General features: G+C 41.5%; 9 protein-coding genes and 2 non-coding genes across 16 annotated transcripts; 9 read left to right on the forward strand and 2 right to left on the reverse strand.

Moving 5' to 3' along the window:
* The first annotated feature begins 2,232 nt into the window (after positions 1-2,232).
* On the forward strand, positions 2,233-9,228 carry strap (serine/threonine kinase receptor associated protein). Its single transcript, XM_028422750.1, has 9 exons — positions 2,233-2,667; positions 3,027-3,162; positions 4,263-4,344; positions 6,589-6,661; positions 6,810-6,909; positions 7,050-7,187; positions 7,283-7,419; positions 7,919-8,068; positions 8,540-9,228. Exons 1-9 carry the CDS (start codon positions 2,556-2,558, stop codon positions 8,599-8,601), a joined length of 990 nt encoding a protein of 329 aa, XP_028278551.1. The 5' UTR covers positions 2,233-2,555; the 3' UTR covers positions 8,602-9,228.
* Positions 9,229-9,943: 715 nt separating this feature from the next.
* tmpoa (thymopoietin a) lies at positions 9,944-34,827 on the forward strand. 3 transcript variants are annotated; one of them, XM_028422672.1, is made up of 9 exons: positions 9,944-10,546; positions 22,300-22,417; positions 23,513-23,659; positions 24,016-24,221; positions 28,057-28,146; positions 28,605-28,664; positions 32,209-32,385; positions 32,966-33,066; positions 33,765-34,827. In XM_028422672.1, exons 1-9 carry the CDS (start codon positions 10,304-10,306, stop codon positions 34,159-34,161), a joined length of 1,539 nt encoding a protein of 512 aa, XP_028278473.1. In that variant the 5' UTR covers positions 9,944-10,303; the 3' UTR covers positions 34,162-34,827. The 3 variants fall into 3 exon arrangements, with proteins under 3 accessions (XP_028278473.1, XP_028278482.1, XP_028278492.1); XM_028422681.1 differs by lacking the exon at positions 28,605-28,664 and adding an exon at positions 32,063-32,122; XM_028422691.1 differs by lacking the exons at positions 28,057-28,146; positions 28,605-28,664; positions 32,209-32,385 and having other exon boundaries at positions 9,952-10,546.
* A 1,038-nt stretch (positions 34,828-35,865) lies between these two features.
* Positions 35,866-41,664, forward strand: slc25a3a (solute carrier family 25 member 3a). 3 transcript variants are annotated; one of them, XM_028422723.1, is made up of 8 exons: positions 35,866-35,988; positions 36,484-36,655; positions 38,613-38,737; positions 39,172-39,351; positions 39,843-40,024; positions 40,417-40,589; positions 40,680-40,790; positions 41,216-41,664. In XM_028422723.1, exons 2-8 carry the CDS (start codon positions 36,514-36,516, stop codon positions 41,374-41,376), a joined length of 1,074 nt encoding a protein of 357 aa, XP_028278524.1. In that variant the 5' UTR covers positions 35,866-35,988; positions 36,484-36,513; the 3' UTR covers positions 41,377-41,664. The 3 variants fall into 3 exon arrangements, with proteins under 3 accessions (XP_028278524.1, XP_028278507.1, XP_028278516.1); XM_028422706.1 differs by lacking the exon at positions 38,613-38,737 and adding an exon at positions 37,575-37,699 and having other exon boundaries at positions 35,867-35,988; XM_028422715.1 differs by lacking the exon at positions 38,613-38,737 and adding an exon at positions 37,575-37,699 and having other exon boundaries at positions 35,886-35,988; positions 36,489-36,655.
* LOC114432755 (small nucleolar RNA SNORA53) lies at positions 40,070-40,269 on the forward strand. Its single transcript, XR_003670319.1, has one exon. It is a non-coding gene; the product is annotated as a small nucleolar RNA SNORA53 (small nucleolar RNA).
* LOC114432754 (small nucleolar RNA SNORA53) lies at positions 40,843-41,043 on the forward strand. The gene has a single exon (XR_003670318.1). It is a non-coding gene; the product is annotated as a small nucleolar RNA SNORA53 (small nucleolar RNA).
* A 10,153-nt stretch (positions 41,665-51,817) lies between the features above and the next one.
* ldhba (lactate dehydrogenase Ba) lies at positions 51,818-60,266 on the forward strand. Its single transcript, XM_028422735.1, has 8 exons — positions 51,818-51,975; positions 56,902-57,038; positions 57,394-57,511; positions 57,596-57,769; positions 57,861-58,034; positions 58,111-58,228; positions 59,032-59,155; positions 59,504-60,266. The coding sequence occupies exons 2-8, from the start codon at positions 56,910-56,912 to the stop codon at positions 59,669-59,671; spliced, it is 1,005 nt and encodes a 334-aa protein (XP_028278536.1). The 5' UTR covers positions 51,818-51,975; positions 56,902-56,909; the 3' UTR covers positions 59,672-60,266.
* Positions 60,267-60,804: 538 nt separating this feature from the next.
* On the forward strand, positions 60,805-64,591 carry hdhd2 (haloacid dehalogenase-like hydrolase domain containing 2). The gene is made up of 9 exons (XM_028422762.1): positions 60,805-60,866; positions 61,280-61,389; positions 61,939-62,041; positions 62,145-62,250; positions 62,381-62,465; positions 63,363-63,528; positions 63,624-63,674; positions 63,758-63,821; positions 64,241-64,591. Exons 2-9 carry the CDS (start codon positions 61,289-61,291, stop codon positions 64,342-64,344), a joined length of 780 nt encoding a protein of 259 aa, XP_028278563.1. The 5' UTR covers positions 60,805-60,866; positions 61,280-61,288; the 3' UTR covers positions 64,345-64,591.
* Positions 64,592-68,352: 3,761 nt separating this feature from the next.
* gys2 (glycogen synthase 2) lies at positions 68,353-85,713 on the forward strand. Its single transcript, XM_028422660.1, has 16 exons — positions 68,353-68,628; positions 72,515-72,696; positions 76,403-76,594; positions 76,696-76,881; positions 77,560-77,704; positions 78,573-78,690; positions 78,912-79,032; positions 79,113-79,219; positions 79,613-79,672; positions 79,800-79,878; positions 82,431-82,544; positions 82,620-82,746; positions 83,144-83,239; positions 83,338-83,501; positions 83,595-83,675; positions 85,212-85,713. The coding sequence occupies exons 1-16, from the start codon at positions 68,505-68,507 to the stop codon at positions 85,425-85,427; spliced, it is 2,112 nt and encodes a 703-aa protein (XP_028278461.1). The 5' UTR covers positions 68,353-68,504; the 3' UTR covers positions 85,428-85,713.
* A 1,498-nt stretch (positions 85,714-87,211) lies between these two features.
* spx (spexin hormone) lies at positions 87,212-89,275 on the reverse strand. The gene is made up of 6 exons (XM_028400734.1): positions 89,270-89,275; positions 88,825-88,908; positions 88,646-88,703; positions 88,473-88,535; positions 87,511-87,597; positions 87,212-87,273 (listed from the first exon to the last, which is right to left on the reverse strand). Exons 1-6 carry the CDS (start codon positions 89,273-89,275, stop codon positions 87,212-87,214), a joined length of 360 nt encoding a protein of 119 aa, XP_028256535.1.
* A 2,931-nt stretch (positions 89,276-92,206) lies between these two features.
* golt1ba (golgi transport 1Ba) lies at positions 92,207-97,252 on the reverse strand. The gene is made up of 5 exons (XM_028422775.1): positions 97,088-97,252; positions 96,466-96,557; positions 96,106-96,284; positions 95,212-95,293; positions 92,207-94,014 (listed from the first exon to the last, which is right to left on the reverse strand). The coding sequence occupies exons 1-5, from the start codon at positions 97,110-97,112 to the stop codon at positions 93,976-93,978; spliced, it is 417 nt and encodes a 138-aa protein (XP_028278576.1). The 5' UTR covers positions 97,113-97,252; the 3' UTR covers positions 92,207-93,975.
* Positions 97,253-97,707: 455 nt separating this feature from the next.
* recql (RecQ helicase-like) lies at positions 97,708-112,825 on the forward strand. Of its 2 annotated transcripts, XM_028422645.1 has the most exons (16): positions 97,708-97,821; positions 98,197-98,260; positions 98,817-99,053; positions 99,146-99,325; positions 99,412-99,518; positions 99,654-99,852; positions 99,960-100,126; positions 100,882-100,963; positions 101,058-101,206; positions 107,434-107,551; positions 107,628-107,766; positions 107,840-107,931; positions 108,011-108,227; positions 108,429-108,555; positions 110,990-111,138; positions 111,571-111,707. In XM_028422645.1, the coding sequence occupies exons 2-15, from the start codon at positions 98,233-98,235 to the stop codon at positions 111,092-111,094; spliced, it is 1,947 nt and encodes a 648-aa protein (XP_028278446.1). In that variant the 5' UTR covers positions 97,708-97,821; positions 98,197-98,232; the 3' UTR covers positions 111,095-111,138; positions 111,571-111,707. The 2 variants fall into 2 exon arrangements, with proteins under 2 accessions (XP_028278446.1, XP_028278436.1); XM_028422635.1 differs by lacking the exon at positions 110,990-111,138 and having other exon boundaries at positions 111,571-112,825.
* The last annotated feature ends 29,529 nt before the right edge of the window (positions 112,826-142,354 follow it).

Here is a 142,354-nt window from a genome sequence, read left to right on the forward strand (position 1 = left end):
CCCGAGGGGAAATTCTTGTTTTGTTACAGACAATAGAAATTAAAGATAAATTGAAGTATAATTAAAATATATAATAAATATCTAAATACCTTGATAGCATTTAAATCCCTGAGTTGTATCTAAAGAAGAACATATTTACTATTATATATTATATATATGAACCTTTAAGAGCATGACATGAATGTACCAGTATGAATGTACAGTGCCTGAGTGACTGTTACAGTTCAGAGTTCAGTAGTTTATTGAGACAGGCAGGAACTTCCTGTGTCTCTCAGTGGTGCATCGTGGGAGTCGGAGTCTGTTGCTGAACGAGCTCCTGTAGCTGGTCAGCACAGTGTGGAGCGGGTGAGAGGAGTCCAGTATGGTCTTTATTTTGGACAACATCCTCCTCTGACACACCTCTGTCAGAGAGTCCAGTTCCTCTCCCACAACATGGCTGGCCTTCCTGATGATTCTGTTGAGTTTGTTTATGTCCCTCACCCTCAGACTGCTGCCCCAGCAGACAACAGCATACATGATGGCACTGCCCACCACAGACTCATAGAACATCCTCCAGCTGTGCTGGACTGATGTGAGGTCAGACTCTGCATGAAGATAGTGTCACGCTGCCAGCTGTGTTTCTATAATGTACCCTAATCATGATGCCGGTTCACTGGCTCAGTTATAACTAATTAGCTACTGTCTGCTAACACAAGTCCATCCATTAATATCTGATTAACATTAATCTAAAGCAGGAATACTTACACAGTAAAAATGGCGAATGCCTGTTTGTATTATTAGTTTTTAATTAACTACACATTGTCAATTTTAATTTTAAAGGTAGGGTAGGAGATTTCATTCTGATGCACTTTTTGTTAAATTAGTGTAACTTCTCTTCAGGTAATGCGTGTCTGGCCGCGTCCATGTGATTGGGAGGCGTGGCTTCGGGGTGAGCTCCGAGAGAAAGGGGCGTGTGTTTACTTTTGAAATCTGGCTGACTCACTGAGTTTTCAAAGTCTCCTACCCTACCTTTAAAATTATTTCTTTTATTATTTTAACCTGTTCAGATATCCTTTGCAATAGAAAATCAATAATATATATTCTGTGCGTTTCACTTTTAAGTACATTTAAGTAAGTACTTAAGACTTTTATTTAAGTAGGATTTTGAAGTAGCACTTATATTTTTACTACGTATATATTTTGCTGGGTATTTGTACTTTTACTTAAGTACCAAGCTTCAGTACTTCCTCTAAGCAATTCTAAGCAATTATATATAGCTCTTAATGTATTAAGTCTAATACATTTTCATATGCTATATAGGAAATTAAAGGTTCATATTTGACGCATTTTGTTGTAACGTCTATGAAAAATATTTAGTTAACAAGGTTAGTTCATAATCTAAACAACAATGTAGTTTTTTTTAGAAACAGACAATATATAAAGCTGAGGAATTGTGCAAAAATGCGTTTTCATCCATCTAATAACTGGCATTAGCATTTAATGTCCGGCAGGGGGCGGAAATGTACCGGAAATACGGAAATGCTGCAATGTCATACAGTGTTTGTGAAAGCCTTCAAAAAAACCACACTCTAATGCATCACACTTTCACAATTAGAACATAATTCAATATGTTAAAAATCAATAATATAGAATATAATACATTACTGTGTAACACGTCTATGTTGCCTGTGGGAAAAGACTACTTGAGAGCAGCAGAAATGAAAATGAAATATAGTCTTAATGAAATAAAGAAAAACAAATCATTCTAATTTTTAAAATGAAAAATAGAACTATAAATACTTTTATTAAAATGTTTACATATACCTACTTTAAGTCTTATAAAAGAGCGTCATATTGTAAGTCACGGGCTTATTGTGTTATTCCAGTATGTTTAGTAATCAATAATATATTATGAAATAATTATCCCAATAATGTTACCCCTTAGGAAAACATAGAACAACTGTTCCGGCTTAGCAGTCACATAGCTGTCTCCTACCTATTGCTAAAAATGATAACATTCATGAGGGAATTACAAATGACCAAACATTATATATCTTTCAGAAGAATTGTGAAGATATAAAGAATAAAAATTACACTTAATTACTAAGATGGGGTTATTTCACAATTTCTAATCGTATATCAGGCCACATTAATTTATAATTTATCGCATTTAATGAGCCCGTTGGAGAGATAACTATTTTATTATGAAAACACCACACCGGAAGTACTGTGAAATCGCGGTGGCAAACGTAACACACCGGCTATATCATCATTACGGTGGTAACGCCGCGTTGCACGTTGCTAGTTAGTTGCAATGTTGTAGCTATTAGCACGGTAGCCATTCCTTTGCTGGGTGGGAGACTTGCTATTTAGTTTGACAAAGCTATAGTTAATTCGTACTCATTCATAGGCTGGCCAGCAGTGAACCGACGAAAATCTACAAAATATAAGTTATAGCTTGTTGTCTCGTCTCATCCTAGCCCGCTAGCCAAACCAGCTTGCTAGCTAGTTAGCCGCTACAGCGTTCTACTGTCTCCTCCCTCAGTGCGAACCGTCTCCTGCCCGGCTGGAGGACCATGGCGATGAGACAGACTCCTCTAACTTGCTCCGGTCATACCCGGCCTGTGGTGGACCTGGCCTTTAGTGGAATCACTCCTTATGGCTACTTCCTCATCAGCGCCTGCAAGGGTGAGGGCAGTGGGAAAATGGCTAGGAAAAAAGCGTTGAAGGAAATTTAGCAAAGAGCTCAACGTTTAAAGTTAAGGCGTAATCATGGTTGATAGCAGCGAGTTTGCTTCGTTAGACCTTAATAATCTCAGTTCCCAATTGTCTCTATTGTTCCACAAAATTAAACTGTTGTTTCTAAGGTCAATGATTTAACTTAGACACGTAAAAAAATCAGTGAAATGTGGCTTCTTGAAAGCTGACGTTACAATACCAGAGCAGACTGTGACTCTCGTTTGTTCAGTAGGTACTTGTTGATTTCTGTTGTTTCTTGTTACTCAGCGCTCTATAACATCCCTCTTCTGTTTTTCTTCCTTTGTCAGATGGTAAGCCCATGTTGCGCCAGGGAGATACAGGGGACTGGATAGGTACGTTTCTGGGTCACAAAGGCGCTGTCTGGGGAGCCACTTTGAACACAGATGCCACCAAGGCAGCCACTGCTGCTGCTGACTTCACAGCGTAAGTGGGGGGTGCGGGGGTCCTGTACCCTGTAAGAGGGTAAACACACTCCTGCCTGTATGTACCCAGGCATCCCTTAAAGGTAGGGTAGGAGATTTCATTCTGATGCACTTTTTGTCAAGTTAGTGTAACTTCTCTTTACAATCTGATAGCAACCAATTAGTTCGGCAGTTTCACGAAGAATATTAATCATCTGTGGAAGCTATAAAACGCTAAAAACATCAGCCAATCCTACGACACGCCCCTTTCTCCGAGAGAAGAGTGTGTTTAATTTCAAAATCTGGCTGACTCTCACTGAGTTTTCAAAATCTCCTACCCTACCTTTAAGCTGGATCTATACTCACAGAGAACAGAGAACTCGCTCCTCGCTGCCGAAGTTATGCCCACAAAATGATGTCATTTTTCTCTCGGACCGCCCGTTGTGCAGCGCTCTCGGACACATGTCCCGGGCAGAACTTGCCCGGGACATGTGGAATTGGTCGGAATTTATTGTGGGGTTGATGAATGTGGAGAAGGTGCTTCTTCAGGTGCAAAACACACAGACGGAAGGAGGAAGTACAACGACGATGGACAGTTTAGATGAGCAGCTGGCAAACAACTCCTGGAAGTATTGATCATGTTGTTACAGTGGCTTGATGCGCACATTAAACACTGGGAGACGGATGTGTATTATTGCAGTCATCCACACGTTCACAGAATTAAACTCACACAGACCAGAGGTCTGCTACTGTCAGCTACACTGATCTTCTATCTATTGTCATGCTGTACGCCCTCTTCCCTGAACATTATCAGCTCGTTAGGCCAGGTAACCACGACTGTGCGCACAATTTGAAATACAATTGCATTGTCAATTTTTTGTGTGTGACGTGTGCTGCGTGGGAGGGCCGTATACACACACACTTATGTATGTGCATACGGCACTTAGTATGGTACCTCCGTGCCTGAACAAACTTTTTTTTTTTTTTATAAAAACTCTTACCGCGCGTGGCGCGTGGAGCGAGTTCTCTGTTCTCGTGGAGTATGTAACAAGCTTTAATACACCTCTCTGGCTAATTGTTCGTGGGTAACATCAGCTCACATGTGATGTCTGTGTTTTCTAGGAAGGTGTGGGATGCTGTCAGCGGTGATGAGATCCTTTCACTGGCACACAAACACATCGTAAAGACTGTCACCTTTACTCAGGTCAGTGCACTGCCTCTTTAGATGGCATATAGTTTGTACTGTGCTGTCTTTGCTCAGATTAATACACTTGCATTCTGAATCTGCTTCTCTTACAGCTTTAAGAGCCATTAAAGCTAGTCAAATAATGATTTTTAAGTCACTTTCATGGAACTTGGTCATGGTGGGCCAGTTGCACCTTTAACCTAACCCTAACCCTTGCTGTTCTATGTGGCCTTAATAATGACGAGTAATAGCCTTATTGCAGACGCTTTGTTGGATAGAGGCAACTGATTGATGCACATTTTATATATCCTGTAGTGTACAAATTCTGTCTGGCTTTACAAAAAAAGAGTAGAATGTCCCACCATTATGGTTCTGATAGTTCCATTTGGTGGTGGACATAAATCTCTGTCTGGATGTATGAAACACAACAGAATTAGATGAATTTTGTCATTTCCTTGTTGGTTACATATTCTAACAAATAATGGTGTGTAGTCTAGGCCAGTGGTTCCCAACCTTTTTTCCTTGACACCCCCCTTACCTGTGTCCAAGACAAGCCAAATGAATCTGCTCCTAATGTAGAGCTAATAAAAGCTCTTTGTTTATCACATCTCTGAGGCCCATTGATGATCATGATGATGACACAGAAACCGATGCCAAGCTTTGTGCAAGTAAGGGGCACAATAAATGCAGTGGTGCACATACACTGCTAAAAAAATAAAGGGAACACTTGAGCAACACAGTGTAACTCCAAGTCAATCAGGAGTGGAAATGGTTCTCAGTGGAAATGAGAGGGAGTTATCAAGACAACCCCTATAAAGGAGAGGTTCTGCAGGTGCTGACCACAGACTTTTGAATCCTGTCAGTGGTCTCACCTCTAGAGGTAGCATAAGGCGGTGTCTACAACCCACACAAGTTGCTCAGTGCAGCTCATCCAGGATGGTGCACAGTGTCCAGAGCATGGAGGAGATACCAGGAGACAGGCCAGTACACCAGGAAATGTAGAGGGGTAGGAGGGCAACAAGCCAGCAGCAGGACTGCTAGCCCCTTCTTTGTGCAAGGAGGAACAGGAGGAGCACTGCCAGAGCCCTGCAACATAATTCTGCTCAATCTGTAAGAAACAGACTCCATGAGGGTGGTATGAGGGCCCGACATCCACAAGTGGGGCTTGTGCTTACAGCCCAAGACCGTGCAGGGTGATTGGCATTTGACAGTGAACACCAAGATTGGCAGATTCACCATTGGCACCCTGTGCTCTTCACGCATGAGAGCAGGTTCACACTGAGCACATGTGACAGACGTGACAGCCTGGAGACACCGTGGAGAACGTTCTGTTGCCTGCAACATCCTCCAGCATGACCGGTTTGTGGGTGGGTTAGTAATGGGGGGAGGCATATCTTTGGAGGCCGCACAGCTCTCCATGTGCTAGCCAGAGGTACCCTGACTGCCATTAGGTACCAGGATGAGATCCTCAGACCCATATGCTGGTGCAGTGGACCCTGGGTTCCTTCTGATGCATGACAATGCTAGGCCTCATGTGGCTGAAGTGTGTCAGCAGTTCCTGCATGATGAAGGCATTGATGCTATGGACTGGCCTGCCTGTTCCCTAGACCTGAATCCAGTCGAGCACATCTGTGACATCATGTCTCGTTCCATCCACTAACGCCACGTTGCACCACAGACTGTCCAGGTGTTGACCGATGCTTTAATCGAGGTCTGGGAGGAGATCCCTCAGGAGAGCATCTGCCACCTCAACAGGAGCATGGCCAGGCGTTGGGTCATGCAGGCACGTGGAGGCCACACACAGTACTGAGCCTCATTCTGACTTGTCTTGAGGGATTTCCACTTAAGTTGGATCAGCCTGTAATGTGATTTTCCACTTTCATTTTGAGTATGGTTCAAAATCCAGACCTCCATGGGTTAATAATTTTGATTTACACTGATCATTTTGTCCTCAACGCATTCCACTATGTAATGAATATTTTCAACTGGAATATTTCATTCAATGAGGTCTAGGAGGTGTTATTTTAGTGTTCCCTTTATTTTTTTGAGCAGTGTATATCAATCCCAGGCATCTCCACTCCTGCTAATAGCTGGATACCAGTCTGCTGGAGTGTGGTGTAAAGCTCAGTGTCTTGCCTATATTAAATTACTCTTTGATCAACTGTATTCACTATATGACTCTAAGTATCAATACATACCCCAAATCAAGTCAAATGCTTGCTCTCCTGAGCCCTCTGCTAAATATTTGCTATTGTTCACTAGGATAGCAACTGTCTGTTGACTGGAGGAAACGATAAGCTGCTGCGCATATACGATCTTAGCAACCCTGACGCAGGTGAGCAGTTTTTATCCAACAAATGTTACATACACTTTGATGTTTGATAATTTAGGGGGTTAAAACATGCTTTTAAATTTCTTCACCAGTCCCTGTACATTCTGCACCCTCCTCATTTACCTTCTGCTGTCACTGTGTCATCTTGTAGCTCCACAGGAGATTGCAGGTCACACCTCGGCCATTAAGAAAGCCTTGTGGTGTAACACCGACAAGCAGATTCTATCTGCCTCAGAGGACAAAACTATAAGGTCAGTGTGGTGGCTTCCTGTGTTTACTGTCGGCTGATATTCACTGTTTGTTCTAAATATTAATCCCAACCTGATGGTGATTGCTTCAAATGCTGATCAGTCAGTAGATTTGCATTGTCACAGCGTGTGTCTGTGTCCAGGCTCTGGGACAGGACCACTATGGAGGAGGTGAAGACACTGACCTTTGACACAACAGTGAGCAGTATGGAATATGTGGCTGATGGAGAGATTCTTGTGATCACATATGGAAAGACAATTGCTTTCTACAACGCTTTGAGGTAATCTGCTGCCGCTGCAGTGCCTTCTTTTATTGCAGTATGCAAAATAGCTACGTTTTTGGTCACAAACCTAATAAATTGTTTCTGTTATCAAGCTTGGAATTAATCAAGACGGTGGAGGCCCCAGCTCCTATCAACTCGGCCTCACTCCATCCAGAGAAGGACTTCTTTGTTGCTGGTGGGGAAGACTTCAAGCTCTACAAATTTGACTACAGCACTAAGGAGGAGCTGGGTGGGTAGCACGAAGCGTTTTCTCTGTGTTTCCCTCAAGAATGTGTATGGCATTCACCTCCAGTTTTCAGCCTTTGGTTTTTTTAGTATAACATCCAGGGTCACATTAAATCTATGTATTAAATGGCTCCAGCTTGTTGTTGGATGTTGGAACCTCCAAATACAAGCCAAGAGTTGGGTGGGCAGTTACAGAAGCAGGAAGTCTGTGTTATGATACAGTCACAGCCATAATTTTGCCTAATTTTAGGTCCTAACATAATTGAAAAAGTGAGTTCTAAAAAAAAAAAGTCACCCCTCATACAGTTGTCACTGAAAGAGAACTTATCAAAAGAGACCAGAGTCATTTTGGCTACGAGGCTGTAAACATGTTTATTTCTGCTGTCAAATTGTAGTAATGGAAACAAGTAAGCAGGAAGCTCATGTTCTGATTCGGCACCACCTGTGACTTAATTCGTGTAAGTTCTGTAAAAATGTGTTCCTCCTCCTTCTCCTGTCTGCAGAGTCCTACAAGGGTCACTTTGGCCCAGTACACTGTGTTCGCTTCAGTCCAGATGGGGAGCTTTATGCCAGTGGCTCTGAGGACGGCACGCTCCGGCTGTGGCAGACAGCAGTGGGGAAAACCTACGGCTTGTGGAAGTGTGTCCTTCCTGGTAATGCTTCTCTTTGAGTACTTGATTTGACGTAGTAAGTGCTGGTTATATGAACAGTCATTCATATAGACCTTGTATATTAATAAGAAATTTAGCATAAAATAGTGCAAGCTGAGTTGTAGTGTGGATTTTTTTTCTAATCATAGACAGTTGTGACATCATTGTCTAATAACAATTTGGCTTTATATTTTTAAAATGATCGTTGGCTCTAACTGTGTACTGAACAAAACACTGTTTCCATAGAGGTGCCCACAGTGTGGCAAACAGTGAAACAATAACACAGAATGTGCCTGAACTGATGAGTCACCCACACGCATGAATCATACATCAATAATAGCCTACATTTTGGTATTATCCATGATTATGCAAATGAAACTGCCTGGCAAAATGGCACACAATTAAAGAATTGAGGTTTTAAAATGTTACACACTCTGCATGCTCTAATACTTTCCTCTTGTTTTGTGTCCTCAGAGGACCTAGGGGCAGAGAACCCTGAGCAGCTTTACACCACGCCCCCCGAAATCAAAGCCTGAGGAAAAAATGCCATGGTTTGTATACCAGATGAGAGGAGGATGAAGGAAAGGAGACGAGTGGAGGCGTGTTCCCATGTGTTCCACCAGGCCACAGCAAGGAGCAGAGTCCAGAGCATCTCCATCCATCAGGAACTGATGTGGATAAATATGACTGCCTTGTCTGTCATAGACCAATGAACACAGCAATTTGTATTCAAAAAAGGCTGCAGAGTCAAGCAGTAGAGCCGTGAGTGTGGCTCATCGCTGCCTGCTTTCTCTCTGATCTGCCCAGCTCTGTCTAATTAAACATGTTTTATCACTATACCCCAAACCACATGATGCTACAGTCAGTTTTGGTTTCAGTGTTCAAGTATTTCATCAGTTGGACCAAGGCATTTGTTTTCAGTTCATAGTTGGACATAGCTGCACAGTTTGTGCTCAAGTTAAGGCGCTTTATTTTTCGTGGGGAAAAAAACATTGCTTTGAGTATTTGCTGGTGTCGTATTAAAGTTAAGTGTCCAAATAAAAGAAAATATTGTTTTGTGACAAAAAGTGAAAAGGAAAGAAATGTCACAGTGTTTTCCATTTGGTTTCCATCTTTATTCATTCATTTGTGTCAAATTGAATAAAATAAACATTACACTTTTACTTGTTGGTAATGCGCAACGATTTTGAGTTTGAATTAAATTTTTTTATCAGTTAGATGACAGTGGTTCCAGTTTCTGCCAATGAGAAATACATTACACAGTGTGTCATAACAAAGCTTTTGTGAATTCTGAAAAATAAAAGGTCAGAATTGTTTTTTGACAGAGCGATATGTTTGTGCTATAATATGAAGAAGTCTTATATATGTTTTTATATTGTTAATTATGTTAGTATAAGGTTCCTAACCTATATTATCATATCTATTAATCTCATACTCAGGTTATCACATATTTGATTATTTCAAGACTTGTGGCTTTTTAGTCCATTAATTATTACTTTTTAGCATAATTGACTTTTTATACACTTTAAAATTACAACTTTCTCTTATAACTTCCTTTTTTTCTTGATTACAGCTTTTAAATCTCAAAATAACTACTTTTTTTTAGAGGAGCAAAATGGTTCTTACCTCCTAATTACAACCATTTTTCCCCCGAACTACTTATTTTATAACATATTTATTGATTTTAAAGGTGGAATAAGCAACAAAAAATGATTTAGGAGGGATATATGTGGACTAAAACTGATACAAGAGCATGTAACACAACAGCGTAATGCATGCAGCGTGCAATTCACTTTCAATAGTCGCATGTTAAGTTCACCAATAAGAAGGCGCGCTGTCGTAGCCTTCGTCCAATTAGAGCGCGTCTTTCCAGACAGCCACTTCCGGCCCACGTCCTCCCACATGAGCGGCATCATTCTGGTAAGGATTCTTCCCAAAACAACCGCTCATCGCGAACTACCGTCATCTCTGCATTCCTTTCAGCGGAGGAGGAACAACGAGAACAGCTATAGCTATATTTTGTTTTTTTCGACGCACACTTTTTTTTACTTCCATAGTTATTAGTTGTTTTGCGAGTTAAATCCAGTAAGAGGCGCTGGTTAGCCATTCTACTCGGAATCAAATCTCCCCCCACCTTTCTCTCTTTTCCAATTTTCCCCCCTCTGTGTTAGCTAGCCAGTTAGCTAGCTAGCTAAAACCCGGCCGACGCTAACTCTGTCCCTCCATCTGCACGCCGACATGCAGGCATACTTGGACGACCCGTCTGTGCTCACCAAGGACAAGCTTAAGAGTGAGCTGCTTGCCCACAACGTGGAGCTACCAAGCGGCAACCCGACCAAAGACGTGTTCGTGCAGCTTTATTTGAAGAACCTGACATCCCAGAACAAGAAGTATGTCCCGGCCACAACTCTGGACGCCTTCTCCAGCGACGAGGAGCTTCCGCCGCCCGTGGTCTCCAGCAGAAGTCGCTCCTCCGGCACAGTGAGTTTGGTTTTACTATTATGAATTTAACATTCGTACCAATTTTATTTGGGACACTCTTCAAAGGCAGCGAGGGCGCAATCTGGTCCAAGTTTAGTAACTTCACGTTAGGGTAGGGCCATACTTTTGTTGCTGAAATATAGAAATACACGTTATAATGAATACAGCTGTTCCTTTATCACAGTCTCTTTTGTGTAAAACAAATGAAAGCATGTCCACAATGATATTTCTTTTCCTACTTTGCAACGAATCTTACCTAATCAATAGATAAGCCATCCATTTCGGTATAAAATACACTTCTGATGTGGCACACAGTTTGTTCCAGCGGTCTCCACCCAAACATTCCTTTCTGTACACCAGCCAAAGATGGACACATGTGCCTTGTTTTCTAGATTTGAATCGCGTGTACTTTATTTTGATTTTGTTTCTCCTTTTATTAACACCCTTTCTGTTTCATGTTCGGATAGTTAAAGGATATTTAAGCCCCATGAATGAATCTGTGGCCACATTCCAGATTCACAAGCTTTCACTTCCTCTCTGAAAATTTCCCGCTTTGCAACATCTCTAAACGTGTGTTGGAGGAGTGTCTTTCCATTTGTTTGTGCTGGTATCAAGTTGATAATCTGTTGTTGGATCTGATGTGCCATCTGGGTGGGGTCTCTCTCCCATCCTGCTAATCATTTGACATGATAATTTAATCAGATTGTGTTCTCAGAGGGTGAATGGAGTCGCTGCTTTGTGTTGTTTTGTTATTAATGTCATTGTAAAATGAATGAATGTATTTTCTGTTGGAGTTTGAATTTCAGCTTTGAAGCTTTGAGTTCGATGCAGGATTCTCAGCATTCCTCTGTTGTTTTAATAATAATATTCCCCCTGCAGCCACAGACTGCATGTGTTCCTCGGAACTCTCAAAGAGTTTCCTCTGAAGCAGGCTGACGTTGAATGCACGTAGAGCCCGACAGATATGTTATCTGCTAATATTTGCTTATTACAGATATACTGGTATTGATTTATATGTTGGCCGAAGCTTTGAGGACTTAAGTTATGGTGTTTGCAAACAGCTAGTACCTGATTAAGCTGCATTGATTACAATACTTTGATTTGTAGCAGATGTAGCAGCATCCGCATACAGATGTGGATGCTGTCATTTTGGATTTTTCATTGATCCGACTTTTTTGGTCTTAATAACAATACCTAGGATATGAAGGGTTGTATATTAATAAATCAATAAATATGTGTGCACCAGCAGCAGCTTGGAATAGCATTCAAAATAACAGGAATCAAACTTCACATCTAAAACAATCAATTCCAGAGCAGCTATTTTTGTCGCTCTCACCCTGTCAGTGAAAGTTAACTGCTTCATCGTATCACCTTTGTTATGTACACCCATAGGAACTCTTGTCATTTTCAGCTCTGTGTTGTTTCACTGTTTGTTGTGAGTCAAGTCATGTTAGCAAGCTGGGCTTGCTGCTGATGCATGTCATGGCACGTGTTGAAAACATAGAATTGAGTTTACTAGATCAGCCACACAGATCGGCCTTATCGTCCAAAAACCACTGCAAATATTGGATCACTGCTTCCCATATCTTTATAGGATTGTGGTAGTTTGTAAATTGTGTTGCAGTAAAGGTTGCCATGTTGGAATACTTTAATCTGAGATATTAAGAAACCTTTATTAGTCCCACAATGGGGAAATTGCATAAGGCAGTAGTAGTAGTAAGTAGTAAGTAGTAGTAAGAGCGCCATACACCAGTGAGTACACTGGAGGCTATGCAGGTAAAGTGCCTTGCCCAAGGATAAATATGGCTATTTTCTTACAGACACAGCCAAAAAAATTCAGTTATTTCAATTAATTTCAATTAGTACACAGCTAAAGTGATTTGTCCATAAATCGATTTGTTACTTGACAGGAAAAAAGAGCTTTCAGTGAAATAATCACCTGAGCTTTTAAGGAGATCATAAATATAGCAGAGTATGTGGTGTCACAGAGTAGTGAAAGGGGTTTTCTGCTGTTTTCTGTCTGATGCGTTGTAGTAAAACTGAGATTTGGAATGTGGCTCAGAGAGAAAACACCACAACAGAACACACTGTGCTCTGGGTGCTTTTTTTAAACTTCCCTCCAGGCTTGTGAGAGGATTCTTTAAACATTCCTGCTCTGCTTCAATAGTAATTTATGGATTGTTAAGATTTTCATTAAAAACGTATGTTAATTAGATGCTTCATCTGGCCTGTTAACGCTACAGGTAAGCTGTCTTTTAAGAGTAAATAATAAATCAGCAGTGAAACAACGCATGTAGTGCAGAATGTGTGTGTTTTCAATGTGGATCTGGATGTGTGCTTGGAACATGTGTGCAGCCAGATGTGTACGTGATGTCTAACGAGTATGAGCTGAACAAAAGTGACAGGTGGAGTCAAAAAATGACATGTCAGGTGTGTGGGAGGTGACGGAGTGGTGTGGAATAACAACAGACTGTCCAGGTGAGATGTTGTGCTGGTAAGCAATCTTTTATGAGATTTAAAATGATGAATAACCCTTGGGAGGCATCGCAGACCAGACGGGTCTCACCAGTTAAAGTTAGAGGGATGTTTGAATCTCTCAGGCGGAAAGAATGAGATACGACAGAGATAATGTAAAGGTGTAGTGAGAGGAATGCAAGGGGGAGGAATCGGTTTGTGTGTAAGCAGAAGCTCCACCCATGTTTTGGTGTGGGTTTACACTATTGTAGCATTGTGTGTGTCTCCTCAGTACGAGCTCACATGTGGAAAAGTGACTGCTGGATTTAGCAGGGAACATGTTATGCAATCTCAATGATGGGAAACAGATTTGTAGTTGAATAAAGAGTTGTGCTGTTTCTAATGGTTGTTTTGATTATTTGACGGTTATGTGAGTCAGACTACTGTGGGAAATGCCAGTTTGTTTTCACATTGGACACATAAGACATTATTACAAGAGACATTCACTGTTAAATAATTTGGCACCAAAACTTTTATCTTTCATTTTCTGTTCTAGATGCTAAATCATACCCCTCTAACAAATGAACTGGGGAAACTTCATGTCCACAGTGGATTGCTAGATATGATATTCCAAATATATGTTCAGTATAATGACAATCAATGGCTGGCTCCAGAGATGGATTATTGCACCCAGACCCAGGGCCCAAGTGCTCAAGGGGCCATACACTACAATGTTATCCAAATTGAAATATTACCTGCTGTCTTTCCTATTTTATCCATTCTGATATGCTAATGGGGCCCTGTAGCCAACTAACACAGGTTATGTAATACCACATACCTTTATAGGGCCCATCGCATGTGGTATGTTAGTGCCACATATTTTTTAGGGGCCCTCAATCTTGTAACACGTAACGTGCCACATCATAGGTCTAGGCTTGTGCAAAATCGTATCGTGTGCAATTAATCGTCAGAAAAACTGTCATCGATTAATATTTGCCACTTATCGGTTACGGCGATTAGTGCCTCAATAGATGACGCATTTTTGTGTGCAGCGTTACAACTTACTCTCACCATGACCCACGCACAATAACAATAGGTGGAAGGCAGTGGTGTTCAGTTAAAAGATGCGGAGCAGCACGATCCTAACAGAGGTTCAACGTCTGTCACCATAAGCCGGAGCACGAAGAAAGCGCAACAAGGACACAATGCCGGCTACAGCTGTATATAGTGCCGCGACATGCATTAGGTGAAGCGTGGAGCGTTGGTTATTGCCATAGTAACTGGATTTTTGCTTGTATCAAAAGAATGAACTCCAATCTTTATTTATGGACTCCACAGCAAGATAGGAAACATTACAACAGCGAAGTCTCCTCCAGCAGATATTGGAAAGAATTCCACTCAGCCAAGAATCCGCGATACGTTTAGTCATTGTGCTGCTTACGACCAAACTAAGCGCTGGAAGAACGTAATGCAGGTTGATTTGCACACACATACATTTAAATGTGAAATTGTCCAGTTAGTTTGTTTGTTTGTTTTTCTGCTGCTGTTCTACAGTCTGAGTGAAAACATGCACTAGTGTGGGACATATTCCAGTCACAGGTTCATTTGCACAGATACATTTTTAACTTGAAATAATTACTGATGTGACTTTTCTGAACTTATTTGTCCTGTTTAATGTTAATGTTGATATGCACTGCTCTGTGACCTGAAGATAAGAACAAGTGAAGGACAAAGCTACGGTACTTTAAATGTTTGCTTCATTATTATTTTGAAGCAGTTTGTGCATCTGTTATCAATAACTATTTCACACATGGCTGGTTGGTGCCTAATCACTACTCACCAGCTTATCCTGTTAGAATGAAGTAGTTAACTTGACTGATGATTTGTCGGTATCATTTTAGAACACTGTGCCAATTTAGAGTCAAAAACATGTAAGTGCAATTGTCATCAATTAATCGTCAAATTAATCGTTATCGGCTAAATGCCACAATTAATCGTGATTAATTTTTTTGCCAATATCACCCAACCCTACATAGGTCTTAATAGGACCTAAATCATATACTACGGTTGTCTTTGGGGACCTTTTTCCTTTCGGGGCCCAGGGCCTAATCTGTCCCTGAGCTACCCTGTTTGATAGTATGTTACTTTTACTGATAAAAAGGGAAAACTGGTGGGTCATTGTTCATTTCACCCCGAAGCCACGCCTCCCACTCACATGACGCGCATTACCTGAAGACGAGCTGCGGTCTGTGACTTTGGCCATCATGCACGTACCTCTCTGGTGCACGCAGAGCAGGAAGAGAGTGACAACTAGGGATGTCCCGATCAGGTTTTTTTGCCTTTGAGTCCGAGTCATTTGATTTTGAGTATCTGCTGATACCGAGTCCCGATCCGATACTTTCAAGATTCTCCATAAGATCAATAAACTTTAATTTCTAAAGAACATTTAACACTGGAAAGGCCCCCAATCATCAACATTATTATTATTATTATTATTATTATTGTTATTATTAATGATATTAATATTCATGTTGATATTATTATTATGAGTAGTGGTAGGCCTATTACCATGGCTTATCTGAGCATAGTCAATGGAGTTAAGTCAAACCAACTAGCACGTCATGAGCAACCGAGAGCCAAACAACACGCACTCTCTGGGAGTGGGCTCACCTGTACGCACATGTGCTTGTGTGCACACGCGTTTGCGTTTGCATGTGTGTATGCGCATCAGGCCGCTGCAGACAGCTGCAGTGAATTTTACAAACGCCACCATGTAGACAGAAACACATAGAAACTGACAGCAGAGATGGCACCAGAGGACTGGGCAAGAGGACTAATGGGTGGCGCTGCAGTGAGTGCCGCCAGTGAGAAGGCAGAGAAGGTTCTATACATGAGCATGTTTAGTGTCGTGGTGAATTGTGGCAAAGTGTTGAAACGGTGTTGAGCAGCTTCAGAGCTCTCTGTGTTGCTGTAATGTCCAAGCCCTGCAGCGCTGTGACGCACCGTGGCGACGCAGACAGCGAGCTGACCGTGGTCTGCTCAGAACGTCCCGTAAACGTTACACAATGAGTTAAAAAAATAAGAGCTACCTGTTGATTTGACACATTTTAAGACAGAAGCCGCGGGCCATATAAAGTCCGACGGCTTTTATACGCTACGACGCACCGGAGTGACGCCTTTTGTCATCCAGTCTCTTTGGCAGCGAGAGGGAGAGAGAGAGAAAGAGAGGAAAACAAACCAGCATGCAAATGTAATTTAACGCAGGCCAAAAAACTTATCAAGCCCATTTAATTTATCGCGCAATTAATTGATTTATTGTTTATCGCGACAGATGATTGGCTGATGTTTTTAGCGTTTTATAGCTTCCACAGATGATTCATATTCTTCGTTTTAATGCAAAACTGCCGAACTAATTGGTTGCTAGCGGATTGTAAAGAGAAGTTACACTAATTTAACAAAGTGCATCAGAATGAAATCTCCTACCCTACCCTTTAAAGCAGCTCAAACTACCTAATGATGCCTAAATATTGGGCAATACAGCGCAGTATCTGTGATGAGCCAATATTAGCTCCCAATATCAGCAGACTAAAATATTGATCAGGATGTAGCTTTTACATATACTGTCCATCATTAGTGTTAGATATTTAAGACTTACATCTCAGACCAGCATGGTCAGAGGATAACCACTGTTATCAGCACATGCATCGTTGATGTACAAAGCAGTAGTGGAAAAGAGCTGCGGTGCGCATTCCTACCAATATTTCCATGGACATGGATCCATGTCAGCATTTAAATAAAGAAAAAAATCAACATTGTAGTAATTTATTTAATCAATTTTAGACATAATGCGATTAAAGTAAAATACATGTAATTTGTTAATGTCCCTTGAATTTCTTATCTTCTTCTTATCGGGCAGTCTGCGGGCATCTTAACGTCACTTTCAAAGCAGTTCACTCAGAGAAAGAGCTCATTGCTGATGTGTCTGCTCTTTAAAGAGTGTGTGTTTTCTCTGCTTGGATTGATTGTTTCAGCATATTTAGCAGGGGTCCAGTTTTAAAGTCAAAAGAAAATGTCCCTGACCACTCCTCCTCCGTTTTCCATGTGTTTGCTCTGTACAGGGTTTCCCTTAGAAAGGCAGGGGTGCCAAGTCAACCTGATCCTAGTACAGCTCATACCGTGACCAGTTTATGTAGCAAATAGCCTTAGCAGTTATCATTTTTGGTGGCTGAAATAACTCATATGCACTTGTACGGTTTCTATCGAAAATGTAAGTGCATCTCATGGTGTTGCAAATTGTGCACAATAATTTTTTGATCAGGCTTGAAAGGCAGAGTGCAAACAGACGCTGTTATCTGAACGCCCTTTGAGGAAATGCTTCCACCATGTTTGAGTAGTAAAAAGTCACAGGTTTTACAAAAGACACAGGCAATGTGTAATTAGTTTGTTCTTAGCCTTCGGGTGTTTCAGTATCTATGTTGTTTATCTTGCGATACCTATTGATTACATGTCAGGCTGCACAGTGATTACAGGCTGCAGGTAAGAAGGACAGGTGGGGAAGCTGCTCAGAAATTCATTCCACACATTTTTCACATAGTTGACTGAAGTCAAAGACAGCCTTAAAGGCTCAAATATTTCATCTTCATGCCTGAAGTTTTTCCCATTCTTAGTGTACTCTGTGTGGTTGAAACTTAGAAGATTTGGCTGTGAGTTATGCACACTGTGTGTGTCAGATGAAAATAGTTGTGGTCAATTGTAGCGAGTAAACTCTGGCTAACCATACATGCCCCATTGTTACTCAGCCAGGTATGCTGCCACAGGTCTTGGCACATCTCACCCACTACTACTTCATCCAGGCTTTAGTAAGGAGCAATAAAGGAAAGTTTGACAGTGTTTGTAGTGAGTTTACTCACAGAGCCATGAGCTCAGAGTTCAGTTATGGCTTTTAATACCAGGGTGTGGTTTGTAGGGGGAGGAGCACTTTTTTTCCTCCCTTCCTCTTCTCCCGCTCACTAGCCCAGGCTGCTGTGATTATGAAACAGCCTGGCTCACATCCAGGCCAAACCCCGCTCGGGGCCCACAGAGAGCCAGACAGACAAAATACTGTCTCTCTGTGTGTGGAAGCCTTCTGATCTATAGCAGCAGCTCAGCATTTGAAAATTATTGTTGTATTCTTAACATATGGGTGTTGCAGATAGTCATTTGATAGTTATAGTTGCTTTGTGTTATGTTCAAATGATGATACTTGATGAAGGTCTACTTTAACCACCTTGGCTGAAGTGGTCTGCTGGCATATAGCTGCAGTGTGTTATGTGGGTGTCAGCATTTCTTTGCACACATTCCACAAATGTACACCAAAGTTAAAGCCTGTTAAGAATGTTATGGTCTGCCCTAAATGTTGATAGTTTGCTATCACTGAGAAATTATTTTCAAGTCACAAAGATTGATTTACTCCCCCCCCCCCCACACTGATACTGTAATTGAGACACTGCTGAGGCTGATTTTAGGATATAGACATGACATTTTTATAGCATCTAACAAAACAGTTTTTTCACTTTAATTACGTCAATGTGTAAAAAGCCTGCTGACCAGCCAAATTGTCATGTGACAAAGCTTCATGGTTATGCTTAAGAGTGCAAAAGGTTTGAGAAAATGGCTTATTTCTGTGATTTATTAAAGTTTATTTTTTAGCTAAGATTTCAGTGCATTCAAGTCCACTAAGAAACTTTAAAGTCTATTTGTGATAATTTTGGTGTGTGTGTATTTTTTTAACGTTTTTCAAAGGTTCAGAAGGTTATGGTCCTGTTTAAAATAAATAGTAAATATCATCTGATGGTAGTGGCTCTTATTAGGCAAATACAGCCTCTGATAAACGACAACACAAAAAATTGCTACTTCAATCGCTTCTGTTGTTGAGCTTTTAATACTGTGAATGAGCTGAATTTATGTCATGTTGCTACTATCCTAGTGCTAGTATAGTTTATTTTGCGCCTTTTTATAATCAAATAAAGTCAGATTTATCAAAAGAAGACATGTTTCTTTTTTAAAATCTGTTGGGCACCTGCTGCACCATATGAACTGCACGTGTGTTGTATGATTCGATACATTATAAAGAATGGGGCCCTGCAGTCAGGATTATATCCATAGCTCGACCCCATGAAAAGTCGAAACATGAGTTATATGGGGGAAAACTGTGTCCTGCGAATGACCTGGGGAAAAAAAATAAGGCGGCGGCATGTGTAACTGCTGCTCTCACAACATAGCATTTTGTACACGCTTGCTTTGTTTACTCCCAGTCTTTTTGGCGAGGAGCCAAGGAGAAGACACAGGGCCTTATTTCAGAGTGCTGGCTTCAAACACACTGTAATTTCCTGTAGGCTGGATTGTGAGGGGCAGCTACAGTCCTGCACGTTGTTTACTATCACGAAACGCCTGTAGCATCTGTTCTGACTCTTGTCCCTCGTCCCTTTGTTTTTCCTCCTGGGACCACTATTAAAAACATGTACACATTTTATTTACCTTGAAGAATATGTTTTAATATAAATCTTTCTTTCAATGTTAATTCAACAGTGTAAACTAGCTGCAAGTTGTGTTGATTAAAAGCATGTACAGTATACTTATAAACCCGATAAACGGGTTTCTATAACTGTCTCCTGCCTACTGGTTTACAGGAAAATGTTTGGAGATGAGCAGCAGAGCAGGGTGGGACACTGTTGCTTTGGACATCATTGTGTAAGCTGAGCTGCAATAGTATTGACTTTTTCTCTGTTTTGTCTGTCAGTGAGTGTTACAATGGTGATATTTTTGAAGTGTCCTCATCTTTGGATTATGGTCTGATTTTTAGAGAAATAGTAAGAAATAGTACAAATTGTGTCATTAGATGTTCATAGATTTTTGTTGCTTTACTTTAAAATTCCAGTTGCTGCTAACCTGCTAGCCTGTCCCTCTGGTGTGTCCCTACATGCAGGCTGCTGTCTGGTCACAAATATACTTCTACACAGAGCCTCTGCCATAGCCAATTGAAACGAGTTACAGCAAGCCTTTATACTTGTGCATTGGTGTGTTTGCTTCCCTCTGCAAATCTACCGCCAAAGTGCTAATCAGCAGCAGGTTTTTTATGCCACCGTCTGTGAGTTTTCTTTGTATTTCTTGTGCTGCAGACAGTGGTGACTGAAACTGAGCAAATTAGCTCACCTCTTCTTGCTAGGGCTGGGTGATATTACTTCGAATCAATATCACGATTAATTTAAAGCTTTTTCCTCGATTAACGATGATACTGATAATGAACGATTACTACTTTTTGGGGGGGTGGGGGTGGGGGTGGGGGGGGTGGGGGGGGGGGTTAAATATGCTCAACGTCAGCTTCGCTCATGGCTTCGCTTTGAGTTAACACAGATTAGATAAGAGACCCAGTCAGGTGACTTAAACTTGTTACATATTCCACTAGAACAGAGAAATCTATTGGTGCTTCTGAGGTGGCAAGAACAAAAACAAAATTTGTTTTGGCCAGAACTTTTCATAATTCACGAGAAACGTGATTATTTCAAATTTCGAAAAAATAGCAGTGTCTGCATTTTTCATTACAAACTTAAATATTTACTAAATAAAATTAAAAAAACATTCAGATTTAGCATACCTGTGAATCTCTAAACTAATATTTAGTTGTATAACCCTTGTTTATAACCCTTTCTGTGCTGCATGGAGTCGACCAACCTCTGGCACCTGCAAACAGATATTCCAGTCCAGGATGATTTGACAACTTTCCATAATTTTCTTGGTTTTTCCTCAGAAACAGCATGATGATGTCACCCCACAAGTTTTCTATTGGATTAAGGTCCGCGATTAGGCTGGCCACTCTATAACCTTAATTTTGTTGGTCTGGAACGAAGAGGCTGCTCGCTTACTGTTGTGTTTAGGTTCATTGTCTTGTTAAAACACCCATTTCAAGGACATTTCCTCTTTAGCATAAGGCAGCATGACCTCTTCAAGTATTTTGATATAAGCAAATTGATCCATGATCCCTGGTATGTGATAAATAGGCCCGGTACCATAGTAAGAGAAACATCCCTATATCATGATGCTTGCACCACCATGCTTCACGGTCTTCAAAGTGTACTGTGGCTTGAATTCAGTGTTTGGGGGTCACCTGACAAATTCTCTGCAGCCCTTGGAACCAAAAAGAACAATCTTACTTTTATCAGTCCACAAAATGTTTCTCCATTCCTCTTTAGGCCAGTCGATATGTTCTTTGGAAAATTGCATCCTCTTCAGCACATGTCTTTTCTTTATCAGTTGGACTTTGCAGGGGATTCTTTCAGAGAGAAGACGCCTGTGTGAGGATAATCTTAATTGTCACAGTACTCACAGGTAACTTTAGATAATCTCTGATCTCCCAGGAGCTGATCATTAGTGTTCAGTTTTCTTCCACTTCTCTCATGTTGGCTTTCGATTTTAAAGCATTGGAAATCATTTTAGCTGATCAACCTAGCATTTTCTGCACTTCTTTATGTTTTCCCCTCTCCAAACAACATTTTAATTAAAGCACGCAGTTCTTCTGAACAATGTCTGGCACGACCCATCTTTCTCAGGTTGTAAGAGGGAATTGCATGTACTACATGTGCTGGCTTCATCCTCAAATAAGGGCCACCTGAATGGCACCTGTTTCTTCACATAATGAATGACCTCACTGATTGAACTCCACACTGCTATTATTTAGAGCAGGCCCCTTTCACCTAAGTATTAAATTACACAGACTCGAAAGCATTCATATCATAAATGTTGAGTCTGTTGGTTTCTCTGACTCTACTACAACTGCTGGTAAATTGTTTGCTATGTAATAATATGATTTATACAAAGAAAACAGATTTAATCTGGTTAGTTACATTGGACTGCTATTATTTTGAACACAACTGTAAGCCAGGTTTAAGCCTTCATATGTATATATACACTCTGTTTCTGCAGTCAAGGATAACACAGCCTCTGCATTCAGGGGTAACATTGCCAGTTGTGCGCGTAAAGGGTAACTCTGTCACTTGTACACACAAAACAAACATGGCTGTTTGTGTACATAACAGTAACATGATCGTTAGTGCACATAAGGGTGATGTAGCTAGTTGATCTGCACATAGGTTAGATAGATTATAGAATTATAGATAGAATTATTTCAGCAGGAAAACCCATACTGGAAACTATGCTCCTTTGGTGTCATTACTCACTGATTAAATTGCCTCTGGACAAAAATAAATCCATGGCTGTCCCTGATCTGACCCACTTATTCACTCTGCTGCTCTGCTGTTCCACAGAAAGCTACAAGAAAAACAGACAAGGTCCGGCCAGCCGAGCTAGATGTGACTGCGCTGAGTGACGAGGGACTCAGGGACGAGCTGATCAAGCATGGAGTGGACGTGGGGCCGATTGTGGGTTAGTGGTTTCTGCAGCAGGGCCAAAAGCCATCTCTCCTTTACATGCAGATACATGACTGCACTCACACACACAAACAGAAATGTTTTGTGTTTGTGCAACTCACTGCACACAGGTGAAGGAATTCACAGGAGTCTTTCAATAGAAAAGTTCCAGTAGAGATTCAACCTTTCGAGAGCTCTCACTGAAAACCATATGGAAGACATGATGCAATTAGGCTGAATTACTAATAACAATCTGAATCAAGATTCTCATTGGTTGCAGGAAGGGTTAAATTCTATTGGAATCTTAGGTCCCCAGTGGTGGATATAAACCTTCTTAATCCAGGCTCACTGCTTCAGACATTTGTGTATGTATGCACAAGAAACAGGTGGATATTATAGAAAATATGAAGGTGTCATCGCTACTGCAAATACTAGATATGTTGCAGCTTATTTATTCATTTTTTACCAATATTTAACCTATTTAATTAACCTATTTTTAAGTGGTAAAATATACTAGTAATGATGTGATCTGGCACTATTCTTATGTACATACTTATACATACTTATGTTAGTTATAATAAAAAGGGGAACAAGTATGTGTACAATGGCAATGTACACATTGTACACCTTACAGTCTGCTTCAAAGTTCAGGCTTTCCTTTGTTGCCGGTTGAAGCTTAAACCCCGAACTTAAACTACTGCAAGTTAGATTTGCAGCCTAAGTGACCATGGTAATGCAACCAAGTTATATATCTCCTCAGGTCAATGACAAAATAACAGCAGATAACACTGTTCAGCCCGCTAATGTTCAGCTGCACCACCATGCACCTGTCTGGCAGCTTTCTTCCCCTTGACCATGTAGCATATTATACAGTTGACTGTGCAGAACAGATGTGTGTCTGAACAGATGCAGTGCACACACACACACGCAGCTGATGCTCACGTGCCACTTAGGTTCAGTTTACCAGTCCATCTCAAGAGTGACTAGACAGAATGCTCCTGTCCTCAGTTTGGCACAATATAAAAAAGAGGCTGTTGTAGATTTTTAATAAATAGGCTATAGACATAATGTGTCATCAACTGTAGACTGACCCCTCTGCTGCTCCTCTCAGCGACCACCCGCAAGCTGTACGAGAAGAAGTTACAGAAGCTGCTGGATGACGGCCCTGTGCAGCAGCCCCAGGTGGTTCTCACAGAAATACAACCAATCAACCACAACGGCAACTCTGAATCGGACCTGTACAGCGACAAGGAGGACGGTAAGGACAGCGCACAACAGTATAACATTCACACAGAGCAGGTTAGAGTGCTTGAGTGTGATATAATTTATATCCTCAATGGTATGTGCAGTGTCATTCAGGCAGCGTATCAGTCTGATTGCATGCTGTGGCCTGCAAAAATACTATGGATTTTACACTGACATCCAATTTCCAATGTATTTGGCAGAAACTGTATTTTTCCACTAGATTTATATTGTATTAAAATGAAATACATTCATGGCTGCCTGCACACCTTAAAAAAAGAATTGCACTGATACAAAATAAAAAAGTATTTGTTCTCCATCACTAAAAATGTGTAAAAACCCACCTGTATAATCAGTTTTGTGTTTTGCCAGAGGTGACAGCAGTCCCAGATCCAGTGCCTGTAGCTGAGCCAGAACCTATGATTGAGCCAGAGCCAGAGCCGGAGTCAGTGCCAGTGCCAGTGCCAGTGACGGTGCTAGAGCCAGAGCCAGAACCAGCTCCAGTGGTGGAAAGACCTGTGAGGAGCAGAGGGAAGACTCCTGTCACCACCCGTGCCCGCAGCAGCCAGCACCGCATGGTAAGGCATCTGTTTACTCACTCTCTACTCTACCACCTGCAGAGTGGACGCTCCTGTCAGCAGCAAACACACAGAGACAAAGTCATTTCCATTTCCAAACCGTTTTTAGCATATTTTCAGTAAATGCAAGTGTCCCATCTACACAAAATCACTGAAAACCACTGCCAGGTCTGTGAGTGGCGCTCTAACTCTACCACAAAAACACAACAAAAACAGAAAAGAAAACATGGGGCATGCACACACAATGCATGCGTAAACGGAATAACATGGAACTATAAACTTCATTTGTCGGAATGAGCGCATGCAGGTTATGGGAGAGGTGGAGCTGTGGCGTCATCGTTTCAGAATAGTTGCGTATTGGGCGTACACACGGAAAGATGGAAATGGCGATTTGAAACGTATCTACTCTGGGACCCCGTTTTCAAAAGTTAGAGTTTTCGCGCTCCTGAATGCCCAAAAAGATAAAAAACTTTTTGCAGATACACCCGTGTTCTTCTCCGTGTGGTTGGGGTGTGTGGAGTATTACCTACTCCATATACATTGAAATTAGTACCTATAGCAATTTTTTTTCTAAATAATTAACTTTTTCAGATTTTTTGTTGTCATTTTGTTTTTTAAGAATCTTTACACAAGTTTATGTTTGTGAATTTTTCATTTTTACGCGTAGAAACAAATTTAATATATTTTAGGCTTAGATTTGGTTGGAATTGTAGACTGATGCATTTAAGGACCATTAAAAAGTTTTGCACTTTGCTTTCCTCAAAAAGAATGCATGAATCTGAGCTGCACATTGGAAGTAGATGTGTGTTGGCAGTGAAGCAGGTAGATGTTCAGCAGCTGAACTTGATTAAACGGTTTCCTCTGACACTGGCAGAGGAAGTGTGTGTTTTTTTTTTGTTTTTTTTATTGGAGTGCAACCACGCCTAACTTGCCTCAGTGTGTCAGCGCTGCATGTCGGGCTCAAAGCACATGATGTGGATTAACTGCTGCCATGCACATGCTAGAAACTTCTCCACACACTGACTTCTCTGTTCAGGCTTCCGGCTATGCAGATTTACATTTCTGATTACATGTACAGTTGTAATCGTAAACCACTGAGAATGTTACATTCTCTATTTTAACCCACTTTCAGTTGTTCTTGTAGGCAAATGGCTGCAGTGTGAACTCCCACATGTGGCAGCTCTCCATTCAGCGCTGTGTTGTTGGTGCTCTCCCTGTCCCTGGTCGCTAACAGCTCCTCCTGTTGCTCAGACGGTGAACGTGCACCTGTTGAGCTGAGGACAAGAGGAATGAGAGGCATGTGGAAATTAGTGGTCTGACTCCAATAATCTGATATGAGCTGTGAAGGAGGGGGAGGTGTGTGTGTGTTTGTCTGTGTGCTTAGGTGGTTTTCCTCTTTTCTCCTGATTTGAGGTTTCCAGCAGAAATAGAGCCAATAATCAGTGTTTTGTAATAACAGTGATGCGCTCATTCTTACTGATGTAATCACATTAAGTTCAGGTAATGAAGAAACATGTGGCCTTCAGCATGCATTTTCTTTTCCCTCAGCTTGTGTATCTGGACTTGTTTTTCTTTCTTATTGTTCTTTGCAAAGTCATCAGCGACATTTTTTTAAATTTTGTCTGTTTATTCATCTGTTAGTGTGTCGATCTTTGGTATTCTTAGTATTACAGTATACAGCAGTCCTTTTCTTTGTGATGCCTGTGCATGTCTGCAATGGAGAAAAGGTTTAGCATAGGTCATTAGTCCATTGTTAAAGCACAGTGTGAAACAATGTTGTATCAAACTAGCAATATTTTTGGTCATTCTTGTGATCTGAGGAAGAACTGTTGATGAGCTTTAAACTCCTAGTCAAGATAACCTAAGCTTTTGTGTTTCTCCAAAACGGTCTAAACCCTGAGCTATATATACATACACACACACACACACACACACATTTTAGCTTAAAGGTAGGGTAGGAGATTTTGAAAACGCAGTGAGAGTCAGCCAGATTTCGAAAGTAAACACACGCCCCTATCTCTCGGAGCTCACCCTGAAGCCACGCCTCCCAATCACATGGACGCGCCTTACCTGAAGACGAGCCACGGTCTGTGACTTCGGCCATCATGCGCTTACCTCTCTGGTGCGCGCAGAGCAGGAAGAGAGTGACAACCAGCCTATACTCCGCGCAGGGTCCACCCGAAGGATTGGCTGATGTTTTTAGCGTTTTATAGCTTCCACAGATGATTAATATTCTTCGTTTTAATGCGAAACTGCCGAACTAATCGGCTATCGGATTGTAGAGAGAAGTTACACTAATTTAACAAAAAGTGCATGAGAATGAAATCTCCTACCCTACCTTGATGGTTAATGTGTGCATTAAAAAAAGATGACAGAAGATAATGTTGACATAAATGGTAGTAAATGGGCTATAATCCAGACCTTGATGTTCTGATTGTGTTTCGATGTATGCATACCGTGTGTGTGTGTGTGTAGAGTGACCAGTTGATGGATGATGAAGGTGGTGAAGAGCCCGTCCTTATAATAAAGCGCACCTCCAGGCGGTTATCTCTTAGAGCGGTGAATACTGTCCTTCGATCTGGGATCAACACTGTCACTGATTTAATACCCCACCTGGTGTACAATTCACACCCAAACCACCGTCTGTTCTCCACCTTTACATCTGTTTCACATCTGGTTTAAAAGCAGTGGGTGCACAGTTGTAGCTCCTGGGATATCTTTCCACAGTTTGTCCTCCCGTATTCCTTACATTATGGCTCCTCTGCCCAGCAGATGGTGCCTGAGGAACTTAGGACTGTAGATCCCATCCGCTTGGAGTCTGATGGGACGCTTCACCTAAGACATAATAGTCAGGTTTGGGCTGGGCATGATGGCTTCTCGTCCAGACCTGCTCAGGTAGCTGTGGCAGGATGTTTGATCACCCTCTGTTGGTTTCAAATTCTGCTTATCTGTTGAAAAGATGAGACATTCTTATCAGCTCATCTCAACCTGCACCTAAGGGGTGGGAGTGTGTGTGGAAAACCTGTCACTAATGGGTTGCGTTTCACTTGTCAAGATGAATCACAGGCACACTTATCTGGTCCTAGTGGGGTCTTTGGCACTTTACCACTTCATTGATTCTCAGAATTGTTTTCATTTTGTGATGTGGTCCCCCTGATCAGAGTTCATCAGGGGAAGATTATATGGGACATACGCCAAGGTCTAGTCCTGTGGTCAAGATGGGAGGCCAAAAAACAACAAAAAAGAACTGCAGAGATCCTGGGAACTCCTTCTTCAAGGTGCACTTTTTTGGCTGGATTTCCAAGAAAAACCGGATTAGCTGTGGCCTCACATTCACCAAAAATGTATCCCTGGATACCATCCAATGAAAGTTTCCAACTTGCTGCCCATCTTTAAGGATCTTTAAGAATTTTTGCAAATGTATTTAAAATGAAAAACTTTCAAAATGTACATTGACACAAGTAATCAGACAAAACCACTTGAAATTCCACTTCGGCGTTTCCCATTTCTCTTGATCATTTCTCAGATGTTTATACACATTTATTAGAGTCCACCTGTGGTGGTGGACAACATGAGCTCTGCAGGCAGTTCCTTTAACCTCATAGCTTGGTCTTTGCTCTGATATGCATTGTCACCGGTGAGGCCATTTAAAGAGAGGTGTGTGGCTTTTCCAGTCATGTCCAAATAATCTAATTTGCCACAGGTGGACTTCAATCAAGGTGTAGAAACATCTCACAGATCACACAGCACATACTTTGACTTTAAAATACTAGCAGCTGAATTTGAGCTGGAAATCCATGCAGTACAATTTTTTTTTTAAATTGTCGACCTGTAGGTCCAAGACAAAGAGTTGGACCTGCGTCTTCCCAAACCCAGCAAGTGTTCATCTCACAACCCAGTTGTGCTCAGCCCTGCTCTGGTAGAGGTCAGCCTTTTTCCTCCTCTTTAACACTTCTACACACAATTATACTCAGCGTGTCCACCAGATAATTCACACTCACATGCAGTGCAGGCAATGTATTTGATGGTTGTGACTATGCAAAGTCGAAGATGTGTATATCTGTACATCTTTGTGAGGGTACTTATTTGCATGTATTCTGGAGTCCTCTTACCCTATTTAAGCCCTAGTATGTAGCCAGCCTACGTCCTCACAAAGACAGACAAACACATGCACAACGGTGATTAGAGGGAGACTTAGTTGTTTTGTGTTGTTAAATGCTCCATTTCTGTTTGTTTTTGTTGCTCACAACTCCATCATACCACAGTTTACAATCTGTTATGTTGTAGCCTGTTCCTACAGATACATGTGAAATAAAATGTGGCTGGTGTAGACATAGTGTTAGGAGTCCTGATTGACTTGGTGTGTTTGTGTTGGCATCTCAGGAACCCGAGTCAAGTATTAAAGCTGCAACAGGACTAAAACGGAGTGTCACAGCAGCTAGTGTGTGTAATCACCCATTTAATTTTATATTTTTATTTTTGTTTTTTGGTAATGTCTGTCAAATAATCCAATCTGTGTTCTGTACAAGTCTGTACAGTTGTAATCGTAAACCACTGAGAATGTTACATTCTCTATTTTAACCCACTTTCAGTTGTTCTTGTAGGCAAATGGCTGCAGTGTGAACTCCCACATGTGGCAGCTCTCCATTCAGCGCTGTGTTGTTGGTGCTCTCCCTGTCCCTGGTCGCTAACAGCTCCTCCTGTTGCTCAGACGGTGAACGTGCACCTGTTGAGCTGAGGACAAGAGGAATGAGAGGCATGTGGAAATTAGTGGTCTGACTCCAATAATCTGATATGAGCTGTGAAGGAGGGGGAGGTGTGTGTGTGTTTGTCTGTGTGCTTAGGTGGTTTTCCTCTTTTCTCCTGATTTGAGGTTTCCAGCAGAAATAGAGCCAATAATCAGTGTTTTGTAATAACAGTGATGCGCTCATTCTTACTGATGTAATCACATTAAGTTCAGGTAATGAAGAAACATGTGGCCTTCAGCATGCATTTTCTTTTCCCTCAGCTTGTGTATCTGGACTTGTTTTTCTTTCTTATTGTTCTTTGCAAAGTCATCAGCGACATTTTTTTAAATTTTGTCTGTTTATTCATCTGTTAGTGTGTCGATCTTTGGTATTCTTAGTATTACAGTATACAGCAGTCCTTTTCTTTGTGATGCCTGTGCATGTCTGCAATGGAGAAAAGGTTTAGCATAGGTCATTAGTCCATTGTTAAAGCACAGTGTGAAACAATGTTGTATCAAACTAGCAATATTTTTGGTCATTCTTGTGATCTGAGGAAGAACTGTTGATGAGCTTTAAACTCCTAGTCAAGATAACCTAAGCTTTTGTGTTTCTCCAAAACGGTCTAAACCCTGAACTATATATACATACACACACACACACACACACATTTTAGCTTAAAGGTAGGGTAGGAGATTTTGAAAACGCAGTGAGAGTCAGCCAGATTTCGAAAGTAAACACACGCCCCTATCTCTCGGAGCTCACCCTGAAGCCACGCCTCCCAATCACATGGACGCGCCTTACCTGAAGACGAGCCACGGTCTGTGACTTCGGCCATCATGCGCTTACCTCTCTGGTGCGCGCAGAGCAGGAAGAGAGTGACAACCAGCCTATACTCCGCGCAGGGTCCACCCGAAGGATTGGCTGATGTTTTTAGCGTTTTATAGCTTCCACAGATGATTAATATTCTTCGTTTTAATGCGAAACTGCCGAACTAATCGGCTATCGGATTGTAGAGAGAAGTTACACTAATTTAACAAAAAGTGCATGAGAATGAAATCTCCTACCCTACCTTGATGGTTAATGTGTGCATTAAAAAAAGATGACAGAAGATAATGTTGACATAAATGGTAGTAAATGGGCTATAATCCAGACCTTGATGTTCTGATTGTGTTTCGATGTATGCATACCGTGTGTGTGTGTGTGTAGAGTGACCAGTTGATGGATGATGAAGGTGGTGAAGAGCCCGTCCTTATAATAAAGCGCACCTCCAGGCGGTTATCTCTTAGAACGGTGAATACTGTCCTTCGATCTGGGATCAACACTGTCACTGATTTAATACCCCACCTGGTGTACAATTCACACCCAAACCACCGTCTGTTCTCCACCTTTACATCTGTTTCACATCTGGTTTAAAAGCAGTGGGTGCACAGTTGTAGCTCCTGGGATATCTTTCCACAGTTTGTCCTCCCGTATTCCTTACATTATGGCTCCTCTGCCCAGCAGATGGTGCCTGAGGAACTTAGGACTGTAGATCCCATCCGCTTGGAGTCTGATGGGACGCTTCACCTAAGACATAATAGTCAGGTTTGGGCTGGGCATGATGGCTTCTCGTCCAGACCTGCTCAGGTAGCTGTGGCAGGATGTTTGATCACCCTCTGTTGGTTTCAAATTCTGCTTATCTGTTGAAAAGATGAGACATTCTTATCAGCTCATCTCAACCTGCACCTAAGGGGTGGGAGTGTGTGTGGAAAACCTGTCACTAATGGGTTGCGTTTCACTTGTCAAGATGAATCACAGGCACACTTATCTGGTCCTAGTGGGGTCTTTGGCACTTTACCACTTCATTGATTCTCAGAATTGTTTTCATTTTGTGATGTGGTCCCCCTGATCAGAGTTCATCAGGGGAAGATTATATGGGACATACGCCAAGGTCTAGTCCTGTGGTCAAGATGGGAGGCCAAAAAACAACAAAAAAGAACTGCAGAGATCCTGGGAACTCCTTCTTCAAGGTGCACTTTTTTGGCTGGATTTCCAAGAAAAACCGGATTAGCTGTGGCCTCACATTCACCAAAAATGTATCCCTGGATACCATCCAATGAAAGTTTCCAACTTGCTGCCCATCTTTAAGGATCTTTAAGAATTTTTGCAAATGTATTTAAAATGAAAAACTTTCAAAATGTACATTGACACAAGTAATCAGACAAAACCACTTGAAATTCCACTTCGGCGTTTCCCATTTCTCTTGATCATTTCTCAGATGTTTATACACATTTATTAGAGTCCACCTGTGGTGGTGGACAACATGAGCTCTGCAGGCAGTTCCTTTAACCTCATAGCTTGGTCTTTGCTCTGATATGCATTGTCACCGGTGAGGCCATTTAAAGAGAGGTGTGTGGCTTTTCCAGTCATGTCCAAATAATCTAATTTGCCACAGGTGGACTTCAATCAAGGTGTAGAAACATCTCACAGATCACACAGCACATACTTTGACTTTAAAATACTAGCAGCTGAATTTGAGCTGGAAATCCATGCAGTACAATTTTTTTTTTAAATTGTCGACCTGTAGGTCCAAGACAAAGAGTTGGACCTGCGTCTTCCCAAACCCAGCAAGTGTTCATCTCACAACCCAGTTGTGCTCAGCCCTGCTCTGGTAGAGGTCAGCCTTTTTCCTCCTCTTTAACACTTCTACACACAATTATACTCAGCGTGTCCACCAGATAATTCACACTCACATGCAGTGCAGGCAATGTATTTGATGGTTGTGACTATGCAAAGTCGAAGATGTGTATATCTGTACATCTTTGTGAGGGTACTTATTTGCATGTATTCTGGAGTCCTCTTACCCTATTTAAGCCCTAGTATGTAGCCAGCCTACGTCCTCACAAAGACAGACAAACACATGCACAACGGTGATTAGAGGGAGACTTAGTTGTTTTGTGTTGTTAAATGCTCCATTTCTGTTTGTTTTTGTTGCTCACAACTCCATCATACCACAGTTTACAATCTGTTATGTTGTAGCCTGTTCCTACAGATACATGTGAAATAAAATGTGGCTGGTGTAGACATAGTGTTAGGAGTCCTGATTGACTTGGTGTGTTTGTGTTGGCATCTCAGGAACCCGAGTCAAGTATTAAAGCTGCAACAGGACTAAAACGGAGTGTCACAGCAGCTAGTGTGTGTAATCACCCATTTAATTTTATATTTTTATTTTTGTTTTTTGGTAATGTCTGTCAAATAATCCAATCTGTGTTCTGTACAAGTCTAAGGTTGTCCATGAACAACAAAGTCCACATCAGGCTGCCAAGCCATCAAGGCCTTCCTCACCTCTTTTCCGCCAAGTGGACCCAATCACCTTTAGCCCCATGTGTGACATCTCACCCGTTAAGAGTCATGAGGCCCACTGGTCTGTGACACTTAGCAGCGGCTCTGCAGCGGGGGTACAACTCAACTCAGTGTCTCCTCTCATATTTTCTGTTTCACATCTAAAATCTGCACACATTCTATATGCTCTAAATCTACACTACATATTCTTGGACTGAGAAACTGGCCAGTTGTGTGTGTGCAGCTGTTGAGAGTTTCTGCATTGACAGCTGTGTGGCAGCTGGTAAAATATCCTCGACACAGACACTCACACATACACTGTTTGTGGGCAGGAGGAGTGCGTCCCCACAGAGCTCCCAATGCGTAGATGGAGGCAACAGAAAATCACCAGCCTGCTGTCAACTTGCAACCCAGTGAAGACACCTAGCAGTGTATCTACTCTCTCACACAAGGATATATTATTCAGACAAGTTAGAATGACTGCTGCAGGCCACAGAGGGGTCTCTGTGTTACACAAAGTGGTACTGTGGTGGTTGTTTGTAGTGGTCACATGTCACAGGTGTCAGATATCAAGCAGACAGCCCTCTGCTGGTTCAAAGCTGCAGCTGCAGTTTATTGCACTAAAGTGGTGGGAATTTTTATTGTTCCACTGGAAGTCTGGCCAAATCAACAGTGTGATTTTTCATGTGTCTTAAGGTGGAAAAACTTGCAGCAAGTGTGCAACCCCCCAAAGTGGAGGAGAAGGATGTCCTGAAGGAGCTGTTTCCCAATGACATCAACACTCCAACAGGAATCACGTGAGTAACCAGGAGAAACCATAGAAGCTGATCAATAACAGCAATAGCCTATAGCTTTTATCTGTCCATCTATAAGGAAGATGACTGATGCCTTAACAACATGTGTCAGCATCATTAAGGTAGCCTTGTCATCCAGGAGTCCTTTATGGCTGGTCTCAGTGTTCCAAATATAATTCATTTGAACAATTTAGTAGTAAAGTATAGCAACATAGGTGATGATAAATTCTGAGCAGCAGCCTTCTGAGGCCAAAATTAAAGGCTACTTGATTACTAAACATGTTTGCAAAGTTTTTCATTAGCTTATACAAAGCCAACAGAGCTATAAATGCAGTGTGGCTGTAATCATTAGCAACTTTCCGAGCAGATAACAGCATTTTATATCCCACCTCTCATGTGATTGGTATTTTTCCTATTATGGGCCATGTTAGGTAGCAGAATAATATGACAAGGCAGTCAATTATCATGATCAGTAATTCAAATTTCTTGTTTCTCAAAGAGTGTGGTTTTTATGCACAGCAAGTCAGGGGGAGGTTAGCCAGCTAGGTAAAACGCTGCTCTGGCACTCATCCAAAGTTATACTGTTGGTTGACATTGCAAATGCTAAGCCAGGCAATTTACCAACAATAGTGGTGCATAGTAGGTGCAGAATTTTTAACGTGAATTCAAAGCCAGAATTCTAAATTTTTTTTTTTTTGTAGAGCTACATGTCGACGACCCATCAGAGGAGCAGCTGGGCGCCCAGTGATTTCCAGTGACCTGTGGAATGATGAAAACAGCCTCTTCTCTCCAAAAAGCACCAAGACCAGCAGCTACTCCTACACAGAGAGCCACATTGTCAACAGAGTCAACTGCCTGCCCCCATCCACCTCCCTCACCGGCTCTACCTCCTCCTCTTCCACCTCCAGGCTCCTCTCCGCAGCTCCCCCTGCAGGCCAAACCAAAGCAACGCGCCGCAGCGTGTCTCTCTGGGTAAAGCTTTTCCTGCTGGCCGTTGTGGCTGTTTTCCTTTTCTTGGTTTACCAGGCCATGGAGACCAACTCCTCCAGCCCGTTTGACACCCCAGCCACAGAAGAGGGCGTGGGCAGCACAGCATAGAGAGCAGAAGGAGGAGTAAAGAAAGAAGTGTTGCCTCTTCTACTTTTTCACTTTTTTTAAGTTTAAATCTGAATTGTAGCCATTTTTCTTCATACCTCTGACATCATCGCCCAAGTTGTCCCCCCCCCCTTCATTTCTGAATTTTTGTGAACCCCTGAAGAGAAGTGACATAGCTATTTTAGTGACTCAAGGATCTCCACGACAGGTGTCTGTTGTTTTGGTCCATCCTTGACCTTGGACCTCGGGTTACGGCAAATCCAGCCTCTAATCTACTTTTAAAAAAATAGTACGAGGACTCACTTTTTAGTGCCATGTCTTTTTTCTTTTTTGAAAAAAAAAAAAAGTCATACTGCGTGGTGCGTGTGTGTTTGTATTGAACGTGTGGCTGAGAAGTTTTCACACTTTGCCTTAGTGTCTGTCTCTGTTGGTCATTAACACTTTTGAAGATGGAGCCTGAACTTGTAGTTTTGTTTTATACTTTGACCATCTTTGTTAATCAGACAGGGAGGCTGGTTATTGTAATCCAGTTGCTTCTAAATCTTCCTAAACCCTATACCAATATTTTCTTAATGTCCTCTTGTAATAAAATTGAATGTCCCACTGTATTCTACGTTATTATGTATTCAAAAATATTGAATATCCATTCAATAAACTATTATGTTGTGACTGTGCGCAAAACAAGCATTTTATTCATTAGCCATTAGCAGATGCAAGCAGAATGTTATGAACTTTGCTCCAGTCACCTGAGTTCAATGCCACAGAACATTTGTTGGCCATACATCTGCTCGTGTGCTTCTGTTATCGAGGATCATTTTCAGATTCAACTTCAACTCAAATTTAAATGTTTGTATACTGTCTGCTGCATTATATTCATAATTTACAATGGACAAAGACAGCAGGTTGCAAGTTATTGATAAAAATAAACAAGGGAACACAAGCTCAAAGGGATTGAAGGTTACGATAGTAATAACTACAAGAGTACCGTAATAAATTTTACAGCCTGCTTCTACGTTTTCAGGTCACTTATAAATTCACACTCAGCCATGTTGCTAATACACAAATGTCTGTTTTCAGTAATAACAGAAACACTAGGTGACTGACAAAGAAGGACACATACTTATGTTTGTGGAAAAGTGGTTTGGGCTGCATTTGCAAATTTCCTGTTATTTTGTTTAATTATTAACATTAAGATGAATTATTATGCTGTCCAATGAAAACCATTATTCAGATCAAAATGTTATGAAATTTAACTGAAAATTATGTTACCACTATGCTTTTACTTTGAAAGAGCCACTGACTTTAGAGGGCCATGTAAAACAATCCCACACAGTTTTGTAATTCAGATCATAATGATCTGAATTACAAAACTGTATATATATCCTCTGACCTTAGTGACGTCAGAGGAGGTGTCTCTCTGGAGGGTCTTCACTGTCAACCGCATCACTAAGGACAAAAATAGAAGCATTAGCCAGAAGGTAATCCGCTTAGTGTTTGACAGTAATAGTCACACACACACCTAGTCTGTTTCCGCGAACATGCACACATTTATCAATTAAAATACCTGCCATACTTCTATTATTTTGAAAATTCCCTCAGATGTCTTTCCAAGCACCGCCCCTATTTAGTCAATGAACAATTTTGTGGTTGGACCACAGCTATTGATTGACATCTGCGCGGCGAGTCCTTACGGGACAGATAAGCAGAAAAACCCGCCCAGGATTCTTAATGACGTAACGAAAGGACGAATCGATTTACCGCGAGGTCATTCGGCCTCTCCAAGCAGCCGGTTGCAGCTAAGTGGAGGCGCCATCTTAAAATATCGGGATAGTGAGTATAATTATTCATTTTAAAATACCATAGTAACATATTTTTTCGCGTCATGTTTGTGAAGGATATGTTTCTATAACACTCCGACTTCTCCTGCAGTTTTTAGTTCGTGCACTGTCTTTGTGTAATACTAACAAGTAGCTTCCACCTTGGGGCGGTCACGTTAGCTTAGCGGGTAAATTAGCCTAGTATGTCAACGCCAGCTCCCAAAGAAAGAATTTAAATGTGAATGTGTAGACAGGCCAACTTGGCATTTGCGGAAAGGTTGTAACAACAGTGTACCAACATGTATGGCTATTGCGATGTGTTTGGTGTAGCGTAGTATTATGTGTCCAGTTAGCAAGAGAAGCTAAATATTTCCTGTCCACGGTCATTCAAACGTCAAACCAGCACGTGACATGGCAAACCTCAGTTCATGTGTCCGTGAGTCGGTGGGGGGGATTGTGTTACCAGTTAGCTCAAGCTAACGCTCGGCTAACGTATAGCTCATTGCAGCGCAGCTCCACCGGCAGGAAGGATACCACCATGTACCCGACTTCTTTGACGCAGCTGGCCCGGGCCAACCCGTTCAGCGCCCCCCTGTTCACCCTCCAGAAAGTGGAAGAACCTCAACAGAGTCTCCATGGACAGAGGACACGCAGACTGGCAGCAGCTGCCGTCGCAGACGGTAAACCTGGCGGAGAGTCCGCAGTGTGGCTAGGAGGCTAGCGCTAGCCGGCCATATTCGATCTATTCTTGCTGCCTTAACAAATAAGCATATGTATTAGTCCTTTAGCACGACGCCCCGGTTGTGCACTTTGCTATTACGTGTTTTAAACCGTTGTAAAGAACAAGAGATGTAAAATGTTGGAGCATTTAGCAGCTAGGCCTTTGCTGCATACAGGCTGCCTGTGGAGGACAAGGAAGGACAAAGTAGTGTTATGCCTATGCATTGCAGGAAACTCATTTTGCAGGTTATATTGGCGTTTGTATACAGTTTAAGAGTGTTGAAACTGCTTTAGTGAAGAATTAAGTCATGTAATTGTAAACTGGTTCTCAGGTGCCTGTGACCCCTGTGAGCTGATCTGGGTTTGCAAGAACAAAACGTCCTAGGAAGATATATTTATGACAAGTAGTAAAAATTGTTACCTAATGACTTGGACATATTACAGTAGCATTGCCTTAAAGGTTTAGATGTTTAGAAATCTTAAAATTTAGTAATATTTTAAAAGCCTGATAAGTTTCAGTTGAACTTATTCACCTCCATTTGTGCACCACCCACCATTTGAGAAACCCTAGCACATGCAGCATAGGCCCGTCATACAAGAGTTTAATTCTTACATGGATACTTTTAACCATGTAGTTGTAGTCTGTTTGTATTATGTTAAGTTCTGAGGGCTATTAAAGTGGTTTTCAGACTGTAGGCTGAAGAATGCAATTGTTTGACTTAACAGGCAACACAAGGTACTGCTTGTCAGATTTTTAGCTGAGGTAAAGAACTTTGACTTTGACCTTTTTTTTTTGTGAAATTCCTCAGACTCTTGGCCAGTTAGATTGTTTACTCCATTCTCGGCTCTGTTCTTAAAGTCTCACCTGTGTTTCTTCAGAGGGAAACAGTTGTGAGTTCGGCTCTCAGAAGTATTTCGTCCTATGTGGCTTTGGTGGGATTCTGAGCTGTGGCACAACACACACAGCTGTTGTTCCCCTTGATCTGGTCAAATGCAGAATGCAGGTCTGTCTCCGTGGCTCGGTGCCATTTCTTAACATCACGTCTCACCCACCCGTAACTGTTTTTGCCCCCCTTATTTTTTAACACCAATTTGCATGGGAGGCATGGCAACTGCCAAGTTATTGTGAAATTATTTGTTAAATTCCCATGATCTTTACTGTGGAGTGATCATATTATCAATGCATGATTCTCCATAAGTGTTCCTGTGTGTTTAATGATTTCCACCCTCACCGTCAACCCCGACTCAGTCCACAGTAAAGGACTCAAGTAGCTGAAGGTTAGCAGGGCCAGACCTGAAGAGAATGTCACGAATATTTTACACCAACAGGTGGTGTCGGGTCTGAAAGTGTAGATGATGTGGGAAGCGACACATTAATGCTGACATGATTGTTTATTACAATTATATTATCTGGTAAAATACCTGATTACTGTTTCATTTCAGTTTTTTCATCGGATTATAATCAGATTTGTAGGACCACACTGCTGTCTTGCAGTTTAGCCAATTTACAGCCAAATCTTGCCATGCACTGTTACTTTGTCCTTCAGTACAGCCAGTGTTATCTAAAATCTGAACCACAGGCTGGAAAACCTGCAGGAGAAGTTGAGCAAGAAATTATTTCATGACCTAAATTGCAAAGCTTTACTGTGGTCCTTGAAGCATTATCCTGAAATCATATGTGTAATTTTATTAACCTTTTGGTGATTCTAATGAATGGTGGCATGTTTGCAGCAGAGTCATGTATGATGGAAGAGGCCAGGCACTGATCTGTCTAGATGTGAAATGGAACCTGTCCTAATGAAAGATCTCTTCCTACAGCAGTGTAACTCTTCCATTATGTGCCTCTGATTTGGTGTTGATCATTCTGTGTTGCATGTGACCCTGCATGTTGCATGTGTGTTGTCCCTTCTACCACAGACAATGTCAGCTGTGAGTTTGGATCCTCAAAATACTATGCCCTGTGTGGTTTTGGGGGTATCCTCAGCTGCGGCCTCACACACACAGCAGTGGTGCCCCTCGACCTTGTCAAGTGCCGTCTGCAGGTTTGTATGGAAACTGAACCCCACTAGCCAGCAGTTCCTTCAAGCTCGCAAACCCCCTCAAGTTACCAGAAAGAGTTGGGTTTCCAAAGATTTTAACTCTATTCACTGTCTAAAAGCATTAAAAGATCACCTGGAGAGGCTTAAACATCAGCAGTGAAGTTTTTATTTTTTGGAAAGTTAACGTTACAATTGGCTGCAAAAAATGTAGATTTATTTTGAGTGTAAAGATCTTGTACCGGAATTTGAAGGCTAAACTGAAGTTAAGGTTGTTGGCATTTAATTTTTAATATATAAAAAAAACTCCATATTGTGGCAGGCTAAAATATGTCACCCAAAAGGACAACTTTACACACCCACCTTCATCTCAAATGTCACAGCCCAGAGCCTCCCATTATTTAGTAACGTGTATGGTGACTAGTTTTTCTCCTCCTCAGGTGAACCCAGATAAATACAAGAGCATTGGCAATGGTTTCTCAGTGACAGTAAGGGAAGATGGTGTCAGAGGTCTAGCCAAGGGCTGGGCCCCAACCTTCATTGGCTACTCCATGCAGGGACTGTGCAAGTTTGGCTTCTATGAAGTGTTCAAGATCTTCTACAGTGATCTCCTGGGTGAGGTGAGTCCAGTGTGGTCATCAACGCTTGAGAGATGAGCACATGCAGACAGACGTGTCTGTCGATACCCCAAAAAGCCATGTACCCTTGTGGTCTTAGAATTTTGGTTTTGATAGGTGCCTTAAGTCCTGGATTCTGGATTTGCTCACCTTCTATAGTCATACGTAAACTTTTACCTGAGAATTTTTTTTGTATAAACGCTACCTGTTATTACTAGGAAAGTTTTGACTGAAAGTCATCTTACCAGAGAACACCTCACTCCAAGAAGAGCATGATGCACACTGTTTAGAGTTAAGGAGGACTTAAGGAACACATGTGGCTAATAGCACATTGAGCGACAAGACAAATGCAGAGCACAAAGCTTTAAATATTAGCTGCTTAACCTCAGGACTCAAATGGTTTTTGAGATGGACATGGATGAGATTTAGTTTGTCTAGCTACAGTAAATAACCATGAGCTAATCTGACCATCTTGCTGTAATTTTGTGCAACAGGAGAATTCCTACCTCTGGAGGACATCCCTGTACCTGGCTGCCTCAGCCAGTGCAGAGTTCTTTGCTGACATCGCTCTGGCTCCCATGGAGGCTGTCAAAGTTCGTATCCAAACCCAGCCAGGCTATGCCAACACCCTCAGACAGTGTGTCCCCAAGATGTTTGCAGAGGAGGGTCTTTGGGCGTAAGTGTTCTTACTACTATCATTACAAAGCAACCTTTTTCTGGCAACACGTTCCTTAGATCCACCTCTGGAGGGCACTGTTCTTTGAACAGTGTTCCTCAGCAGCTTTTTGGCTGTACAGTTGGAGGTGCTTGAGTCATTGGCGTGTGAGAACAGTCTACCTGACCCCCAGCCCACATGCTGCACTGGCAACCCTGTTATCACACAGGGAGCTCCTAGTGCTGTAAGCCTGGGGGGCGGACACATTTCACATTGACACTGTACAAAGCTGTATGTTGTTAGAATGAGCATGTTGTTGTTGTAAAGTAAAAGGGGAGCCATCTAGATCCCTGTGGTTAACTTGATATGCTTCAGTGCTTTTGAGCTAAGTCTTGTTTTCCCTTACACGTCAGTTTCTATAAGGGTGTGGTTCCCCTGTGGATGAGGCAGATCCCCTACACCATGATGAAGTTTGCCTGCTTTGAGCGCACTGTAGAGCTCCTCTACAAGTATGTTGTTCCCAAGCCCCGCAGTGAGTGCAGCAAATCTGAGCAGCTGGTCGTCACCTTTGTGGCTGGGTATATTGGTGAGTGACGGAACACCACTGTACTTTGTGAATATCAACTGTTAAGATTGTGAATGGTTTCTGATGTGAGATTTATCTGCTCCGTTGCAGCCGGTGTGTTCTGTGCCATCGTGTCCCACCCTGCTGATTCTGTGGTGTCTGTGCTGAACAAGGAGAAGGGCAGCACTGCTGTCCAGGTCCTCAAGAGGCTGGGACCCAAAGGTTTGTGTCAAATATTTTCAACTAGAGAATATTATGTAAGGAGGCTTTGACCAACACGTTCCTTAGATCCACCTCTGGAGGGCACTGTTCTTTGAGCAGTGTTCCTCAGCAGCTTTTTTGGCTGTACAGTTGGAGGTGCTTGAGTCATTGGCGTGTGAGAGCAGTCTACCTGACCCCCAGCCCACATGCTGCACTGGCAACCCTGTCATCACACAGGGAGCTTCTAGTGTGGTTAGCCTGGGGGGCGGACATATTTATTTTACATAATAACTTCTACTAGAATTGGTAAAAAATGATTCACTTGAATATATCAAGAAAATAATGATGGTATGTATACTTTGCTTCAATAACTTCTACATTTCAATGGCTTGCTCTTGAAACAACAGCTGTAAACCCCCTCTGAATGTCTGACTCTGTGTCCTCAGGTGTCTGGAAGGGTCTGGTTGCCCGTATTATCATGATCGGTACTCTGACTGCCCTGCAGTGGTTCATCTACGACTCGGTCAAGGTGTACTTCCGCCTGCCCCGTCCCCCTCCCCCTGAGATGCCAGAATCCCTGAAGAAGAAGCTCGGCCTCACTGAGTAAGAGCCCTCATTCCCCCCCTTGAGCTGCAGGCCGTCACACCTGAGCCTCCCCATCTTCCACGGCGCACACAGCAGTTTTCTATATTTATGTCCTCAGCTCCTGCTGCTCCACAGGGCATAGGGCTGCTACTTCTCATGTATATTTAAAAAAGAAAGATCACGGAGTTGTCGCTTTTGGCTCACCAAGTGTGACAATATTCCTACGTAGAAAAACACCTGTCTGGTTTTATCAATTCCTGTCATTAGAAAATGTGGAAATTCTAATAAATGATTCCCTGGAAAACACTAAGTTTTGTTGTTTTTGTGCAGGAGGTGACAACTTTTATCTGCTGTGTTTATCAAATGAACAAGGTTAAGGACATGGTCTTCTGCTTACTATTGCCTAGGTGGTAAGTGTATACTGAAGCATAAGACAAAATTAAAAATATGAACAGTACATTGAATTCCCTAATCCAGAGATGTTTATATTTGTTGGTACGTTCTGTTACTGAAAAACGATTGTAACACTAACTAGAAAAAGCATTTCCTGAAGAAAATGCAAGTTTGATTGCAGATGCTGAAGCATTGCTTTGAAAGCTTATTTGAACGATTGCTTTGAACTCTTTGAGAATATGAAATCTGCATGTAACAGCTGAATTAATCTGAATATTAGCTGAATCACTCATAAAACAGCTGAATTAATCTGAATATTAGCTGAAGCAGTCATAAAAGTAGCTGAATTAATCTGAACAGGAGCTGAATAATTGCTTGAATATCAGGTGAATTGTCTGATCTTGAAAATAGCTTAGGGAGACTAAATGATTTTGATGTAGATATGTAGCAAACGGCTCCATAGCAATGAATATGGCACATATCATGCGTAATGATGGATAAAGACTACAAATATGGCTGCTTTGTATGCCAGTTCTGTGTGTCAGCCTGTCACCATGGTAACAGCCCTGCCTGCCTAATTAAGCCCTATTTAAGACACCTGTGTGGTTCTCCTTTTACTCCTCTCAGGCAGATCCCATGTATTTTAATGGGGGTTGCACCCTCCGAACAACGTCTCTTTTTGTCCAAACCGAAGACTTTAGACAAAAAATAAGAATACCGTCAGAATCACAAGAAGTTGCTCTACAACTGGTACGATTTTTATGTCTGGGATGTCGAAGATGTGGAGATGGCGGCGAGTTAGAAAATATGGCAGCTCTGCTTCTCTGTTTTTGGTTTTACATTATGTCTTAATGGAAGAATGACCGGCACTCCCCCCAAACAGCTGGCTGTCAGGGCAAAACTGTTTGGTGTTGAGTTTTAAGAGTGACACCATCAGAACCCAGACCATTTTTCCTTCGAACTGGTGGCCAAATTATCCCTGTCAGATAAAAGGTGCAGACGTGACAGCAGGATAGAAACGCAGAAACTGGTTTAATTTTTTCCCCTCCCGCACTCTGAGCGATGACATCACCCACTCTGCCTTTGAAGTCTCCACGCAATACACACTAATGTTAAACTCAGAGGAGACCTCAAAACCACTTGGTATAAAACTGTTAACCATTTGAAAACTAGAAACAGCAGAACTCTGAAAAGTAATAGCTGAAAAGAGCAGAAGAAGCTGAACATTTTGATATATGAACGGTTTCTGTAGCTGAAAGTACGCAGGCGCTGAAAACTTTTAAAAGTTGAAGACGCTGAAGAACTCTCTCATAGACTTCAATGTTAAATAAATTTTATAAAACACTTAATATGTTAAAAACTATAAATAGCTGAACTCTGAAAAGTAATAGCTGAAAAGACCTGAAAAAGCTGAACATTTTGATCTTTGAATGGTTTCTGTAGCTGAAAGTATGCCAACGCTGAAACCTTTTAAATGTTGAAAAATCTCTCATAGACTTTAATGTTAAATTAATTTTAGAAAACGCCCATCATGTTCTCAATAAACTGAACATTTTGACATTTGAACGGTTTCAATAGCACAAAGTATGTCCAAGATACGCTGAGCCACTAGAGGGAGGTGTTACCTAAGTGTTTACAGAGGAAGACGGGCAACATCACTGTTCACACAAGTCCACTTGAGTCCACATGTCCTTAAGAAAAAGTACTAATTATATAATTTGAGTTAGAGGTTAAGGATCTGTAAATAGTGTCCCTGCTGCAAGATAACTATCGGTATACTGTATGCACACTCGCACATTGTGAGATTTATCATTCATTGCATTCCATAAACACTGTTTAGTTGGCAGGTGTGTGTGACATGACAGGCAGTAGTTTCTATTTCTGTACAAACCTGTAAATAGCCACTTGCCATCATAACCCCACCTTGATTATTATTGGACACATTAGTGTGTTGCAGAAATATGCACCAATTTCAAGAGCACTTGTCCACCGTCCTTGTGGTTGGTGGTTCGATCCCCCACCCTCCCTGCGTGCCCAATGTGTTCTTGTGCAAGGCACACCTTTGAGTAGGTAGGAACAAAGCACCATATAAATATACAACTTTATTCTACTAAAATTAAAGTCCACATGGTTAATATTAAATACACTATTATTTTAAATAAACTGTGTCCATCTGCTGTTTTTGTTATGATACTGGTACAGGTGGTTCTCTGGTAGATTTTGATAAAGGGGAGGTAAAATCATGATGACACTGGAGGAGGCAGCTCACCTAATGGGTATGAGCCTGGCCTGGGTCTCATACACACACAATCTGCAGATGTACTGCTGCTGTCATTAGAATCCATTTGCTGCTCATAAAATAGGCAGTCCCCACACTGTGCTGTCTTCTGCTGGGAAAACAAAGGTTGCATCTAAGTGCATGCGTTGCCTGCCTAACAGAGCAAGGTTCCTAGGGGTCATGGGAAATGGAGTCCATTTATGTGTTCCGGGCTTCTTCTTTTTTTTCTAAAACCGTTGAATAAAACATCAGAAATAAAAAGGTTCACACATATCCTGTTTTAGGGTTTGATCACAGCAAGCAATTTTCACACTGAGACCAACGCATCACGCCTGACTTCCACGCAGATGGAACAGTATGCGAGGACTACTTTAGGGGCTCAAACACGTCTGATACAGACAGTGGGGCTTTAGCCTTTATTATCAGATCCTGTACAAACTGTATTCATTACACTGGTGCCAGGTTCATATTATACACCAACAACCCCTGTGAACTTCAGGCTATCGTGACTATTTTTTTTGCTTTTAGGCTGAATGATTTCTACTAAAATAATCATCTGTGTTTGCGGGGAGATGATGACAGTTGCTGCTTCCAGTTAAAAAACATTTAGAGTATTTTTTGTTTTTGGAAATCTGCAAAAGACATTGGATTGGAAAGATTAGAACGTGATTGGATTTTCTTTTTCTTTTTTTCTTTTTTTTTTCCTCATACTGTTTTGTACATTATATGTGAAATGAAATATTTGTGACAAAATGGAAAAGAAACAAACACCATCATCTAAGAACAATCAAACACCTAGAATCAATCAAAAACATTTAGACGTTTGAGCTGAGAGTCATCACTAATAGACAGTAGAGCATCATAGTCATATTAGTCTGGTCAGTTAGGTAGATGAGGGGGTTGCTGTAATCATTTTCAGCTGCTTTGGCCTTAATGGAATGAAAAACTGGGTGCCATAGAGGGACAGCAATGCTATAGTCTCCCAGCACAGGCTTAAGAGTATAGAGGAGATTCCAGGAAGACAGACAGGTCCTCAACCCATGGTTGAGATGGGATGGATGAGCACTACCAGAGTCCTATAAAATGACCTCCAGCAGGCTACCGGCGTGAATATCACTGACCAAACAATCAGAAACAGACTTCATAGGGGTGGCTTGAGGGCCTGACGTCCTCTAGTGGGCACTGTGAAGCTTTAATTGGTATTTGCAATAGAACCCCAGAATTGATATCCATCAGGAATCTAATCTATAAGACCATTCCTGTTCTGGTGGTCTCATTGTTGCCCCTCTAGTGCACCTGTTGTTAATTTCAACACCACAGCAGCTAAAATTGATTACAACAACCCCCTCTGCTACTAAATGACCAGATCAATACTACTTGATGCTATAGTGCCTTTTATTGATGACTCTCACCTCAATCATCTATATGTTTGTGATTGATTTTAAATATAATGTACAAAACAGTATGAGAAAAACAAAGAAGCAAAGAGGTACCTAGCATGTGTATGTCTGAATATTACTGAAGCCGTGGAGAGTTTGTGCTCTGCCTGTTGCTGCCTCTCAGTGAGGCCACAGAGAGACAGATCTGGGGTAGAGGAGGCGGCGCTGGCGCATGTGCAAATTCATTCATGCATCCAGCCATTGTCCTTGCAGCCCTGTGTGAAGGCTTGGAGGTCACCGTGAAACAGCAATCTGTGTTCCTGGTCACATGGAGGGAGGAGGCAGGGCCTCGCTGGCTCTGCTTGCTGTGTGGAATTTGCAGTGGGAGGAATCTACGGCAGGCATGGGGGAAAAAGCCAGAGTTCACACTGAAGCAAGGTTACTATGAGTTTCAAACACATCTGTTGCTGTATACATGTGTGAAGCTGTATATACAGTTAGGGGGGAAATGATTTGAACCCCTGCTAATGTTGTAGGTTTGTCATTAACACAAAAATGATCAGTCTATAATTTAAATGGTAGGTTTATCTGAACAGTGAGACAGAACAATAACAAACAAATCCAGAAAAATGAATTAAGTTATACATTAATTCTCATTTTCATGAATGAAATAAGTATTTGATCTCTTCTCAAAATGTGCTTTAGTACTTGGTGGTAAAGCCTTTGTTTCAGTCACAGAGGTCAGATGTTTCTTGTAGTTGGCCACAAGGTTTGCACACATCTCAGGGGGATTTTGTCCCACTCCTCTTTGCAGATCCTCTCCAAGTCATTAATGTTTAGTGGCTGATGTTTGGCAACTGGAACCTTCTGCTCCCTCCACTGATTTTCTATGGGATTATGGTCTGGAGACTGACTAGGCCACTCCAAGACCTTAATATGCTTCTTCTTGATCAATCCTTTGTTGCCTTGGCCATGTGTTTTGGATTATTGTCATGCTGGAATACCCACCCACCACCCATTGTCGATGCCCTGGCTGAGGGAAGGAGGTTCTCACCCAAGATTTGATATATTTGGTATATGGCCTCATCCATTCTCCCTTTGATGTGGTGCAGTTGTCCCTTTGGCAGAAAAACACACTAAAACCATGATGACCTCCATGTTAGATGGTGGGGACGGTGTTCTTGGAGTCATAGGCAGCATTCCTCCTCCTCCAAACATGGTGTGTTGAGTTGATGCCAAAGAGCTGGATTTTGGTCTCAACACTTTCAGCCAGTCCTCCTCTGAATCATTCAGATGTTCAGTGGCAAACCTCAAACAGGCCTGTACTTTCTTGAGCAGGGGGATCTCGTGGGCACTGCAGGATTTCAGTCCTTCATGGCGTACTGTGTTATCAACTGTTATATTGGTGACTGTGGAACCAGCTGCCTTGAGAGTGTAATGGTAATTTCAGTTTCTTCCTATCTCTTTGTGTTTAATTTCCTGACACCCCACCTCATGTTTCTCACCATGGTAACAGATCCTTTTGTCTTTTGTCATTCAACTATGATGACCCAGACCTCTCACACAGCTGTGTGGGGTCTTCCAGCACATCTTCTCCCTCAGTCTGAGCCTGATGACCGTCCCTGCCCTGTGGAAGACAACATGCCTTGTTCCTGTGCCCAAGACCAAACATCCAAGCACACACAGCAACTACAGACCAGTTGCTCTGACTTCACATGTGATGAAGTCTCTGGAGAGGCTGGTCCTGAAACACCTGCGTGCTGTTGTTGAACCATCGCTGGACCCCCTGCAGTTTGCTTACCAGCCCCGTATTGGAGTGGAGGACGCCATCATCTACCTGCTGCACAGAGCACACACCTACTTGCAGGAGGCAGGCAACACTGTTAGAATCATGTTTTTTGATTTTTCCAGTGCGTTTAACACCGTGCAGCCTGCCCTTTTGAAGAGGAAGCTCCTGGACATGCAGGTAAAGACCCCACTGGTCACCTGGATCACTAACTATCTCACAGGTCGACCACAATTTGTGAGGCTGAGGAAGACCGTCTCGGACACAATAGTGAGCAGGACGGGGGCACCCCAGGGCACAGTACTGTCTCCATTCCTGTTCACACTCTATACATCGGACTTCAGACACTGCTCACAGTCCTGCCATCTGTAGAAGTTCTCGGATGACTCTGGCTGTACCAGCAAAGGTCGGGAGGCGGAGTACATGAGTGTGGTGGACAGCTTCGTGGAGTGGTGCGGACAGAACCACCTGCAGCTGAATGTCACAAAGACAAAAGCTGGTGGTGGACTTCAGGAAGTACCAGACACTCCCAGACCCAGTCAGCATCAAAGGTACCAACGTGGACAGTGTGGACAGCTACAAATACCTGGGTGTCCACATTGACCACAAACTGGACTGGTCCACAAACGCAGAGGCAATATACAAGAAGGGACAGTCGCCTGTTATCTCCATTTTTGTATCCATGTATCATATATTGTGCTCATACTGCGTACTGTACTCTTATTTGGATTATAGTGACACTTATACTCTTATACTCTGTACTTAACTGCATTTAATGTAACTTGATACCTCTGGCACAAGAATTTCCTTCGGGATTAATAAAGTTTTATCTCATCTTATCTTATCTTATCAAAACATGCAAGACACTCCAGGTGTGAATTAACATTCCACATTCCAGGAAATCAATGCCAAATATGGTCAGCAGACAAAAGCATCTCACAATGACTGCAAGGTGTCTAGGGACCTGTGTCTGCAGAACATTGTCATTATGTTAACACACACCTGAGTGCTCCAGATCAGCAAAATGTCTGTTTTTATAGAGGTCTGTACACATGCTGATGATCAATTCATCAAGGACTGATGATCAGCAGCACCTGCTGCAGCTCACACAAATAAACCCTATGGAAGCAGTAACAGGGGGAAGTTAATATGAGAGGAAGGGAAGTTAATATTAAACACATTTTGAAGATTAGATTGCTACAAAGCAGATCTGTATCCATGTGTTATTACAGTTTGAACTTTTGTTTTGTTTTTACCCTGGGGCCCATAACAGAATAATCCACCAGGGCACATCTGCTTGTCCTTTTACCCAAGTAAGGATTATCAGTTACTGATTAAGATGGCTCAAACCTCCAAACAAAGTGACTTGGAGTGCCACAATCACCGCTCAGCCAGCTTTACACCCTAACCTGCAGTTACATAAGATCACTGTGGTTATCTAACAGTGGAATTGTTCCGTATGACCCAGGTGACCCCACCACCACCACCCCCCACCCCAGCCTGCCACCTTTTATTTCTGGCTGACTCAAGCACAATGGGTGCTTTTGTCCACGTGCTGCTTCAAAATTAGCTGGAGCTGCCCCTCTCCTGATTGGCCAATGGTTGTCAGAAAAATATAAACACTGGCACACACACATACGGCCCATTTTATTTCCATGTTTAAGGTAATAACTTGACACGAAGCCGCTCTTATTGATGTGTAATCTTAACCTATATGGGATGTTGTTATTTCCAGCGATCACATGGTGTACACTCAGACACAGGCTAGTGACCTTGATGTTGCAGCAAAGGAGGTCACAGGAGAAACGGAACAAATGCTGTTCAATGCAGTACAGTATCCATAAACAAAAAAAAAACAATACACAGGGGGCCAAGACACTGCTAGAGAGCTGTGCCTCAATTTGTGTTTTTGCATATACCTACTATTTTTAGTATATATATATGTCCATTCACACTGACAAGTGACATAGCACTATGCAGCATGTCTAATATATATTGTATCATATGCAATATATGATATACTGTATCATATACAGAGCTCAAATCAAGTAGAGATAGAACTGATGTTTCTGTACTCTACTGAATTTGGAAGCACAGTGACCCGTTTACAGTTTCAAATATATATAAATATTGAATTATATTTTTTTTTAAATTAAAAAGTCAAGTATTTATTCCTGGATGATGCACTTAAAATGGTTGAATGGTTGAAACAATGGTTACTTCCTCTCACCATCTTAAAAATAGAATTATTATATAAATAATGCAGTTAGCTTACTGCTAAGAGGTAGCTAAATTCAACCTAGAGGTAAACAATACCCCAACCACCTTTTAAAGGTCAGTGAATTTATGTGATATCTCACATGTTTAATCATACATACATTATGATGAGACGTGGTCTCTGGGATTGTCTCTGTGACATGTTTGTTGAAGCAGATGATAGAAAACATGACTCTGAGCAGGTGGCCCCTCATCATAGTCTAATGAGGGATACTGTATAGTGTATAAAAAAATGAACACAGGGTTGAATAGAGAGAACTTGTCCTTTCATATTCCATCTTCCACCTGTTATTTCTTCTATTATTTTCCCTCTGGTGTCCAAGCCAGCCCGACTCAAGGACAGAGCAGCCTGCTTCACCTCTACGACAAACACTGGGGCTGTTTGGACAGAACGCTGTGAAGAAGTATGTGAGGATTTCAGGAGGATTTTTAGGGATAGAGAAAGAGAGAGCAGCTGCCCTGAGGGTGGGTGTGGTGTTATGTAACAGTCTCTCAGCCAGTGGCCAATCTGATCTCTTTCTCTCCTCTGTTCACACACACACAATTGGCTCAGAGTGGGCCCCTGTAAGAGATCAGCATCCTGCCGCACCATTGGTCGAAGAGCAAGGCAGGACCGCAGCATTCTATTGGCTACCAGCATGTGTCACCACGGCACTACCACCACCATCATTATGCATGCCATGTGTCGTGCAGCATCAGCATACAGGGGATAGCATGTTTGCATGCAAGCATGCTATCCAATTTCTACTGTTGTGGCAAGGAATACATAGTTCACTGGATGAATTTGTTAATAAATAAAGATGAAAGTTGTAAATTCTTAGAATTGAGGCAAAAGGGAGGAAGGAAGATACTCAGTTGTGCTCACACACTTCCTGTTTTTACCCTCAGACTGTTGAACCTATAAAACACTGGAGGTGTCTGACAGAGATTCTGTCCTGCCGTAACTCTGCTGGCCTACTTGATTAGGATGAGAAAACAACCTTCAACTTTTATGGGACAACTAAGTTGAAAGATTATAAAGCTGCTCAATGAGCAGATGTGTATCACCACGGCTGTTGTTCTGTATGCATCCTGAATGTAGGTCACATTATCTTTACACAAAATAGCACATTCTTACAGACTGTGCCCTCTGTTGAGTTACATATCTGTTAAAATTAATGTTTAATTTGCAGGTGAAAGTCCATCCATGTGTGGGTCCACCCAGATAAGGTGTTAACAGACTGTCAAGCAGTAGTGAAGAAAACCACCTCAGATGCTGAACCAGGTAGTCTGATAAAGATAAGATAATCCTTTATTAGTCCCCCACAGGAGAAATTCACAGGAGAATATATTTATTGCACACAGAGCACCCTTAAATATGTGCTCTATATATGTACAATATATATTTAACTATTTGCAGTTTCATACCCTCTACAAAACCCTCTATTTTTCCTTCGCTTCTCTGTACATCAAAGCCTGCAGATCAACCAAATATTTGCTGAATTTTTCTCACGTGACTGCTGGTCAGAAGTGAATCTAGTATGGCTTCCTAATTGCACAGGAGTGCAGAATTTTGTGTTTTTTACAGTTGTGTTAGAGCAAACACTTTATTTTGGGCTAAATTGAATTCAATTAATGAGGTTTGCATACATTTTTCTTATAGTTCCTTCCCCCATCACACTTGGTGCATTCAAAGACCATCTGAAATGTGAATGTGATGATTTTTCTTATTCCTACAGGTCTATGACGATAAATGTGGTGCTTTGTAGATGAAAACAGAAATAATTTATAGATTTTAGAGGTTGGTGAAGGTTAACAGGAGCAGCATGTAGCTAATTAAAAATAATTAAAACTGTTTTTAAAAGTAGTCAGATGAGCAACTGTAATAGAAGCCTTGTGGGTCAAATTAGAAAATCTCATGAGATCTCAACACTGGATTCACTCTCTGTAATTACATCCTGCCAGAATTATACTCATATATAATAAAAGATTTTTTTTTATAAGGATGCATTTTTTGCGTTTCATTGAAGGGAATTCAGTATAGAAGAACTTATTTACTGAGGGAATCAGCCTATTGTAGACCACATCCTTCATTGCCTGTGTTTAGCATGTGATCTCAGTTAACTGCCATTATTGCCAAATTATAAAATGAGATTATAAGAATGATAACAAAATAATGTACCCGTTGATACATGACACATTGTACTTGATAGAAGTAATAACGTAATAAAGCTATAAATGTAGGACGATGTAATATAAAATAACAAGTGCAAAGTGCATATTTCTACTTAATTTCGACCCCCCCCCCCCCCCCCCCCCCCACACACACACACACACACGTGTACTCAGCCTGCTCACATCCCCTCCTTCTTTCCCCCTCCCTCCTCCTCCTCCTCCTCTTCCTCGCTGCAGCCCGTTCAGACTCATCGGAGCCGTCTCTCCATCTCCCCTCCAACGCCGTTGGACGCCGCACCGTCTCATCCAGCGGGACCAGATAACGGATATCAGCCTTTATTTCCTCTTCAATCTGTAAGTGCTCTTTCTTCTTTATCTTCTTCTTCTTGGTTTTTTTCTTCCTCCGTGTCCTTTTCTGCACAGTGATGCGTGCTCAGCGCCACCGCAGCAATGGATGCCATTTTCACTAAATAGGAAGTTACACTGAATTATCAACATTAGGCGTTGTTTGTAACAGTTTAGACACCTCTAAACGCTTTAAATGTGTAAACAAGAAGTATTTTTTTTATGTCGTATGAAAAATGTATTATTTCCGCAAAGCATAGCTACAGTAGCGAAGTAAGCTAGGTTTGTGATGCAACACGATTTACGTCGCCTTATCTTCGACATTTAGTTATTAGTTATTTTATGTCGTAAACTTCACTTTGTGTTGTATTTTTTAAAGCAAAATTCTGTGAGGGAGATAGACAGGAAATGTCGTTTTTATTATGAACTTGCGCTGGAACTTAGTAGCATGTTAGGGCTAATAGCGCTGTGTTATATACAAATATTCGCCCTTTAGTGTTAAAAGAGACAGAGAGACACGGAGAAAGAGAGCAAACGTGAGCAAAGCGTGTCCTCTGTGACTCTCAGCATCACCAAAATGAAGGACGACCGCAGGACTGAGGCCCCGGCTGTTACGTAACACCACCTCCGCTTAATGTACAGTTATAGAGGAGCAAAGGGACTATCATCACCTTACTGAAATCATGTATAAACAGCCTGTGTAGAAACGAGGTTATTCCTGTTAGCAACAGGCATGACGCTGTTTATTTAAGCTGGGGACCAGCCGTGTGTTGCTCAGCAGTCCTATTGTTTCCTGGATATGTAGCTGTGTCCCTTATGGACCTCCCACTAACCGTCTGTCCCCTCCCTTCATCTGACCTTGATGTGAGTGATATGTAAACTTTCTGGCAGCTTGTGCTGGCAGACTGAAATATTACAGGACAATTGGAGTGCTTTGTACTTTAGGAATACTGACAGTCAAGGTCAGTGGTGTCCACACTGAGGACAGGGTTCTCTTTTTGGCATAGAATAGAATAGAATAGATTAGAATGCCTTTTATTGTCACTATACACAAGTACAATGAGATTAAAGCCGTCAACCCGTTTCAGTGCAAACAAGCAATGTATAAAAAGAGATGTATGAGAGATATTAAAAAATAGATATTAAAAGATATTAAGAAAAATATTTACAATATAAACACAGAAGCTGTTTTTGAATCTAAATCTAATCTATGGGTGTCTAACTCTGCAGTTGATGAAATGATGAAATGATTTTTTTTGTGATCAGTAGTACATGACATTCTCTAGAGAACTTGTTTCCTGACATATAAAAGTTTGTGACGACCTGGTCTTACTATATAAGTGTTGATTTGAATAAGATGTGGCCTGTTATTGAAGTTGGTGTGCAGCAGCACTGTGCAACTTGGGCCTGATCTGCAACTAAAGGCCCCTTTGACCTTAATTAGGAAAGTATGACTTCCTGTTGGAATTGAAACTTGTTGACTGAAAGCCACGTGCATGATGTGATCTGTATTGATGTGAGCATCATAATAGTTATGATAGCTATCTTAATGAAATGGAGTGGCATGTCTCCTTTAAGAAACTGGGCAGAGTGTGTGTGTGTGTATGTGTCTGTGTGCGTACTAGGAAGGGGTGAGCGTGCATGAGTGTGTGTGAGACTCTGTGTATATGAGACGAGAGAGAGGTTGTGTGCCTGTTAGAGAGTTGTTTGTTCGCAGCAAGAATTAATTGTACGGTATGGAGTAAAGCCCTGCAAGGACATATTGAACCAACAGATGCCACGATGCGGCCTTATTTTACTGCCTATGCATGCGTGGATGTGGATGACATATTTTGTTTTGAGGGTAGTAGTGAAGGTAGGGGGCATTTGTTGTCAAGGTGGCCGCCCTAACTATAAAGTGCTGTGGGAAACCCTGGGGTGTGCCCAATTAATCGACTCACAAATTAATCGCCATGCTACATGTGATTTGACGATTCAGCATCGTTTCGTAAATGTTCAAAAAACGTTTTGATAGCGGAAAGAAATAAACGTACTACATGCCGCCTGGACAACACATTAGGAAGCGGACCTCAGACCAAAAGATGGCGGCTGCTAATGTGTTTTTTTTAAATAGATATGTGTAGCTTTGTGCAAAAGGGAGAATAACTTATGTTACACATACCCTGGTGGCCATTTGACTGTACTTATGATTATTATTAAGTTAAACTAATGACTGTTCTGTTGTTCTACACCACTCCCTCCATCTACATAAGTAAAGAGACTGAGAATCCATCTCTATATTCATGTTGGGAATTTAAGTTATTTTCCATATAAAGACAAATGGTTGCCACATAACCAACACTTGCCGCCACAGATTTTTTCCCCCCATTCGATTTTAAAATAAAACCGTTGTTTTACAGTCATGCAAGCATGCTCACACACTGACTGCTGATTCGCCCACTCCACCTCTCCACGCACAATCCTGTGGCGTTGCCAGGCCAGCCGAGAGACATAGTCTCTCAACTGAGTTCTGGGTCTCCCCCGGGCTCTCCTCCCACCTCCAGGGTGGTGTTCCGATTAGAATAGACAAATTTAAAAAATAATAGTTGGGGAAAGTAATTGCTATTCTTCTGTTCATGTTAGAGGAGACATCCTCAAGAATGTATAAACTTAGAGGATCTGGATTAAGTCGAGTGGTCTGTCTGGTTTGTAGACATGGCCCAAAAGCTTGCGTGTTGTTTAAAGATCTTGTATAATGGTAAAAGCTCTCCTTCCTTCGATTATTCATGCTACTATATAAACACAAACACACAGTGACACAAGGAATCAGGAGAGAGTGAGACATCGCTGTTATTAAAGATCTTTGCAGCACCACGAGGCTAGATGATGAAACATTTTTGAACTTCCAAAAAAACACTTTCAAACCCTTTTTAAGGGTGAGCGCTTTTTTGCCGGCTGCCATGTTGTTTAACCCTCATGTGTTGTTCGGGACATTTTTGTCCTCTGAGAGAAATTTTTCTGTTTATTTTGGCCATAACTTTGTCAATATGTGGACAAATTGAATCATTTTTCCTCAATAAGCTTAATTTTACATACATTTTGTTAATATGATTTTAAAATTTTTCATAGGTCAACGGTACACTGTGGGCAAATTTTACCCCCTAATGTGTTGTTCGGGGACAAAAACGTCCCCTAACTTTAACGGTTTTAAAAATATATTAGATAAATATTTTTTTGAAATTTTTTTGCATAGACTGCATAGACTTTTTTTTTTGCATAGACTTTTTTGCATAGACATAATTAACTTCAGTTCTAATCAACAGTAGTGAAAAAATCATTTTCCCCCAGGATTTTAACCCTTTAATCACCAATTTTATAAGGGGTGGTGCTGAAAATTGAAAAAAAAAACACAAAATGGCTCATTTTTAATAGAAAAGGTGAATGTGGACTGGATTCTTTTTAACCTTTATTATAGTCTTGGTCATGTCAAACATCAGTAAAAAAATTGACTTTATTGCATTATTAGTTTTTGCACAGCACTGGATTTTCTTTTTTTCTCCCATTTTGTCCCATAGACTTACATTATAAACACACTTTTTTGACTGCACAGCCATGGCACTAAATAATCATGCATTCTTGATTGTTGGTGGTTTACCCTGTTGGTAGGAGGTAACATTTGTGATTTTTACAGTTAACAACTTAATTACCATATTAACCCTTTACCTGCAGGCCTGTGCTCATGTAGTGTAGTTTCTGGCTTGTATATGGAGTTATAGGGAGTATTTTAGCACATAATTGTGTGTCTACACACTGTGTGTGTATGTTAGAGAGGAAGAGAGCCATTTGCACACTGATCTTGTTGTCTGTGAGTACACACAACCACAGAGTCTTCATAGTAAACAAAAACAAAGAAAGTGTTGCTATGCATGTGTGGCAGCAGTTGCAGTTGCATGTCAAAGATTAAAGGTCACTGTGACCATAGCTCAAAAATGTATGTCATTTTTGTTGCCTGCGGAGAGGTAAAAAAAGTTGTTAAATTGTTTAAGATGCCACAGAAGATGCAGGTGAAGCCTGCTTACTGGACTGGAAAAACCTGAAAATATTTGCAAGCTATTTGTCAGTTCATAGTTTTAATAATCAGGCTTTAATCAGGAACTCCACTTTTCAGTGAAAAGTGTCTCAGAGGTTACTGTCAGTGTCTGACAGTACACACACTACTGAAGATTGATTTTTGGGTTTGGTTCCTGTACTAAAGCTATCATGATATCTCGCTTTTTGACACCCATCTGCTCGTTTTCCTGTAAGTATTGATACCTGTGTGTTTTTTAGCAGTGTTTATGAATATTATTATTGCAGGGTTATGTGGGAAGTACCTTGTTGAGCCATCTTGGTAGCTGATTGTTAATATAGTATGTATTCTGTGAATATGTACTTGAGCTCTTTACCTTCACTGGGATCCTCTTTGGACTTATACTGTGGTACCTTAAGCCACCATGTCTCTGCCCTTTGATCTCTATGTTGATACTTTAAACCATTTTGATACACTGCTGCCGGTAGCTTAATGTAATGTAATGTTCCACCATGCACGTTCCTCTCTCGTGCGTGCAGAGCAGGAAGAGGGTGACAACCAGCCAATACTCCGCACAGGGTCCTCCCGGAGAATTGGCTGATGTTTTTAGTGTTTTATAGCTTCCACAGATAATTAATATTCTTCGTTTTAAAGCGAAACTGCCGAAATAATTGGTTGCTATCGGATTGTAAAGAGAAGTTACACTAATTTAACAAAAAGTGCATCAGAATGAAATCTCCTAGCCTACCTTTAATTTAAACATCATGAAGTTTAATTAAATCTCAATTATATGTATAAATTGTACAGCTACAAAGAATGGTCACTTGTTCTTGTTGATAGAATCACTTGAGATGGGTGATGATTTTCATATTTTTGTGTCCTTGCAGCTGTGATCATGTCTTCAGTACTGCAGAAACTCATCAGTCCTCTCGCCAGCACACCTGCTGAGCCACCCAGAAACAAGGTGACCGTGGTTGGGGTCGGCCAGGTGGGCATGGCCTGCGCCGTCAGCATCCTGCTGCGGGTAAGACAAAATCCAACTTCAGCACATGTATCTATAGTGTTAGTAAACAAGAAATGACAGTAAACATTTTGGCATACATCCTTGAGATCTTGTTAATCCAAGGAGAACATAGTCCTCATCATTAAAAGCCTTTCCTCATGACAGCTGGATTTTCTTTTAAAGACATCAGGAAATGCTATAAACGTGTTTGAACCATGATCACTGTTTCTATGCATTATACTTTTTGAATTAGACTATGTGTTTAGAATATGTAGTGTATTTTAACAGTGTGTAATCCTAACCTGCTTAATTGGTGCTGGAGTCTTCCTCGCTTTCTGTGCGCTCACTCTCTTCCTCCTCCTCCTCCCTTGGTCAGGACCTGTGTGATGAGCTCGCACTGGTTGACGTGATGGAAGATCGCCTCAAAGGAGAGATGATGGACCTGCAGCACGGCAGCCTCTTCCTCAAGACCTCCAAGATTGTCGCTGACAAAGGTTAGAATTTGCTGCTGCACTGTACCTGTACCCTCACAGACATCTCCATGTTTTATTTATCACATTTTTTCTCTCCTCTTCCAGACTATGCAGTGACAGCCAACTCTCGCCTGGTCGTGGTGACGGCAGGTGTTCGCCAGCAGGAGGGTGAGAGCCGCCTCAACCTGGTGCAGAGGAACGTCAACGTCTTCAAAGCCATAATTCCTCAGATTATCAAGTACAGCCCCAACTGCACAATTATTGTGGTCTCCAACCCTGGTGAATACAGATATTTGCTTGCTTTATGATCACTTCACTTCAGGGATATGATGTGCCACTAACTCTTTGGTTTGTGTGTGTATATACGTAGTTGATGTGCTGACCTACGTCACCTGGAAGCTGAGCGGCCTGCCAAAGCACCGCGTCATTGGCAGCGGCACCAACCTGGACTCAGCCCGCTTCCGTTACCTCATGGCTGAGCGCCTTGGCATCCACGCCACCTCCTTCAATGGCTGGGTTCTGGGCGAGCACGGAGACACCAGCGGTAAGTACACACAGGAAACGATTCACTTGTGAACTTAGAAGGTCAATATGTGCTCAAAGTTGTGCTTTTACTCCAGTGCCTGTGTGGAGTGGTGCAAACGTTGCAGGAGTCAACCTGCAGAAGCTGAATCCTGATATCGGTACTGACGCTGATAAGGAGCAGTGGAAGGCCACACACAAGGCTGTGGTGGACAGGTAGGTTGTGTCTGAGAGAAGGTGGTGAAGACAGACAGAACATGTGGAGCTGACGTTTTAAGTAAAGAACAAGAAAAAGAAGTCATCTAAATTAAAAAAATAAATTAAAAAAAGTAGTCTTGTCTTTAGAAGCTGAGTAAATACAGTTTTTTTAGAGGAGACGTCTGTTGCTTCTTCACTTAGTTAAAGTATGTTTTTGTAAGAGAACATTGATGCATATATGTGAAGCATAATGCCATAAACAGAGCCAATAAAATGCATATTATAATTATTATATATATTATATAATAAAGCATTTAATGGTCCGAAGTTGTGAAATAAATATATGCATGCATGCATGTATTATGACACTAGCATAGCAGCACTGTAGCAGAACAGTAGTGTCTGTGTCATCAAGGAGCTGCATGTCTCAGTGCTGCAGCTATCTGTGGCCATGAGTGATTACAGCTACAGAAAGTTGGGGAATGTCACCTCTGCCCTGCACAGGCTTCATTTGTTTGTCACAGCTTAGGATAATGTGATTTATGGGTCACGCATCAAGAGCATTACTACTAGGTTACTTGTTGTACAATAAAGACCAGTAAGCTGCATGTGTCAGCCTGAACACCTCTGAAGAAAAAGCATTTTGTAATTAGGTTAATCTCTTTAATTATTGTGATGTAATTATTATTGAATTAGCAAATTTTGATCTGAATAGTAAAACTGGAATCCCTCATGTATTAGTGTCACATACTTAAAGGTTAGCAATGTGTTTCACACACAGACACAGTCTAAGGTTAACAGAGTACTGCTTTGTGTTATAGTGCCTATGAGGTTATCAAGCTGAAGGGTTACACCAATTGGGCCATTGGTCTGAGCGTGGCTGACCTCACTGAGAGCATCGTTAAGAACATGAGCCGTGTCCATCCCGTCTCCACCATGGTCAAGGTCAGAGACACACAAATACACACCTCATACAAACACTTGCCTTTTTATTTTCTCTTATATAGATATATTTCTGTCATCTATAAACTTCTGAAAAAAGCGAATCCTATCCAGCCAGTTCCCTAATACAAATTCTGCATAGTTCTTATGCTTAGTCATGGAGGTCAAGTGGATTATGAATGACTAGATGAATTAATAAACCTTTTCCACACTTGTTAGTGAAGAGAAATGTCACAGATATTACTGCTCTAGTTCCACTGGATTGTACAGAAGGCTCTGTTCTTTCAATCAATCATCTGATTATTGTTTTGTAGTATTGTGTGTTCAAAACAGAGTGTGCGTCTTTTCTAGGACATGTATGGCATCACTGAGGAGGTCTTCCTGTCACTGCCCTGCATTCTGAACAACAACGGCGTGAACAGCGTGGTCAACATGACTCTAAATGACAGTGAGGTGGCCCAGCTGAGGAAGAGTGCTGACACTCTGTGGGGCATCCAGAAGGACCTGAAGGACCTCTGAACACACCTACTCGCATAACACACACAAACACACCAACGATGCGCCAAAGCCAGTGGACACGCGCGCACACACACTCCTTTTATAACGTCCCTCTTTGTTAGACTGTCATTTAAAGGACTACACCGGTGGTTTTTCTCAAGTTGTGTCAGTTTAAATGTTTGCCATCAGGTCATCAGTGCCATGTTGTTTGACTGCCTGCTTCACCCAAGTCTAAAAAAACACTGGTATACTCCTTTAGAGAAGCACATTTGCTCTTGTAGGCTGAGGTTACAGCATTACTGTGTTTGTGTTAGCAGAAGCTGTATGGCTAGTTTTGTTTCAGTTCTTTGGACCAGGATCAAAGTCAACCCCCTAGAACGCCCAAAGTGTCACTGTCCTCATCCTCCTCCACCTTAAGTCAACACAAAGCAAGTGGGAAACAAGGGAGTGTTATTTTTCTTCCTCTGTATGGAACGGAGGTGGAGCAGCAGAGGAGCAGTGGAAATGTCCTGCTGGAGTTGATTTAAACATCAGTTGTGATTGTCTGACCTTGTGTTGTAAACTGTGTTGGAAACAGCAATGTCTAACTTAATAAATATGAAGCTCATAAGGGGAACTGTGTGTGTACATGTGTGTTTTATTGTGTAAAAATGACCATTCATGTCTCCTTTTTTATACAAGACCAAGAATTTTCCCTGTGAAGTATTTAAAGAAGAAATTGTATCAGAAGCTAAAAATGAATAAAAGTAAAAGTCTTATTTATCTTATTATTTGGGAAAAAATACAAAAACCACTTTGTACCATCTATTGACAAAATTGCAAAACTGACTGAATCCCAGTTGAGCGTATATTTGGTTGTATTACACTAAATAATTAAATTTCAGTTCATTATTTTTTTAAAATGGATTAATGCATGTTAAATGATTTTCATTTCATGATTTCATAATGTATTATTATTATTATTATTATTATTAATAACAACAATAATAATAATAACAATTGAGTATTTTTAATAGCAAAATGTTGCAGTCATTCATAAGGTAAGAATTTACATGAAATAGGTTTTTTTTTTCCTTTTAGGTATTTTTCCTTTTGGTAGATAGGTGGATAGATATATCAAAAGTGCCGCTGGGGGCAGCGTTGGTCAACTGGGTTAAAAAAAACAACGAAGAAGAACATCAACAGGAAGCAAAAGGGAGAGCACCCGTCGTTTAAGGTTAGCTGTACAACTTGCTATATTTTTTTTTAATAACAAATGTACTGTTGTTTCATTGTTTCATTTATTGTGGTGTGTTTGTAATGAAAAACGTGAGCATTTTGTAACTGCAGTGAGGTTAGTGAGCAGAAAGTTATCTGCTTCATAAGGTATTTTTTAGCTCTTATCATGTCTGCAACAAGCTGCAAGGTTCAATTAAGAGGAGAATCAAAAATTATCTCACATGCTTTGTCATCTGTGTCAAGCCCATATAACACTGTTGTGATGCCATGTTTTCACTGTCTTATATTGCATTGTATGTCCTCCTACATGCAGTCTGCTCTGCTAAATTGCACTAAATCCACACACTGCACCTTTATTTATCACTAAAAGGCAGTAATTGTCGGTCACCTTGGCTTCGTTCTGCTGTGCAGGTCTCCAGCATGGCAGGCAGACGGGCTCTGAAGGCTGTGCTCATTGATCTGAGTGGAACTCTGCACATAGAAGACACAGCAGTGCCTGGAGCTCAGGATGCTCTTAACAGGTAGGAAACAAGATACAGGAGGGTGTGGAGGTGAGATATAGCACATCAACTTGTAGAAGAAGTAAAGTGGGATGCATGGTGATGTCACCATGAGATCATAGGACATTTGGGTGTGATTTAACAACCGACACCCTTTCCTAGGTGAGCTGGCCTGAGGTTAGTCTCCACAGATTGCATTCCAGCTACAGGCATTCAGTGGATCTCTGTTCAGTGGGGTAGCATAACAGCCTGAGCTCTGTCATGTTGCTGGGCACATGTTGTTGCAGGGTGATTTCCACCATGTTGTGTATAAGACCGGTAGTCAACCATAGGTCAAGTCCAACCACAAGGCACTCAGATCCCCTCCTGGTTTTTGGATCTTATGGGTGAGCAGGATGTTAGCCGCTGAATTTATTGTATCTTACTATTTTGCAGGGGAAAACATTTAGTAGAAAACAGAATGTTTGAGAAGGTCTAATTTTATTGGCAATTTAAAAAAATCAACCAATACCCATTTATTTATTTGATTTTTTTTTTAAATTGAACCTGTATCTGTTTTTGTGTCATCAGGTTACGGCAGGCGTCTGTCGCTGTGAAGTTTGTCACCAACACAACCAAGGAGAGTAAACAGAATCTGCTAGAACGACTGCAACATCTCAACTTTAACCTGCATGTAAGACCATAATCATTTTTTTCCCTAAAAATGAAAGAAATATGAACAAATAATAGGTTTTCTCTCTCTCCTGATGTTTTTAAAAATGATCTGAACTCTATAGGAAAAAGAGATCTTCACCTCTCTGAGTGCAGCGAGGAGTTTGTTAGAGCAGAAACAGCTCAGACCTTTGCTGCTGGTGGAGGACAGTGCACTGGAGGATTTTAATGGTAGTGTGGGTTATTTCTTTTAAAGTTACTGATATCCATTCTTCATGTTACATACTCACAGTAACCCTTTATTCCTTTAAATATAGAGATAAAGGCTCATGTTATATTCATGGTGACCTCTCATTTGCAGGTATTGACACATTGGAGCCAAACTCTGTGGTTGTTGGACTTGCTCCGGATCATTTCAACTACCAAACACTCAACAGGGCTTTCAGGTGGGGAAATCAGACATCAGACTTTGTTGTCTGTGGTGTCTATGGCTGCAACTAAAATCTATTTGACAGTCAGTCTACTCATTATAAAAGAAGTAATTGACCAATTGGAATATAAATCACACAAACAATAATTTTATGTTTTTAATTTTATTTAACTAACAACTAAGACTATAAAGATGAATATTTAAATTGAATTATTTCATTTATTCAGCTCAAAGAGCATAGAATTTTGTCAATATATTAATTTTTTTTAATCCTGTTTTTGTCCAATTGAAACAAAGGACAGGCAATGTGCAGATATAAAAATATAAAAACTGTAATAGAGAATAAGTGTGGTTTTTTTTCATATTTATTTTTTAGGTAGATAGGGAGAGAAAGAAGAGAGGAACAAACACACAGCACACATACAAAGATTAGCCAAGACTACAAAATTCATAAACACAGTAGCTTAGATCAGTAACACATGTTAAAATAGCACACAATAGATACTTGCATCCATAAGTATGGAGTGGTGAAGCAACAGGAAGGGAGAGAGAGCTGTCACAGAGTCTTCAGTCATGATTTGACCAATCAGAGGCTCCATATGCTCATCGAACAAATCAGAGAGAGAGAGAGAGCATCAACATAACACAATAATATGTCTTACCAAATATGACCCAGGATCATAACACTAACACCAACATCTCTGTGCTGCATGGCAGTATCTCCATGGTGATAGCTGATAAGAGATGCAAAAAGTTGACCACGGCACATTTAGTCCATTAGAGCTCCAGAAAGTTCTCCACAGCACAGATGACATCATCATTAGTGTCAAAATGTTAGCCAAATGAGCTCCTTCCTCATCAGTAAAAAAACTCAATTAGCCCTCATGCACAAGTGTGTATTTTCTGTCTTTAGACTGATCCTGGACGGAGCTCCTCTCATCGCCATACATAAGGCTCGATACTATAAGCAGAAGGATGGTTTGGCCCTTGGCCCTGGGCCCTTTGTGACAGGACTGGAGTACGCCACAGACTGTAAAGCCACTGTAGTGGGGAAGCCTGAGAAGAGTTTTTTTACACAGGTTTTTCAGGATTTTCATCATTTTTTGCATGTATTCTTTAAAAGCTCATTTTTAATCCCAACATATGTCGCTATATTTTTTTTTCCTCTTAACAGGCTCTGACTGACGTAGGATGCAGCCCCAGTGAAGCAGTTATGATAGGGGATGTGAGTATATTATTAATTTTGCTCATAGTCACTGTTGGTGTGAAACATCCCACTATGTTTTTGGTCATTTTTTTTTAAATCAGGATGCCAGAGATGATGTGGGTGGGGCTCAGAATGCAGGAATGCTTGGTATTCTGGTCAAGACTGGTGAGCTGAAACCTTTACCTTCACCTTTAGCAGCAATAACTTTAAGTAATGTTTTCTTGTATGACTTCATCAGTCTCTCACAACATTGATTCAGTTCATTGAAGTTTTGGACATTCACTTATACACAGCCTTCTTAAGGTCTCCCACACCAGTACTTTAATTGGGTTGAGGTCTGGACTTTGACACCTGTGCTTTGGATCATTGTCCTGTCACATGACCCAGTTTCCTCCAAGCTTTAACTGTCAGACACTGTGGTATACAGAGGGGTTCATGGTCCACTCAATGACTACAAGGTCATCCAGGTATATGTGTCTGCAAAAAAAGGCCAAAACAAAACAAAACTGCTAGTTTAGCGCCCTCTTAAGTGAATTGCAGCCAATATTATTCCACTCTCTCTCTCCTTCTTCCTCATCTTTTAGGTAAATACAGAGAAGGAGATGAGAATAAAATCAACCCACCTCCTCACCTGACATGTGACAGCTTCCCAGATGCTGTTGAACACATCCTGCAGAATCTGCTATGAAATACAAGTAACCACAACAACAATAATAATCCACACTTTTTTTTGCTCATAGGTTTTTTTATTTGTGAAGAGTGAAGAGAATAATGTCATTTGATGATTATCACCGTCCTTAACATTAAGGGAAAGCAAGCATGTAGCAGCACTTTCACCAATATTTCACAAATTTATAATACAAAGACACAACAGTCATTGTGGCAAAACATTTAGGATGTATTCATTTTTGTTTAAATAAACTTAAATAATATGTCTTTCTATATATTTCTGTATTTTGTTTTTATGTGTGTAAAAGTCATGTTTTTTTACATGTTTTTTATATGTTTCAGACTCAAACTTTCTTTCAGGCGAGCCATTATTTGTCTGGCTGACAGTTTGTTGTGGGTCATCATGTCCAGGAAATTTGGTGTAAATACAGATTAAGCCCTTAATCTAAGCCCGAGTAGCCCTCTGTCTCCTGAAACACACATATTACTCTATGATTTAATATTACCTCATATTCTCTTTTCAACAAATCTGATCGTTATGCCAAAGAAACTGTGAAACCTTATATGATGACACACGTAAATGAAGTACATGAGGCAGCCAGTCAGAGATGATGAGGTAGAAAGAGTCGTGAGAATGCTAGAATGTGCATGAACTGCTAAAAAGAATGATAGCTGGGAATATTTGTGGAATGCAGACCTGAGAAAAGAAAGAAACATGCAGCCAGGGCCGGTGATCCAACTACTAATCTCATGGTTAGAGGACGAAACCAGTGTGTTTGTTTGTATGTATACAAGTGTTGCATTTATTGACGTAATCAGATGAGTTTGTACAGATTTACACTATAGTTGCCGATAACGTCACCATTATTGTTGTTATTATTATTATTTTATTGAAATTACTGTATACAATTCACTTACACAGCAAATGATTCCTTTAGAGTATAGGGATTATTAATATAAATACAACTGTACATGAATTCCAGATTAAGTGCAGATTAGCCTCCGAGAGCAGGATTAAAAACCAGGAAGTGGGCCTGAAATAAGAGTTATGACTGGCAACCTGATGAAGATCATATTTAGTAATAAGAATGACCAACACTTTCAGGTTGTGGCTAAAAATGCACTGCACTGCCATCTTGTGGTTGTATTAAAGTACTGACGTACTGAACCATGAACGAGAACATGATACATGTTTTCTAAATGTTTTTTATTTTGACAGTCTCCGCTGCTAGTCCACATTAAAAGTAGGTACAAAAGTTTTACACACGGACAGTTCACAATCATTCACACACGCACGCACGCACGCACACGCATCAGCCTTAGGTGGGCACTTCCAGTTCTCGCGAGAAGTAAGAAAGAGGTGAAAACTTCTTCCTCCTGGCGCTTTTGAGAGCTTTCTTGTAAATGTAACGTTTCCCGAAGCGCAGGCTCAGCGGGTTGTAGTTGAATTTACTCCGGCGGTCGTTGCACAGCAGCTGCCGCTGGTCCTCGTTCTCTCTCAGGGAGAAGCACAGGCTGGGATCCTCAGCCAAAAGGTCCGCTACGCTCCTCCGTCTTAGCGGAGAGAGGACGGCCCCTGCTGAGGGAAACCATGCAATGAAACAGCTGCACCACCACTACTACTAATAGTAATAATACTGATAAAGTGGCTTAAGGTGACTAAATTTAGCCTTTCTATTTATTTTTTGGACATTAACATAATTTATCTCAAGTTTGAGATTCATGTATCTTATTATCTCAAGATATTGGCATAAGGCTTAGGATTTATTTTTCATTTTTGTGTTATTTGTTTTGTTAACTACCAAAGTTTGCTCTTTTTTTATTTAAATAGATGTAAATATGTAAAATAGTGACCGTTTTGTTAGTTTTGTTATTTGCATTGCAGCATAATCACATACTCATCTTAAGTAATATAATACTGTTATGTACTTTCTCTGCACATGCATTTCTGGTGACAGTCAATTTGAAAAAGCAATACAAATTGTAATTTGTAAAATTTTTAATTCAAAATTCTTTTTGAATTAAAAATTATAATCAGCAACATAACTAGATTTTAAAAACAAAACAACTAAGGAAAACATATATGCACATGCAAAAAAAAAAAATAGTGACCCAGGTAACCCACCTGTGGCATGTGTCCTCTGTGCTGAGTCAAACCCGGGCAGAGCTGCTCCTACGCTCCCTCCTCCATCCTGAACGACAACCAGCGCGCACACCACGACCACAGCCACGGCTCTCATGTCTCTGCACCGCATTGGAACTCTTACCTGCTCAGAGAGCACTAACGCCTCCCCACCTCCATTCACACGTGTTTTATGTTTTCCACCAGGTGACCCCTATAGTGCTCCTCTGGCTCACAGCCAATCACGGCCGCCTGCTCTGTCTCTGCGCTGGAAATTGCTGGTGCTGAAATACATCATTCATCAGCTCTTCTGGGAAATGTTGACAGCATGCGGGATAATGCGGCGGTGCATGGAGAAAATCATGAACATTTTTTTCAAATTGAGTCAGTGATGGTGGGGGGAGCAGCAGTGACGGTCTGAGAAAATGTTTCTCAGTTCTGAGGATTGAGCACAGCATGTTCCTCACAGTTTGTGGCTTTAACAACAATGGTGTAACTCCAATCTATTAAAGAATAAAACATCTGTATGTGTATGTGCGAGTGTGCGTGTGTGCCATTGTCCACTACCGTCTCTACTTTGGTCACAGCATTCTGATGTTGTGTGGATAGGGATAAGGATTTTCAGTCATCCAAGTTATAATACGTAGAGACGTTTGAAGCAAGCCTCTGCTTGTCCACCAGTTGGTTTAGCCATTACTATCTACTTAGTCTGTATCTTGAAATACCACAGGTTCTTAGCACGCTCCATCTACATCACCTTTGGAGGTGTTTCCCATTTAGACCTAGGGACATCAGGTCCAAAGTCTACACAGATGTTTCTGTACTCTATGCCAGCCACCTGGTTATGGTTATCACACAGCCTACACCGTGGGTCTTGCCTGGTGGGGTAGATCTGGACCTCTATTGCTCCGTTTGGTGTTTGGTATTTCTACCAATGCCTTTCTGTCCGCTCATCCGATATATATATATATATATATATATATATATATATATATATAGTTATTAATTAAATGTTTATTGTACATATGTACAATAAAGCTTTTACATTTAATTAATAACTATATATATATATATATATATATATATATATATATATATATATATATATATATATATATAGTTAATAATAATAATAATTGAAACCTTTATTAGTCCCACAATGGGGAAATTGCTCAAGGCAGTCCAGCAAAGAGCGCCATACACCAGTGAGTACACTGGAGGCTATGCAGGTAAAGTGTCTTGCCCAAGGACACACAACAGTGACTAGGGACCACCAACCTTCCGGTTACAGGACAACCCTGCTATACCGCTGCGCCACTGCTGCCCGTTATTAATTAAATGTAAAAGCTTTATTGTACATATGTACAATAAAGCTTTTACATTTAATTACATTTTCTTAATTTATCTTACTGTCTTACAAAGTTAACAAGGGGTTAACAAAGTTTATTTTGATAATGACTTTGATTTTTTTTTATTACCCTACTTAACCTAAATTAGGTAATAAATAACATATATATATATATATATATTTATTGATTATGACTTCATTTGCCAGTTTTTGATAGGTCGGTATATATTATATATATTATTGGTAATGTAATCTGCGTATTACATCCCTAGGTATTCCGTTTTAGGCCATGTATATTGTATATTTGTATATATACATGTGCAGTATGTCTGCTTTTGCCTTTGTGTGTTACACAAACAAAATGTCATAATAATGATTGTTTTAATGTAGCCTATATTGAAGTAGCAAACTCCACAGTGACGATGTGGGGACACACTACTGCAGTCACAGTCCTGTCCTGTGGACAGATGTGCTTTCATTCATCAGAATTTCACAATCAGTTGATCACACACAACCCTACAGAACCTTTCACCCTCAGTGGGCGGGGTGGAAGCTCTTTGCCTCCCCCACAACCCACATGTGACTCTCGTTTATCTTGTCCTGTTGTCTCCTGTAAGGTCTGTCCCCCCTCTGAGCTCTGGACCTCCACAAGCAGACACGTTCTGAAGGACTTCTCCTCAGCATTGGTGTCCAGCAAGATATTGTGAAGATGGCGCTGTCTCGTTCCTTGTCCATGACGTCCCTAAGTGGGGTGCTGCCGGCCTGGGATGAGGACCAACTGCCTGTGGAGGACCTGCTGCTCTTCGAGGTGGCCTGGGAGGTCACAAACAAAGGTCAGTCTAAGCAGGATCGTACAGCTCCTGGTTACCAAATGCATCCATTCAACAACTGAAAAACCTGTAAGATGATGACTTTAAATAGACCGAATGTCTTCCTTCAAACATTTGAACTGAAGGATTAGATAAGATAAAACCATTCATGCTTTACACTTTAAAATATTCAGCAGTATATTTATTTTTTTGCGTAAAGGTGTCTCTTTGCCCCTTGAAGAGTAAATATGGAGACTGTTCCCTCTGAAGAGTTAAACATTAAGCTGCAGATAGGGTGTAGGGACCTTCTTATGCTCATATGTATCAGTAATGAATCAAAAGGAAAATGTATAAACAAAAACAATATTGTTGTGAGCATGATTAATATGATTGTATATGCATTAATAATTGGCTTTGGCCTACTGAGGATGCAAAGGTCATGACCTTTACATACAGGGGAAGATTAGATATTGTACCAGCCGTGGTTTGATAGAAAGCCATTATGCTTTTATTTTGAAATTTCAGGAACTTACAGGAACTTGCCAACAGCTTGTAGCTTCACCTTTAGCAGCACTAATTTGAAGTAATGGTTTCCTGTATGAATTCATCAGTCTCTCACAGCATCTAGGACTTTTGGTCCATTTTTCGTCACAACATTGATTTAGTTCATTGAGGTTTTTGGACATCACAGTATTTTAATTGGGTTTCGGGCATTCTGATATAGATTTGCTGCTGTGCTTTGGATCATTGCTCTGTTGTATGACCCAGTTTCCTCCAAGCTTTAACCCTCAGACAGATGGACTCACATTTGTCTCTAGAACACTCTGATCTGTTCTGGTATACTGAGGAGTTCATGGTCCACTCAATGACTGCAAGGTGTCCAGGTACCTGTGTCTGCAAAACAAGTCCAAATCATCATTCCTCCACCGCTGTGCTTGACAGTGTGTATGAGGAGTTTCTATGTTTGCATTAAGGCCAAACAACTCTACTTTGGTCTCATGTGTCCATAGGACATTGTTCCACAAGTGTTGTGCATTGTTCAGATTTTGTAAACCTTAGTTGTGCTTTTTATTTGTGGTGATGCTTAATCTCTCCAGTTCAATGGCCTTTAGTTTATCTTAATCTTGGATAGTTTTAGCCAGATTTAAAATCCCATTAATGTGTTTTTGTGAGTTTACTGAGTTTGAGAAGTAACGCACAAAATCATGTGCGCATTTGGACTCTTTAAGCTTCCTGCTGCAATACTAAAACCTGATTTTCCCCCTTTTCATGCACCTGTTTGTGACTCAGTTTACCATTTAAACTCATACAATGATTTGTCATGCTGTTAAATGTCTTTTTTATGGCAGGAAATAGAGATAGTTTCAGACAGATTCATGTATGTAATAAGTTGGGAATCCTTTTTAATGTGTGCGCTTCAGTACAATTGTAACAATGTGGTGTGTGGTTGTTGGTGTTGTGTGTTACTACACTGAAGTATTTTATTTATAAAAGAAAAGACCTTTATTTAGGGTTATTTTATATTGTTCCTCATTTTCGGATGGCTAGATCAATTGTCACAGAGATACCATTAGGCTACTGTCCTTAGTGCTTTATTAATGCCATGGTAACAGCAATAGCACATCACAATAGATAGCCATACTAATAGCATAACCAATGCAATTATATTGTTATTTTTTTATATAGTGTCACATAATAGTCACAAATTTTAGGTCAACCCTTGCTCATTCTGGTCTATGTAACTATACATTTATATATATAAACCAAAATACACCAAACACACCAGGGATCATAATAGTAGCTTTGAGTTACGATAGTTGTTACATATATTTTGCAACTTCTGTAAACTTCTGCGCAACCACAAAATGTGAATGTTTGGTTTTCTGTGTTTCTGATGCAGTCCAGAGGTTATCAGTGATCCTGTGCTGTTTTTTCTGCCTTCACCTTGTAGATAACTGCTGCTGTACGATGCAGTTTGGACATCACATTGATTGTCATATCAATATTTGTCTTTTTGTTGGCAGGTGAGGGAGGGAAAAGAAAAAAAACATTCCCACATGTAATCTGCTCTTAAAAATAATATATAATATATATAATATAATACATTATATGTATTTATATTTTTTATATATGAAATTGCATACATATATAGCATACATATACAGTGCTGCTTGAAAGTATGTGAACCCCTTGAGCAGTTTAGATGTTTCTGTTGTTTTACCATGATTTTCTCATTATATCATCACCAGTTTTTAATGTATGAAATCTCAGATATATGTTTTATCAGTTGCATATACTTGTTTAGTGGAACTTGTTTAAGTAGCCCAAACACTACATGAAACCTGTATTAGTGTATGTGCAAAAGTATGTGAACCCCTAGCTACATTGATTAAGTCAAGCAGGTAACAGACTCAGGTGAAACAGTGAGTACTTAATTAATCATTTACCCGGTAAGTAGACCAATGAAATGAGACATCCTTGGGAAATGGATTGACCTGCACTTTTTAAAAGAGAGAGGAAACCAACCAAGCCAACATGGTCCCATACACATCAACAATGCCGAGAGGACAGGAGATATCCGAGGACATGAAGACGAGGGTAGTGACAGCCCATCAGTCTGGGGAGGGATATAAGACCATTTCAAAAAGATTCCAGCTCCATCCATCGACTGTAAGACAAATAATTTACAAATGGAGGGCATTCAACATGACAGCAACACTGCCTAGAACTGGACGCCCATCAAAACTATCACCCAGAGCCACCAGAAAAATAATAAGTCAGGTAAAGGCCAACCTACACATCACCTCTTCAGAGTTGCAGACCTCTCTGGCAGCGTCTGGGACCAATGTGCATGCATCTACGATCAGACGAAAATTGAACACCCATGGCATTCATGGGAGTGTTGCTAGAAGGTAGCCTCTGCTCTCAAAAAAGAACAAAGCTGCCCATTTCAACTATGCCAGAGAGCACTTGGACAAACCAGAGGTCTTCTGGGAGTCCATTCTCTGAACAGATGAGTCCAAAATAGAGTTATTTGGTCACAATCAAAACCACCATGTTTGGAGAAAAGCCAACACTGCAAATGAAGAAAAGAACCCACTTCCAACAGTGAAGCATGGTGGTGGAAATGTGAAGGTCTGGGGCTGCTTTGTGCTTCTGAACCTGGACGACTCCATATTATTCAAGTAACCATAAATGCCCAGTCATATCGACAAATTCTTGACCAGAACCTCCTGCCATCAATCAGACAGTTGAAGCTGGGACGACCATGGATTATGCAACAAGACAATGACCCAAAGCATTCCAGCAAAACTACAAAGGAATGGGTTCAGAGAAAGAGGATTCATACTCTGGACTGGCCCAGTCAAAGTCCAGATCCTAATCCTATTAAAATGTTGTGGTGAGACTTACAGAAGATGGTACATGTCAGATGTGCCTCCAGCCTCTCTCAACTGACTGAGTTCTGCAAGGAGGAGTGGGCAAATATCCCCAAAAGCAGATGCGACTGGTTAGAGGTTACAGAAGACGTTTGGTTGAAGTAATGGCTGCAAAAGGAGGAGCCACAAGCTACTAATACAAGGGTTCACATACTTTTGCACATACACTAATTTCAGGTTTCATGTAGTTTTTGGGCTACTTAAACAAGTTCCACTAAACAAGTACATGCAACTGATAAAACATATATCTAAGATTTTATACGTAAAAACTGTTAATGATAAAATGAGAAAATCGTGGTAAAACAACAGAAACATCCAAACTGCTCAAGGGGTTCACATACTTTCACTTTCAAGCAGCACTGTATGTGTGTGTGTATATAAATGAATAATATCTGTGTGTAGCAGATGGATAGATGGAAAACTCAATAAAATACAATAAATACACAACAAATAATAATAATGTGTGTCTGCAGTTGGAGGAATCTACACAGTGATCCAGACCAAGGCTAAGATCACGGTAGATGAATGGGGGGAGAACTACTTTATGATGGGGCCCTACTTTGAACACAACTTCAAAACCCAGGTGGAAGGCTGTGAACCACCCAACCCCGCCATCAGAAAGGCCATGGACTCTCTCATCCACAATGGCTGCCAGGTGGGAACACAAATTGTGTGAGTGAATGTGTGGGAACAGAGGAGAAAAAGACATTACATTAGAATTCATAATTGTCTCATAATAATAAATGGATAATTATGAATTCCACTACGAGAAAGAGGCATGTCGTTCTCTGCAATCAGGCTGGAAAAATATGTGCATATATTAGCACTTGCAATTAGACAAAAGCCAGAGTTCTGACAGGACTCAGCGAATGGGGATCATATATTCCCTATCTTATCTTATTATCACTGGCTTCTAGTAAAATTCAGAATAGACATTTAAATTCTCCTTCTTACATATGAGGCTGTAAATGGACTAGCTCCACTATACCTTCAGGATCTAACAGTTCAATATATTACTCCTCTAAGTCTTTAAACTTAATTATAGCTAAGCTGCTATATGCCTACGCTGCTAGGAGACACAAACATGATCCACCGAGCAGTTCCCCCACCTCCTCAACAACACCACCATCTCTATTCCCACCTCCTCTCCTCTTCTTCTCCCTGGACTGACATATGATCCATTATTTCACAGTTTTCCTTGTAGTTTTGTGTCTATACCTCCCCCTCTCTCTCTCTCTCTCTCTCTGTATCTTTCAGTAGGTCTCTCTCCATCCAGATCAACATGCTGAATGTTATCCGGCCCTCTGACAAACCCAGTGTCTACTGTCAACACCTGCATATGTAATTTTCCATGTAGTACTGGTATAATTAAGTTGAACATATTGGCTAAAAATACAACACATATACAGTTCAGCCTTATAATTACGTACAACAACCTGTCTTGTTTGTTCTCTGTAATGTATGATGTTTGCTGCATGTTTGTTCCTCTCTCTCTCTTTCTTCCTCTCTGTCCTGTCTACGTCTTCTTCTCCTCCTCTAGCTGGGTCCTGCTCAAGGTTTCTTCCTGTTTAAAGGGAGTTTTTCTTGCCACTGTCTGTTTGCTTGGGGGTTCAGGCTCTGGGTATCTATAAAGCACCTAGACACAATCTTGATTTTAAAAGGTGCTATATAAATAAAACTGAATTGTATTGAATTGAACTAAAAGGGAGTATTGGAGTGGATATTGCTGAAAATTCTGCATCATCCTTCCCCCACTCTTTAGTGACCCTGCTGGTCCTGGATTATGAGTTTTAAAACACCCACCATGCTGTGTTTTTCTGTATCTGAGTCCTCTCACAGAAAAAAACACTTCAGAGCAACATTGTGAATGGGTTTATCCATTTATTTTAACCTTGGTGTGGTGTGAGGGCTGTAACCTGCTGAACGCATTCTGTAGTAGAGTCCATCCACATCTGGCTCTAAGCTGGAGGTAAAGGATCTTTGTATACTGTTAATGGCACAGAAATGGTTGTACAAGCAGAGAGAAAAGCCTCCTGTAGACATTCTGACCACTAGATGGCGTACATGCACTGATGATCCAGGAAGGAGGACTAGTCATATAGCCACAGGATGAAACAAACAAACTATGTGCACATGACATTAGCAGCTAACTTTCTGCAGCAGGCCAATGCCCCAGTCTAAAGCATGGTGAACTAATACCTGGTCAGACACCCTAAATCATGTTTCTATTCTATACAAAGAATTAGTCTGGTCTTTTAGATAAATGGTTAAAATTTCTCACAGGGATTGTGCTGAATCTGTAACAGGAAGGGACCCAGTCACAAAGAGAATTTTGACTTAATGAACATGGCCTGCCAGGCTGGCAGACTGCCTGAACTCCCTCTGAATGCAGGTGTAGCGTGTAATCATGTGTTTTAAAAAAAACAAAACATATATATATACACTCAACAAAAATATAAACGCAACACTTTTGTTTTTGCTCCCATGTTTCATGAGATGGACTTGAAGATCTAAACTTCATTCCAGATACACAATATTACCATTCCTCTCAAACATTGTTCACAAATCTGTCTAAATGTGTGATAGTGAGCACTTCTGCTTTGCTGAGATAATCCATCCCACCTCACAGGTGTGCCACATCAAGATGCTGATCTGACATCATGATTAGTGCACAGGTGTACCTTAAACTGCCCACAATAAAAGGCCACCCTGAAATGTGCATTTTGTTTCTGCTTTATTGGCGGTCTGGGAACTCAGAACCAGTCAGTATCTGGTGTGACCACCATTTGCCTCATGCAGTGCAACACATCTTCTTCGCATAGAGTTTATCAGATTGTCTATTGTGGCCTGTGGAATGTTGGTCCACTCCTCTTCAATGGCTGTGCGAAGTTGCTGGATATTAGTGGGAACTGGTGCACGCTGTCGTATACACCGGTCAAGCACATCCCAAACATGTTCAATGGGTGACATGTCCGGTGAGTATGCTGGCCATGCAAGAACTGGGACATTTTCAGCTTCCAAGAATTGTGTACAGATCCTTGCAACATGGGGCCGTGCATTATCTTGCTGAAACATGAGGTGATGTTCATGGATGTATGGCACAACAATGGGCCTCAGGATCTCATCACGGTATCTCTGTGCATTCAAAATGCCATCAATAAAATGCACCTGTGTTCTTCGTCCATAACAGATGCCTGCCCATACCATGACCCCACCACCACCATGGGCCACTCGATCCACAAGATTGACATCAGCAAAGCGCTCACCCACACGACGCCACACACGCTGTCTGCCATCTGCCCTGAACAATGTAAACCGAGATTCATCCGTGAAGAGAATACCTCTCCAACGTGCTAGACGCCATCGAATGTGAGCATTTGCCCACTCAAGTCTGTTACGGCGACGATCTGGAGTCAGGTTAAGACCCCGATGAGGACGACGAGCATGCAGTTGAGCTTCCCTGAGACGGTTTCTGACAGTTTGTGCAGAAATTGTTTGGTTATGCAAACCAATTGTTTCAGCAGCTGTCTGAGTGGCTGGTCTCAGACGATCTCGGAGGTGAACCTGCTGGATGTGGAGGTCCTGGGCTGGTGTGGTTACTCGTGGTCTGCGGTTGTGAGGCCGGTTGGATGTACTGCCATATTCTCTGAAACGCCTTTGGAGACGGCTTATGGTGGAGAAATGAACATTCAATGCACGAGCAACAGATCTGGTTGACATTCCTGCTGTCAGCATGCCAATTGCACGCTCCCTCAATGCTTGTGGCATCTGTGGCATTTTGCTGTGAGACAAAACTGCACATTTCAGGGTGGCCTTTTATTGTGGGCAGTTTGAGGTACACCTGTGCACTAATCATGATGTCAGATCAGCATCTTGATGCGGCACACCTGTGAGGTGGGATGGATTATCTCAGCAAAGCAGAAGTGCTCACTATCACACATTTAGACAGATTTGTGAACAATGTTTGAGAGGAATGGTAATATTGTGTATCTGGAATGAAGTTTAGATCTTCAAGTCCATCTCATGAAACATGGGAGCAAAAACAAAAGTGTTGCGTTTATATTTTTGTTTGAGTGTATATATATATATATATATATACAGTATATGTGTCTTTAAAGTGCTTTCCTGCCACAGGAATACATTCCATGGTCCTCTTGAGGCAATGATTCATATTGTAATTGGGGTGGGAGGTGTTATCATGAGACACAAGATCAAAACACAAGCACTGACCTTTTTCTAAACTTAATGTGGGTATAGAAAGTGTTCTTTAAATGTTTCCTGAGAACAGAAAAACCAATAAACACGACCCTTCTAACGACCCGCCCTTTGCTGGTTGTCTGTGATGACGTTTGATGTTGCAGGTTCATTTTGGCCGGTGGTTGATCGAGGGCAGCCCCTATGTGATCCTGTTTGACATTGGCTCAGCAGCCTGGAACCTGGATCGCTGGAAGGGTGACCTGTGGCAGACCTGCAACATCGGCCTGCCTTGCCATGACCGAGAGGCCAACGACTCGCTTATCCTGGGCTCCCTGATCGCCTGGTTTTTCAAAGAGGTCCGTTTTTTTTGTTTTGTTAAATTTCGAAGCTCTACCTTCTACTGTTAGACAAGTAACCTTACCTTACAATTTTACATTTTTTCATGTGTGTGTTTCAGTTAACAGACCAACTTGGAGACAAGCCCAATGTCGTTGCTCATTTCCATGAGTGGCAGGCAGGCCCTGGACTTATTCTCTCTCGGTCCAGGAAGATTCCTATGGCAACTGTATTCACAACACATGCTACCCTCTTGGGAAGATACCTCTGTGCAGGGAATGCTGACTTTTACAACAACTTAGACAAGGTGAGGGCTGACCTACTGAATACAGACATACATGCAGTCACCGTGCTGTAACACATCCTTCCTTCGAAGAATGCATTTCACATTCAAAGGTTCAGTCAAAAAATTGCCGCTTAGAGCATCATTAGTAATGTTGAATTGCCTGCATGTGGAGGGGTCAGTGCAGTGTTTCTAATTGGCCCCACTCTGTTCACTTTCTAAAGGTCAGCATAGACCTAAAGGTCGCTCACTAGCTGAATGCATAATTGACAGATGACCTCAAAAGTCCAGAGGAACTTCACCTGTTCTGTCGATGGAATCATATCGATATGCATTTTCAAACATTTGTTATCTGTGAGACACAATGCAGCCAGCATAAACAATGCTTTTTATTCTCTTCATTCTTCCATGGCTTCTTACCAGAGAAATTAATAATATTGTAAAAAAATTAATGAAGAAATGTTATTAAACAAATATGCAATACAATACAATACAATATGTAGTGCTATGACGTTGCCACCTCAGCTCCCCCTGTGGTCTCATAGTCATTAGACACACCTGAGTTTTAAAAAAACTCTTAGGCACTGTATGATCATAAAGATATAATTATTCAATCATTTTTTTAGTGTGACAATTTTTGTGCGTGTGTGTAATGTAAAACACTCATGGCATCACTCATCTTTATGTGTGTGTGTGTTGTAGTTCAACATTGACAAGGAGGCAGGTGAGAGGCAGATCTACCATCGATATTGCTTGGAGAGAGCAGCGGTCCACTGCGCTCATGTCTTCACCACAGTCTCCCAGATCACTGCTGTGGAAGCCAACCACATGCTACACAGGAAGCCAGGTGGGGAAGGTTATCACAGATGAACACTCGCTACAAAAATGTAGAGCATCATTTGGGGTTCTATCCAAGGCTTATACAACATTTTGCCAAAAGTATTCAGTCAACTATCCAAATAATAGAATCAGGTGTTCTGATCACTTCCATGGACACAGGTGTATAACATCAAGCACCTAGCAGATTGCTTCTACAAACATTTGTGAAAGAATGGGTCGCTCTCAGGAGCTCAGTGAATTCCAGTGTGATACTGTGATAGGACGCCACCTGTGCAACAAGTCCAGTCCTGAAATTTCCTCCCTACTAAATGTTCCACAGTCAACTGTCAGTGGTGTTATAACAAAGAGGAAGTGAATAGGAACAACAGCAATTCAGCCACAAATGACAGAGTGGGGTCAGCGGATGCGCAGAAGTCGCCAACTTTCTGAAGAGTCGATCACTACAGACCTCCAAAGAGAGAGTCCTGACCTCAACTTGACAGAACACCTTTGGGATAAGTCAGAGTGAAGACTGTGAGCCACGCCTTCTCATCCAACATCAGTGCCTGACCTCCCAAATACACTTATGGAAGAATGGTCAGAAATTCCCATAAACACACTCACACACACTAAAACCTGTGGAAAGCCTTCCCAGAAGATTGAAAGCTGTTATAGATGTAAAGGGTGGGCCGACGTTATATTAAACCCTATGGATTAAGAATAGGATGTCACTTAAGTTCACATGCGTGTAAAGGAAGATGAGCGAATAGCTTTTGGCATTATAGTGTATATAGAAAATGACTACCCAGATAGATGTTCAAATGACCGCTTATGGTCTCATGGGTACCACCATCATCGTTATAGGGCTGTAACTGTTCTTTATTTGTGTTGCACAGATGTGGTGACTCCAAACGGGCTGAATGTGAAGAAATTCTCTGCCATGCACGAGTTTCAGAACCTGCACTCCACCAACAAGACACGCATTCAGGAGTTTGTCAGGGGCCACTTCTATGGGTGGGCTTGATTAATAAGTGTTAATTCCTCTCATTGTCACAGTTACCATGATCTTTGGAGCCATAGTGCCCTCAGATTTTTACTCAGGACAGGAACGTGGTTCATAGCCTCTACTACTTACAGTATATACTTTGTACTTTCTTCCCTTTGACATTTTGGATGAACATTGACATGAATGTTGTTGGATTGTAATCTTTATCATTCTGTCAATACAATTCCAGTCACCTGGACTTCAACTTGGATAAAACCCTGTTTTTCTTCATTGCTGGGCGGTATGAGTTCTCCAACAAAGGAGCTGATATTTTCATTGAATCGCTGTCCAGACTCAATTACCTGCTACGGGTGAGGGCCTCAAGTTGTATTACATTCATAGTACTGTGCTGAATGTACTACCCCCAAAGTTAAACAAACTTTCTCCACAGGTCCACAGAAATGATGTGACAGTAGTCGTTTTCTTCATCATGCCAGCTAAAACCAACAACTTCAATGTGGAGTCACTGAAGGGGCAGGCGGTACGCAAACAGCTCTGGTAAGACCTGATATTAATTACAATGACTGAGGTGCCCTGTGGTATCAGGAACAACAATATTAGTAGCAAGGTCTTGCACATTTTTAAATCACTTCTCCAAAAACTAGCACATCACTTAAACACCCTGGTATAGCTTCATGGGTCCCCCATGACTGGATAGTGCTCATTGCTGTTAAGCAGCACCCTGACCCGACCATCTGAGAATGATCTGAAAGATCAATGTTTTCCCCTTTTGTTTGTGAGCGGTCAGAATATTTTGTTCCCATCTTCCTAAACATTTATTTGAGCTTGAGATGTTCACCTGACTCTTGGCGCTTAGACAAATTACTACCTGGACGATGGATAGTTCTGCCACAGTTACGTTCACTGAAGGTTCTCCTTCTTCTCTTACAGGGATACAGCTCACATTGTGAAGGAGAAGTTTGGTAAAAAGCTCTATGATGCTCTCTTAAAGTAAGTATAAGGGACATTGTTGTAGACCCAAAGCAGTCTTTATATAGCATTTTGGTAAAAAGGATAATGACAAATGATATTAGTAGTGGTTCTCTGTGATGAATGTGTTGCTATTCTCTGTCCTCAGAGGCCAGATCCCTGACATGAACACAATTCTGGACCGGGATGACTTCACTATAATGAAGAGAGCAATCTATGCCACTCAGGTACTATGCCTTTTTTTTGTAAACATTGTCCTTTACACTTCAGCATCTTGGACCTTAGCAGTTCTATGTCTAAAATCTTAGAGATTCGTCAGGCTAGTATCAGGCACAAAAACAACAAACAACAACAAAAACAACAAAAACCCCAACAGATGTACTTGCTTATATCTAGGCACAAAACCACTTGGCCAGTGCATCACAGTGCAGTCTGTACCAGTAACAGCAGCATACCAGACTGTAATGGTGGAGTTGATGTTCAGCTTACACTTAAAGATTCTTGGTTAATGACGGATCCCAAGAAACTGAAGGACTCAGCTGTGTCGACATCCAGTCACACATGATGATGGTGGCAGGTGGGGCTCCGCAGTAGTCTTTGCTTTCTTAACAACATTGAGCTTCATGTAATTGTGGTCAAACTACATCACCAGACATGTAGACAGAACCACCCCCCCCCTCAGAGGTGAGAGTAGAAGAACCAGTGCTCAGTGACTTTTCTTAGCCTCACTTGATAGTCTGTGATCCACCTGCAGGTGATGTTAGACACACTTGCGTGGGAAAGTTTGTCTAGAGTTGTGATGACTGTGTTGTTGTTGTTGTTGTTGTTGTTGTTGTTGTTGTTGTTGCTGTTCTTGTAACAGACGGGTGAGGGAAAATGTCACTGAGGATAAATCTTGGTCACATACTCTCATATCCTCTGCTCTGTTTTTATGAATGGCTGCAGCGTTTTCTCTGCAGTGGTCAATGTGAACAATGGCCCTCGCTTGACACGTTTTTATTTTAAAAAAAGACAAGAAAAAAAGTGAATGAACACAGCCAAGACGAGCCACCACGCATGGGTTAATTAACCTTCCTCCACCTTAGGCCGCAGGTCAATAGACCTGCTACGTCAGGGTGACGTATGTTAGCGCTCAGCGTTACAAGCAATGTGCCTATGAAAAGGTCTTTCACAATTTCTCGAATGTATGCCGACATCAATATTTCAGTGCTCGGAAATGGAGTGCAAGTCGTATCGACTACAAGTGTGCGGGGAGTGATGTAGTGGAGACTCCTGGTTGGTGGAGGACGTGCTGTTGTGATTATTTCTAGCATTGTCATTTTTCATGTGTAGTCCTCCCCTTTTCCACTCCACCACTGCTTTTCAATTATTGACTGGTTCACCTCTGTAAAGGGCCAGTACCCCCTCCCCCTCCAAAAAAAACAACCCTCATCTTATTTACATTTGCAGTAATTATGACTATGTTCGTCCCATTTCTTTACATATATTAGATGCTGGTTCCTGACATTTATGGACTGCCATACCCCTAAATTTGTTGTTGCATCTTCATCAACAGTACATTTAAGCTTTAATTGCAACATGTTTTCCTCATAGTTGTTTGCAGATGTGTCCTTTGCATTGATTAGCTGGTAGCGATCGAATAAAAAAATAAAATAAAATAATGTTTCAGCTAAACTTAGCACTGCAAAGCCAAAAAAATTGACTGTATGACAGATGGACACCCAATTGTGCAAAATACCATGCTTACAGAGATAGAGGAAAAAACAAACAACAACAAAACTCCATCTTGAAACCAAAGTCTGTGCTGTAGAGGTCAAGAGGTGAAGCCGCATCTGTTGTTATGCCCAAACATTGATCCACTTCCACGTGTAGCCAGTATCAACATTAATTCCTCTTTTTTTTAAATAAAAGTTAACATTTGAACACAGATCAATGTGATAAAAACTAGCTAACAAGCCATAAACCATCTCTGGGAAATATTTGAGGAGTACTGTCATGTACACATGCACAAATCAACCATCTTATGGTATGAAGTCCTCATTGGGAGGTAGGATGGCATATGAATGGCTTCAACCTCAAGTGAACCTTCTTCCACCATTGTTTAGCTGTCAGTTCTATCTCATTTTCCACAAAAAAAACACAGCTGGTTAAGGTTAGGTGTTAAATAACAGTGTATAGAGAGACTAATCTTAGCTATCCACCCATCTTGTGGACCCACTTTGCCTATACCAGAGGGCAGGCCTGCATCAAGACCTGCGGAAATTCCACAAAATTATGCAACTATTTAACATTATGGGATTAGACTTGGTTGAATGTGATGGAGGTGGAATTTATGACCTATACTGCTGCATGCCACCAGGGGGCCATCCAGATGTTTTGTCCTCACTTTTGGGGAGCTGTCACACTGTCCATCTTTTTACTGTACAGTCAATGTTGAGGATATGAAAAAGCAGTGCATGGAGAAGCTAAACACTGTTCATTTGAGGAGTCTGGTATATTAATGGTCCATTTAATATGGACAAAAAGACATAATACTATAATAAACAATGGTGTCTCCAGATGATACAAGGTCTATCATTAGCCGTAAATACTGATCAATACTTTTCATATCACATTCTGAAAGGTTACCGGTCGAGGACCACTGAATCTGACACCCCTTATGTCAAACCTTCCTCCCTCTGCTGCCACAGACAGACATCTACGTGCATGATGTATAGTACATGAATACAGCCATGTGAACATTTATATTTATTTGTCTGCCTCAATCACACACTTGCAGAGACACAGCCTCCCTCCAGTTACCACTCACAACATGCTGGACGATTCCACAGATCCCATTCTGTCCAACGTCAGACGTGTCGGCCTCTTCAATTCCAGGGATGACCGTGTCAAGGTAGACAGCACATTCTCTGCGTTTGTGTGTCTGTGTGTGAAACTGACATACTGAACAGGGATTCCATGTTCACAGATTATTTTCCACCCTGAGTTCCTGTCCTCCACCAGTCCTCTGCTGCCAATGGACTATGAGGACTTTGTGCGTGGCTGTAACCTTGGAGTGTTTCCTTCCTACTATGAACCATGGGGATACACACCTGGTAGGACTGACCCTAAATATTACATATCTAATCAACTAATCACATAAAGCACATGCAGCAACTCAGTGCATTTAAAATAAAAATAAACATTTAATTGAATTGAATGTATTTATTCTCTCCTGTCCCCATGCTCAGTCCATCTGGGCTGATTGTCTGAGCTCAAGACATCAAACATATATAAAAGGAAGATTCTTCGATCAAAAATTGATTTGATCAAAGACTAAATATATAAACATTTTCAAATTTTCACAATAGTGAAAATTGGGCATGTTATTCAGATATTAAACCATTTTACAGCCTCTAAATCTGTATCTATCCATGGGATTTGAAAAGAAACAGGATTCATCAATGTTTAAGGGTATAATGATAAAGATGTGTGGTTTGCTGTGCTTTGCAGGTGAGTGTACTGTAATGGGCATTCCCAGCGTGACCACCAACCTGTCAGGTTTTGGCTGCTTCATGGAGGAGCATGTCTCTGATCCTGCCGCATATGGTTCGTGCACACACACATGCACACACACACACACACAAACACACACAAACACACACTGGTGGACTGTCTATATCGATCCTCTTTTTTTTTTTGTTTAGGTATCTACATTGTGGACCGACGGTTTCGCTCCCCCGAGGAGTCCTGTAACCAGCTGACACAGTTCATGTTCAATTTCTGCCAGCAGTCCCGGCGTCAGCGCATCATCCAGCGGAACCGAGCCGAAAGACTGTCTGACCTGCTGGACTGGAGATACCTGGGACGGGTTGGTTTGACAGGGCAAGATGCAAATCTGTGATCAATATTTGTTGGTTGTTTAACTTTTGATATATATATATATATATATTGTAATTGACAGTTCTACATACACGCCCGTCATCTGGCCCTCAGTAGGGCATTCCCAGAGAAGTTCAAGGTGGACCCCATGGCCCCTCCAAAGGTAAGGGACTACCTTAGTATTTTAAATCCTTTGAGTAAAGCAGAAGCAAAGTAAAGCAGCGGACACAAACAGACTCAATAAACTGATCAGAAGGGCCGGTGATGTTGTGGGGGTGGAGCTGTCTAAGCTGCAGGGGATCCTGGAGAACAGCTTCCATCCTCTCCACCACATGCTGCTGAGGTGCAGGAGTACTTTCAGTGCCAGACTGATCCTTCCAAAATGCACCACTGGGTGCCACAGGAGGTCATTCCTTCCTGTGGACATCAAACTGTACAACTCCTCCCTCTGAGATCAGACACTCTAACACACTGTCTTGTAATTATATCCATACTGGATTTATTGTAGACAAGATTTTACTGCACACAGTACAAGTTGTATTATATATGACTATCAGTCTTCACTTGCCCGGATTTTACTTAAATGCTTATTAATGTTTAGAATTCATTAGGTTTTATTTTTATTTTACTTTTACTACTTTACCTTATGTTATATTTCTAGCCTGTTTTTTTGAGTATACATGGAGCACCTGGAAGCAATTTCCCCCTGGGATCAATAAAGTATTTCTGATTCTGATTCTGATTAATATCTCTGTCTACTGTGGGAATATAATTGACATCCTAACATTTGGATGATTGACAAGACATCTGGGTGTCAGATTCTAGGACTGATGCACATTTATCAATTTTGAAAGGAGGGGTAGGGTCACCTTGTGGAGGGGCTAAACCTTTAAACTGAAGCAATTTAGTCTCCTTCTTACCACTGACAGCTATCAATCTCTGGTCAAAATGCCCAAAAATATCTAAGAAAGAAGGCGTAAGAAGCAAAACACAAGAGCAGAGGCCATCTTGGAGGTGTCTCATAACATCTCTGTGTCAGGATTCACAGTTTTGTTCGGACACCTTTCTTCTGTTGTATTCTGGATTTGGTGTAGCTTTTTCTGCGTCCCCTTGGTTCTCTCATGACTTTCCTCCTTCTCTTGGTTCCTAGTTCAGATCTTAGTTTTATTAGTTGTGGTGATTTTTTTATTTCTTTTATTTCTTCTGCAGGTTAAAGCTAAATAAAAGTTTGCTTTTGTTAGTTTGATGCTTTTCTGGGTTTGGGTGCTACAACCACCTTTCCAATTTAAGTTATACATATACTGTACATACACTGTCTGCTACTATAGTCAACAAACGTCCATATTGTGTAATGTCCCGGTTGAGTGGGTGATTTATTAGAGTTGACTTACTTTCCGTCAATGTGCTTTTCCCTCTTCGATGATTGGCTGCCCCGTCCTCATTCACTCATTATACTCACCTTGTATATGTTTAGTCCATGTGCCCCTGCTTGTGTTTGTCAGCCAATTCCAAAGCAAGTAGCACAGATTCAGTCTTTCTGTGTGTACAAACTCTAAACTCTAGTTATCTTGTGGGATTTGCATTGTAGCCAGCATGCCTTTTAGATTAATACTTCTGCTATATTTCACTATTTACTAACAGCCAACACTTGAACTGTCACAACTGGTCCATAACTTTTAGCTCTTTTAACCATTTCCAGACTGAGGGTTTCCGCTACCCGCGGCCCTACTCAGTGCCCCCCTCTCCCTCTGCCTCTATCCACTCCACTCCTCACCATAGTGACGTGGAAGATGATGATGATGATGATGAGCCCTATGATGAAGACGAGGAGGCAGAGAGGGACCGGATGAACATCAAGGCTCCCTTTTCACTGGGAGCCGTGCCGGAGGGTAAAAAGAGGTCCATCAGCAATTAATGGAGGGCTTCTGCTAAATGGCTCCATCTGATCGCAAGTTTTTAGTCATAGGTTATAAATTTGAAACAATCTTAAAATGACATTTATTTAGTATAAATCAAGTCTAATAAGTTTTATCACAGACTCCTTAAAATGCAAGTTATTTTAGCCCCTATTAGGTTACCTTTCATTATGTTCAATTCACTGCCTCTTTCATATGTTGTCACAGTGTACAATGACTATAATGTCTTACTTGGTTTTCATTAATTGTATGTACATTTATCTAAATAAACATGATAAAACATTTTCTGACTAGTTTGACTATTCTTGCATGCTGCACTAAGATCCTGTACTCTCTCTTCCCTTTCTCTGGTCTACTCCCACATTTTTTAGGTGCCACTCTTGCATATCTCATTTTCTCTACTCTATTCCACTCTTCTGGTCCAGCCCTACATTTAGGTCCCACTCTTGCATTTCCCCTTTGCTCAACTGTCTTTATCTTCTCTGCTCTACTCCAATATGGGCAGCAGTGGCTCAGTGGTATAGCAGGGTTGTCCAATAGTGGTCCAATGGTGGTTCGAGCCAAACTCCTCCCTAGTCATTGTTGTGTGTCCTTGGGCAAGACACCCGCAGTGCCTCCTTTGCAGCTAACCTTAGCATTGAACATGGATCCAGTCAGCCTCCACTGAACTGAGACACCCGTGAGCATATTTAAAAGATATGTTTGAACTTAGAGGACCCAAAAAACAATTAATGGATATATCGGAGCATTCTGTATCGGCCTTAAAGAGCTGCTGGCAGGGATTACTAGTAGTGACATTTGTAGAGGCAGAAGTATCACCAGGAGCTGTATCTGCATTCTTTAGAAAAATGGCACCACCTAGATATACAGAGACAACTCACTGTGTGAGTACTTTTACTTTTAATACTTTAAGTACATTTAAAAACCACTTAAGACTTTCCCTTAAGTAGGATTGTTGATGTAACACTTCTATTTTTACTTAATTATCAAGCTTCAGGACTTCCTCCACCACTGCTCTCTTCACCATCTCTGGTCTACTCCTACACAAATGTGCCACTCTTGCATATCTCTTTTTTTCTACTATCTCCCTCTCTTTTGGTCTACGTATACCTACTCCTACATCTACTATGTATGTTTGTCTTTTCCTGTTCTCTTTTCATCCTAGTTCTTCTCCATGTTCCACACTCTATACACTCTCTCTCAGGTTTTGCGTCACAATGTTCAGTTCTTGGGATGACCGCCAGCCCTGTCACAGGCTCAAGAATGTCAGAGCAGAGCTATTAAGAAACAGGAATCTTAGAACTGAAATAATGAAGTCATATTTTCTGCAGAAGCATTCTGAATATAGTAAAGCTGCCATAGAGGTTCCTTTGAGAGACCAGTGATCAGACCACTGCAGTAATCTAGCTTGGATGGGTCATTTTAAGTCTTGTTTTGACATTATTTCTCTTTATTTCTCAACTCTGGTGATGTATTTAGTTGGTAAAAAGCCAATGAGATTATGAATTTGGAAATTGAAGTCTGAGTCCATGGTGACACAAGATATTTATCTTGACTCTTGCATGCGTCTCTCTCTGAAATCTATATGGACATGTAGATCACCATTATGGCCAATATGTACAGTCAATGTTATACATTGTATTCAATTTTAGACCAGTGGTGCTATGAATTCAACTCTTTTTATTAAAACATCACAGGACTTTTATTTACAAAACAGCTGCTCCACTCACTCACACAGAACAGAGCAGTCCAGATCGAAGATGACGCAGCTTTACAAACATTATCAGAAATATTCTCTTTTCCACACCGGCACTTCCTGGAAATACACCTCGTCTGGATTTTCATCTGTTTAGAGAGAGGGGGTGGGGGCGATGGGTGGGAATGATCAATAATAAATACTTACATAAATACATGCTTTTTATTAAACTGAATTTCTGTTCTAAGTTAAATACAGAACAATACATACGTATATAGCATATAATTTCCAATAACTTTACAGAAAGCATTAAGAGTTACAGAATAGGTTGTATAATCATTTTGAACCTGATTGAGCACACATCTGGTCCTGCTTTTTGCTCTTACCTCCCTCTCTGGCCTGCTGCAGGAAGTTAAGCAGGACAGTGGCAGCCTGGCCCACACTCAGCTTCTCCGTGTTCTGACTGCGGGTCTCTGACGGGGAAAAAATAGTAGTAGTAGTAGTAATAATAATAATAATAATAAGATAAGATAAGATAAGATAAGATAAGATAAGATAAGATAAGATAAGATAAGATAAAACTTTATTAATCCCGAAGGAAATTCTTGTGCCAGAGGTATCAAGTTACATTAAATGCAGTTAAGTACAGAGTATAAGAGTATAAGTGTAAATATAATCCAAAATAAGAGTACAGTACGCAGTATGAGCACAATATATGATACATGGATACAAATATGGAGATGTAAGGTGCTAAGTAAACATAAATATAGACAAGTGGAGGGAATGACAGTGATGCCTGACATGATTATCTAGCGCTTCTCCCTACAGAAAGGGGAGGAGTTATACAGTCTGATGGCCACTGGCAGGAAGGACCTCCTGTGGCGTTCTGTGCTGCTCCTCGGTAGTCTCAGTCTACCGCTGAAAGTGCTCCTGTAGGACAGCAGTGTGTCCTACAGGACAATCATAAAAATACTATGCAGAGACAAACACGGAGAGTGTCTGCAAGTTTCTTCAAATGTAAAAGCCTCAAAACCTAAATGTTTGCCTATTAAATAAAAATCCCCCATAGTAATCGTCCTTGAATGCACCAGTGTGATGTTAAATCTTAAGACTTAATATCATGACTTAATATCATGATGTTTCATCACAACTTTATTCTACTAAAAACAGAGGCTGTGCACATACAAATATCTGAATTATCTACACCATGTAGATGCTCCAATTTTTGATATTTGAAAAATATTGGACATCAATTTGCATTTTTTTGTAAAATCCAGTAATCAAGGAAAGTCACTGGAGTTCTGTGAATTATTTAAAGATCATACAGTAAACTTTTCTGTAGGCCTACCTAAGTGAAGTGTGTCATAGACATCTCCTTCTTTCCGGTCCTCTGAGATGAACCTGCGTCCCTCTGAAAAAAACATTTGACAAGTGTTTTTTCCCTCCCATCATAAATCAAATGTATTATTATTGGCACGTCTGTGCCCCCATAATTGAAAAAAAAAAAAACGTAATACACACGTGTGCCCTTGAGGTACAGCATTGCCTGAGGGGTCCAGTTTCTCCGCTGAAACGACCCCTTTATTGAAAATAATAATAATAAAAAAACATAATTTGGTTTATATGAAATTTATATGAACTAATTTTATTTTACTCTCCAAAATAAGTCTGAATAGTTTACGAAATAAACCCAGCTGTACCTTCGGTGCGCTCCATGACTGCGAGATGAACGTTGCAAGCAGTAAAAGGGTTAATACATAAGTTAGTGTAATGGTCCTCAAACCCTGTAGAACAGAAAGAGAATTCAGGATTAAACTGTAATTCATAATCTTAATAACAAAGCACTATACTATAGTTATTCTCAGAGAAACTTGGAGACTTAGAGTTGTGCGTTTTGGCGCGTCTATTACGCACAGCGTACCAGAATTGTTATTAATTTAACAGGATTCATACGCATTCTAATAAATTAAGCAACCCTCAAATATTGCATCGACTGCAAATACGCGCGTAAAATTCATGCGTAAAATGTCTTGTCTTTGAATGCCAAAAGGCCATTATGTTGTTTCATCATATTTCCATTCTATGCAAACGTATTTTAAAATTATCTATATAAACAAACTTTACGCCTCTTGTAGCCTCCCTTACCTTCATGGTGTCAGAGCGAGCTTGGTGTTCAGCTGAGCCTAGTAAAACCGCAAAAAGGTTCAGCGTAATTGCTGGCGGATATTCTTCTTGTATTTATATCCTCTGGGGTGGGGGAACCCTCGGCGTTCCGCGCTCCTTCATGATGCAGGCAGCAATAGGTCACGCCAATTTGATGAAACGGGGGCGGTCAGGAAAGTGAATGAACCGAGGCACAGATCAATTCCCCACCTTTTCCATTGAGGGCTGCGGTGTACTGTAAATATTTCTGAATTAACAACTGCCATAAACTCATTCAGCTTCACCGGGGTTTTAGTTTGTCAAAATTAGTCACGATGCACAGCACAGCGCCATAAAATGTGTGAGTGGCGCTGGGTGATGTCATTAGCAATATTTCCCCTCAGCAGATATATTGATATGTTTGCTTATTGCTCACTGAGGCGGAATATGGAAAAATGGGAGCTGGGAGCTTTTTTATGAATCAGGAGTCTTGACTTGATAAAGGAATCCAAAGCCTGCGGGCCTGAGGAATAAGGTGGTGCTCTGAATTTCACTGTCATGCAGCAGAATCAGGCAGAATCACACATTGGACTCTACACCAGTGGTGAAATGTAACTAAGTATTTGTACTTCGTTACTGTGCTTAAGTAAATTTGTATGTTTACTTAAGTAAAAATAATAGTGCATTTACTCCACTACATTTTGCAGCTATTATCTGTACTCCACTACAAATTTTAAAATGTCTGTAGTTACAAGTACATTTATGAATACAGTTGTGTTCATACAACTGTGCTGTACTGTACTGCTGGACTGATGTGAGGTCAGACATGAAGATGGTGTCATGCTGCGAGCTGTGTTTCTATAATGAGCCCCAATCATGATGCCAGTGCTCACTTTTTCACTCACTTTTTAGTGTAACTTCTCTTTACAATTAGTTCGGCAGTTTTGCATTAAAATGAAGAATATTAATCATCTGTGGAAGCTATAAAACGTTAAAAACATCAGCCAATCCTCCAGGTGGACCCTGCGCGGAGTATTGGCTGGTTGTCACTCACTTCGGGCTCTGCGTGCACCAGAGAGGTACATGCATGATGGCCGAAGTCACAGACACAGACACACACAGCTCGTCTTCAGGTAATGCGCATCCATGTGATGTGTGATGTGAGGCATGACTTTGGGGTGAGCTCCGAGAGAAAGGGGCGTGTGTTTACTTTTCAAATCTGGCTGACTGAGTTTTCAAAATCTCCTACCTTACCTTTAAGATGATTTCTTTAATTATTTTAACCTGTTCAGATATCCTTTGCAATGGAAATCAGTAATATATATTCGGTGCGTGAGTACTATTTTTAATATTTTAAGTACATTTAAAAGTAAGTACTTAAGACTCTTACTTAAGTAGGATTGTTGACGTAGCCCTTCTACTTTTACTAACATATATATTTTGCTGGTTATTTGTACTTTTATAAATTTAGAAGTTTAAATTCCAAGCTTCAGTACTTCCTCCACCACTGCTCTACACACCCTCAGCCCAGAGGTGGGAGTGCATAAGGTGGATGGAATTTCACCTGGACCAAACACTACCTCACAAATCTGTGTGAACAGGGCCTCCAGATAATGATGATGCCAAATTAAAAGGGATACACTGTACAAGTAAAGCCACGGCAGGCCTCTTTTATTTATTTATTTATTTAGATTTTACTAACTAGTGTCTCATTAATGTTGCATTTTTGGAAGTTAAAGCTGACATTCTATAGTAGGAACATGCTGATATCATGATGTATCAGCTGATATTCATGTCAGACATGCAGCAGGTTGATATATGATCATATTGCATCTTTTACATCCCCTTGCTTGTTTTTGGTTCTTGATATCTTCCCTCTGTGTGTGATAACTGAGTATATATCAGGTGAAAAATGATGGATGTCTTTTCCTCCTTACAACTAAGATAATGCAAGTCCATGAATCAATAACATTCTGCTAATGGTGATTGGTCAGATTAGAATATACTGTAGTGTAATACAGAGTGCCCTGTGGTGTGTGACATCACTAACAGTGATGAAATTGTATTTTTTTCATGATTTCCTGTTTTATTTCGAACTACAAAGCCTTGCCCCAACATGGCTACAAAAGAATAAACTGCTTTTTGAACCGAAAAAACCCAGAAATAATGAATGACACAGGGGAAAAAATGCATGCAAGCACGCTGTCCTATCGCAGCCTGAGCAGACTTTTATGAGGTGCCACCTAGTGGTTCGGAGGACAACAAAGAAGCCGGGTTAAGCTGGATTGAGCGCAGACATGAGTGCCCAATTTGAAAATAGGTCTAGAGCGTATCCATTCTAAAGGCTGGATAAGTTCAGACCTGGATTCAATCCTACTCTAGCTGGACTGACTTTCTCCAGTGTGAACGGTCTGGAAAACATCTAAATAATAATAATAATAATAAATAAATGTTACAGAATAAAATAACCAGAAACAACATGGATGGCTGATACAAATCTTCCATACTGTATTTACAAAAGTGCCATACAGCAAAACATTGTCATGTCACAAGGGAGAAGACAGAAGAGTCCTTTCATTTAGCACTGGGGTGGTGGCGGCTCAAGTTTCCCCACATATACAAACATTAAAAAAAATGTAAGCTCTTATTTGACCAAACGTAATGCTGACTTGGGTATAAAGATCCGTAGGTCCACAAATATGAAGCTGCAGCTCCTTCACATTTTGATGATGCTCTCAAATTCCATTTTAATGAATTATTATTATTTTGAATTTCAGCTCTAGAGGATCAGACAATTGTTTGGCTTTAATAAGACCCCCGACAAATTAAAACTGACATATCCTTTATAAAAACATGGTGTGCTGATCATCAGCAGAATACACTGAGATGTCTTCATTTTTGCACATAACATAAATCAGAGAGAGAATACTAAGCAGATCATGTATTTAAACCGATTATATTTTTTTAATATACAAAATACTGTTTAGAATATTTAGCAATTCCAAAAAAACTGAAGGAATTTTTTTCCTTCGACTGTTGTGAGTTTCCTTTTATACTTCTGTGCTGAAATCAATAGCTGCTTGGGAGATAGGAAGTCCTAAAATAGAAGATGTATCACACACACACACACACAAAAGGCCTGGTCACACCAGATAAAGTTTGAGGTAAAATCCAATTACTATAAATGAACTACCCTTTAAATCTTCCAGAAGATTTACAACTGAATTATATTCTCACAGAAATTACAGTCCTATGAAAGCAAAATGATTTTCCCAATAACCTTTAATGTGCAGTGGAATTGGCTGCCTGGATGATGTTTGAGAGCACTGCTGATGAAAGGAGATCCCAGCAGGCATACACAGTCAGTCATTCTCACCCTGAGTCCTATCATGTAGTTTAGGTCAATAAAACACAATAGGGTGATTTTTTTTCTCGATATTTCCCAACTTTTTTATGGGCATATTGATACAAATACAGGCACATACGTGGACAATCTTCAGTATTATCTTTCAATTTTTAAGTTAGGAAAATGTCACCGACTTTTATTGTTGTTCAGATCTAGAAGTGTAAAATGCCTATGCGATAGTTACCTCGCCACTCACGGTCGGCAAACAAGCTATAGCCTGAGGAACCGTTTAAACTGACACAAGCATGATCCCAGCTAGCTAGTATATTAGCAGTAGTAGTTGCTAAGAGGGCTAGCTGGCTAAGAATAGCAGATTTTAAATTTGCACAAATGCTTGTTAAATAGGATGGTAGCCATATTTGAAGGACTCCTGAATTGGAACAGGTAGGACCCCCTCAACCAAGGGTCCTACCTTAACAGAAGGCTTAACAGCTGAGGGGTAAAATATTACCATCAACAGTAGGCTGCTGGTGGCATGTCATGATCAATAGGTGCAATATATGCATCCTTCAATAAAGATGGAGCTCATAATGTGAGGAGTATATAATTAAACTTTTAGTACCTAATTCAGTAGCGACATTCTGGTGTGACCAGACATGATATTGGGTCCAGTTGAAAACATATCAAACAACTAATATGATCCAGTAGCGCTTCGCTAAAACATGAAGTTAAATCATAATTTAAAAAAATAATAATGTGTACTCAGGGACTCTTTGCCATTGACATTTAACAAAGACATTATCACAATACCCATATTTGGCATTCAAATAACTGCCAGACACAACTGCAGAGAGACAAACAGGCAGGACCTAAAAAGCTGTTTGTCCAAATAAAGTTAAAGCACAGGCACAGAAACGTGATAACACGGCAGGCTTGTCGGCGCACCCCCTCCCTCTGCATTATAGAGGGCGTGCATGTTTTTTAAAACTGTCTGTCCAAACAGAGTAAGAAAGTCATATAGAGTCCATTAGGGCCTCCGGGCAGTCTTCCATCCTCCATTCATGCGAGATGCAGTCAACGGTGAGAAGGGATCAATAGACTGGAACTATATTTTTTTTTCAGACTTTCAGACCGGTGGTGTAACACTCTGATGAACCTTTGATTGGTAGCAGCGCTGACCAGTGAAATTAGAGACAGGAGGAAACAGTCTTTTTGGCCTGCTGGAGGAAGGGGGTGGGAGAATGTTTAACCTTAGCCGATTTAAATCAGCACAGAGATTGCGCTGCTTTATATATCTATATCTATATTTAAAAAACCTGCTGTTACACAGACAGCCTTCTTCTCCTGGTACAAAAAGTCACTGTTACACCATGGTGTTGCTCTCGCCCACCTTGTCCGCGTACTGAAAGAGAAGACAGAGAAGCAGATGAGTGGATTTCAGTCCTCGGGTGCTTTCAATGAGATGTGAACTGATGGCTGGAAAACAGTGTGTAGAACGAAGAAGAAGAAAAAGAAGAAAAACAAAAAGCATGCATGACTTCAGGAACACACCACAGGTGAACGAAACAAAGAGCCGTACATCCTGGCTTCATGGTTGTTACTGTCAATTTGACATTTGGAAAACTTATTATTATTATCATCAAATTAAAATACTGGATATTGAGGAATTGAACTTTTGTTGTTCCAATAGAGGAAGCTGTCACTAGGCTCAAAATCATGTAAAAGGCGATAGGTGATATTTAATGTATGTTAATGAATATTATTTATTGAATGGTCATCATCACATTTTTTGTCTCAAATTTAAGGCTTTAATTTAAAGATTTTTTTTAATTTTCTTCACAAAACATCTCAAACTTGGACAATAATCTCAGACAATATAAGAAGTTTTTATCTCATACACTTGTGATGTTTCTAATCTAGAAAAATCTACATTTATTTGCCTTAAAAATCACCATTATGCTGTCTTGCTAGCTAATGTGCTAACGCACTGGGAATGACAACTTTAGTTTATGAAACAGACACCAAATTAGCCTGTGGTGTGTACCATACTGCAAAAGAGAAATAAACTGAGATTAAACACAATATTCTACAAAAGGGATTATGAGTTTACATAAGAGAAATAAAGGCTTCCTTTCTGCGATTAGATCTTTTTTCCCTCATCATTATAAAGAGTACTAAATGTGTTGGCATGCAAGGGAAAATCGGCAGTGACTGACCACGACTGCTGATTATCCTCAGAGCCTTACGAAGGCTTTAATGAAAGACAGACAAAAAGAGACATTCACCTCAAAACAAAGCTTCCCACACAACAGGTTGGCAGAGTTACACAAGTAACTACACATCTGGCTAGCTTAAAGTTTTAGTGATTTAGCGGTGACAGTCCTCTCATTGGATTTCTCATGATAACCTGACACCATCTCCCACCACAACATCCTTGCCCAAAGTCATCCGTATCTGACTAAGAAGCGCCGTTTGGTTCATCTGTTGTGTTTGAGGTGTTTGAACGGTGGGGGTGATTTATGATTAAGAAGAAAGAGCCATGCTGCGTGTAAACATAGCAGAGTTGCAAGGCCTGCCGCAGCCGCCGGCTGATACTCACTGTGCTGATGAAAGGCAGGTTTAGGATGGAACCCAGGACTGGTATTCTCCTGATGAAGCCGACGACAACTGGGAAGAAGCCCCTACACAGAGAGACAATTATAGTGGACAAATCAATATAATAATTTGATGTTGGATTAGGTCATTTTTGAGGCATAAATTCTTTTTAGACTTGATCGAAAGACATTACAGACATTTTCCCCGCAATTATAAATACCCCTACCTTTCAACGTACCTTCTCTCTTGACAAATAAAATACCAAATAAAATAAAGAAGCAGTTTATTAGTGGTGGTGCTGTGGTACTCCTCTATCTAATGTTGATCTCAAACACCTACTATCTTATTTTGAAAGGATTATCTAGGAAGTTGTCCTTGAAAAATTGGTTAGCACGTTCAAAACATACTTACACTTCCACAGTGATTGCATGCATCCCATGAATTTCACCCAATCAAGCTGATTTACAGTGTTTAAGCAACCCATCTATATTTAAATATAGATACATATTATGGTAAATGATGATGGAAGGTAGGTTTTGTAACCTAGCAACAAAAAGCACTTGAAGAAATTGCTCTATAAATTAGATCAGGGATAATTCCGTCACAAAAATCGACTGCTGTGGAACAACTTTCTAACTACTGAAGCTTTTTTATGGGTCTTAATCAAATGACACATTAAATCATAATTTAAATAATAACTTAATAATACTGGGCCCAAGCTATATTTTTGACGTTAAAGCCTCTAACGCTAAAAAAAGGAGCTATCCTTGAATATATCTTTCAAATTTGAGTTTGTGATCTGTAGACTTAAAGGGATCGTGCCACCATACTGGGACAGAGCTTTAATTAATTCTCACATTCATTTCAGCATTAAAATGGCCAGGTTATTTCCTCTTACCTAAACAAGAGAAAAAAACCATAGACCTCCAGTACGACTCCGATGATGGGCCAGCCCAGGAGCACCACAAACACTCCTCCCAGGAAGAAACTGGTGGCCTTTATCTTGTGCTTCTGGAAGAAGAAACGGAAAGTCCTCTCCAGTCCAATGACAAACGCGAGACCAGCAACGAACAGAATCTACAAAGACAGGGGGAGTATTGGAGAGTGGCTGCAGAAATACATTCTGACTAAAGAGCCTGTAAGCAGACTCAAAGGAAAAGCTAATCTGAAAACACAGGTAACTGTCAGAATAACATTAGCATTCTTATTATGGGGATAAAGTCAAACGTGTATGCACACATCAAGCAGTAATACTCACATTTCCTATAGCCAGAAGGGCTTTGTCAAAAAACAGGACCATCCCAAAGAAGAGGAAAAACACACCGAAGCCTGTTAATCCCATCCCAATCTCTGCAGGACACACAAACACAGATTAAATTATAAACATTCATCATAAGTGGCTCTAGATTGGCTTGTACGGTGGTTGGCTGTATAGCACCAATGTTGAAGTTGCCTAAAACTTACATTATGAGCAGATCATTGCAGACAAATAGGACTATGGTTGGAAAATGAATGTATTGATCGTGGCAGTGAACCTTGACCTAAATATATGCATTCCTAAACATAATGACCGGAGGACATACAATCCAATAAACCTCCATCAGACAAAATCGTTATTTACCCTGATGTGTAAACTAACGTAAGTAAGAGTAAAACATAAATACAATGTTACAGTATTTTTGATTGACTGGTTTGCTAGGAGATACTCGTTTGCATTGAGTCACGTGTGAAGCTGACTGTAAGCTATTTGGGTAAAAAGTACGGTATGGCAGGGGTATGATGGCATAAAAGCTAACTTTCCTAGCACCGAATGCTAATAGCTAGTTAGCCAACAAGCCGGTTTTACAGTAACCGAGAGACTAAAATGACAAAGCTCTTACTCTGTGAGTCCGTTAGCGAAATCATCTTGACGTCGAATAAATAAGTGGTGACAAAAAAAATAAAGAGAAGAAAAATTCAATCAAATTGTGTAAAATCCTCAAGTGTTCTTCTATGTATAATTTGGATGACAGCTGCCACTGCAGCAACAGCCACGTCTTCCGGAAACACACCTTCTCGCGATGTCATCTTCCGGAAAAGCGCCGTGTCGCATTCATTGCAACAACTGTGGTTTTTCCGTTGTTATAGTAATCAACAATGGGCCACTTATATCATATTTTCTGTTGTTAGTTTATTATTTAACAATAGGCTAGGGAATGGCAGGGATATTTATCAGAGATGAGAATTGTTAAGCTGTAATACACAATTCTTTACTTTTTCTCTACATGCATGTCTTGAATGCATCACATATAAGTACAGTGTTACTTGCACCCACTGCCTGGTCTGTCAGGCAGTGCTGATGGGGATATGTAACAACAAATAAGTGTTAAATATCGACTCTGTCATCGTTTTGTGTATATAAATGCACTAAACAATCAACGGATGATAAAGGGTGTGCATCCTCTCTCGTGGGACGCAGAATGTGTTAACAGCTTGCAAGACTAAATTCGGGGCAAAATCATGATATCCCACGCCTGCAGTGCCAGGGACTTTTTCTTCGGCGCGGTCTGTCGACTATAGCAACCGTGAAGTGGATTCAGCAACAAGCTGAAGCAGTGAACGGAGTTTCTGAATGGTTAGTCAGTTGTATTTTATGTTCTTTTCTGTCTCGACACGGACGCATTAGTTAATTCAGTCTACAGAATGAAAGAGGGAATTTTTAATTATTAGCTTCCCCCGTTTTGGCTTTAGCTTTCTAAAAGGCTATTGGAGCATAATTGTCTATTATCCTAGTTTGGTCAAAGTATTCATTTCGAGCTAACAGCTACAAGCTAACTGCAACTTGCTCCTCCTGCTGAAAGGATGCAGGTTTAACCAACAATTATAGCCACGTTAGCTCAGGTCAGTAGGACTAATTGAGAAAACCAGTTTATTCAGGCAAACTCGAAGTAGCTTGATATGTAGTATGACAGAGTCATACCTGTGAATCATAGCTTACTGTCTGTGGCAGGGTGAAGATCTTTAAGAGCAAAGCAGTCTGGGAAATATGGATGTTGGTGGCGTTGGAACTAATGGTGAGTGTTTCAGTTTACATCAGCCTCATTTCCACTAGACAGTGAGCAAGGCCTCATTAAAGCTCGCTGACACATGTAAACAGTCACAGGCGCTGTATTCCTGCAGTTGTTTTGTATTCTAGAGGTTGTTCCAGAGGGATGTCAGGTGCAAAGAGACAGGTGAGATCATTCATTAGTCATGGAGGTGTGATCCTCGGAGGACCAGTGTGTGTGCAGGTGTGAGACCTGACAGTTTCCTCTATTCACACTAAGTCTACTAGCATTTCCTGGAAAAAATACATTACATTGCTGCATGCTGGTAGATTTGATGAAAATTTCCCACATATTCAGGTAATTCAGCCCAGGTTTGAAGAAGCACAGAACCTAATTGAATAAAATATCATAAAATATATTGTTTTAAATGTTTTTATTATTATTATTATTATTTGTTTATGGCCAATGCCAATCTTCAGAACACAGAGCAACCTGTGGTTGATACTTGATATATCTCTCTGCTGCCCTAAAAGTCAGGATATGATTTAGGCTGCTAACGGTATTTCCTGGTGTTCTTGATCAGATGTCCAGGCAGAGCTGGACTCGGTGGAGGCTGAGCTGGAGTTGGTGGAGCTGCAGATCACAGAGCTCCTGCAAAAGCAGGCTGAGCTCAACTCTCGGAAGACCACTCTGCTGCAGCAACTGGAGGAGGCTTGCAGCGCTGCGCAGCCTTCGTCCTCCTCATCCTCATCTTCCTCAAAGTCATCCGTAACTAAAACAACGATGAGCAAGGAGGAGATGCAGCGTTATGACGGCACAGGTACTAAAAATAAAACAAAAAAACAGTACAGCACAGCACATGGGTTCTGTTATTCACATGTTAATGATATTCCTAATCTCACTCCGCTGTAGATTTTCCGTGGTCTAAAGAGGTGGAGCAGCACTTGAAGAACCCGTTCAGTCTTTGCAAGTTTAGACCGCTGCAGGTGAGGGCGATCAACCTGACCATGTCAGGCAGGGATCTGTTCCTGGTGATGCCCACGGGAAGAGGAAAAAGTCTCTGCTACCAGCTGCCTGCAGTCTGCTCCAAAGGTACACTGAGATGTGTGCACACCGTAAATCTATTTATTCTGCTTACACCTAAACACTTGATTTATTTGACTGTTAATTTGTGTCAGGTTTCACACTGGTTGTCACTCCACTTTTGTCCCTGATGGAGGACCAAATCATGTTCCTGAAGTCCATCAATGTGTCAGCAGTCATGCTAAATGCGTCTAGTAGCAAGGTAAGGACTGGCAGTCATGTTTACAGTGGCTTACTTTTCAATGGTACTTTTTAATTATATGGAACACTAAAAGGTATTTTATTTATTGGGCTTTCACATCAAAGTTATGACAGTATATTTTGTATGTGGTCACAGGAGCATTCTAAGACCATCATGGCTGGAATGACAGATTCAAATTCTCCATTCAAGCTCCTGTACGTGACTCCAGAGAAGATTGCCAAAAGCAAGATGCTAATGTCTCGTCTAGAGAAAGCATACAACGCAAACCTGCTGAGTCGTATCGCTGTAGATGAAGTGCACTGCTGCAGCCAGTGGGGTCATGACTTTAGACCAGGTGAGAGGTTCAAAAATAAGACATCAGACCTCATTTTACTACTTTTAGGTTAAAATGAAGTGACCTAAACTGCACTACTGGTTCATCTGGGTGTACCCTGTGTGTAGATTATAAGCTGCTGGGCATCCTAAAAAGGCAGTTCCCTAAAGTGCCCCTGCTGGGCCTCACAGCCACGGCAACCAGCAGCGTCCTCAAGGACTGTGACAAAATCCTTTGTGTGCAGGAGCCAATCACACTCACTGCCTCCTTCAATCGAACCAATCTCTACTACGAGGTAACCATGGCCACTACTTTCACACACACACTTCAGAGGCGCTTGCCATATACACATATGCATGAATGTTTCTCTGTTGAAAACACACTCTGTACTCACCTGCATGGTTGTTTGAAAATCAGCTGCAGTCTGCACCAGCTTTTGTAACAAAAACCATAGCCTCCGTAGTTAGGTTGTTCACATTTGTATTACCAGTTACCAGTTACCCTAAACTATATTATAACCTAAAAATGTCAATAAATCAAGTGTGGCACATTCATAAAGAATAATTCTTTTGAACTAGACTGTTGGGTCTCTCTGTGTCTTGCACCTCTGAAGATTAAGATTTGAGGAATCAGAGAGTGTGTGTGGACAGGTCCACTGGATCAAGTGTTTTAGTGGCACCCTAGAAACCATGGGACCCCTGAGCCAATGCATTTGCAGCTCACACCTTGCATTATTGTTATTGTGCATCATAGCATCATTGCTATGTGTAAGCAGGCAAACCTGCAGAGCACTGTGTCTCGGTTGTGTTTGCACTTGTCTACTTGGGATTAGGTTGCCAATCACTTATGCTAATGCACTCCTGTCCCATTCCACTCTGACAAAAGTATCTGTTTATTTCTGTTTATCACAGCTACAGTCAGTTTGCAGATGTATGGTTGCTACTAAAACAAGGGTCAAGTCAATGTTTGAAGTCAATGAATCAGAAAATATGTAATATTATGCCTTCTTTTTTTATGGGTTAAAATCGCTTACCTATTATTATTTGTCAGGTTCGCATCAAAGATGCCGACAATGATGCATCAATAGGTGACATTGTCTCTCTCATCAAGACTAGATACACGGACCAGTCAGGTAGTGTGACAAACAACACCGATGGATTATAAAATAATGCATGCGAATACCTTCAGATATGGCTTGAAATTCCCCGATGTTTTTTTTTCCACAGGGATCGTGTATGTGTTTTCTCAGAAGGATGCAGAGTCCGTCTCAGCTGAGCTCCAAAAGAGAGACATCCAGGCGTATCCCTACCATGGCAACATGAATCCTGAAGACAAGTCCAGGGTTCACCGCAAGTGGACCACCAACAAAATCCAGGTGCCAACCATGTATCTAAGTACAAGCCGTCACTGATTGTGTGTAAATGGGCTGAGAGATTGCTAATATCATGTTTCTTAATCAACACATTTTGGTTTGTGAGAGCCATTGGAGCATCTCACAGTTTTTGCTTGTCCTTTAAGCTCCCGCCCAACCTTGTGTGTGACTGTTGTGGTTGATAGTGCCATCCCAGAATGCAACCTTTCCTGCTACATCACCAAAGATACACACAAGGTTTTTTGGTGTTCATCCACAGCCAAGCCGCATCAATTTGTACCACACAGGTCAGACATAAGAAAGGGCGCAAAGTCCAGTCAGTTTTCTTTAAATAAAACATCTTGTGCAGATTCTAGTTTGCACATAACACTAGATCGACATTAAGTCATAACTGATGGAGGAAGGCCACAGATGAACCTCCATGGAGTGGGAAAGCAAAGTTGCATGCAGACTGCCAGGCCTCTTAATTGTTCGGCTGTCTCTTGAAACATGCAGATAACTCTGGTGTCTAATGATTTTCATGCCATCTTGAAACATTTATGTAAAGTTGTAATGCCATAAAAGTGTCAGCCAGACAAGCTGTTCTTCTTAAACACTCCAAGACAGAATGAAACCGCAGTGTAACCAGATCATGGCCGGTGGGACTGGGATTTCAGTCATTTCACAGCAGGCCGCTCGTAGTTCAATGCTATCAGTCTAACGACATTATCTGATATTTAAATGACATGTTGAGGCAGCAATGTTTTTGCAGTCCTGGCTAAAGCCGAGTGTGTGTTTGTTGACTCAAACACACACTCTGGTATTTGTGGCACGAATCACTAGGTTTTGCAATGAATGGAGTGATCCAAAGAAAGACATTAATTCATAAAATCACAATAAATAGAAATGGTTATTAAAGGATATAAGATGGCTGTGTTAAAATTAGGGCTGTGTATTGGCAAGAATCTGGCGTTACGGGAGTATGGAAAGCTTGTTTCTGAAGAGTGCAGACGCTTTTCTGCTTGCTCCTGCTCTTGCCTGCCTTTACTTTACTTTTTACTTTTTTATCTTTCACTCTTTTTTTCCCCCAAAGATTTTACAGTTCAATTTTATACCCATTATACGTTTTGTACCACTGGATGTTTGGATTTTAACTTCTTAAACAAATCAACGGACCTGCTGCAGCTCACTTTGTCTACTCATCAGCCTAGTGAAGAAATGTCTGGAGCAGACATCACAACAAGCTTACGCTGCCAAAACTGCTGGAATTATCTTCAGGAAATCACTGAGCTTAAAGCAAAGATTTTTGCTCTGGAAATGGAAAAAGGACTCCATGAGACTCTCCCGATCACACCCGGTGGTAAGAAGACTAAATCTGCATCAACAAAATGCAGTGTTAATTATGATTCTGCCACTGATATGCTAAACCTGGATGACACTGTGTCCTTTCCAAAACTTATGAAAGCTGGTCCTCAACAGACTGATGCCACCTGGCATACACTTGGCGCCAAACCAAAAAGGCACAGAACGAGAAAAATTAATGATAATATCAGTGGGGTATACGCTGCATCACCAGGCATACAGCTCAGAAACAAATATCAACCATTGTCTGAGTTGGCTGTAAACGAGCCAGTATACAATGCAGTCAATAAGAAACGGGACATAAAGAATAAAACAGAGAGGGAGACGAAGACGAAACATCAGGCACACAGAGGCAGAGAATCTGTGTCAGAAGTGAAGGACAAAGATATCTTGCTGCTTGGAGACGGCGCTATCAGTGATGTCAAGAATGAAAGAATGCTCACATGCAGCTATCAGAGTGCCACGGTCACTGATATAACAGGACTTCTCCCTCAGGTTATGTCAAACCACCCAGGAGTCAAACAGATCATTCTGCATGTGGGTGCAGTTGACACCAACAGGGGCGAATCAGAACTGTTGAAAAAACATTTCTCTAAACTTTTAGAGATACTCAACAAACTGGAAGTCCAATCATTTATCAGTGGGCCGCTCCCAAACATTGATAGAAGGATAAATAAATTCAGTCGCCTGCTTGCACTGAATACTTGGCTGTCTAAGACCTGTGAGACACATGCAGTGACCTTCATCGATAACTTCAACCTGTTCTGGGAACGTGATGACCTGTTCAAAGGAAGAGGCCCTCATCTGAATGGACGTGGACTGAGGCGGCTAACCGATAATCTTCTCCACTCTGTGAGACACCAAAACGCCTCCGACCCCCTCTGGGCCCGACCTAAGGCTCCACTGCAAAGTGAACACCAGCTGCAGGGGGACAACAGCAGGACCGCTTCACTGGATCTCCCCACCTCACCTCCTCCACTACAGCCCTGCACCCCCTCAGCTGCATCCTCTTCCAACTCCTCAATATCCATCCCCCCCCCCTGCTTCACCTCTTGGGTTTCCAAGTCACATGGAGAGTTTGGTGAAGTCTGGGATCAAAATGGTCCCCCTCACCCCCAATCTAGCCAGATCAAGAGTCCTATCCTCAACACTGCAACATCCAGCAGCATCCCCCCAGACACCTCCCTCAAGGCCCCCAAGATGCAGTATCTCCCCTCCGTCCTCCCCCCAGATTATGCAGCTCAGGTCAACCCAACCCACCCCTCCCTCTTCCACTCCCCTAAGCACACCATCTAAGCCTCCCCGGCCACCATCCAGACCACTGGCCACTAAGGCCTTTAACAGCACCAAGATTACAATCAGGGACTAGGACACCCAGGGCTTCTGCTGTTTGAGGACTTGTACCCATAATAATCCCACTACCAACCTGAGGCCCAGGGAGAGAACACTCTCCCACAGCGCAGATTCATCAATTCATGTTTTAATAAGTAAAAGGAAAAGAAAGCCCCATCATCCAAGAAATGTACTATCAAATTTAAAATCTATTCAATGTCAGCCACAGTCTGTCCCTGAACATAGACAGGACACAGGTTTTAATACATTAAATTTAGCTCTCTTAAATGTTAGGTCTTTGTCAGGCAAATCATTCTTAATTAATGATTTTATTCAAAAGCACCATCTGGATTTTATGTTTTTAACTGAAACTTGGTTGGGGCAAGACAATAGTGCAGCAGTTCTTATTGAGTCTACTCCTCCTAACTTTGGTTTCATGAGTGAAGCAAGATTGCACAAGAAAGGAGGAGGAGTTGCCATTTTGTTTAATGACTGCCTCCAGTGCAAAAAGGTATCCTATGGAAAGTTTGACTCTTTTGAATATGTTGCTCTTCAGCTAAAATCCTCCTGTCAAGCAACCTTTGCAGTTATTTACAAAACCCCGAAATACAATGCAAGGTTCTTTGATGAGTTTGCCAAACTATTGTCTATTATGTGCATTGACTTTGATTGTGTTGTCTTCGTGGGTGACTTTAACATTCATGTTGATAATCCTAATGATGGAAGTGCCAAAGAACTCTTTAACATCCTGGATAGCTTTGGGCTTTCACAGCATGTAACAGACTCAACACATAACAAGGGACATATACTGGATCTAGTTATTTCCAAAGGTCTGAACATCTCTGAGGTTGTGGTGACCGATGTTGCTCTTTCTGATCATTACTGTGTTGCGTTTAAAATGACCAACCCTGCTAATCCCAACAAGGTAGAAGGAAAGGTGATCAGAAAGCGTCACATTAATGATAACACCTGTGCACTGTTCACACAGGCTTTTGTACCATCACCAACCCTGCCCACAGCTCCAGTTGATGACCTTGTAAACAGTTTCAGTTCCAAAGTTATGACTGTTATTGATTCAATTGCCCCAATCAGAACGAAAGTTCTGTCAGGAAGGAAAAAGTCACCTTAGAGAAATGCCACACTGGTTAAAGCTCAAAAAAGAGCCTGCAGACAGGCAGAACGCAGATGGAGAAAAACTAAACTCCAGGTTCATTATAACATTTACAAAGAGAGCCTACAGAACTATAACCAGGAACTGAAAAATGCAAGACAATCCTATTTTTCAGAGATCATCGACAGGAACAGCAACAATGCTCGCACATTGTTCTCTGTTATAGACAGACGTAACAAACCCAGGAGTATCAGTCCCACATGAACTGCTGTCTAAAAAGTCATGCAATGACTTTGCATCTTTTTTCACAGATAAAGTGTTAAAAATAAGACAAACAGTCTGTAGCTCTAGCTCTGGCAAAACCATAATGTCACTTGTGCCTCATCATCCACCAGTTAAGCTGGCAAATTTTAACCTTCTAGATAATACAGCACTGACAGAAACTGTTAAACAGTTAAAACCCACAACATGCTCACTTGACAATCTGCCTACACATTTTCTTAAAAACGTTTTTAACTGCATATCGTCAGATGTGTTGCAGATAGTTAACAGTTCTCTTCAGTCAGGGCAGTTTCCCCAAGCCCTGAAAACTGCAGTAATCAAACCTCTGCTCAAAAAATCAAATCTGGATGCTTCAGCAATAAATAACTACAGGCCAATATCTAACCTTCCTTTTCTGGGAAAGGTCATTGAAAAGGCTGTTTTTCAACAAATCCATGCATTTTTGGTGCAAAACAATCTTTTTAATGAATTTCAGTCTGGATTTCGAGCACACCACAGCACTGAGACTGCACTTATTAAGGTCTTAAATGACATACATCAGAATAATGATGCATCCAAAGTCTCCGTCTTAGTACTGCTGGACCTTAGTGCTGCATTTGATACAGTTGATCACAACATACTGCTCGAAAGGCTGGAGCAGTGGGTGGGATTTACTGGCACTGTGTTAAACTGGTTCAAATCTTACTTACATGATAGGGACTACTTTGTGTCAATTGGTAACTATGACTCTGACCGAACTAAAATCACATGCGGGGTTCCACAAGGGTCCATTCTTGGACCACTTCTGTTCAACATCTACATGCTGCCCCTAGCTCAGATCATAGAACAGCACAACATCTCCTACCACACCTATGCAGACGACACACAGCTTTATATATCAGTGTCATCACATGACTACAGTCCCTTACACTCACTAAGTAAATGTACTCAACAAATCAATGAGTGAATGAGCCAGAACTTTCTCCAGCTCAATGCTGACAAAACAGAGATGATTGTTTTTGGCCCCAAAAATGAAAGAGCTAAGATCAGTGCTTACCTTGACTCCATGTCACTGAAGGTCACAAACCAAGCCAGAAATCTCAGTGTAATACTCGACTCAGACCTGAATTTTAACACCCATGTAAAAGCCATTACTAAGTCTGCCTATTACCACCTGAAAAACATTGCTAGGATCAAGGGCTTTCTGTCCAAACAAGACACAGAGAAACTTATTCATGCATTTATTTTCAGTAGGCTAGATTATTGTAACGGTGTCCTCACAGGTCTTAGCAAAAAATCCATCAGGCAGCTGCAGCTGGTCCAAAATGCTGCTGCTAGAGTTCTGAGTAACACCAGGAAAATGGACCACATCACACCGGTCCTCAAATCACTGCACTGGCTTCCTGTGAGTCAAAGGATACATTTCAAAACTTTACTCCTGGTCTACAAAGCACTGAATGGTCTTGGACCAAAATACATCCTGGACTTATTGGTTCCCTATGAACCATCCAGACGCTTGAGATCATCAGGGACAGGCCTACTGTGTGTACCCAGGGTCAGAACCAGAGTGAAGCAGGATTCAGTTATTCTGCCCCTCACCTGTGGAACAGCCTTCCTGAACACCTGAGGTCTGCTCAGACAGTCACTTCATTTAAGTCAGGCCTGAAAACACATTTGTTTACTGCAGCGTTCTCCTAATCACTTGACTGCACTCTTCTCATTTAATCATCCTGATTTTATTTGATGTCTTTTATGATTTTATTCTTTTTATGATTTTAATTTCCTTCTTAATTTAATGTTTTAAAATGTTTTTATTCTGTGATTTCATCTTATGTAAAGCACTCTGAATTGCCTTGTGTATGAATGGTGCTATATAAATAAAGCTTGCCTTGCCTTGTTTGGAACAACACATTGCACAATGCAACTGTATCTCACATTCAAGTTGTTTTTATGCTGAAAGAGAGAGTGTACACCACAAAAGTAAGATGTTGAAATTAATGTTTGCTCATAAATAATTAATAAAAAAATCGATTTGGCCACAACTTAAATTGATACCAGTATCTCCAAATAAAATATTGCGATATATCACAGAATCGATTTTTTTCTTACACCCCTAGTTAAAATGGTAATTTGGTATTTCCCCGGTGTTACATTCATGTATGTTTGTTTTTGTATTGTACTATAGGTGGTGGTAGCCACAGTGGCATTTGGTATGGGCATTGACAAGCCTGATGTCAGATTTGTCATACACCACACAATCAGCAAATCCATCGAAAACTACTACCAAGAGAGTGGGCGTGCAGGTAGACACTGTGTACTTAAGGTAGTAGTAGAATATGGAATATGGATATGGGTAATTGTATTTCCTTTTCTCTCCAGGACGAGACGACCATCCAGCAGACTGCATCGTCTACTTTGGCTTCTCTGATATCTTCAGAATCAGTACCATGGTAGTGATGGAGAATGTAGGTCAAAAGAAGCTGCTGCAGATGGTGGATTACTGCCAGAACGTCGACAGGTGAACACACAGTGAAAGAGCCAATGGCTCAATCTGGCACAATTTGTCTTAATGTCACGTCTGCCGTGTGAAGGTGTCGGCGCTCCCTCATGGCTGTTCACTTTGACGAAGTGTGGGACGATAAAGGATGCAGTCAAATGTGCGATACCTGTCGCCATGGGCAAGGTGTGTTTGTGTGGGTGTAATATCCTTTGAAAAAAAAATGCACCTCAAATTCAAGCTGCTAACATCGTTTCATTTTTAGAATACGCTACTGTGGACATTAACCAGCATGCCAGGGAAGTGGTGCAGATTCTGGAGTTGGCAGCTTCCATGGATGAGAAGCTGACTCCGCTGAAGCTGGTGGAGGCATGGATGGGTAAAGGCCCCGCCAAGCACAGGAAGATGATGAAGACCACTACGCTGTCCCGGACACAGGCTGAAGCTGTGATCGTCCGCCTGCTGCTGCAGGGATACCTCAGGTCACTTGTGTTTTTGTATTTATTATACTATGTTGTTGATCGTTTTCTGCGAAATGCTGTGTTCATATGCATTATGGAAGTTATACCAGGTCTGGATATAGACGGAAAATACAACAAAGATTGTAAAAAAAATGCTTCTCCAGACTTGAAAGTCAAAAAATGTCAACACTTTTATTTATTTATGTTTTAATGGTTCCTCAGAGAGGATTTCAGCTTCACTCCTTATACCACCTACTTCTACCTGAAGCTAGGCCCCAAAGCCCCTCTGCTGAAGAACCAGGCCCACACACTCAGCATGAAGATGAGAATGTTAACCAGTGCTGCAGGGGTATGTGTATACTATTACAATTTTGATTTTACGGGGGAATGTTACATACACTATGATCAAGGAGAGGTTTTTCAAAACTGAGTTTCACGGTCAATTAAAAAAAATATGAAAATAAGATTAGGACACCAACAATCCAAAAAGTTTGTATGAACCACTATTCAGCAGTTTATTTTCACTACTTTTTTAATTATTACTTTTGTCAGTTTCAAGTTATTACATGTTCTCATGTGGGTAATTCTGTCCAAGTATTTGTACCTTTTAGTATTTTCTACATTTCGCATAGAAGTGACTCCAAACATCAGCGGATTTTCGCACAAGTCCTGAAAGTAGACAATGAGAACCCAACCCAAGTATTCACCCTTTTAGATGTTTTCCCTTTTGTTGGTGTGAGAGGTCATACAATTTGCAAAAATATTCAGATTTCTAGAAAGACATGTCAATTATTTAATAACAATGTAATGTCACAAGTGTTTGCATAAATCTCCACTCACTATGTAAGTAAGTAAGTAAGTAAGTAATATTATTCAATAGAGGTTCAGCCAGTAGGGGCTAGTTGTCTCCCAGTTAGTTTAAGAGAGATCAGCTGACTCTGGTGAATGTGTCTCAAGTGATTGTGGTATAAGACACCTGTGTCTTTATTGGTCCAGTCAGTGACTGAGTTTGCATGCAGCGATAATCTGATTTTTGGCCCGACACTGCCTAATTACTATAGCCTGATTACAGTCATAGACGTGTGGAGTATTATTACAGCAGGTAGGCTTAATCACACTGTAGCATTTTCACAGCATTTTTCAGTTCCCAGCAGCTTTGATTTGTTGATTGAGCCTCACAATATGTGGCAATTTTCACTTCAGTCTGCTTCTAAAATCTTACATTTTTTAAAAATTTTTTAAAAAAAATTGTACTGCTCTCAATGCAATGACAAATACATTATATTTTGTTTTATTTTGTTAACTAGAGCAGGACTGCTCCAGGTACTTTGTGTGACTCTCTCTCCACTAACTCAATCAAAAGTATTTAACTGTTAATAAATCTGCTCAAACTCTTAGCAGCAATCAATCAGGAGATGTAAAGTTATTAGTTATTAAATATCTACACAAAGTTATTAATGCTCATGTTGATGTTAACGTGCTGCATACAGATGCTGAATAATATAACTGCTCGTGCAATGTGTTCATTTTACTTCTTTGACTGTGAGGGTAAAAATTTGCTCTGTAATCCAGATGATAATGGTCAAATATTCTGCGAATGTGCTGCTGAAGCAGCAACAGAGGAGAGGAAGGAGAGGCGGTGCACAACCTCTGCATGCGCACAGCTCGCATGCATTTTTAAAAAAAATATATGTCCTCAAATCTACCTGGCTGCTAAAGGGAGAAAATTATCAATAGTGTATGAGCAACTCACAGACAAATGTCTGATTTATTCAGCCTTTTTCACACATGAAGTATAGTTTTAGCTTTTTAGTCATGTAATGTAAAATCTGTATCGTTTTAGTTTTTTCCTGCGTTTGCGTATACTTTTTTTCATATTCCTTCCGAACCTGTGTGCTCTCTTTGTAAAGTGTTTCTAACCAGTTTCCTCTTCTTCCTGTGTGTTTCACTTTTAAATGTTTTCATACATTTTTCTAAATGTCTCAAAATATCCATGCAGGTAAGTGTGAAATGAATGAATCCACAGTTGTGATTTTTATGATTATGTCAAGGAATAATCTCCCTCACTACCACACAGCTGCTCATTTATCATTAGTACTCTAACTTGATTAATTATAGATTGTAGTAAATGTAGATTTCACTGCTGTATGCACATAAAAAGGATATTGGTGCAATTAACACTGTTAATTAGCCCCAAGATCTTTAGTAATGGTGTGATGTGGTATAATTACGTACATTTGTGATATAAATGTTCATTCAAATCTGTGTAGGAATTGGACTACTTGTCCACCGGTAAACCAGTGACCTTCTTACATCCCAACATCAGGCACCATGGAGCAATAGAAGCCACAGCTTCCTGTAGCTATCCAGCATCTTAAGTTACTTAATGTGTTTCTATACTAGAAACACATTTTGATGCTACTTCCTCACTTGACAGACAGACAGACTAGTTGCTACATTGGTTAACCAGATCGCAAAATTCGTAATACACAGTCCACGGGCTAGCTGCTAGCATGCTAACCTTAACAGATATCCCAGCATCCCCCAGGCATGATGTCATAGCTTCATAAAAAAGTGCTGATCAGCATTATAGATATCCAGGGACACTACAGAGAGCATTATTTAAACCCCATCAAGGCAGCTGTGGTGAGGATGAATGCTGTCATGTATGTCCCTGTCCAGACTGTCCCATGTCCCACCCTCTCTGGTGTTCCCTCGTCCACTCCCAAGTAAAACCCCCGTGTGAAACCCATCAGGTAAAGCCTGTTGTTAATGACCTACAGGTGAACGCTCCCAGTGGCCAGGGCAAAGCCAAAGGGGAAAAGAGATCAGGTCAATGTGCTGGAGATGCCCCCGTGTCCAAGAAAGTCAAGACAGGTCGTCCTTAGACCCCCCTCCCACCCCAACCAGAAGATGTAACGAAGTTAACAAAGTACAGTCCATCATTCTTTTACTTTGCTCTCTTCTGCTTTTGTTGGCATTACACTCTCCAGACTTGTAAGCATTGGATCCAGATTTCATTTGAAGCTTGGCATACCTCTAATTGTTTTCACCAACATGCCATATAAAAACAAACAACAAAACACTAATTCTCCAAATCAGGCCATTTCTTCCTCTTCATGTTTCTTGGTAATGACTTGTTATTGCACCATGACACCATGTGGAATCTTTCTTTTCGGTGCCATAGTCCACATTTAGGAGCATGCTAACTGTCACTAACATTTCATGATCAAATTGTTATTGAAATCTGTCACCTTTTAAATTAGATAAAAACATTATGTTTTTATCTAATTTAAAAGGTGACAGATTGATTGCAGGATGATGCATTTTTTTTCTCCCTAACATTTTGATTTCATGGTTACAGGACATATCTACTGCCAATGAAGAGGAGGTCGGCATGACCTTTGACCCCATTGTCTTGGAGAACAGTCTTCCCCCACAAGCCAAACAGAAACTATGTAAGGAGCAGAGGAACCTGTCCAAGAAGCAAGAGCTGAAGCCAAAGAAACAGCTGTCAGAAAGAGATGAAGAGGAGGAAGAGGAGAAGAGGAAACCTGTCAGGTCACAGCATGTAGTTGAGGTCAAAGTTGAAATTAACAGAGCGGCTCAGAAATCAAAACCTAAACCTTGTTCCAAGCGTAAATCAACCACTCCTCAGAGAGCAAGGAGGAAACTAAGTGCTAACACAGCAGCAGAAGGCTGCGACACCCCCACCGTGCCCAGCTCTCCATCACAAGCCTCCATCATCTCCGACACAGCCGTAGAGGAGCTGTGCGACCTCAGGAACTACTACAGTAAGCAGCTGAAGAGAATAAACTACATTTCCCACGAGTACCTAGGGCAGCCTGCAGAGCCAGGTGTGCTGGCTTGTATCAGGGAGCCTCTGAAGAGTCTGCGGCTGCCCCGCAGGGGCACCATTGCCCAGACGGCACGCAGCCTGTGGACGCGCGTCAGCAGCCGGAGAAGGCTAATCCACCGCTAAAGAAAAGACCCAGGCTGAGTTGACTGAGAGGAACACATTACAGGAGGAGCTGTGAGTTTTGGTGGCTGTGATGCCATTCACAGAATATTATTTACATACCTCACCATTTTATGTTGCCACCTCGTGTTTTCACTTCCAAGTCATTTTAAGCTGTACTGTCAGCCATTTGTGTTTCATTTATAAAATTACCATGAGTTTCTACAAAGCATGTGCTCTGTATATTAGGTGCAGTGTGGCCTTGTTTTATGATGGTGCCTCCTGTCTGTGTTAATTGGAAATGCTCAAAAGTTACTGACCAACAGGCCGACTCACATTAGCTGGAAGCTAATGGCTCATTCTTACTCTACTGGTTTTTATAGTAAAACAAAATACTTGACATGTTTGGCTGAAGATATGAATGTATAGTCACTGTTTCATCACATCTTTGCACTATAGATCTATGAACTTTTGTTGTCTTTTTAACAAAAACATGCCCTGATACTGTAAAATAGATAGATGTTGAATGATGTACTATAATGATTTATTTAGAGTCAGGTTCATTAATATTGAAACAGTTGTACTTTTTTTTTCTTTTCTCATTTGGATTCTGTAAAGCATCACATTGAATTAGAAATAAAATACTCGGGGTGTGAGTGAAGCCAAGACATTCTGCTTTAATTCAAGGATTGGGACAAATGTGTGGCATTAACCATTCAGGGATTTTAGACGCACACATTTTCTAATGGAACAGACAAGCAGCTGCAAGTCCAGGTGTGTCCTGTTCCCCTTAAACCGATTAAAGTCCTGCAGGTGGTTCTGAGTGGTACCCTTGGCAACTCTTTACATGTTATAATGAAAAATGCACAAAATAAATGAGAGAAACAGAAAAAAACAGTGAGAATGGACTATTAAAATTCTTGAAACCTTTAGAGGAGGTAGGCCTGGTCAGTGTCAAAAGTCTACAGTCAGAGATGGCTTCTCAACTCTCAACTCAACTCAGCTTTATTTATAGAGCACTTTAAAATCAACCCTGTTGGCCAAAGTGCTGTCCACCAATACAAAAGCATATAAAACACATGAAGATAAAAAAACAATAAAAACATAGTAAAAACATAAAACAGTAAAAAAGTCAACATGTCAGACTGAGTTAAAAGCCAAAGAGAAAAGGTTTGTTTTCAAAGAGGATTTAAAAGCTGCAAGAGAGTCAGCCTGCCTAATGTGCAGGGGCAGATTGTTCCATAGTTTTGGGGCAGTCACAGTGACTGCGAAAGCACAATCACCTCTGGATTTCTTCTTTGTTTTTGGGATTGCTAAAAGAGACTGATCTGCCGACCTGAGAGAGCGTGAGGGAGTGTATGGCTGAAACAGGTAGGACAGATACTGTGGGGCGAGGCCATTAAGACATTTAAAAACAAAAAAATAAATTTTAAAATCAATCCTAAAATGCACTGGGAGCCAATGAATGGAAGCTAAAACCGGAGTGATGTGCTCAAATTTTTTGGTACCTGTTAAAAGTCGGGCTGCAGCGTTTTGAATTAATTGAAGACGAGACAGCAGCGTCTGGCTGAGCCCAACATAAAGTGCATTACAGTAGTCAAGTCTACATGAGATAAAAGCATGGATTAAAACCTCAAAGTGATGTCTTGATAAAAATGGCTTAACTTTAGCTAGTTAAGAAAAGATGGACTTGACAACTGATTTGATCTGCACATTTCAGACCACTGTCCATTTTTACCCCCATATTTGTGGATGTTTGTGTCACATATTGCCTCAGAGGACCCAGATCCACATGCATTTTGGAGGCATCACAAGGGTCGAACAACATGACTTCAGTTTTTTCGTCATTCAGGCTGAGAAAGTTCAATGACATCCATGCCTTAATCTCTGCAATACAGTCTCATGTACAGTATGTGAATACAGAGGCTTAACAACAACGTCACACTCAAGAACACAAAAGACTGTTTACACTTTAACAGAAAACTGCTAAAAAACCCTGCCTAGTTCCGCAATAAGATTATTTAAATTAATAAAACCATCACAAACTTGCGCCAGGCCCAGCTCATCTTTTCCTGCATTTGGTGTGCAGTGCCCCCTCCTGTCTTTTGTTTGTTCCTGCAGCCTCTTTCTCTTCCCCTCCTTTGAGGCTGCTGGGATTCAGATATCACATTTAATGATGCTCCCACTAATGAGCCGAATCTGTATAAACTGTCCTCCTTTTTGTCCTAGATTGAACTTTTGACACCACCAATAGTAATAATAAGATTGACTGTGTAAGGACTTTAAAAATAACCAAACCCGTAGCAGGAGAGGCAACATCTGACACAGATGATGCAACATCACAGATAGAATCGGTGAGTGTGCTCTTGAGGCAGGCAGAGATGTAAGTGTGTTATCAGATGTTCTTCAAAGTGCTTATTAAAAACACTCTGGGGAGACTGTTTGCTCCTACTTTCTTTGAAGCAGATTCTAAAATCCATCTCATTAGTTATTCATTGAAGCTGCATGCTGAATGCATCACCTACTTTAAATACAGTTTAGGGAATTGCATTGTTGTGAGTGAGTGACTATGAGTTAGAAAAGAGGCATGAAAAGCAATTAAAGATGACGCGTGTGGAAAGTTAGCTACACATGGGCTAACTCATATTTATGTAAATAAGATCACAGGTGAATAAATAAAATTAAAGCAGATGCACTTATATGTCTGTGTCAAAGGAACTTTCTGCTGCACGGGTCAGGTAGGAATGTCGAAAGACTTTGCAAGCATGCGTGCCTTTTTTCAAATTTCGTATCATCTCTGGTTTAGGAAAGTTTTGCTTTACTGTTTACTGTTTCTTTTTATGTTTAAAAGCCTTATTATTTTACTTCCTGTTGTTTCTGTCCATTCTGATTGGCTGTCCCACCCTTATTGTTTACACATGACCTGTCATTAGTTCTTGTATTTATACTACTCTGCTCCACCTTTTAAGGCAACCTGGTCACTAATTTTCCCACTCCTCTTTGCAGATCCTCTCCAAGTCATTAATGTTTGGTGTTTGTCCTCCTCCAAACATGGCGAGTTAAGTCTGGAAATACACACCTGTTTTATGTTGATGGAGATTCTCAGTCATCCAGGTCATCATACGTAGAGAAGATTGAAGCAAGGTGTCTGGAATTGTAGAGTTAAAACTCTACAAGTCCAGACACCGTGCTTCATTCTTCTCTACGTGTACACCGTTTTTGTCGAATTAAAATTGTAATAATTTGCTTATAGGACTCGCTTATGTTAACGTGATGGTGTGCCACAGGGGTCTATCTTTGATCCATTGCTGTTTAGTCAATTCAGTTCAATTAAATTTTATTTATATAGCGCATCAGAATTGTCTCAAGGTGCTTTACAGAGACCTAGAGCCTGAACCCCCTTATAGGCAACAGTGGCAAAAAACTCCCTTTTGGGATTGTTTAACACTGATGATGATGTGTTTGGTTTGCATAATACTTGAACAGATTGAAGGGGCCATAATTACGCGTCACGATTCATATTCAGTAGATGAAGTGTAGGACGGCTCTCTAATTTAAGCAATGATTTGCACAGGAACATTTGTTATGTTTGTGTTGGAAGTGGGGAAGTGTACACAGAGTTCAGCAGACACGTGTGTCTCATCACAGCTTCTTCTTCTTCCTTTAAAGGGCTTAGTGGTGTTGACAGTTCCAGCACACAGTGTGTCTGCCAGCAGCCTCTTGAGGCAGAGACTAAAAGGAGTTTAATTCATTCTCTCAAACAGCAGAGGGGATGTAAAACAGAGATCGGGGCTGTGACGTTATCTCTGCGTGCCTTTTCAGATCCTGGGGATGGTTTGGATCTGAGTGTATGGTGGTGTCATACCCCAGACAGAGGATAACACGGCATGAAAGACATGATGTGGTGTGAAAGTGATGACAAGACAGCACAAGGATATTGCATATCTACATTGTCCACCTGGAGGTAGACACAATTTAATTTGATACAAGAACTTTGCCTTGAATTTAACCATTCTTTGTAAAGCTGTTTCTTCAGTGATCTTCTGATGGTGTTTTCATGAGCACTAACATTTGCCAAATGAGAGAGCCGTTTACAGGTTCTCGTGGGTTCCTTTGTAACCTTGCAGCTTGTTACATGACTTGTTTTTTGAGTGATCTTTGTTAATAGGCCACTCCTGTAAGGAGTAACAATGTACTTCCATTTCCTGCATCTTTACACAGTCTGTCTGTCTTATCTCTGTGTTCTCCTTTAGTAAGACTTATCAGCTTGGACCCCATTTTTAATGGACATGACTGTATTTAAAAAAAAAACTTCTAATGTGTTACAAGTGGAACTGAACTAATAACTCGTCATTGATCACAGCCTAATCCTGCTTTTTCTTTTTGAAGTAATGTAGGGCAGGTGAGGCCTAAAGGGTGCTTCACTACCTGAATAAATAGTGACAAACTAAGTCACAAGAGTATGTGACAGGAGGATTAAGGCCACTGGAAAAAAAATGTCATGACAGTCATTCTGACTTTTTCTCAGAATTCTGAATTGAATCCAAGAGTTCTGAGAAAGAAGTCAGAATCTGAATCTTGAATTTTTTTCTCAGAATTCTAAGATAAAAGTCAGAAGTCTGAGATTAAAGTCAGAATTCTGAGATTAAAGTCAGAAGTCTGAGATTATTATGACATTTTTTCAGAGGCCCTAATCCTCTTCTGAAGGCGCCCAATTTAATAATTAATATTTGTTTTATTCAAATTTTCTTTTGGTCCTCTACAGATGGTTTCTTATTTAGCCTTCAAATATACTGCGCATAGTTTTGCCACTCACAGATAAGTAATATAGGATGAATACATAAATGACTAGTAAAGTATAAATGAAAGTAAAGTATTTCTTTGATCTGTGTTTTTTTCCTACTTGAAGTAACTGAGTCCCTTTATTTACTGAAAGATGAATAAATTATTATCATTAGGTTAAAATATACAGTGGTTTTAAAAATGAAGTTCCATATTATCAGAAAAAATTTGCATGTTTTCCCAGAAATATTTTTGAATTATTTGTAAACTTGTTTTAATCACTAACTTGCAGTTACAGTCATCCACAAAGACAAAAATATTTTAAAGAAATTAGTAAAAAAAAAAAGATGATATTAATTAGTACAGACAGTACTGTGCATCCCCCTCAGGTCTGTCTGTACAGTTAAGGTAAAATCATCCATGAGGATTTTTCAACATTAAATGGTTTATTGCACACACACACATTCTGCCTGCTTAATACCATCGGATGTGCGTGTCCTTTCTGTGAACCCCTGCACTGTTTCACCTCTCTCTCCACATCAATACAGCATCAGCATCATAAAAGAGCAGACATATCTGATTAGTCCTCAGCTATTTCCACTGATCCAACTTTAAACTGCTAAATATCGTATATGACCACTAGGTGGAAATGTTGCCTACTGAACCTTTGCAGTCCTGTAGATGAATTGTCCTCTGCATCATGTACTCTAATGACATGTCAATCTGGATATATCCGGATTTGTGTTGTTCAGACTCAGATAAAAACTATCCGAATACATCCAGATACAACCCGAATCCCACTCTAGATTGATTTCCCGGGGTGAACGGGGTCTTTGACTTAAGCTATGTCGGGTGGGGGTCATAAGGAGCTCTTAAGATAAGATAAGATAAAACTTTATTAATTTTAATTATTATTATTATTATTATTATTATTATTATTAATTCTTATACTGTATTAATATATTGTATTAAATACAGTATAAGTATAAGTGTCAATATAAATCCAAATCAGCAGTATGACTCAGTACATGACATGATCAGACTCCAGCTCAACTCCCAGGACCGAGCCAGCCTTCCTAATGAGCTTGTTGAGTCTCGCTTGTTGGTGTCGGCCGACTTCATCCTTCTGCCCCAGCGCACTACAGCGTAGAAGATAACACTGGGGAACACAGAGTGAAAAATATCTTCTTTCTTCTTGGTAGCAGCCATGACACTTTATTTTCTTCTCCTCTCACATTTGCTGTAGCACAAGAGCTACATTTACATTTACCCCACATTTACTGAGCAGGAAACTCCACCTAACGCTGTTTCGATTTCTTGTGAAAAAACTCCACTTGGTTCATAAGAGAATAACCTCACCGCTGAAATCCACTCCATGTTTTCCTGGTTACCACAGCGCTGCAATACCGTTACTATAGTAATGGAGCTAACAAAGCCAGTGGTTTTCTTCGGGCGAGCGTAACACACCGCAAAAAGAACTGTCAGTGCTGCTCGAAGCTGGAGGAGGTAACGTCAGTGTCATCCCACAAAGTCCAGCTCATGCTAAGGCCTTACTGCTTTGTTACATGGCCCCAGGTGAATTTAGGTTGATGTTAAATACACTTAGAAAAGTTGGGAGGAAGCTACTGTTTACTTTCAGTTACAGTAGACGGTATTATTTGTCTGACGACATGTTGTTTGCCTTTTCTGCTCCCTCCCCAGACACAATGGACATGAGCAGATTCCTAACAAAGACACAGAGAGTTAGAGTTGTTTTCAGCATTAACCCATATTGTAATGAGGCCTGGTTAGCTCCTGGTAGCCTGCTAGCTTCAGCCTCGCCTAGCCAGGGCACATAGCCGCCTGCTCGTATTCTTATCAGCAAGAATAAAATACATGTAATGGACCGTCAGGACACAGTGGTGCATTATATGAACAAGGAAACACTGATGTAGCAGATAAGGCAGAGCATCGTTGTAAACACATCCACAAGGTTTGTTGTGAATTGAGCAGTTTTATAAGCAAATAAAAATAAAGACATGCATTTTTAGTTAGTATTTTTAGTGTTTCTGTATTATCTGCATTAAGCAGAGTTTGGTTCATGGCCCAATTCTTCTATGGGATTTGCCAGTTTTTTGTCTCTGTAAATGAGAGAAGGGGGCAGATGTGGAGGTTTTGTATAATTTGTTAGTGTAGTAGCACCAGTATGGTTGACAAAACTGTTGTTTCACTTGGAATTAGTTTCTGTATGTCACCGTGTTTTAAAATCAATGAGTTTTTCTTGAATCTGTCTCTGAAATAGTCATTAAGTTTTTACTTCTGTAGGTAAAATAGGTGTTTAACAACCTGTTAAAATCCGCAGGAAATCGCAACTACTTCATATTATTATATTATATTTCATAATATACTAATATACTTTTTTTCACCACCCACCCACAAAAGGTGTCCCCCCACATTTTTAATGCTTCCTACGCCACTGGTGAGAGCTAATGGAAAAAAATAAAATAAAGCAAAGCATGACAGCAGAGTCATTAATCACCGTTGTCACTGCAGCTCTGCACTCTGTGGAGAAGTTTATCTCTTGAATGACGTCAGTGCAAGGCCAGTTTCTTACAGAACAACCAGGCGGTGATGTCCAGCAGAAGCTTAAGGGAGATGAGTAATATCTTGATCAGAACTGCCCGAGGGAGCAGGCAGCCGCCAAAGGAAAGTGATTAGCATGGCTGTCAATGCCTATGACAGGGCAAAGTTAATGAGGCTGGTTAGATAGATTAGTGGAGTATGTTACACTGACATGTTTGCATTGGCATAAATAGCAGAAAACACAGCAGGGGAGTGAAGGCTCAAATGCATGTACAGCAAAGCTATAAATTTATTGGAAATGGCCTGGGGCGAAGGAATGGTGACCTCTCCAGTATATACTTGGGATGTCCAGATCCGATCACATGATCGAAAAACGGCCCGATAACATATACTTATATATTTATTAGGGCAAAAGTTAAAGTTAACATGTTTCTGTGTATGAATCCAGTGCAGGATGGCTCTGGCTAGTTGCCTAGGGGTATGCTTGTCACTTTGGGTGTGAGAAGTCCTAGGTTCGAGACTCGGACAAGTTGTTTCCTTTGTGAAATTTCCCATTATGAGGTGGATGAAGTATTTATAGTCTGCGGTAATGCGTTTCGGGCATTTTGTCGAAATATTTAGCAGCAAGCGCCCATTTCTGTTTGCATAACAAGTAAAATTCTGTAAAATTGATGTGCCCCATGACAGCATGAAGGCGCAAGACAGCACAGCCAAGATAGCACAAATGATCGTAATGAGTGACCTGCCATTCACCTTTGTAGAGAACCCTAAAAGTATCGGATCTGGACTCCCTAGTATATACCCCAGTTTTCACCCATTGACAGCTGGGATAGGCTCCAGTCCTCCTCCTATTGACCCTGTAGTACAGGACAAAGCAGAATAAGACCCCGTTCAGACTTGTGTAATCAATCCAGCTAGAGTGGGATATGGCCCAAATCCCTCTCTAGCTGGATTAATTTTCTTCAATCTGAAAAGAGCAAATCCTGTTCATTTCAATCGGCTAGTGACATCATACTACATACTACTAGGCCATGTGTAAACATCCGTCTAAGTACCAAAGCTTTGTCTTTGGCCCTTAAAGCAATCCGGATCCATCCATCCATCAATACAGCACTTTTCATACAAAAACTTTGTAACAAAATGCCTTCCAGAGATAGCCCACCCTCTACATATACCCAGACATGCAGATGCACAACCCATCCAACAGAGTAAACATGTTAAGAAAGGTAAAGACATGGTCCAAGGAAGCACCATCATTCATAATTTAAGTTTTGTTGAATGAGTATGCAAAAAAGAATAAGATTAACATACATTAAAACACTGAAATCAATTTAAAAAAAGTCTTACCACAGGTGGCCACATGGTATGAGGACAACAACCTCACCCTCAACACAGACAAGACTAAGGAGATGATAGTGGACATGAGGAGGGAGAGGAGACCTCATCAGCCATGTTTATCAGGGGACTGGAGGTGGAGAGGGTGAGCAGCTTTTAATACCTGTGGGTCCACATCAGCCAGGACTTCACCTAGAACACCACACAACTGGTGAAGAAAGCTCAGCAGCAGCTGTACTTCCTGAGGAGGCTGAGGAAGTTTGGCATGTCACCAAAGATCCTCAGCAGCTTCTACAGCTGCGTTGTCGAGTCCATCCTGACCAGCTGCATCACAGTGTGGTACGGCAGCTCTACCGCCATGGACCACAAAAACGCCTACAGAGTGGAGAGTGAAGTGGTAAGATCACCAGGTCTCCTCTGCCCTCTCTGCAGAGCACCAGCACAGGAGAGCTCCACCTCCATCATCAAAAACCACACCCACCTCGAACAAGGTCTGTTCACTCTCCTCCTCTCAGGCCAAAGGTGCAGGATGCTATCACGCCATCAGACCCATCAACAGTTGACAGGAGTCTGTAACAATGGACTGTACCCTGCACATACTGACTGTTTACATGCAGTAACTCCAATATTGTCTACTGTTCTATGTACCTTAATATTCAATAACTGCATGTGTACCATCTCTGCTGAATTTTGCACAGCAAATGATGTAGCACTCATGCATATTAATGTATATAGCTTTACTTATGTATTTCTCTGCATGCATGTGAGTTTGCATCTATGTGTGTGGGTGTGTGTTTCATCTATTTACCCATTGAGATTGTGGGTCTGCAAATCCACACAATACCCCAAAAACTTGGTAATGGTAAGGCAAGTGGATATGATTATGAAGTATAGGTGTCCAGAAATTTAATGTAACATTATATGCACAAATATAATGCATATAATATGCATCTATCTAAAAGGCAGACAGCCAGTGTTTATGGGTGTGAGTAGAATCTGTGATTTCATCTCTAGCCTAAGAGAGAGAGCGAGAGAGAGCGAGATGGAAGAGGTCTGAGAGAGGGAGGGATTTAAAACTCTCAAGCACACTAAACTCCCACAGGGCGAGAGAGACATTGCCCTCCTACTATTTTTCAAATGATTCAGATGTCAAGTTGGCAGGCTTCCGATTTTTATTTCATGATGCAGAGGACATGGCCTCTCGTCTGTTTTGCTGTTACCATTGCAGACTGCAGCTCGATCAATCCCAAACCAGTCCAGAGCAGTGATGCCAGCATGCACACGGGAGAAGCAGAGTGGATTTTTTTTTCTGTTTTTAAAGGAAGTTAAAACAATGCATGTAAAGTTACCAACAGAGTGTAAAGAAGTTGCAGAAATATCATCATGTAAACATTTAGGGATTGAGTTGCAGAGCAACTAAGCTGCTAGCCGCAGATCATACCATCCCTTACACCGTCTCTGTGTCCAGTGATGCTCCCATCATGCCTACCGCCTACTCTACCAGTCTGTAGGGCAACATGGCTGTAGCTACCACTAAGGTCCTCAAGGTCTGGATTTTTTTTCCTAAGGGGTGTAAAATAAAAGTCATATTATAATATACTTGTTAATATAATTACTTGTTGCTGCAAAGATATCGTGCAACACCACAATGTTCCACTTTCTCCTGTTTGGTGTGCGGGCAGGTGGATGATCAGAGAAGTCGAGCTGCTGGGATTTTAGATGCACATCTATACAAGGTATTACGATGTGGGTGCAGAGGTTGGCTAAAAAAGGACAAAGAAAGGTCCAGATTTCAGTCATTCTTTATCAGTTTTGATAAAGCTGAAAATTAATAAATATGATTTTATATAATATGAACATAATTCATTAATTTTTTGCTCATTGGCATTTTTTTACATGTTATAGTTCATCATAGCATGTTTGCTTTGTGGACCTTAGTATTCATAAAATCCTGGCTATCCCTGGCTTCAGCTATAGGATACAGTTTTATAATCTGGGGCTTCAGTTGGTCAGATCTGGGTTCAGCATCATTATTAAGTCAGCTGAATATACTGAATGAGCAGGTTTTTCCATCAACAGTTTTTCGGCTGAAAGAATGAGATCATCATTACAAGCAGCTTCCTTTGCAGGGATCAGGTGAGGAGCTTGGTCATCGGAGCTTGGTGATAGATAATGAATTATCTATAGCCCCCGGGACGATATTTGATTAGTATTAGAACCGGCCCGCAGGCCGTAGCCGCCCGCTGGTGTTTTGCAGGCACCAATACTACATTTCCCACAATGCAACGGTAACCCGCGAACTCACTGCAGCCCAGCAAGCGGACTTCGGCTTCATCATTCATTAGCTGTCAGAGCAGATGTCAACTTTCAGCTACCTCCTCCCCAAAAAATGGCTAAACGGAAGGTGGATGCTGAGAACAGGGGGTTTCAAGCTCGGTGGGAGGCAGAGTACATGTTCACTGAGGTAAATGGCAAACCTGTGTGTCTTCTGTGTGGAGAAGGTTTGGCTGTAATGAAAGAATACAATTTAAGAAGGCACCATGAAATGTCTAAGAAACACACAGACAAAGACAAGAATATGGAAACGGAACAAAAGCTACAGAAGAAGAATGTACAGGACATGTGATTTTTCTTTGAAGGCAGTTTGTTCTCGTCTGTGTGCCTGCTGAAAAATGTTTTCCCGATCATTCATTTAATCATTAAATAATACACTGTGTTAGGTCTTGGTTCAATAGGCTACGTGCAATGATTTCAATATATTTTAATAAACATTGAATCAGTCCGGCCCTCGGCTTATAGCCAATTTGTTTTTTTGGCCCTCTGTGTATTTGACTTTGACATCCCTGCTCTACATAAAACAAACAAGACTGGAAGAAACCAAATGAGACACAAGAGGAGAGGGGAGAACACTAGAGGAAGAAAAAAACATGTGCAATTCTGATATGTACCATAAACAAGGTTAGAAACTGGCCTGAAAATATGTGTGTGACTTGATGCGAGCTCGAAGCGTATGGACAAACAGAGCTGCATAAACTCTTCAATGGGTGACAGCACAAGGTCAATGAGATCAGCTCCATGGAAACCTGGATCCAATTTTTTTGGAGCTGCTACCATGGACAAGAAAACAAAGACTTTGAAAAGTCAACTTCCCAATGTGAAAAAATCCTCCACAGAAACAGAGGAATCCAGGAGTGACCAGACACCAGTGTAATGAATGTCAGCACTGAGAATATTAGCTGTCAATCAACTACTCTTCACAGTGAGCCACAGAGAAGCCTGTGTAATGAAAGAAGACCAGACTGGCTGAACAAAATAAATCAAAGTAAATCTTCCCAGAATGTTCTGGAAATTTAGGCCAAAGCAATGCTTATTAGTATGCCAGCAGGATATACATCTCTTTTTTTATCAAATTTTTAGTACTACAGTAACGTAGTAACCTCTAATACAGTATGTTGCTGATCTAGGTTTCTACAAACCACTGTTTTTTGTGCCTAGAATACATATAATTAACATATTTGAAGATCTGCAGACTGTTTCTGCAGTTTAGTTCAAAGCTAAGCAAGCTTGCCTTGTGACCTGTAGGTGGACCTTGTAGCTGTCCTTTTGCAGCAGTTCGGCTGTGACACCCTTCCGGCAGCGTCTTCCTCACAGACACCGCCGACAGTCCCGACATCCAGGGGGAGACCTTCTTCCCAAAAGTCCAAGCTCCCATCTGGCTTGTTTTCTAGCAGCGACACTGTAGAATGAACCATAATCCATTAGCTCATTTGGTTAGAGAGTGGTGCTAATAATGCCAAAGTCACGGTTTTTACCACAGTGTTTACTTCCTTGGCAAGCATAGTTATCACTTATTATTCATCCAATATTAGCACAAATAAAACATTATGAAGCAAGCAATTTTGATATCTTGTCAGCTGATGTGGCGGGAAAGGACGGAGACTTGCATCAGCTTGATATAATCAAACCCAGATAATTCTATTCAGTGTGAATAGAACACTATTCTATAGTGTTATCAAAGAACACTTTGATGTCTTTCCTTCTATTGCTGCTTACGGAGTCGCCCTGTTTCAGATTTCAAGTGTGTTAAGTAAAAAACTTTCAGCTCCTTCATTTGCCGAACAGAGAAAGCTGCAGCTTTGTAGTAATAGTAGTAATACAAGTGAAATCGCTTCATGCATTTTCCAGCAGTTATAGACACTGCTTTCTCTGCTTCAAGGAACTGGAGCAGAACATCGCTGAGTGAAAAAAGCACTTTTGAAGAGCTGGAGTCCAGAGCTGGAGTCCAGACGCCTTGCTTCAATCATCTCTACGTATGATGACCTGGATGACTGAGAATCTTCATCAACAAGAGCTGGATTGTTTTTTTTTTGTTTTTTTTTTCACTCTGTAGCAGTCTCTGTTTTTTTTTTGTCTGGTTTCCTATTTTATTTTGAAATTCTCGCTTCCCTGCATGTCTCTGTGTGCTTTGCTTCCTATTGTTTTCCATCCTTGTTGATTGCTTGCTTGACGAGAAGCGATTAACGCCTCACGACCATCTCCCGATCTGCAATTGTATAGTCGCAAGAAAATCAAATCTGTTTGAAATCCTGGTCGCCTTTTGTGAGGGTATCGGAGCAGCATGGCGGAGCAGCATGGCGGAGCAGCATGGCGGCGCAGCGTGTAATTTGGATTTATGTTAATTTAATTTTTGTGCACAGAATGGCACAAAGTTACAAGGCAACAAGAAATTCTATTTTCTGAATTTGCTGATAAATTATTTTTTTCTGATTGGCTGAGAAATTCTATTTTCTGATTGGCTGAAAAAAATATAATTTCTGATTGGCTAAGAAATTCTTCGCTGTTGAGAACACTTCCAATTTACTCAATGATAGTATTCACCACCACATTTCAGAAGCATAGCTACGTGCTGCTCTGTGAGAGGTATGCACTGTTCGTTTTTGGAGCTGCGTTGCTTCCAAGATGCTACAATTTGCACCAAACAGCCATTCAAATTTGAAGGAAAGCGGTGCAAAAGGAGAGTGCGATGGTGCGAGGAAACAGGCCCAGTGGAGGGTCTCCATCACTGGTCACCAACTCTCTCATACAGACTGACAAAGACAAGGAGGAGCGCAAGACTTAGCTACACAAAGACAATCAGCCAGGCCGCTCAGGCTGTGTAAGAAGCAGTTCTCCTTCTCGTTCCTCTTTCATTTTTCACGTGACAGGCTGCTCGGGCTGACAAATTCGTTCATCGTTCTGGTTCACCGCTCAGGCTGTGTGGTGAGCAGATTTTGAAAGCACCCAAGACACACATAAACCAAGAGACCACTGTAAGTCTTAAGACCAAGCAGAAGCAGGGCAAAAGCCTCCACACTGTTGCTGATGTCACATAAAATGCACACGATGCATTGGAAGCTGCTTCACACAGATACAATCCACACAGCAGGATTTTTATCTTCCTGCAGGGTTTTATCAGTGTGCTGTCAGGAGGCTTTTAAATCCCATCCATGTGACTTCTGTCTACTCTTTCATCTCCACAGCCTGACCTGCTGCTCTACAACGGCGACATATAGCTGTTAGCTACCGCGGATCCATTATTCACACCATTATCACCATCATAGAGGGGTGTCTCCTGCAGATGGAGGTGAAATGTATAAGTAAATATACAGGGGAGGATGGAAGAGGAAGAGGAGGGGGTGCATCTTTCAAAAGAAAAGGATAAAAGAGAAGACGGAGGCTGAAGGGAGTGATGGAACCATAAAAAGAGGAAGTCAGATGAGAGAGAGACTGGCAGCGGGTGGTGATGCCATCCAGTCTTTGCATTATTTATACATGCACACATCATGTCGCAGTGGCTGTGACGCAAATATGGAGATGCACACTTTAAACCATTTGGATTTCAACATGAACCGAGGCCTTTATAGAGAACTTGACCACCTTTATGAAAACCATTTTGTAGATTTGTAGTCATGTAGACATTTAGCACCCTAAAAACAACATTACATTTGTGTGTAAGAGAATTGTCTGTAACTTCCACTACAATGAACATGCCACCTAAACTCCTGATTAATCCAAATACAGGCAAAGATGGCTTGCAGTGGGGGTTTGTGATGTAAGTGCAGGTGAGGTACGCACCCACCTTTCACTCAAATTGGTCAATCCCTTATGTGAACTAAAGTCTTTTTTACTCTTAATATAATTGATATGATAAAAAAGTGTGTTATGCAAAGCTTGTTTTTTGTACAAAACTGTAAACATTTTTGATTCTGCTGACATTTTAACATGGAGGCGCTGGTGGAGACCAGCTGCTGCTTGCAACGGCTCCTGCTTACTGTCTCTTTTTTCCTACTTTTTGCTATTCTTCACTTTTATTTTTGTACAAAACTTCTCTCTATACACTTGTAGAGTATGGTACCGTGTCCCTGCAGTTTTTTATCAGGATTCTCGCTGCTTTTACAACAACATCCAGCTCAACAATGCATGAAGCGGCCCACGTTGTTTACAGTAGGGAACAGCTGATTGCGCTGCGTAGCGCTGTAGTGTTCCCCAGGGACAGACACCAAATACCCCCGGAACTGGTTCGAAAGACCCGCCGTGGTTGCAGTGCCGGGAAGAAATGTCGTGATAAGAAGAGACGCTTCAGACCTGCTCTCCCCACCGTCACTATGGGAAATGTGAGATCTCTTCCCAGTAAGATGGATGAGCTAGCGGCACTAACTCGCCATCAGCGTGAGTACATGGAGAGCAGCGTCCTTCTGTTTTCCGAGACCTGGCTCACACAGAACATCCCGGATTCTACTCTTATGCTGAAAAACTTTCACCTGCTGCGGGTGGACAGAATGGCGGACAGCGGTAAGGGAAAAGGAGGGGGGCTGGCTGTGTATGTGAACGTGAGGTGGTGCAAACCGGGACACTGCACTATTAAAGAACAGCTGTGCAACAGGGACATCGAACTGTTAGCAGTTAGCATGAGGCCTTTCTATCTGCCATCGGAGTTCTCACATGTGATTGTAACGGTGGTGTACGTCCCTCCCTCTGCTAACGCGGACACAGCTTGTGACACCCTGCTCTCAGTCACCAGCAGGCTGCAGACACAGCACCCACAGGCCCTCTTCCTCATCTGTTCGCTTCTCCCTCATCTGTTCTGCCCACATTCACTCAGTATGTCACCTGCCCTGGACACTGGACTTGCTTTATGCCAACACCAAGGAGGCATATTCTGCATCCCCCTCCCTCCCCTGGGAAGAGCTGACCATAACATAGTCCATCTGCAGACTGTGTACACTCCTGTTGTGCACAGGCAACCGCGGTCTCACGCAGAATGAAGAGATGGACCAAGGGGAGTGAGGCTGCTCTCATGGACTGCTTCAACACCACTGTGTGGACAGAGCTTTATGACCCACATGGGGAGGACATTAACACAATAACGGACTGCATAATGGACTATATTAACTTGAGAACACTGTTCCTTCCAAGAAGGTACGGTGTTTCTCCAACAACAAGCCGTGGATTAACCCTGAAATCAAAGCTCTCCTGAAGGAGAAGAAGAGAGCTTTCAGGTCAGGGAATACGGATGAGCTGAGGGCTGCACAGAGGAAGCTGAGGAGGAAGATCAGAGAGGGAAAAGCCAGCTACAGGAAGAAGATGGAGGAGCAGCTGCAGCAGCAGAACGTCAGCGGGGTGTGGAGAAGCCTGAAAACCATCTCTGGCTACAACACACCCCACTCACAGGCTGAGGGGGATCAGAAGTGGGTCAATGACCTAAACTTACACTTCAATAGGTTTGATGTAGCACCCACTCCTCCCCCCTTGCAGTCGCACCTCCACTCTCTGACTCCTGGCCTTTGTTCCACTCCCACAGCCCCCCACACTCTTAGCTTATCACAACATTGAACCATTTCACACCCATACAGAGACACTCATCCCCCACCCCCACCCCTGTCCTTCACAGCAGCCCAGGTGAGAAAACAACTCAGGAAAACCAAGACAAGGAAGGCAGCTGGACCAGATTCCATTAGCTCCAGGCTCCTTAAGTCCTGCGCAGACCAGCTGTGTGGAGTTATGGAGCATGTCTTCAATCTGAGCCTCAAGCTGGGGGTGGTACCACAGCTCTGGAAGACCTCCTGTGTGGTACCAGTGCCTAAAACACCGCACCCCAAAGACTTCAGCAGCTACAGACCAGTGGCTCTGACATCCCACCTCATGAAGACACTGGAGAGACTGGTCCTGAGACACCTCCGCTCCACAGTGGGCTCCTCAATGGATCCGCTGCAGTTCGCCTACAGGCCTAATGTTGGAGTGGAGGATGCTGTCACCTTCCTGCTACACCGAGCTCTTTCTCACCTGGAGAAGCCCGGCAGCACTGTGAGAATCACCTTCTTTGATTTTTCCAGTGCTTTCAACACCATCCAGCCGGCGATCCTGAAGGACAAACTGGTGCAGACAGGGGTGGACCACCTGCTGTCAGAGTGGATTAGGGACTACCTCACAAACCGACCACAGTTTGTGAGAGCCCAGAACTGTGTGTCTGACCTGCTTACCTGTAGCACGGGTGCCCCTCAGGGGACCGTCCTGGCCCCCTTTCTCTTCACCCTCTACACGTCGGACTTCAGACACAACACTGACGGCTGTGTGCTGCAGAAGTTCTCTGATGACACTGCGATTGTTGGTCTCATCAGAGATGACGACGACGCGGAGTACAGAGGACTGGCGCAGAACTTTGTGGACTGGTGTCAGCGAAACCACCTCCTGATCAATGCAGGGAAAACCAAGGAGATGGTGGTGGACTTTCGCAGACGACCCACAGCCCCCCCCCTCTCCGGTGAACATCCAGGGAATGGACATTGAGCAGGTGGACTCTTACAAATACCTGGGTGTTCACCTCAACAACAAACTGGACTGGACTCACAACACAGACGCACTGTACAGGAAGGGCCAGAGCAGGCTCTACCTGCTGAGGAGGCTGCGGTCTTTTGGAGTGAAAGAGTGAAAGTGGCATCGGTCATCCTGTACGGTGTGGTCTGCTGGAACAGCAGCATCACTGAGAGGGAGAGGAAGAAGCTGGACAGAGTCATCAGGAAGTCCAGCTCTGTCCTGGGCTGCTCTCTGGACTCAGTGCAGGAGGTGGGTGACAGGAGGGTCCTGGCAAAACTAACATCCATGCTGGACAATGAGTCCCACCCCCCGCAGGACACCCTGTCAGCTCTGCAGAGCAGCTTCAGTGGCAGACTGCTCCACCCTCGGTGTGTGAAGGAGAGATACAGAAGGTCTTTCCTTCCTGCTGCTGTCAGACTGTATAATAAACACTTCTGATAGGTGCAATATTCACATACCAGTGTACAATAAATTATTTATTTAGTTTTTGATGCACTCTGTACAGTTTATAAACCATTTCTACCTCCACTCACCTGTGCAATAACTGTTAATATGTAAACTGTTTATAATGTATATATCTTTTTATTGGTAGTCTATTTTATAATGTATATATCTTTTTCTTAACTTATCCCTTGCTGTCTGTATGCCGTTGCAAAAATGCAATTTCCCCATTGTGGGACTAATAAAGGTTTCTTAATCTTAATCTTAAATCTTAAGGTAATGCCCAAGAAGCAATCTCTGAGGCTGTGACATAAAGCCAATGAAGAAGTGTTTAAAAGCTGCAGTTCACCCTGCAGCCTCTAAGGGCAGGCTCTAAAAGGAAGTGATCCCCAGTTGACTCCTGCGTTAACATGTCCAGCCTAGAATTATACATAATTATGACTGACAGGGAAGTTCTGACTCACAGTGCAAGCTGCCTTCTTATGCCTCTCTCAGCTCCACCCGTGCTCCACCCCCTCTTTGCCTGCATTAGGAGTTTAGGTGGACTAGCATTGACCAAAACATTTGGAGCCTCCAGTAATAAGTTGAGTTATGTTCTGTCTATAGAATTGGCTCCCTTTTGCCTACAGAGGCTCTGTGCCTTCTTAGTCTGTGTCTACACCTCCACCTAAGTTGACAGAAGTTGCAGCTTTGACTTCATGTCGGATATAATGCCGAACATGCAAAGCAGATCCCAGCACAGGAGCCCAGCCAAGAGAGGAATAAGACATGGAAAATATGGAAATGGAAAATATTTCCTCATTTAACCAGTCTCCTGGCATGGCAGGAGACACACACATTCATTACATAGTTTTTAGAGATCCTGGATGTAGCTGATGGAATGGCTTCCAAGACTGTGATCAAGCTGACTTCATCGCCTGGCTGTCCTTGCCCAGGATTCTCTCTCCAGCTCCTCTATACTTATTTACCCTGAATCAATATGTTTGTCTCTCTGTAAATGAGATGGATCTGTTTGCTCAGACTACTTAAGGACACCAGCTGTCGTTGCCTATTTTGTTCTTCCAGGGGAAATAACTTGGTGAAGAGACACATGGCTGTTTCTAAGACAACAAAGAAAAGCAACACTTTTACTTTTTCAGTAACACAATTTGTGTGTAGTAATGGACTCAGATCTATACTATACATCAATAACAGTATTAAGCAGAAGCGATAATAGAGTCTCTTGGGCACAAAAATCACAGGGGGCCCCTGAACCAGCGTTCATCGCCCTTATATAGTGACGCACCTTCTCTTCCTTTCTCATCTTCCTCACCTTCTCACTCTCTCTTTGCCTCACTCTTCTCAGCTGTGTCTCCATTCTTACCAAAGCTCAGCTTCACCTGATATTCTTTTCATTTTGTCTATCACAGGAAGACAGTTTTACCTCACACACATTACACTGACAGACCATGCTCTGATACATTGGGATGATAATACAAGGCAATTAAAATGAGAGTTCCCCGTTTGTATTATGTTTACCCACTTGAACGCGCTCATAGGATGCCGATCGGTCTGGACAGCCTTATGGTTTTTACTCCGAACTCATTAAAGACCTGGTGGGATCAGGATGAATTTGTCATCCATGAACCTGGACACACCAGATATTCAGGGCCCGAGCACCGAATGGTGTCCACTCATACACCATAAGGAATAGATGCATTCCAAAACTCGTTCAAAAGTCTTACGGTGTGGCCGGGGCATGGCCTCAAAGATTGGCGATTTCACAGGAAACAGGAAGTCGCTATAACTTCTGTGTTTACTGTCTGATCTGTACCAAATGTCACATGTATGATCAGAGTCTGACCCTAAACACATCTTTCACGCCTCGCATACTTCATCCAATAGAGCTGAAATTCACTGTGTCCACTCAGGACACCATAGGGAATAGACGCATTCCAAAACTCTTTCAAAAGTGTTATGGTGTGGCAGGGGCATGGCCTCAGATTTGACCATTTGCCATTACAAAGGAACTCGCTATATTTTCTGCAGTATGTGAAGTATACAAGGTTATTTACGCAATGACATGATATAGACCACATATGTATTTGATTATATACGCTTACACTCAAACACATCTATAACTCTTACAAAGAGTTAGGAAGGAGCCCTTTTTGTGGTGAAGGTGGACGTAAGATAAATCATCCAACATAGGAGGGAAACAGAGTGTTTCACAGTCATAAATAACATTATTATAATTAGTAGGTGTGGATAAAAGGGAAACATGTCCCAATATGCGAATACCAACGAGGGACTTGAAGAACTGTTTATCTGTTATGCAAATGTACCTCCACTTTTCAATAAAACGAGCCTGTGTCCAGGGAGGGGCAGAACACGTATGGACGGGAGTGAAGCAGACTGAAAGGCCTGTGTTCACTGTGTTCTCCCTTTTGCAAAAGGCGAAACTACAAAACCCAGGGTATTTTCTTTCACTCAATGTTCTGAATACAGGAGACGGAATCTGACAATCCGGGGTGACCAGGGAAGGTCACGACAAGTACCGCCCACATACTTCATGCAATGTGCACAAACTCTTACAGTACTGCTATGGACCTGAGTCTGAACAGATATATATGCTAATAGGATGATACGGTCATAGCGCCACCTACTGGCAACAGGAACTTTCTCTTGTAAACATGTGTTTGTTGTACGTCTCTGGAAATGAGAGGAGAGAGGAGGAGAGCATAGGACACGAGCATAGGAGAGCACAGGAGACAAGAGCATAGAAGAGAAGACAGCAATGGCCCCACGGATTGCAAGGAGTGGGAGGGCCCGCAATGCTGCTTGCAGCTTTAATTTTTTTTTTTTTTTTTTGCAGATGTCCCTTCGGGGTTCGGTAGGACACAAACGGTAACTGGATTGTTCATTCTTGCAACAGATTTATGTAAAAAAATATATTTTTGACCCCTTTACCTAAAATATTAGTACTTGAAATGTAGACAAAAGAGTAGAGAATATTACAATTGTAATTTATTTATTCAGGAATAAATAGGAATCTAAATATACGCAATATATAGTAGCAGGTATATGTGAACATTTCAGTATCCACTTGCAACAGTAAAAGCTACTTAAAGCTACATGTGCTCAGCCATGCACGACTTGGTTAGTGTTCCCCTGACGATGGATTCATGAACATTAGCATTAACGCTAGCCAATGTGAGAAAGGCTGTTTAGTTAAATGGGAAGTTACAATGTGACCTCATGGACTATCATTATTATTGTTTGATTTTTGTTGGTTTATCCTGGGATGGTTATAACTCTGATAATGCACAAGGGTTCACAAGCGTCACTGTGTATACAATTATCACCTTGGTTTTGTTTTCTCTCTCGTATAGTCTGTATTCATGGTGCGTTTGTTTGTCTCTCCAGCACATAGTGTTTACAGTGTGTTATAAATAGATCTCCCTTAACTGCAGCTTTACTTTACATTTATGAAACATTCATAGCTGAGACTCCCAGAGCCTCTGGCCTCATACATTCATACATATATACAGCACAAGCAGCGTGATGGAAAGAAATCTCCTGCAAGTCAAACTGTTTCAGCTGTGCCACAGATTTATAGTGTGTGTGTGAGGTGTAACCTTTGAATTTGCTCCATATGTCACTTTAAGTCAGGCCTAAAAACTAATTTGTTTACTGCAGATCCTGATTTTATTTGAAGTTTTTTATGATTTTTTTCTTTTTATGATTTTAATTTCCTTCTTAATTTAATGTTTTAAAATGTTTTTATTCTGTGATTTCATCTTATGTGAAGCACTCTGAATTGCCTTGTGTATGAATGGTGCTATATAAATAAAGCTTGCCTTGACTTGCATATATGCACATATGTACACAATCTGTCTGCGTGTGAATTTGTGGACTTTTATTAAACACTGTTTATTAAAAAATATAAAAATAAAATAAAACAGGGTCAATGACGTTTTTCTTAGATTGTATAAAAATCAGTTGATGTTTTGGGTCATATTTCAGCAGATATAAGGAAAATTGTAAAGGGTTCACAACCCATCAAGAAATCAGACTTACAATATGCAGTATAAAAATGTGTGTGTGTGTGTGTGTGTGTGTGTGTATATATATATATATATATATATATATATATATATATATATATATATCCTGTTTTTCACAGACTGGTGCTCTGGATGGCGCTGTTATGTATGACTGCAGAACTCAGGAAAACAGGAGGAAGAGGAGAGAAATAACAACAACAACAACAACAACAACAATAATAATAATAATAATAAAAAGATGATGACAGAGGAAGAGGAGCAGAGATGTGCAGTGCCTGGTGGCTGGAGGCACAGTGTGTGTCAATGTGTCAGCCGTCACGCATGACTACACAAATAGAGCCCACAGCGAGGGGAAGAGGAGATAAGGAGTGATGGCAGAGAGGAGGCTGTATGTGACCTGAGGAAACCAGGATTTTCTGACAAACTGCAGAACATGAAAAGGTGTTAAAAAAAAAAACTGTGCGTTTGTGCATGTGATGATAAGAAGAGAGAGAGAGAGAGCTAGAATGACAGCCGGATTTAATTTTCATGATGTGCTTCACATTTACAAAGACAGAGCAGCCACATGGATGGCCCATGTTAAAGGGATAGTGACCTCTGGACCACAGAGCAAAAATGCTGTTTATCATCAAATGCATAGTTCTTTAAGGTGATGTTACAGAAGCGCTTTGTTCTTCTTTCAAACATTCTTTTGTAGGTTGTTGTCTTGAGAGTCGCCCTGGACAAAACGGGTCCAAACTATAATACTACCATCACCATGTTCCGCAGAGGGGAAGGGATCTTACTTTAGAGGGCAGCGTCATTCTTTCTCCCAACACAAGGCTTCCCATTAAAACATCCTCATCCTGTACTGCCTGTACCCATGATTTAAGGACAAGTATTAAATATATAAACTATAGACATTAGCTTCACTAAAAATATATTTTTAGAAATGAAGCACCACAGTAAACTTGTTGTCTTCTACGCCTCTTAATCTGTGCACCCTTAGACCTGAGTAATCTGCTGGCAGAAGGTTCAGTGACGGGAAAAAATAACATCCTTGCTGGCACAGATTAAATGACAAGCACATGGTTCTTCTAGAACATGTATGGTTTCATATACTCCTGCCTGAAGTATAGTCATCAAATGTATGCTCGTACTTGTACTTGTACTTTTTCCTGCTTGTACTTCATTTCCTTTTCAATTATTCACATGCATGTATTATACATGATAGTGTTTTATATGAGCAAGGTGGAAAGAGCACCGCTCTGTTTGGAGTCATACTGCTCTCTCTACCGAGTCCATTAAATTATGCAATATGTTACATTATGATCATCTAGACTGCTGCTATCCTCTTACAAGTCTTTCCATTAGGACATCAGGACCAATTTGCGGTTCGTTGTTTTACTAAAGGACACATCAGGACAGAACTTTTCATGCTAGAAGAGTTGAAAAACTTCTCTTCTCCAGCTTCAGTAATCATCACATCACATCATCACATCACATCACAATTGTGGGAATGGTCCCTCCCCCTGCACCAGCATAATGCAGGTAGGAACTTGTACAATACTTCTGTGCAAGATGTGGGTATCTCAGTCCTTATTAACCTTACGTATACAAAACATACAACAGTTGGTACATAACGGTGCTTAAATGCGATGTGTTGGACGGCGTTAACTACTTCTTGAGATCCAGAGATCCATCTGTTACGTGGAACTACACATGATACGGCAGATAACCATACTATGTAGCTATGTAGCGTTATATTGTCTGAGTGAATGTTATGGCAGAACCAAACAGGATCTTATCTGTATGAAATATAGGATTCAAAGTGACCGAGCAACAGCTTGGACAATAGTGAATATTGGACAGGTGCTCATTGTGGAGAGCTTAGGATAGGATAGGAGGGTAGGAATGCAAGACATATGGCCATTTTGCATTATGTGTGTTATGTGTGAGCGTGTTAATGAATAAATAAATGTTTGCTTAGCTTCTATGTCTTATCCTTTAAGATGTCTACACAGGTAAACGCCCTTAGTGACACTGCACTTTTTATATGTGAATAAAGAAGGTAAATAGGCAGTTTGTCGATGTACATGTCCGCTGATGTGTGAATGGGCCGTTGGCACACGGATTAAAAATTGCGTCCATCCATCCATCTTCCACCGCTTATCCGGGGCCGGGTCGTGGGGGCAGCAGTCTAAGCAGGGACACCCAGACTTCCCTCTCACCAGACACTTCCTCCAGCTCCTCTGGGGGAATCCCGAGGCGTTCCCAGGCCAGCCGAGAGACATAGTCTCTCCACTGCGTCCTGGGTCTTCCCCGGGGCCTCCTCCCAGTGGGACATGCCCGGAACACCTCCCCAGGGAGGCGTCCAGGAGGCATCCGAACCAGATGCCCGAGCCACCTCAGCTGGCTCCTCTCGATGTGGAGGAGCAGCGGCTCTACTCCGAGCTCCTCTCAGGTGACTGAGCTTCTCATCGTATCTCTAAGGGAGCGCCCAGCCACCCTTCGAAGGAAACTCATTTCGGCCGCCTGTATTCGCGACCTCATTCTTTCGGTCACTACCCAGAGCTCATGACCATAGGTGAGGGTAGGAACATAGATTGACCGGTAAATCGAAATTCCGGCTCAGCTCCTTCTTCACCACAACAGACCGGTACAGCGACCGCATTACTGCGGAAGCTGCACCTATCAGTCTGTCAATCTCCCGCTCCATTTTTCCCTCACTCGTGAACGAGACCCCGAGATACACAAACTCCTCCACTTGGGGCAGGAGCTCTCCTCCCACCCAGAGAGAACAAACTACCTTTTTCCGGTCGAGAACCATGGCCTCAGACTTGGAGGTGCTGATTCTCATCCCAGCCGCTTCACACTCGGCTGCAAACCGTCCCAGTGCACACTGGAGGTCCCGGCTCGATGAAGCCAACAGGACAACATCATCTGCAAAAAGCAGAGATGAAATCCTATGGTTCCCGAACCAGATCCCCTCCGGTCCCTCGCTGCGCCTAGAAATTCTGTCCATAAAAATTAGAAACAGAACCGGTGACAAAGGGCAGCCCTGTGATCCCCCTGTAGTTGGAGCACACCCTCCGGTCCCCTTTTTTAAAAAGAGGGACCACCACCCCGGTCTGCCAGTCCAGCGGCACTGCCCCCGATTGCCACGCAATGTTGCAGAGGCGCGTCAACCAAGACAGCCCCACAACATCCAGAGACTTAAGGTACCCAGGGCGAATCTCATCCACCCCCGGTGCCTTGCCGCCGGGGAGCTTTTTGACTACCTCGGCAACTTCAGCACAGGTGATGAACGAGTCCACCACTGAGTCATCAGCCTCCGCTTCCATAATGGAAGGCGTGTTGGTGGGATTGAGGAGACCCTCAAAGTACTCTTTCCACCATCCAACCACCCCCTCAGTCGAGGTCAACAGCTCCCCACCTCCACTGAATACAGTGTTGGCAGAGTACTGCTTCCCCCTCCTGAGGCGCCGGACGGTTTGCCAGAATCTCTTTGAGGCTGACCGATAGTCCTCCTCCATGGCCTCCCCGAACTCTTCCCAGGCCCGAGTTTTTGCCTCTACAACTGCCTTCGCTGCAGCACGCTTGGCCTGCCGATACCTATCAGCTGCTTCAGGAGTCCCACAAGCCAACCAGGCCCGATAGGACTCCTTCTTCAGCTTGACGGCATCCCTGACCTCCAGTGTCCACCACCGGGTCCGGGGATTGCCGCCATGACAGTCACCAGAGGCCTTGCGGCCGCAGCTTCGTACGGCTGCATCGACAATGGAGGTGGAAAACATGGTCCACTCCGACTCAATGTCTCCAGCCTCTCTCGGAATCTGGGTGAAGCTCTCCCGGAGGTGGGAGTTGAAGATCTCCCTAGCGGAGGGTTCGGCCAAACGCTCCCAACAGACCCGCACAGTACGTTTGGGCCTGCCGGGCCTGTCCAGCCTCTTCCCCCGCCAACGGATCCAACTCACCACCAGGTAGTGATCAGTTGACAGCTCAGCCCCTCTCTTCACCCGAGTGTCCAAAACACAAGGTCGAAGGTCAGATGACACGATTACAAAATCGATCATTGACCTCCGGCCTAGGGTGTCCTGGTGCCAAGTGCACCGATGGACAACCTTGTGCTAGAACATGGTGTTCGTTATGGACAAACCATGCCCAGCACAGAAGTCCAATAACAAAACACCACTCGGGTTCGGATCGGGGAGGCTGTTCCTCCCAATCACGCCTCTCCAGGTGTTACTGTCACTGCCCACGTGGGCGTTGAAGTCTCCCAGCAAGATGACAGAGTCCCCGGTTTATGACAGAGACAGAGTCCCAGAGACTGTAAGAAGGTCAAGTACTCTGCACTGCTGTTCGGCCACAGTGAGAGACCTCTCCCCAACCCGAAGGCACAGGGAGGCAACCCTCTCACATACTGGGGAAAACTCCAACACATGGCAGCTAAGCTGTGGGGCTATAAGCAAGCCCACACCAGCCCGCCGCCTCTCACCATGGGCAACTCCAGAATAGAAGAGAGTCCAACCCCTCTCAAGGAGTTGGGTTCCAGAACCCGAGCTGTGCGTGGGGGCGAGCCCGACTATATCTAGTCGGTACTGCTCGGCCTCACGTCGCTCCTTCGGGCTAAACCCGGCCGGGCCCCATGGGGAAAGGCCCGGCCACCAGGTGCTCGCATTCGAGCCCCAACCCCGAGCCTGGCTCCAGGGTGGGGCCCCGGCTGTGCCATAACGGGCGACGTCACGGTCCTTGTTTTTCTTTTCTTCATAAGGGGTATTTGGACCGCTCTTAGTCCCAACACCCAGGACCTGTTTGCCTTGGGAGACCCTGCTGGGGGCATTAAGCCCCCGACAACATAGCTCCTAGGCTAATTATAGGCAAGTAACACTTTGTAGCACAGCATGGCATAAAGACAACTGATCCGATGGACTGAAGATGATGCTCAAACTACAAATTATCATCTTTACCTACAGAAGTAAACACTTAATGACTATTTCAGAGACAGATTCAACAAAAACTCGGTGACAAACAGAAACTAATTCCAAGTGAAACAACAGTTTTGTCAAACATACTGGTGCTACTACACTAACAGCCTCCATATCTTCTCTCATTTACAGAGACAAAAAACTGGCAAATCCCATAGAAAAATGAACCAAACTGCTTAATGCAGATAATACTGAAACACTAAAAATACTAACTTACAAAAAGATGCATGTCTTTATCTTTATTTGCTTATAAAACTGCTCAACTCACAACAAACCTGGTGGATGTGTTTATAATGATGCCCTGCCTCATCTGCTACATCAGTGTTTCCCTGTTCATATAATGCTCCACTGTGTCCTGACGGTCCATCACATGTATTTTATTCTTGCTGATAAGAATAGGAGCAGGTGGCTATGTGCACTGGCTAGGTGAGGCTGAAGCTAGCAGGCTAACAGGGGCTAACCTGGCCTTATTACAATATGGGTTAATGCTGAAAACAACTCTAACTCTCTGTGTCTTTGTTGGGAATCTCCTCATGTCCATTGTGTGTGGGGAGGGAGCAGAAAAGGCAACAACATGTCATCAGACAAATAAAACCATCTACTGTAACTGAAAGTAAACAGTAGCTTCCTCCCAACTTTTCTAAGTTGATTTAACATCAACCTGTCACCTGGGGCCATGTGACAAAGCAGTAAGGCTTCAGCATAAGCTGGACTTTGTGGGATGACACTGACATCACCTCCTCCAGCTTCGACCAGCACTGACGGTTCTCTTTACGGTGTTTTACGCTCGGTCGAAGAAAGCCACTGGCTTTGTTAGGTCCGTTACTATAGTAACAGTATTGCAGCGCTGTGGTAACCAGGAAAACATGGAGTGGATTTCAGCGGTGAGGTTATTCTCTTATGAACCAAGTGGAAAGGAGTTTTTCACGAGCAATCGAAACAGCGTTAGGTGGCCTTTCCTACTCACATTGGGGGGGGGGGGGGGGGGGGGTATATAAAATATATAATGGTAGCGACGCCTATGCCCAAGCGGATGTAGTATAAAGTCAATGCTAAACTAACAGAACAGTACACTGTTGGACAGTTTAGTGAAAGCTACTGCTAAATGCTGACAGGCCTGCACACCCAGGCTGTGTCCAAAATCATTCACTCCCTACTCCCCATACGGAGAGTTCAATGTAGGGCATCATATAGTGAACTCATTGGGAAGACATGTTCAGACATATTCGACACTACCTCAGTGATTGTCTGTCGCCGTTAATTACGCCATCAAAACCTGGCCTGGATATGACACAGGGCCAGGGTTTCAGTTAGTGTGCACACAAATAACAGTAATTATTACTAGCTGCATTAAATACATTTTCCAATATCAATGTACATCAATAAATATGATATATAATGTCAAAATAGATCACATACAATATTAATCAATATACATTAACAAAACCGTTAGCGTGCATCAATGTATATTGATATAATATGTATATTCTATAATATTGAACTATATTATTTTACAAAAGGCAATACTCTAATGCACAGTGCTAATATAGGACAACAACAAATTCAATCAATTTGCATTGATAAAGTTTTGGTCAAGTGGTATGTAAACATTCAAAAAGTAACAGGACATTATTGGAGTCATGGACACTTCTTTAAGTTTGCATTATTTGAGAAACAAAGCTTAAAAGCCCATGCTAACCAGCCAATTCAAATAAATAGGTCCAGCTAGGCTAGCGGTAGCATTACAATAGCTCGCGGCTAACAAGTCAATGCAAAACAAATGAAGCGGCTAATTCCGCTTCGTAGTTGAACACAAAGCTCCTTTCGCTCAATAGTACGATTGTGGTGGAGGCTCCTACAAGTCAACATTAAGTACATTTAATTAAAAGTGCTGTTAACCAATATTAAGCGAACTGAAAACTTTTAACCATACCTGCAGCAAACTTTTCTATACGTACCTACCGGTTGTGGTTTGAGGTTTGACTAATATTGCTTGTCAATTGGCCCAGCGCAGCCACATGACACACGATGCTATACTCATGCGAGTACTTAATATAGTGAGAGTGATTTTGCATGAGAAATACAGCCGAGGAGAGATTACTGATTTTTTTTACCCAGGTTACAGGTGCTCTTTGGGGCTCTATAAGCGACCGGGGGCCCTAAGCCGCCACATAGTTCGCTTATGCCTTGGGCCGGGCCTGGTTGCACCCACCCACAGCTGTTTTTTTTTTTACCAAACTGAAGCCTTCAGACAAAAAAAAAAAACGGACCCGGGGGTACCAGCAAGGATTTCATGTTGATCCAGTCAAATATGTGGAGATCCTGGCGAGAAAATAGGTTTGCTCTTTTCCACTCACTTCACCGTTTATATGGGCTGTGAATGAGGAAAAGACCAGCACTCTCCCCGAACAGCTGGCTCTACAGGCAAAACGGTTTGGTGTTGAGTTTTAAGACACCATCAGAACCCAAACCATTTTTCCTTGAACTGGTGGCAAAATTATTTCAGCCAGATGGAAGGTGCAGAAGTTTCAGCAGGATAGAGACAAAGGGTCTGGTTTAATTTTTTCCCCTCCCACACTCTAAATGATATCATCCACTCTTCCTTTGAACATTACGCGTAATACACACTAATGTTAAACTCAGAGGAGACCTCAAAAACCACTCCAACTTTGAGAGCCTGGCATGCGGAAACGTTTGATAGAGCAGTTTTAAGACTATAATGGAGTCTGTAGCTTGAAATTTGTAGGAGGAGATACATTTGCCAGATGACCCTCGTTGAAGGGCTCTCTCCTAGACTTCAATGTTAAATGGCTTTTGAATTTTTATTAATATTTTGAAAACGAAACATATTTGAACATATCCAAATACAAGTTTAATAGCCCTTGAAGAGCTGAACAGAATGATGTTTAAATGGTTTCTGTAGCTGAAAGCATGTGGAACTAGTTACATGTCAAAGTTGAAGGTGGTTTTGAAGGCTCCTCCATAGACTCCCATGTTAAAAATGATGCAGAAATTGCTTAATATTTGAAAAATTATAATTGTTTGAAAAAATCTTGAAGTTGACCCAGAATGTCCTCTATGAGATGAAAATTTTGATAGTTGAATGGCTGAAATCGGTCAATATATGCTGAAGATACGCTGCACCAAAAACGTACGGAAGAATAAAAAGAAAGATAGAAGAAAGAAATTGAAGAACAAAAGTTT

This window comes from Parambassis ranga, chromosome 2, assembly GCF_900634625.1.
Source record: "Parambassis ranga chromosome 2, fParRan2.1, whole genome shotgun sequence".
NCBI classification, from domain to species: Eukaryota; Metazoa; Chordata; class Actinopteri; family Ambassidae; genus Parambassis; species Parambassis ranga.

What these genes read in the sequence shown, in the direction of transcription:
- ldhba (XM_028422735.1), top strand. Translation starts at nt 56,910, where the DNA reads ATGTCTTCAGTACTGCAGAAACTCATCAGTCCTCTCGCCAGCACACCT. An exon ending in CCGTCAGCATCCTGCTGCGG is followed by an intron (nt 57,039 to 57,393) that starts GTAAGACAAAAT and finishes TCCCTTGGTCAG; the next exon opens with GACCTGTGTGATGAGCTCGC. An exon ending in CGAGCACGGAGACACCAGCG is followed by an intron (nt 58,035 to 58,110) that starts GTAAGTACACAC and finishes CTTTTACTCCAG; the next exon opens with TGCCTGTGTGGAGTGGTGCA.
- hdhd2 (XM_028422762.1), top strand. Translation starts at nt 61,289, where the DNA reads ATGGCAGGCAGACGGGCTCTGAAGGCTGTGCTCATTGATCTGAGTGGA. An exon ending in ATCTCAACTTTAACCTGCAT is followed by an intron (nt 62,042 to 62,144) that starts GTAAGACCATAA and finishes TGAACTCTATAG; the next exon opens with GAAAAAGAGATCTTCACCTC. An exon ending in TGCACTGGAGGATTTTAATG is followed by an intron (nt 62,251 to 62,380) that starts GTAGTGTGGGTT and finishes TCTCATTTGCAG; the next exon opens with GTATTGACACATTGGAGCCA.
- tmpoa (XM_028422672.1), top strand. Translation starts at nt 10,304, where the DNA reads ATGCAGGCATACTTGGACGACCCGTCTGTGCTCACCAAGGACAAGCTT. An exon ending in GGACGTGGGGCCGATTGTGG is followed by an intron (nt 22,418 to 23,512) that starts GTTAGTGGTTTC and finishes TGCTCCTCTCAG; the next exon opens with CGACCACCCGCAAGCTGTAC. An exon ending in GCAGCGGCTCTGCAGCGGGG is followed by an intron (nt 32,386 to 32,965) that starts GTACAACTCAAC and finishes ATGTGTCTTAAG; the next exon opens with GTGGAAAAACTTGCAGCAAG.
- recql (XM_028422635.1), top strand. Translation starts at nt 98,233, where the DNA reads ATGGATGTTGGTGGCGTTGGAACTAATG. An exon ending in GAACCAATCTCTACTACGAG is followed by an intron (nt 100,127 to 100,881) that starts GTAACCATGGCC and finishes ATTATTTGTCAG; the next exon opens with GTTCGCATCAAAGATGCCGA. An exon ending in TAGATACACGGACCAGTCAG is followed by an intron (nt 100,964 to 101,057) that starts GTAGTGTGACAA and finishes TTTTTTCCACAG; the next exon opens with GGATCGTGTATGTGTTTTCT.
- golt1ba (XM_028422775.1), bottom strand. Translation starts at nt 97,112, where the DNA reads ATGATTTCGCTAACGGACTCACAGA. An exon ending in TTCGCTAACGGACTCACAGA is followed by an intron (nt 96,558 to 97,087) that starts GTAAGAGCTTTG and finishes TGTGTCCTGCAG; the next exon opens with AGATTGGGATGGGATTAACA. An exon ending in ACCTGCCTTTCATCAGCACA is followed by an intron (nt 94,015 to 95,211) that starts GTGAGTATCAGC and finishes CTTCTCTTTCAG; the next exon opens with TACGCGGACAAGGTGGGCGA.
- spx (XM_028400734.1), bottom strand. An exon ending in AGTCATGGAGCGCACCGAAG is followed by an intron (nt 88,704 to 88,824) that starts GTACAGCTGGGT and finishes TTTTCAATAAAG; the next exon opens with GGGTCGTTTCAGCGGAGAAA. An exon ending in GCTGTACCTCAAGGGCACAC is followed by an intron (nt 88,536 to 88,645) that starts GTGTGTATTACG and finishes TGTTTTTTTCAG; the next exon opens with AGGGACGCAGGTTCATCTCA.
- gys2 (XM_028422660.1), top strand. Translation starts at nt 68,505, where the DNA reads ATGGCGCTGTCTCGTTCCTTGTCCATGACGTCCCTAAGTGGGGTGCTG. An exon ending in TCGCCTGGTTTTTCAAAGAG is followed by an intron (nt 76,595 to 76,695) that starts GTCCGTTTTTTT and finishes TGTGTGTTTCAG; the next exon opens with TTAACAGACCAACTTGGAGA. An exon ending in ACCCCATGGCCCCTCCAAAG is followed by an intron (nt 83,676 to 85,211) that starts GTAAGGGACTAC and finishes AACCATTTCCAG; the next exon opens with ACTGAGGGTTTCCGCTACCC.
- strap (XM_028422750.1), top strand. Translation starts at nt 2,556, where the DNA reads ATGGCGATGAGACAGACTCCTCTAACTTGCTCCGGTCATACCCGGCCT. An exon ending in GCTTTCTACAACGCTTTGAG is followed by an intron (nt 7,188 to 7,282) that starts GTAATCTGCTGC and finishes TCTGTTATCAAG; the next exon opens with CTTGGAATTAATCAAGACGG. An exon ending in CAGCACTAAGGAGGAGCTGG is followed by an intron (nt 7,420 to 7,918) that starts GTGGGTAGCACG and finishes TCCTGTCTGCAG; the next exon opens with AGTCCTACAAGGGTCACTTT.
- slc25a3a (XM_028422723.1), top strand. Translation starts at nt 36,514, where the DNA reads ATGTACCCGACTTCTTTGACGCAGCTGGCCCGGGCCAACCCGTTCAGC. An exon ending in GCAGAGGAGGGTCTTTGGGC is followed by an intron (nt 40,025 to 40,416) that starts GTAAGTGTTCTT and finishes CTTACACGTCAG; the next exon opens with TTTCTATAAGGGTGTGGTTC. An exon ending in CTTTGTGGCTGGGTATATTG is followed by an intron (nt 40,590 to 40,679) that starts GTGAGTGACGGA and finishes GCTCCGTTGCAG; the next exon opens with CCGGTGTGTTCTGTGCCATC.